Source organism: Lutjanus erythropterus, chromosome 18 (genome assembly GCF_056507025.1).
Source record: "Lutjanus erythropterus isolate fLutEry1 chromosome 18, fLutEry1.hap2, whole genome shotgun sequence".
NCBI lineage: Eukaryota > Metazoa > Chordata > Actinopteri > Lutjaniformes > Lutjanidae > Lutjanus > Lutjanus erythropterus.
The window spans coordinates 8,575,478-8,677,027 of NC_139334.1; the positions used below are offsets into that span (position 1 = coordinate 8,575,478).

Below are 101,550 nucleotides of genomic sequence, written 5' to 3' on the forward strand. Positions count from 1 at the left end.
TTTATGCTTGGTTGAGGTGAAAAAGTTGTGGTGTATGAACAAAATAAACTGTGGCATCTGACTGGAGAATCTGTTCCAGCCACTATCTTGCTGCATCGTCCTACTAATATCCACATACGAGCAGTGAATGCAAACACTTATAAATTTGCCATTTCATTTGCTGATTTTTGGGGAAATTTTGCTAAAATTTGCACTATTTTTTGTTGGAAATTTGACTAGTGGCTCCTGACCTTTTTCTGGTTGTGACCCTGTAATAGAAGAGTAAAGAGTACATGCCAAATTCAAGTAACAACATTATTCAAAGTATTTCCCTGAGATAACTTTCACTTTCTTTCATATTATTGTCAAGCAATAAGCAATTTATTTATTTATTTAAAAAGGGTCCAAATCATATTTTAGACAATGTGAATTCACAGTTGACACATGACGGTGGTTGCACTCTGCAAAGCTAGAAAGAGTTTGCTCACACAAAAACACTTCAAGGACCCAAACAAACTCAAAGTAATGTCAGTTCGTCCACTTATGGAAAGTATGCCTCTCTCTCTCCCTCATCCTCCATCCTTTGTTTAACTTTTTGGCAATCAGCTGCCATGATGTGCTCTGAACTGCTGCATGTTCAAGTCATATGATAGCCTACCTAAGTCAAAATGTAACTCAGTAACTCACAGTTTCTTGAAATAGTAACTGTAATATAAATAAATGTAAATTGTAATGTAATCCCTTACACTACTTAATACTGGAAAAAAGCAATAAAATTGTAGTGATACATTACTAAGTAATATATGTAATCTATAGTATTACTGTCCAACACTGGTCGTGACCCATAAAAATACAGTTGTAAATTTAGAAAGTACATGTTAATGACAAACAGCAAGAGAAGAGTCCAGTGGTTCACTCAGCAGAGGGAACGTGAGTGATGAGTTGAAGAGTCAGCCTGTGTAATTTGGCACATTATGGTATGACTGATTCATAATACCACATAATTGCAGTGTCTTTTCTCCCCAACTATTACGAGATGTGCGATGGATCAAGTGCTCTTTTCAAAACAGAGGCACAATGAAGGCACGTGGACTGGAGAGAATGCAGGTAATTTGTATTTAAAAAAAAAAAACATGTTCCAACTTAATTTCAGTGCCATATATAGTACATTAAATGAGAGGTACTTGTTTCTTCAAGTGTTTACACACACGTGCGTGCATTTATTAATGAAGGCAGCTTTTCCCTGACTCACCATTCAGAGCAATCTGCCCGTTTCTCCTGCTTCCTTTTTGGTGCGACACCCTTTTTCTCAATCAAGTGACATGATTGACATTTAAAAGTGGAAGATGTGAACGAACCACGTCTGGAGACACAGCTTGTGCCCGAGAGTCCTGCCACCTCATGCACAACACAGATGAACTGTGAGCTTTAGAATGTGAAATCAGTCAGCCCTGAATCACAGGGGCTGATAATCTTACATAAGACAGAGAAAACTCCAGCAGATCTGTCTCATACCAGCTGGACAGGGGATGGCCTGGGCAGGATCTTTAACCACCAGGCGAGACTGACACTGGACGGAAGATAGAAGAGACAGAAGGAAGGATTTTCTGGTCTCTCTGTCTTTCTCTCACCCACAGACACACACACACAGACACACACACACACACAGTACTGAACAGGCACTGGAGCAGATGTTCAGATGGAAAATGTAATGTGATTGCTAGAAGAATTCCCAGTGCATGCATTTTCAAAAAGAGACATGTATAATGAGATCAGATTAAAAGGTGACAGACGGTGAAAGTGATGACAAAAGAAACTCAATCCTTAAATAATAATGCAGTAGAAATATGTTACTCATTATCTCCGCCAGGCGTAAACTTGGGCGAGATCATGCAATAGGTGTGTGGAGCTATACTGTCTGCAACAAATCTCTCATACTACTGGACCTATCACCCTACTTTTTTGTGCGCATTTATGACTGTAGTTCCAGGTTCTCCGAAGGTTGCAGAAAGTCAAAATTTTTGAAAAACCTTGAAAAACTTTTTAAATTGACTGCTCTTAATCAGCTGGTAGGTAGCTCAAAAACTGACATCCATAGACAAGTTTGGTCTCACCTTAAAGTATCTGCAGATTAATTCCATCCACTAAAGTCAGGCACAATACGAGATGAACAAATCCCTGTTTTGTTTGCTTCACTGTCATCTGTGTCTGCACAGTTGCCATATTGGAACGTTCAAGGCCCACTAGTAAACAAATGACACATGTCATATACTATACTATGATATAATATAATATAATATACTACACTATACAAAAACCTATATTCAAAACTTTGCATATCTCTGCTGGCTGCATCTGGCAGTTGTGGTCACATTGCAGTAGGTGCTTCACCATCTGTTGCCAGGCAGAGATCTGCACTCTTCTGCACTAATCTGGTTAGAATATGTAAATAAATGAAGGATGTGATGCATGTTTTCGGTGTTCTGTATATACAGTACATTATTTTAAGAGGTTTTGAAATCAGTTTCATCTTAACAAGAAAACATTGATTTAGAGAAAAGATCACAAATGAAAAGCACACAAAACTGTTACTGTAATACCAAGTAATCAAGTGCCGGTCTCCTGAATGTTGGCAGAGGCTGAAAAGACAGTTCTAGCTTTTCTCGCTGTTTTATTCAGTCAGCCTATTTTAATCCTGAAAGACAGAAAGAAAGAGAAATGAAACCCTGCAATTTAAAGACTCATTTCTGAATAATGTTCCAGCATAACGTGCAAAATTCAAGATTAAAATGACATTAGCAGAGAATAGAAGTTGTGTATTTTTGGTCATATAAGTGCAGAGAATGAGGACACGGTGAAATTCATGTGAAGATGAGTGAACTACTTTTCTCTTCCTCTTGTTGTTTCCTGTGCGAGGAAGAAGGCCTGACCTGCAGGAGGTGGGGAGTCATGATCTATAGTCCATCTTGGCTTGAAGTGGATGCCATCCTGGATGAATATTAAGCACCCACACCACCCACATACACACCACCTGCTGAGGCTGGTGCTCTGTCACAGGCTGCAAGTGTGTATTTGTTGGATCCTTCTGCGGACTGCATACTGTACTTAGACTGCTTTTAAAAAGGAAAAATCTATCGCATCTACATCATGCAAGTATTTGTAGTAAAATGCTGATGATTTGCATGCATGCTTTCACCAAGCTGCATGAAGTTAATTTTTGTTCCAGTATACCTTACACAATCCTATTAAAATCATGATTATGGCATGGGATTAGCAGCCTAATGAGTATTCCAGGAGGCTCATCTCCCTGCAGACCCTCTCCTGTGTCTCACACAAGCACTGAGGGCCTATAAGAGGCACTTCCATCTTCTCAAAGATGCAAATTTTAACTTCCTACATATGTTGAGGATGCAATGCTTGCATTAAGACGAACACACAGACGCATACAAGTATACACACACAGACACCCACAAACTGTAAGCCAGCGCCCGACAGCACTCTCATGGCTACTTGAATTCTGATATTCTCATGTTCCCCAAGCAGTTTCAGAGCTAAAATTCATGCCATCAGGTCGAAGTCGAGTAATTTATTCTGCTTTTGCTCTGGCTCTTTGCACCATTTGGATGCCCCGTTGCCTGGCGATATCTCCATTACGGCCCCAGAAATCTCTTGGGTGAGAGCATCTGTCTCGTCGTGAGTTAAGAGGACTGAGACACAAGAGTCATCTTAAAACCCTGGCAGCTGACTCCACTGTTATGTAATTGTAAAGATGCCGGATTTGAACTCCACATGGGGGAACAGAATGATCTGCACAGTCCACTTGTTTCTGCAGTGTTGATAAGTTCATGGCATGAGGTGAGGTGAAACATCGAATATTCCTCTATGGGAACAAAGTCAAATCAGTGCTTTGATTTCATTTGAGAAAAAATTAAAGCTTTTTAAAATCATACACTAAGTAGTTTTGAATCAAAATCAAACATTTTTTATTGGCTATTACTTTGTTAGTTTTATGTGGCATTTGGCTGGTTATCTAAAGAAGAGAGAGAGAAAAAAACGTTTCAAACACTCAGATCAAGCTAAAACTATACAGAGTGCTGCAGAGATTACATATTTTTGTAGGCCGACCTGGAAGTTAGCTCCGTGGCAAAAAAAAAAAAGTTTCATACTGTTATGATTTTTGCATGATAAATGCAATCACCAGATGTAAAAATCTGGTGTTGAGTTATAAATGAATTACACTTTGCATGACCTCAAGGCAAGGGAACTAGAGGTGCTAATATGCTAACTCATTTCCAGGTTTTAAGACTCATTCCTGTAGCACTCTAGAACCAAAATCAAACATTTTTGTTATTTGGTAGTGCTAAATAATGTTTGATGTTTGGTGAGGTCAAAGAGAAAAAAGTAAAAACGTTTCAAGGACTCAGTCTATTTGCAACCTGGTGAGAAGATTCAAAAGACAGCTATTCAGCTAGTGCAGTAGTTTATCTTCAAAGAGCAACAACAGGTCAAACAAAGGACTCTCACCCAGGAGGAAGGGGTTTTACTGGGGTTTTCAGCTGTCATTCACAGTTTAGTTGGGCTTAGTCAGCAAATTATTTAACAGGTTTAGAAACAGATCACGGATTGTCTTTGCCATTCAGGTGTAAATAGTTATATTGTCTATTCCACCCTGGGTGCAAATAGCATTGTTGTCTACTGACATGTGGGCACTAATAGCATCTACCTAAAATCAAAATTATTTTCCTCAAAGCAATTCCTTGACCCTCACTTAGGAGCACAAAGATTCAGAAATGCATGTTTTAGGACATATAAAAATACTATAATATATGTTATTTCACAAAACCATGTTGGTACACGTAGGTTTTAAACTTAGATTGAAAGTGAGCACAGGGAATATTTCTCTCTTCAGAAGCTGTGAAAACAGCCTTCTAGTTTCAGACTCAGACTGCACATACATCATTTCGCACAGTGAAGGTCAAACATCCAAGTGAAATAACGATAAACAAAACATATTTCTCAGTGGAGGGGCTTGAATGAAAATACTGGCAAAGCTTAGAGAAATGCTGGCGCTGTTAAGCAGTCTTACCATTCTTGTGACCATGCACTCACTGGCTTTTTCAATCAGTTGAAGTTGTCCTCGAATCTTTACTGAACGCCCTTATTCTATTACAGGTAGCTGTAGTGTCCATCCAAACATGCAAAAAACAAAACAAAACGAAACAAAACATCAGTCCATTTCCCCATTTCTTATTTTTTGCATCTTTTCTCCATAGGGTAGCAGCTGACAGGAATGGTGTTGGTGGAAAAAGGTCATGAGCAGCAATAACACCCATGCATTTTATGTGACAACATGCATTTTATGTTATGCACTTAAAGCAGGTGAGTCACAGTCGCAAAGTGCCGCTTTTCAAAGTAATAACAGTCTTATCGGGGGCTAATTTGATGTGAAACTTGCTTTTACTTAAAGCTACATTCACTGTATATTGCATATAGATACAGAAAGGGCCTCAGAGGATGAAGTATGAAGGTGAACGCTGAGCAACGTGAGTGGCAGAACATGTGGGGGAGAGAATGATAGCTGTGGGCTTCGGGGCCATTAGTCCATTTAAAAACAGGTGAAGTTACAGAGGGTTTCCATTTACATGGCCCATTATTGAAGTATACCCCACTAAAATTACATTTGGTTAGTGATTTATTGGATCGAAGATACTTTTAGATGATCAGTCTTATTTTAAATCATACCTGTTTATACTGATGTGTTATTGTTCTGTATTATTACAACTGAATTGTTTCAGTTGTACAAAAAAAGTCTGCTTTTTGTGCTATTAAATCTTTAATCGTCCATTTTCTTATTTTACATCTTATTTTACATCAGCGAAATAACAGTATTTCATTGTAATAAATACAGTAGTACATAGCCTACTGTAGATTATACAGTGGCACTTCAAAATAAATTACAGTAATGTTTCCATGACAATATAATACTGTACTTCATTATACAGTATATGCTAAAACCTACTATAGTTAGATTTACAGTAATTTTGTCTGAAATACAGCAAATCTTTGAAAATTGTTGCCAGAAAGTTACTTTTAATAAACATTTTGGAGTGTTGGTTTCCTTTTAACTCAAAGTTCATGAAGTGTTGGACTGAGGGAACTAAATAAAAGTTGTGACAGTGTCAGCAGCAGAGACATCATGTGAAATGAAACCTGGCATTTGTTATTGTCTTAAAGCCCCTGGGTGCTTTTTTCTGTTTTCTCCTCTGACCCAGTCAAACCTGCCATTTGCTGCTGCTTCCTTCGTGGATGTGACTGTGTGGCAGGCATTTACTCCAGGTGCGGATGAGTGGTACCCATCTCCGTACAATGTGGCCATCAAACAAATACATTTGTTATCCATTTGTACAATTTATTGAGCTGTCAGAGGTGAGCGGGCCTGCAAGGCCACAAATAGGGCCTGTCAGGTGGGAGATGGAGAGGGAGCTCTCTGGCCCTCAATCTCTTCCGCATCATTGCGGGAGAGGAATTTCCATCAGACCTGATAGATTAAGGAGGGGGTACAGGTGGCTCATGGGAAACAGCACCGTGGCAGAAGGTTTTGTTGACACAGAATCAAGTCCTCTTGTTCAACAGGAAGCCAGTGACAAGTTTGGTTACTGGAACATCTATGCCTGTTTTTACAGATAAACATCAAGAAGTGAAGTGTTGCTAACAAACCTGGTTTATCTTAGATTTTTTAACTGCATATATTAAATTTGTCCTCTAAGCCAAAATGATAGAAATATTGATTGTAAAGGAAGATAGTTTGGTGCAAACAATGAGATATAACGTAATAATTAATGAACTTCAGTGATGCTGGTGGGCAGATGTTTAAAATCTGGACTGACCCTGCTTACAGTCTTTATGCTAACTGAAGCTAATCAAGTCCCAGTCCTAAATAACACACAGACATGAAAGTAACTCTCTTGACAAATAAAAAGTACAGCTGATGCTGATGGGAATGTGATATGTTTTGATCTTGATATTTTTGCTGATCCTAAAATATTTACGAAATAGAAGAAAAAAACATTTTATCAGTTGTTTGGTAGACCTGCCTGTCAGACTGCCTGCTGTGTTGGTAAAGAATGAAATTCCACTCACCATAAAGTCGTTGATTTATTATTGGATGCAAAAAAGCAAATGACAAAAGGTTAAACTATTTGCATATAATGTCCAAACGAGGTCATTTTAAAAACTTAAATTTTAAATCTCCACATTTTTTGTGTAAGAACTTTAACCTTCCACTCCTTCCCTCTCTACCATCAACCCATTTTTTTTTGTAATTGTAGTGGAGGACAGGAGATATTTAGGGGGATGGCAGGTCAACAGTATATGCCAGACAGAAGTGGTACACATTAGCTGAAGGTTGGGATCCTATATTAATTAATTAGATTTTCCTCTGTCTACTCAGCACAATGCAGTCCTTCAGACACTCAAAAATTTCACTTATATATTTCATGTTTTTGGTTCTACAGTTGATGCATCTATATAATTAAAACATTTTGCATTTTTACCTGGAATATACAATCTAAGATTCTTTGCATTTGGTTTGAACAGGAGAAATTCTGGATTTATTATTCAGCTATTAGTGACAAAGATATCATAAATCTACAGGTGATCTGGTGTAACTGGAGAGCCCAGTGGTTGTCCCGCAGGTTATAGCTGGTTATTCCATCAGTCAAATTAAAAGAAAATTCCAGGGGAGAGACTTAGGTGCAAAGTGGTAAAATATGGGCAATCCAGCGTTTAGATTAAAATCAAGAAAAAAATATTTTTTCAAAGGTTTGATGAGTTACCGCCAATTTAGGGAGCCAGCATATGGCTGATGGTTGCGGAACAGAACAGAACAGAAAATCCATGAATTTAGGATTTGTGATTGTCTCCCAAGATCCAGCAAAAAACTGGATGTGTTTTTTTCTCTGTGGTAGATTTTCCATCTCACTTCTACCTTAAAGCTGGTAGGCAGTTTAATTGTTGGTGTCCTTAGGCAAAAGATCCATAAATAAACATAAGCATTCAAGTGGTCTGAGAGAAAACTACACTTCTGATTCTCCTCTTGAGTCTGTATTCAGGATTCAGGAAAGTGTAGCCCAGGACAGGAGACTCTGGCCAATCACAGGTCAGTAAGATAGCTGATTGTTGAGTCTCATTTCTATAACATCAGTGTTTGACAACCTGTTAATGAGAGTCAACAATTGATTATCTTTCTCCAGAATTGTTTACTGCACCTTTAAGCAGCTGAGTTGTCCGTAAGGTAATCCTTGCAACAAACAAGGAACCATTAGTTGCCATGCAACCAAGTCTTCATTCCTAACGTGACAGACACTTGTTACGGGGCCACAGTTTGACACGTTAGCTGAGTAGTGTGTTAAATGAAAGTGAAAGTATTGAAATGGAATGCTTATAACATAATGCTTGCATTTCATGTAATGTTCAGAGGCAACATCGGCGTGTGAGCCGTACTTTGAGAACCCTCAGTGGTCTGGTGTAGAAACAGTGCTGGACCAACCCACCCACCATCTCTGCCATCTCCAGAAATATGCTGCAAGTGCAGCTAAAATCGTAGCATATTAGTCAAATAAAACTGTGACATCTGTTATACAGTGTGCATATACCCTTTGCATTTCTTTCAATAAATCATTCATTGGTTCATCTATGCAGAAACACCAAAAATTCTTGTATTTTGCTCTTCTCCTCTGCAGTGCTGCGTTCCCTCTTGAACTATTATCATCCCCTCATTGCCATGGCAGAAGAACACAGTCCAGTCACGCTGTAGCTGCTAATTCTCTGTTGTCCAAAATGTCTCAGTCTGAGAACTGATATTAGAGTCCCCTAAATCCGAAGGCTGAAGGAGCAGCCTACTGTTTACCATCTGGTTGTGGCAGCCTGACAAGCCTGAGTCAGGGTGATAATTGATGAGAGCAGAGAGAGCAAAGGCGCTGAGGGGCCCGCCTCATGGTCAATAACATATCAGTGGCCCCCGTGAATGGCAGCTCCTGGTGTGCTGTCAGGGTCCTCAGCTGCAACCCTGTAACTTCATGTAATTGTCCTCTCTGCAGCTCTGCCATGTGATCTGTCCTCACAGTCTTTCGACAGATGAAAAATATATCCGACTAATGCATTCAATAAAATAAAAATTAAGTTATTATTATTCCCATAATATTCCTGGAACTGTTCTTGCAGGTTTCTGTAACCTCGCCACAACGTTCTAAGAATATTGTTCAAAGGTTTTTTGTTCAACATAACATTCCCAAAATGTTCTAATAAGTTTTGTTACATTTCCTTGTGCTTCCCTGATGGTAGCCTTTTAGGTAACCCTCCCGCAACTTTCTAATAATGTTGCACAAATGTCTTAGAACTAACCTTTAATTATACTGTAGAGAAACTTGGTGTTCTAATATGTCACACATGTTCAGTGGAACATTCATAATGTTAGTTTAATGTAAGGCAAACTTTCGCTTATAACTTAAAGGGAATATCAAGGAGAAGTATCCAAGTAACCTTCCTGGAACATTCAAGTAACCTTTCCATGACGTTCTGAGAGTGTTGTACAAATGTATTTGTTTAACATAACATCCCCAAACATTCTAATTTACAGATTGTTCCATTGTTGGACTGTAAACCTTACATTACCCTTACAGTAGAAAAAACATATAAGGAACATTAAAGTAACCATCCTGTAACATTCAGCTAATCTTCCATTTTTTTTTTACATGAAACAAAATTGGTTTTACCTCAGAAAATCTTTCCATGGAGGGAAAGCTAAGGGAAAATGTTAAAGTAGCCTTCCTAGAACCCTCAACTAACCTTCCCAGAATGCTCTGGACATATATCAATAATGTTGTTTTCAAGTAGGAAAAACTTGACATTTTAACATCGAGGGACTGTTAAAGGGAAACATTCAAGTAACCCTCCTGGAACATTCAGGTAACCGTCCAAGAACATTATAATTGTCATGGTTTTGCTTTTTGTTGGTGATTTCCTGTTTTATTTTGGTAGTCTTGGTTCGCCCTCACGTGTCTAGTCTTTACTTCCTGTCTTTGTTCTTTTTCCCACTCTTTTTGATTGCCATGTGTTTCACCTGTTTGCCCACCTGTGTCTCATTAGTTCTGTCTATTTAGTCCCTGTGTTTCTCTGTGTCTTTGTGAGTTAGTTGTCTCTTGTGTTGCAGTCCTGAGCCCTGTCAGCGTTTCTGTTTCTGTGTTTCTTCGTGTTGTTTTTGGACTTTTTCAACCCTGCCTTGTAATTCTGCAACTTTTATTTTGTGTTTTGGGATACCCATGTTGTTCAAGTAAGCCTGTGCTTTTCTTACCTTTTTGTTCGCTATTAAATCCCTTTTGAACTCTGCCTCCTCCATTCCTACCTGCATTTTTGGGTCCTTCCTCTTGCTGAACTGTAACAGTAAAATAAAGCAGGAAATTGCCAACAACAACCAAAACCATGACAATAATGTAACAATAACATTGGTTTTATGGCAGAAACACTTGCCAATTTAACATCTAGGAAATATTAAGGGGAAATGTTGACGTAATCTCCCTGGAACATTTAACTAACATTCCTAGAACCTTCCCAAAATGTTCTAGGAACATAACAGTGACGCTGGTTTTACATGAGAAAAACAACCACTTTAACTTCCATAACATTCCCAGAGCCAAAACCAAAGGTTGTCAGAATGTTTAGCTGGGTAGAATTATCTGCCTCTGTGAAGTTTTTGTCCTCAGGAAACAAACATTGAGAACAAAGCAAAGTGACTTGGATTAAGGTTGGAGCTTCATTTAAAGATATTTAACATGACATGTGCTTTCTGCTCTGGGACAACCACGGTGACCTCGCCACAACCTTAACGGTGATACAAACACACCATGGCTTTGCAGTGACAGCAGGCCAGCTGCCGCCTCTTTCCTGGAACGGAAGGCGTGTGAAATCTCCATGCAGCACAAGACTGCTGTGTCCTTGTAACAGATCAAAGGGCATTATAGCAACTGAATGGACACACAAACACATGATTGTTCTTGCTGAATACGGATGCATCAATTTAGTGCTTTTGTCCCCGCAGGAGTTGTTATCCCCCACCGCTCAAATGACAGAGCTACACGTGTTCAGATGTTACATAACTGTGAGGAAAAAAGTCAGACTGTGTTGTGTTGTGATTTGATGTGTGCACATGGGAGAGAAATAAAACATCTGTAATAATAGTAACATGTTCTCTGCTAGTGACAGGTTTGTGCTTTATCTTGATTAGGTTAATTGTGCCTTAGCTGCCAATATTTTTCTCTTAACAAATGTGTGCAGGGAATCGAAAATAAAGGTCACCACATCCTGTTTTCCACAGTACATGGCAGGTGATAGCCTAAACCGCGTCATTCTCAGGTGTGCTCAATTAGCAGGCAGAAGATGAAGTAGTCCATGGAGGATGAGGGCATGTTGAGTCACTGTTAAGAAAAACATTTTTAGTTACAAGGAATGGGCCTTGTTGAATGTGGTCTCGGATGAACTCCATTTCCTACGCTCTCCTCAGACGCTAATTTAGTCCCAGGTGTTAGTTGCTAAGTGGAGTTACCAAGGGGGTTCAGCGCAGTGTCTTGTTTCCATTTACAAGTTTTTCCCCAAGAACCTTGAGAGATTTGTTGATTTTGTGGCGCTGAAAGTGCATTCTCCCCAGTGACTAATTAAGACATTTAGGGCTGCGGATAACACCTTAACTTGACATGAGCTTTAATTTCTAATCAGGCATTCAAAGAGGCTCCTGCCTGGGCCAGGCCCGCAATGAATGGGAGATCAGGTATTTACCATGACATGTCTGCTTTATTGCATACATCTGTCCAATTAGCAAGTCTCATGGTACCAACTTATTCACATTCTGAATATTTCATCCACATTTCATTCATTTCTGCTTGGTCCATTTTTAACATTCACTGAATGGATGGTGGAGTGATTTTATGTCATGCATAAAGGCATAAAGGCATATATGGCTGACCCAGGGCCCACATTCACTAAGTTGCCCCATTAAGCCCCATTAAGGAGTCCATAAGATCACATCCTACTTTCTTTTTTTAAACCATAAATTAAAGTTTACTTTGTAATTTTAATTTAAGTGCTATACTGTTTTTATGAACAATGTTACTGATTATATTGTGTGTGACGTGTATCCTACAGTGGATGTCACTGCTGATTGGGTAACAGCTTTGACACACCCACCAAACAAGAGAAAACATACCTCAAAGTTTGCTGCACATCGTATCCCACTGTTTCAAGGAAACATGTTGTTCAACTCAGAAACTGTAGCAGGAGTGTGCACACTATTTTCAGATTGAATGTGACCCAGGAATCAAGTTATGTGCTTGTGGCCAAAACCACAGTGGTTTGGACCAATCAGCACGTTATGAGGAAATGACTGTTCATTCAAAAACAACAATGGCAGCTTCTAGTTAGAGTTGATACCACTATAGCATCAGTACATCAGAACTGGTGAATATTTTGTCATTGAAAGAAGAGCAAAGAAAGGATGAAGGCTTTTCTTGATTGAAAATATATTTTTGTTCTTCCCCTGACTGCCTCTGGCAGGAGTTCGATTTTATGAACTGATCGGACTGGTAGGCAGATGGTTCATCCAGTAGCCTGCCAAGTATGTTCTGAAAGTGCTTGTCCTTTTCCAAACAGTTTCCAAGGACAACTTCTCAGATGGGTCTGTGTAACAAACCATCTGGCTCATCGTTTTAGGGAAGACCCACAAACAAAGCTCTGCCCTCTTTCTGCTAGAAGGGCCCTGCACATATTGATCATTATTCCTGTTGGTCTTTGACAATATACTGTGATTACTATAATTGATTACTGTTGTTACTAAAATCATATTTCAATAATCACTCTTGTGTTTTAAGTAATATTTATACTGTTTGCCAAAAGTATAGATAAAAACATATATAGTAATTACTGTAGATAGGGGACTATTTTAGAAATGAACAGTCTATTAATCCTGAACTATTTCATATAAAAACTTAGAGCCCTAGCAGAAAATGTCACCCCACATACAGATAATCAGCAGCAGCCAAAAGTCTGTGGGCAAACACAATAACTCAAGTAGTGCTTGCGGCCTGCCTGCGAGGATGCATTCAATCCAGTGCCTCAAATCTATTTCGGGATGAACTGTCCTCTGAAAAAGCAGCCAGATTCTGTTCAAACTGGAACACCTGATAAGAAGTCTAGTGGTGAGGACAAATGTTATCAAGCTCTGTGCAAAACTCAATGTCTGTTTTATCAGTTTTTTCCTAGAGGTGTCCTCCTATTTATTATATACAGCATATATCCTCCAAGTGGTACTACAGTATCAAGCTGATGCTAGAGTTTTTACAGTGAAATTGTGATGACACAGTTTGATATGTTTTCTTTATGATTTTATTAAATGATCTGCTAAAATCTCGCCTGTAACAGACAGACAAAAAGTTGTACCATCAGTATAGCCTCAGTGGTAAAGTGTTCTACATGTAAGTTTTGTCTGATCTGACAGAGACATTTTTAGTCAGTCAAAAACCTGTTCTGTGGCACTTTATTAACAGTAATGCAGTTTATTGCAGTAATAATTTGATGATGACTAATGATTTAGTCTTGAGACTGAAGAATTACACATACTATCTGCTACAGGATGAAGTTCTGTATAAATAAAACATGCAAAAGAGGTCATAGGGTTCAATTATTGTTAGATTTAACATTAAAATGGTGAGACAAATCATCTGCAGTAAGATGCTTTGAATGTGGTGTGAGTGTCTGTCAGAGAGAGCTCAGAGTGGAAAGACCAGGCTCGTTCAAGCTAACACAATGGACACAAAAAAAATGTCATGGACAGATCAGTACAGCAGCACTGTACTGAAAAGCATTTCTGAACACGTGATGGCAGAAGACCATACCAGTGTCTGTTCCTCACCTAAAATCTGTGAGTCAAGGCTGAGTCAGGAATATTATCACCAAAACTAGATGACTGAAATCTGGAAAAAAAAAAATTTCCCACCTACTGTAGTCTAAAAATTCCAAATTTTTGTCATGACATTCTGGTAATACAGGTTCTGAATCTACTGGTGGCAGTAGTGTGGCTTTCACATATACTGTAGAAATGTTTTTGCTGGACTGGTGCTTCCCTTCAAGGTCACAGTCTATTATTTATCACTCAAGTTTTCAAACCCTTGGGATAAGGAGGAGTGGGAGGCTTGCCACAGAAAAACTATACTATGTTGTTGTTGTAGCCCAGTAAAGTGGACATGTTATATACAATGCATAAAAGTAGATAGTTATCTCTATTTCTTTAGGTTTAGCTATGCTAGCAGCATGGCTCTATGGATGGCAAAAGGACAGACCATTATTCCGAAATTCCAACAGTAAAAAAAAAAATGTTCCCTTGGACAGAAAGCTCATCTGTCCAACAGCCTGATCCCCCCAAAACAAACAATCATTGCTCTGCAGGCCCACTGCTCTGAAATACACATTCTCCCTGCAGTTGTTAGTTCACTGACTGCAGGCCCTGTCCATGGCGCTGAATCAGTTCCGGGTAGGGTTATGGTTTGTTAGTTAGTTAATATTATTCGGGTTAGTACTTTCAGAGCAACGGGCATTTGTTTTTCACGGTTACGGGCTGTTGGACAAATAGACTCTTGGTCCAAGGGGTAAGTTTTCTGAGTATTGAGTTTTCAGAATACGTCGGAACAATGGCATGGTCTGTCAACTGATCAGTCGGGCCACCACTTTGGCCCAGACTGAACGATCTATTACTAGATGGCTCGGCAAGAAACTTTGTACAGGTATTCATGGGCGATGGTAGAAGGCAACACACATACCACTTGCTTGGTCTCTTTTGTTTGTTTGTAGTGCTTAAATGCAACCCACAACTGCATGCAACATAGTCCACAGCTTTATTGGAGGTGTGTCCTGATATTCATGGTCTCCAGAACATAAATCCTAAAGACTTGGTGATCCCTGCTTCTTCCAGCATCGCTCACCTTCACCTTCATCTCATAGGTCTGCTTCTATCAGTAACTGAGTTAGGCCTTCCTTTCTATTGGTGATGTATACGCTTTGAAAACAGAGCATCAATCTTGAGGACGTAACACCTGTGGATCCAGGTACTGTGAAGCTAAATCTAGATTGGCATCTCTGGTATTATAAGTACTTAAACCTATTGAGATGTTGCCATGATATAATCACATAATAAAAGAGATGTGGCAATGATATGACTTTATAATGAAAAAGAAGATATGTATGTATTATCAGAATAGCCTCCCTGCACCAGAAAGGAGCCCAGGAGGACGTGTCGTTCTGCTGATGAATTTCAGCCATGTTTAGATGAGTGAATGGCTCTCAGTGCTCTGTAAAGGACCCACTGAGGATTTGATGAAGCCGGATGGTGAACAGTGAGGAAGATGGAACCCCAGCAATGTTTCTCTCACCTCCACTGTGTTTGGCACAGTTTTGGACCTGCTGAGATTTATATTAGCAATTAAAATTAAATTCTGGTCTTGTGGAGGGGAAACAGCTGCGTAAAGGGTCACAAGCCTTGACACATGATGTAAGAGACAAGTGTTTAAATTTGGTGCTTTTGGTGTTAATAGATGTGAATTCAGTAAGTTTAAAAAAATGTTTAAAGGTTGTAAGTGAATTAGAGAAATTTTAAAATGAATAAATTTTAATTAGACAGTTCACTCCTCTAACCTTAGTGCTATTTATCAACTTAGATAGTTTTGGTGTGAGATGCAGTTTTGAAGCTATTAACCACAGAACACATCTACTCATGGACAAGAGGCTCATGCTCGTGACAAGATGTGCAGGATGTAAATATTAATTGCCTCTACCTCAGCTGAGTGTAATTTTGGTCCTGCTGAGCAAGACCGCTTGTCCGTGAACTGCTGAAATTTAGTACATTAGATACAAGTACTAGTACTAGTACTAGTACTAGTATATATATATATGTATATATATATATATGTATTTGTTGTCAGTAATATTTCGAGGAGCAGTAGTCCATAACCAGAAAGACATGATATTTTTAGGTGTTACTTGAGAAAGCAACAGATAATCATGCTGATATCCTCAAACAAACAGTGATCTTGTCTGTAAATCCAAGTGATTAAAAGGCTCCAAATCAGTGAGAGGACTGAATTGTTTAACAAAGAGCTTGAGAGTCTTATCACATCAGATAGGCACTTATTTTCAGTACAGTAATACAAGAAGGATTTCACTGTATTTTCTTGTGGAGGTCATTGATATTACCGTTTTCCATGAGAAAAAGTCTTTCAGGCTAAGTCATTATTCTGAAACCTTGAGAAAGCACAATACTTCAACGTGCTTGACTGTATCATTATTATTATTATTATTGTGTGGATAACAGACTGCAAGCAGAATCACAGGTTGGGTGGATGCATGGATGCAGCATTTAAAAGGCATATTTGGAAGGGAAAAAAAAGCTATTCATTTCTGTTCATTTGCCCTCCCTCCCTTTGAAGTGAGCTCTCAAAGCGTAATTTCAATCTTCCCTCAAACCTTTGGTAAGAGTCCTGATAACAGTATTGTCTTGAATATAAATGGGTCTCACCATAATGCACTATTCATAGATTTCACCAAATGCTGGATTGTCCTTTTTTATATGTGACTATTCTGTCAACAACAGGAATTTGTTAATTAAATTAATTTGCATCAAAGGAAAGTTAAAAAAAAAAAAAGGGGGGGGGGGTATTTAAGTTAACCCCACAGACCCCACATGAAAAACACTGCCCATGTTTTTCTCCTTGAGTAATTATTCTGTTCAAATAGCATATATTTCTCTCCAGGCAGAGAGTGCTTGGGCTGAATGGATGCTGCTACTGCATAATGGTCCTCAGACGTTTGTTTCCTAGGCAACGTGGGGAGGGCATGTGGAGAGGGAGGTATAAAAACACCAGCAGCTCCTCTCTGAGTCTTACTCCGAGGTAAATGCACTCGCTGTCAACACAGAGAGAGAGTCTCAGAGAACTTGCTACACACTTTCTCTGCCTATTTATCAGATTCTCTCTTGGCTGACTTGAGGGCTCAGCTCCACAAGTGGCTGCTCAAGAATGATGCGACCAAAAGATTTACGCCAGGGCTCTGGCACCAAGACCTTCTTAGACGCCATGCATGGTGGTAAAGTTCACTTGGCTCGTTTCATCCTGGATGCCTTGGACGGACGCATCATCAACTCCAAGACAGAAAACAGCCGCACCCCGCTCATGTACGCTGTCTGCCTGCAAGACCCCGGGACCAGGACCAAGTTCACCCGTCTGCTGCTTGAGAAAGGCGCCGATGTCAACTGCCAGGACGAGGACGGTCGCACTGCCCTGAGCAATGCCTGCGAGATGGGTCACCTGGATGTGGTCAAGCTTCTAGTGCAGTTCAATGCTGACCCGGATGTCTCTGACGCCTGGGGTAACAGCGCTCTGATGTACGCTGCCTTTTCTGGGCACAGCCAGGTTCTGGAGTTCCTGGTGCGGGCATTTAAAAGACTTGGATTGAGACTGGACAGAACTAATAATGCCGGACACTCAGCCATTGATGTGGCCAACTTCTTTGGACACAACCAGTGCGTGCAGATTCTGAACTTTCCTTGCAGGAGGGGCGTTAGCACTGATGATCCACTCGCTGATACCATCGGTGAAGGAGAGTGTCGGCTGCCCAACAGACTCCCCAGGCACGTTCTTGAGAGGTTCTCCAAGCAGACAAATAGCAACGAAGACCAACTGCCTGGGGTGTTTCACAGACAGCTGAAGATCGGAGACAGCGGCGGGCTGTGGAACCGCTTCAGATGTTCAAGGAGCCAGTCTCAAGAGGACAACCTTCGCCACAGTTGGGCTTTGCCTCCTCAGATTGAGAAAAGCCAAACTGAAGGGGATCACAGTCTCACAGGGATCACCACACTCTTCACTGCCAAACAGCTGCAAAACTGCCAGCTTAGAGAGCTCAGAGGGTCTAAAACACTGAACTCTCTGCCTGAACCAAGCCAGAAAGATGTCAGCCGAGACACTGGACTCCAGGAGCAAACACCAGTAAGTTTTCCTCTCTGGGGCAAAGCAAAGTCATTTAACCTGGACCTCCTGAGCAGCCGAAAGCAGTCCTATCAGGGTGACGTGCGTGACATGAGCCTGTCAGCCAGCAAATTAAAGAGAGCCTCGCTACAGGACGAGAGATGTCTGATAGACAAGATGGAATGTCAGGGGAACACCCGGGGCCTGACAAACGAGGCTGACAAAACTGTCTCGGTGCCAAAACCTCTTTTAAACTGCAAGAGTCAGCCCGCAAGAGCGCTCGAGGAGAATGTCAAATCACAGAAAGAAGAGGCTAATGACACGGCTCCATCAGGCAGAAGAGAGCAGCAGAAGAGGGGGAGCTTTGGCCCAAGCAGCAGACACAACAAACTGCTGTTTGCCAGAGGGGAGATTGAGTCGGGGAAGATCCCAAGCCGTGCGCCAGGGTTCATGGGTCTGGGGACCAGGCTGCTGCGTCGATTCACCGCCCCAGAGTTCATGAGGATGGTGATAGACTGTTCGTCGGGCTCCTCTAACGGCCGAGGGCGGATGTCCCGCTCCGAGACCTTCCCCCTGTCGCACACACATCAGCAGGTCAACAGCCAGCCGAGTGTTGACAGCATCAGTGGAGTGAAGTGTGAGTTTGAAAGCTGCTCGTCTCAGTCCACCCTCGATTAGGATAAGGAGAATGTCTAGCTGGTGGGGAAATTTTTACAGCACTTAAAATTCTAACAGTACAGTTTGATTGATATATTATATTTACTGAGAGAAACAATATTTAGCTCATGTTGCAGTTTATCAGTTTTTTCAATGTTTATCAAAAAAGAGAGTTTTAAAGCTAACTGTTCAGTTGCATACAATTTTGCTATCCTATATTTGAAATAATTTATAAATTAAGATAATATCCACCTGTGAGCTACTGAAAATAATTATTTTTGTTTTTACATATATAAGATTTATATTGTATGGAATTCAATGTATTTGATATTATTGCTTCTGTGTTTATAAGAAATATTGTATGTATTTTGCTTCAAGATATTCAGTGATTGTGTTCTGTATGATTCATGCTGAATACCTAATAAACACTTTAAAACAGAAGTTCTCCATTTTTTTTTCTCAGCAAAGGACGCCTTTTAAGCAAGAAAACATACCAATAACCCCCTCATGTATATCCCTCAGAATAATGTGACATTTGTTTTTTTACACTTCTTCTTTTACATTTTATGTAAAGAACACACAAGAAATGTATGAAAAAGATATTAGACATCTTTAAAACAAATTTTCATTATTTCATCCAGGAATATCCTTATATACCCAAACATCAGGATAGTGTGTTTTATACATTGTATAAATAGGTGACAGGTTATAGACTGTTAGAATGTAATCAGTGAATTAGTTTAGATTTTAAGATTAAAATATTAGCCTTCTGTAAATAAATGAATTAGGAAACTTTCCACGGACCTCCTGGCAGAGCGCCACAGACCACTGGGGGTCCCCTATTTGAGAACCACTGCTTTAAAACACAAATTCTTCAACCTGTACTCATGCAGGCATATGCGCGCATGATGAAAATGCAGGATCAAATGAACTCTGATTCGATATGCATCATTTATTGATTTATACAAAATTAAAATGTGTAATTCTCTTTTTCATGAATGATCCACACAGATTGATAGAAATTACATGAAACATGTCAACATGTATCCGTGTCAGAATACAAAGACTATGTGCAAAGTGTTTCTCAGCAGGTTGACGTCCTGCAGCATCACATGCCAGGCCTGTGTGCTTTATCTAGGCAAACAAATGCAAATACAGTCATACACATCTTGTTGAGGAGCAACACACACATCTTGTGTTTTTTTTTTAAAAAGTCAGTCACAATACAAAGAGGGGTCATATCAGAAGCAAACACTGAGATGTCACCTCACACACACATCCATGTGCCCATGTGCTCGCACACACACATGCACACACACATACAACTATACACTCACATTTTCAGTAAAGAAAAGTAAAATTTTGAATTCATCTCATATAATTTACTGCAGTAGGACCTAATATTCAGTATTTTTATTTACACTATTAATTTATCTGCTTAGAAGTCCATACTTAATAATGAAACCTTATTTGCAACTTCACATCATACAAACAACCCACAACACCTTTTGGAAATAAAGAATAATAAATATGAAAAAGAGGAATATGGTACTGGTGATTTTCCAATAGCCCAATAGTAGCAGCTGGGCTTTCATCTACCCATTTATTATGCTAATAAAGGAGAATTGTCTTTCACATCCCAGTTTGGTACATATTCAAGCATTCACATCAGGCCAGGTGTGCCTCCATTTGGCCATGCAAAGAGTCTACTGTCAGTGTTTGTGGAGTGCAGTACTGACCGGGTTTGTTGTCCAGTTTCCACAACAGGGAGTGTGAGTGTGCAGAGGTAACCGTATCCTTCCGTAATAACGTCACAATGAGCTACTGTGGTTTGAGCCTAACACCAGCAATAAGCTTTACACTGCTAGCAATAATGCCCACTATGAACACTATAAAGGATCTTTAGACTGGGTTGCACCAACAAAGATTAATTTAACCTTTAGGTTTTGGCTGCTCTGTATTCCCTAACAACACTAACAGGTAGCTACCTAAAAGATACACCTTATATTGTTTACTACCTAATTTAAAAAAAACAAACATTACATTGTTTATTAGCTAGCTAAAAAGTTTACAAAATGTAACATTTTTACTAGCTAACTCAAGAACACAAAAAATGTTATATTGTTTGCTAGCTAGCTAAAAAGTTAGCTAGCTTAGTTAGCCTACTCATGATGGCTTGGCAGAGATGCTCTAATTTCTCAACCTTTGAGAAAAACCTGTGACCGAATTATCGACTGACACGAAAGAAAGAAGACACGCATCATAAGACTAATTTGGGCTGACTGTCTCTGAACTTTGTTCAAGAAATTTGATTATTTTTCCTCATCTGTCTCAAATAGGAAGCTACGTTAAAAGTTTAAATTGGAGTTTTGGTGTATCAGAATCAAATTTAATCTCAGATTAGAGTAAAACTAAACTGAGGTTTAAAGACAGGCTTAAATTCAACCTTTCTTAGTTTTAGCTGAAGAAACATGATTTAATCAGGTTTAAAAAGTAATCCTTGTTGGTGCAACCCAGTACCAAAGTAGTACGTGTTCATTACACATAGGTACAAGGAATATTGATTTTTGCTATCAGTTGATATGCACCATGTTGTGTTGTGTAAAATCCCACTGAATGTTACAGGAAGCCAATCAGTATTCGGACTGAACTGAGTTGAGAGGTGAAGAACTGCATGCTGCCTTTAACTCACTCCTAAAGTGCTTCTCTCATGCCCGAGACCATGCGGTGTTTGTCAACCAAACCAAACTAGCTGTCCTGCCGCCGTCACTCTGGCAGCTACATGCTGTCTGGGTCTGCTTCTCTGGAGCTGATCGCCCGTTGGCTTGGGTGCTAGAGGAGTTGGACCCCCGGTGGTGGTCCTCGTCCGAGGCCTGGACAGGTCAGACTGAAGGTGGGTGCTGGGGAGCGGGAGCCCCACGGGGTCAGCAGCGGGACATGCGCTTGCGGTACTGCTCCACCAGTGGGACCAGGCACTGAGGTGAGCCGCTCTGCAGCAGGAAGGGGTGCTCCAGCAGGTCAGTAGCACTGGCCCGCTCTAGAGGGTCCCGGGTCAGCATACGGTCCAGGAAGTCTTTAAGAACTGGGGAGATCTGGACCAGAGACAGCAATGGGCAATATATTTTAACTTAAATACATTGTTGGAGTACTTATTTTGACACAATTATAATTACTGTGAACATCAGTTAACAAGTTAACAACCAGAAGTGGAGGAATTTATAAGAAACAGTTCAATTTAAACAGTTCAATCAATCTAAATGGTTTTGGTGTGAATTGTAAAGTGAGGAGATATTGGACAGAGATGTCTGCCCTCACTTGAATATAATGGAACTTGACTTGGTTTGTGGTGCTTAAAGTGAAAAAAAAAACCATCAATACAACTGAAACTCACCAGCAATGTCTCTTCCTGAAATCATGATGGGGTTACTCAAAATAATCCTCAGAACTTGTTGAGAGAAGTTTCATGTACGAATTATTTTCTTTCTACAACCGCCAACCGTATCACAGCACAGAAGGAAGAGTGCATCCACTACTGGACGAGAGGTTACAGCTCGGGGGTGTAGTTTGGTAGGAAGAAAATAGTTTCAAACTGCTCACAACATGGTCTTTGGATTATCTTGAGTAACTGGGTCATGACTTCTGGAAACAGACACTGCTGTTGAGCTTATAAAATGTACTTTTTTTTTTTCCTTTGCCGCTTTGAGCAAAACAAGCTGAGAGCCATCTAGTTTAACAATGCTGGAGAGAATGCTGACATCTCTATGTCCAAAATCTTTAAAACTCGACAACTCAAACCAAAAAATCTAGATGGATAAATAGCACTAAAAGCCAGAGGAAAAATTTGTATTTTTAATTCGGGAGAGGACTACCCCTTTAATAAGAGTCTACAGCCATGCTAGTGCAGTGCACACTCAAATTTTGATTTAGTTTACTTTTTGATTAAAATTCAATTTAGTTTTACTCATATTGTGGTCATGTGAATTGTTTTAGTTTAGTCTAGTTTTAGTTGACAAAATAGCATAAATATCATAAGACTTCAGGGGGTTTAGTTAAAGTGTAATGCATTATTTAAATGTTTATTTAATTTCCAAATTCCCAAACCCATTATACAGCATACTCTTGGGGAAAACATATTAGGTTGCTGCAGAGTCTAATGTTAAGTTTCTTGCAACCACATGACGAACTTGCACCATCCACTGAAACGCTAGGGGGCAGATCAAACAAGACTTTGTGCTAAAATACTGTAGTGATGGCCCACATTTTCCATCATGCCTGGACTGAGTAGTTTGTTGCGTAATTTATGTTCCAAAATGCAAATAATGTTACTTTTTGTGAGTGTTTAGGTTACAAATATAAAACACCATGTTCTGTTCAGAACATGGTGTTTTATATTTGTAACCTAAATATCATTTTGTGCGGATTTATAGTTTTAACCATTTGTGAGGTTGCTGTTACATTCCTTGACCCCAGATGTATTTTATTTCTGTGTTTTATAATGTTGTCCCTTGAGTTGAGTGCTAATAAAAGGTTACATCACTGAGAGCTGATTTCTTTCTGCTGACTATCACTGTTTATGAAAATGCAGAATGCATTTGATTCTGCCAAGTGGCGACCCAACAAATACATGTCCGTGACCCATTTTGGGTACTAACCCTTTGAGAAACACTGTGAGTTATTACAATTCATCCAGAGGGGCATGAATGCCTGTGCCAAAATTCAACATAATCCATTCAGTAGTTGTTTTGACCAGAGGCTCTCAATTATTTCTTGGCCAAGGAACAGAGATATGTTGTGAGGAGCAACACAAGAGAAATGCATCAGAAAAACACTAGACATGTATTAAAATATTTGCACACTCAGGAGAGTGTGCTTCAATCTTAGTGCATACATAAAATATGGATTCTGATCATTTTAAATGATACGCAATAAAAATATAAAACACAAGTATATCTAAAATATAAATGATATAAAATATAAAAAAGGCCCAATAAAAGCATAAAAAGAATTATAATAGGCCTATCTTGGTGTTTGAATATGAAGAGGCCTAAAAAAAAGGTTTGCGGAAAAGTGTTGGACCAACAGACTGACACTGTCATCTCTAGAGCCATGCTGCTAGTGTACATACAAATTCTACATATCGCATCTTTAGAGAGAGAATATGTTGTGAAGGTACAGTATGTGAGTGTGTCGGTGTGTTCTCATACCTGGCTGACATTTCGTACAGTAGGAGCCAGTTCATCCCTCAGTCTCTTCATTGCTGCTACAGGAGTTTCACTGAAGTACGGAGGCTCTCCATCCACCATCTCCACCACCATGATCCCCATCGACCAAACATCCACCTGGTGCACCATCACACAGTTACATTAGCCTATGTAACAGATCCTATGCAACAGACTGCTAATGTTGGCATTTACATTACATGTGAGGGATCACCACTGCGCCTCCTCACCTCAGTGCCATATGGTGATTTGGAGATGACCTCAGGAGCCATCCAATAGGGTGTCCCCACCAGAGACTTCCTCTTAGGGATGTCCTTACTTATCTGAGCACAGAAGCCAAAGTCTGAAAGCTTGACCTTGAACAAGAGAAAGACCATACCGTTAAGACAGAGAATTAAAGAAAGAACAAAAGAAAGAGAGAAAGTAAGACAGAGACTCAATCATACCCTTCCATCTAATGTGAGTAGTATGGAGTCACTCTTGATGTCTCTGTGGATGACTCCCTGTGAATGGAGATAGGCCAGGGCTTGCAGAACAGCTTCACACACTGTGGCAATCTGCTCTTCACTCAGCCTGAAGGATAACACACACACACACACACACAAACAGATTTCACATTAACATTTCACACTTTTCCATTACGAGTTGCGACAAATCGACAGCTGAGAAAGTTGAAATTCATGATTCACCGCACATTAAAGGCAATGATAAAGAGTGCGGGGTTCAAAACAACAACTCCCACACAGCGGAATGACCCACTAAACATGTTCACTCCTCTACAATGTTAATGTGACATCGATGTTTTACAACATAAAGACATAGGAGACAGGAGAAAACAAGGCATTTTCAAACAGCAAGCAAGGTCAGGTGCCCACTGAAAACAACACAAGTAACACAAGGTAACAATTACCTAACACAGAGCTGTATTCTCCCACACAAGATTCCCATCATATTTAAAGGGACAATTCACTTCAAAATCAAAAATACATATTTTTTCCTCCTACATGTAGTGCTATTTATGCTTCTAGGTGGTTTGGTGTGAGTTGCAGAGTTTTGGAGATATCAAGATATCAAGATTTAAGAGATATTTGCCCTCACTGAAATATAATGACACTAAATGGCAACCATATCATCATACAGAAGGAAGCGTGCACCTACTCATGGAGGAAAGGATTGTGCTTGTGCACACATTGTATACATTAATTGTGTCCTCCTCGCTGAGCTGTAACATTAACACCACTGAGCTAGCAAAAGTAGTGAAAGGTAGAAAGAAAGTTGTCGCACGTAGCCAGACCTAGAAGGTAGCAGCTCCTAGCTTGTTTAAATTTGTAAACCGTTAGCGACCTAGGTGCTAATTTGCCATTTTCAGCATGTACCGTACATCTCTAGCTGGGAGGACTTTGAAAACGAAGATAGTGGAACAAGTGGGACACCTGAAAAAAGTAACCAGTGGCAGCCTAGTACATGAGTCAGACTAGTTCCTACGTGAAACTGCTCACAACAAAGTCTGAAGGTTATCGTGAGTAACTGGGTCATGATCTCTGGAAAGAGACATTGCTGTTAAGTCTTTCAAATGTATTTTTGGCTTGAAGCTGAGTGCCGTCTAGTTCCATCCATTTAGAAGACAGACGTCTCGGTCGATATCTCCAAAACTCGGCACCTTTAGATAGATAAATAACATGACCAATGAGAGAAAAACAATAAAATTAATATTTTTGATTTTTTGGGTTGAACTGTCCCTTCAATAGACACATCTAACACTATCTAAGAAAAAACTTCCTGTATTAATTTTAGGCAGTTACTCTGCTTCTTAATTTGTGGAGACTTTAATGAATCTAAAAAAGCCAAGAAAAACAGAGTAAGCAGCGAACTCTTATTTTTGACTGTTCTGTCAATATACTGATCATCTCAGTGTTTGACAAACAGTGGTGGTGACAGCTGGCTCATTTTATATGTCATCTGGCTCAAGAGAAATTGTTTCATCCTTTTGAGTCAAGAGATTTAACCTCGAGGTTGCCCCATGGAGATCGAGCCAGCCATTATTTGTTAATAATATAAAGTACATTGACAGTTGGAAACAAATACACCCAGACAGGATTCAGCTCCCTCCTGCTGCTGGTCGATATGTTTTCCTTATTATTGATGTATGCGCTACTGAGAACTGTGACAGCTTCAGGAAATCAAATTTTCAGCCAAAATTGACTTTCCACATGGCATCTAAACTTGTACATATTTGATTACGTTATTGAATTATTACTTTTCCCCACAGAGAAGCAGCTGGCTCGGAGTAGAAGCGGGGGCTGAATGACAGTCTTTGTGAGTCCTCATGCTGTTGATCACTCACCGGTCGATACCACACTACCCCCTTGTGGTTGATTTAGTTATTAAAGATGATATCATAACCAAACAGCATGCACCAATGCAGCTCTCTTAAGAGGGACTGAGATGATCTCTTTTGTGGTGCTTGTACCTGGTTTCAGACACAATGTTGGTCAGCGCTCCACCCTGCAGGTACTCCATGATAACCCACAGCTCCTCTTCCACCAGGGCTGATTTAAACATCTCCACCACATTCCTGTGCTGATAGTCCCTCATGATGACCACCTACAGCACAAAACAGGCACTTCAGATTCAAAATGTTTAGACACATAAAAATGTATATGGTCAAGCAATGTAGTGAGCACTTTTATAAAGTTGGAAAACTTGTGAGAAAAAAATAAAGGAAAAAATGAATCAGGTTTGAGGCGACCAGATGGGAATGGATGAAATTTTTAAAAGATTTTTTTTTATCACAAATTCCTTCTACAATGGCAGCTGCACTCTTATCTGATTTAACAGATAATTGAATATCAACAATCTGCTATTTATGATCAGTGCAAAAGACAAATAAAAACAAAACAATACTCAGTAATACTCTTAATTATTTTACTAAAAGCAGGATTTATAGTTTATATAAGTGATTTGCACAGAATATTTTCACAGATTCATATGTTGGTCATATCTATTACTTAACGTTATAGAATTTATAAGATTTGTGGGACAAAGAGGACAGGATTTGAGATTCAAGACTTTATTTTAGGACATCTGGTCACCCTAATCAGGCTCCAACTACCCAAATCAATAGTGCCTTTCATCAGAGATCCTGCCTGGTAAACACCCACGTCCTTCAGTGTCTCCAAGCTGAAGCCAAGATAACCCTCCAGAGCCACAGAAGACATTATACAACAAGTTTTTACAGGCTGTGTGTATTGAAGGAAAGTTCCGGTTCATTTAAACCTGACGTGATTCCAATAAATGTGGCTGTTATGAGTCTATGGGTCATGCTAACTTTGCACTCACCACCTCCGTTGTAGTGAGTCTAGGAAACAAGGACTCACATGAAACTTCTTATTAACTAAACCAGTTATACAGTGTAATTATCTAACACCAAAACATCCATTACAGATTATATGTTTACATAATCATATTTATACACTGTAAATGCATCCTGCTTTTCACATGTTTATCATGCACTGTCAATATAAATGCTGCACACTATAGGTACTATATATTGACATGTGTACATGTATTTCATGTACATAATCATCTACTCTATGTATATCCATTCATTATCTATATACGCTGCACTATTTGTAACTTACAAACACTTGACTTGTATGTGGAGGTGAGTTTTTGGCTATGAATGCTACTTATATACACATATTTAAATCTATGTATATATTTATACACCTATTTTTCACATTCTAGCGTACAAAACAGTCCTGTCTGCTGTATACCTTTATCTGTATAGGTTTGTTGTCCTTGTTCTTAGCTGTCATATCTATTCTATTCCTGTTTCAGTACATTGAAAACAGTGAGAAACGGAGTAAAATCCCTTGCATGTGTACACATACACAATCACATCAAGTCGATTTTGGTTCTAAACTACTACTACAACTTTCCATCTGAGTCTGACCGACAGTAAACACAATGAGCAGCCATTTTGACCATAATGGACTTTGGAGCATCTATTATGGCTAGCTGCAGAGGGACCATTCATCTGTGCATGCTGCTTTGTTTACATGTGTGAAATACTGTCCTCTAAAGCAGGGTTTCTCAAAGTGGGGTGCGTGTACCCCTTGAGATGCTCCTGCTGCCTCAAGGTGGTGTGCGAGAGGAAAAATGTAATGGTGGTGTAATTGTGTAATTCTGGTATGCTCATTACTATTTGGTTACTGGGCCTACTCATGCATTTCTCTCTCTCTGTCTTTTCAATCAGTGGCAGAGCCTACTGTTTCTGAGCACATGCATGTGTCATTGTCTTCTCTCTTTACGTGGCAAGTCGTGTGTAACTTCATTGGAGTTTAATTAATATTGTTGCAGTATCTTCAATAGTATCTGTATGCACTGACTTCACCATGGCAATGCCTATAAATTAGCTATAAAAGTTAGAGATCCACTGCTCTAAGAAGACTCAAGCTTTCTGTATTTGCTGTCAGTCAGACTCTGAGACAAGAGTTTGAAATAAGTCATGTAGAAGTCACATTTATTTGGAAAGCTGTAGGAGGCTGGTGCAGCTTGTTCAAATATATTTTGTTTAGTGTTTCCCTGAATATCTACGACGGAGGTGGCAAGTGCAAAGTTAGAATGACCCATGGAGCCACAACAGCCACATTTATGGAAAATGCACCAGTTTGGAATAAACCAGAAATATCATTTAAATGATACACAGCAAAGAATAGCAGGCCTAATGTTATGGTTTTGTTTTTTTTTGTTTTTTCAGTAATTTGCTGTTCATTTTGTAAGAGTCTTCCCTCAAGTGTCTTTGTTTAGTCTACTTCCTGTCCGTCTAGTTTTCCTCCATCTTTTTGTGATTACTAATCTGTTTTTGTATTTTCCCCCTTTTATTGCCAGTTAGGGCCCTGTCTTACACTGATCTAAAGCACAAGTGGAAAGCAAGAGGCGCAATGGATTTAATTTATTCAAGGTGCATCCAGATCCACCTTTGCCGTCTTGTGCCAGGGGCAGGAGTCATATTTTGCCCTGCCCCGCCCTTTGCGCCACCAGCCCAAAGCGGGATACACCTGTCAGGTGTGCCCAAGTGCCCTCATTAATTCACAGGCGAGTTTAAGCCAAACATGCAATAAACCAATCAGAAAGTCAGCTCTCATCACCTTTAAGAGGCAGGTGCGCCAGCAGCGCAACCGGTGGCAGCATTAGTAGCAGATTTACTAGGAGGAAACAGAGAAAAGATTTTCAAAGCGAGGAGACAGATCTCCTGGTTCGCGGAGTGAAAGTGCAAGAGCACGCAATATATGGAAACAGCAGGACGTCTCCAAAGCAGCTTCATGTGGAAATAGTTTTACATTAACGCCTGCAAAAACCAATACAATAAGTTGCGGTGCAACGGCTTTGCGCCAGGTGTAAGATAGGGCCCTAAGTCTTTGTCTCTAGTTAAGTGGTCCAGCCCCTTTTTGGACTTTTACTTTACTTTCTTACAAAGTTTCTGGGACTTTGTCTGTTGTTTTGGGTTTTTAATTTCCTGCCTGCCTGTTATTGCTGTGACTTTGAATGCATTGTGTGTTGGTGATTTGCGTTGCACTTGTCTGTAGGAATCACTTTGTACCTTGTTAGATACCATACCTCGTTAAAGAGCAGCTCTCTCCTCTGCTGGCGCCGCAAGTCCATCATCTTCACCGCCACCTGCCTGCCGCTGTGCTTCTCCGTAGCAATACACACCACCCCTGTTGAGCCCTCCCCGATCTTCACAAAGTTCTCCAGGTAAGACCGTGGATCACCCTTGTCCACCACCATCTGCAAGGCCGCCTTGAACTGTTCATGGGTCACCTTGGGTGGGTCTGGTGGTGGTCTGGGTGAAGGGTGTTGTGGGGGTCTGAAGGCGGGAGAGCAGGTGCCTGGAGGACTGGTGGCTAGCGAGCCTGTAGGTGAGGGCCGAGGTTGGGAAGGGCTGTCTTGCAGGGGGTAGGGAGGATTGGGGCAACCAGAGTGTCTGAGGAAGGGGTCGGGTCCGTTGGGCCTCAGTCCAATGTTTGGAGACAGGCCCAGCGTGTAGCTAGCTGAGGAGCGCACAGTTCGCTGGGGTCTGATGCCGCCTACAAGAGGACTGCTGTTGCCAGTGGGCAGGAAGCCGGAGTGGTACCTCACCGCCGACTCTGCCTGCACGATAAGTGAAAAAGGGTGAGGAACATTAACAGAGGGAGCTGAAAGAGAATTGGCCGCCTGCCTGGGGTCCAGGACCTGCTTTAAAACTGAATGTAAATCAAGTCCTTTGCTCTCACTTTGCATCCACTTCACCTGATATGACCCATGTAAAGATGTTGCTATAAGAACCCAAGTGTGATGCTGAGATCCTGCCAAACACACCATTTCTCAGCTTTAACAACCCCACTGCCACTTTAAACCCACATTTCATATTTTAATCCTAGAATTAAATAAAATAGTCAAACCTCAACTTTAATCACCTTTAGTGTAAAGCCCAATCAATATGCTGCCTCTCTAAAGTTTCCTCATGAAAATGATCCCCCTCTCTTGAAATTTTTTTTTTTTATGGATTCATAGCTCATGCACAAACATGCTGAGTACTAATAATCTGATGTACATAACATTATCAGAAATATGCATATATTGTATACCCTGTGAATAATGTATAGTGTGCTGCAGGAATGAGTCCTTAAACCTGACAGATGAGTTAGCATGTTAGCACTTCCGGTTCCCTCGTCTCAAAGTCAATGGGTTTTTGTTATGATGCCTGAATACGGTCTGTGGTTCACACAAGCTTAAGAGATTTTCACATTTTGTTCCTTGATCATAAAATATGTCAGTAAATATCTCACTTGTGAATTTTGAAGCTTAAACATGTCTTCAAAAAAGCAGTTGCTAAATGAGACAGCCAGCCATATGTATGAAATGATGTATGATGTATGATGATATATATATATATATATATATATATATATATATATATATATACATATATATATATATGAAGATACATGAAGATTATCTTGCTGAACAAAACATGTAGTTACCATAAAATTTTGTTTGCCACAGAACTTATTTTCTGCACACATCTAAAATCCAATGGATAAATCCCATTGTCTTTTTGTTGAGGGAACAAGAGGGATGCTAACTTCCTGGTTGGCTTACAAAAATACTCTGCAGCACTCTACTATCAGTAAAAGGAACGGCCACAGAGATGTGCAGAGCAAATGCAGTAATGTCAGGCTTACTTTTAGGTCATAGGAGGAGAACGGCCTCCCGGGGCTGTTCTGGGGGTGCATGTACATGGGTAGGTTGGGCCTGAGCTCCGTGGTGACGGTTGCTTGATCTCCATGGGGCTGCTGAACAGTCATTGCCGGGCTGTAAAAACAAGCTATAGGTCTCTGGCTTGGTGGCATTCCCCTGGGCAGCTGGAAATCTCTCTTCCATATCACTCTCTCCTGAGGGCTGCCCACCTCACCACTCATATAAGTCCCGTGACTTAGCACTGGGATGTTCTGGGACTGACCCGGCTGCGAGGGTCCCTCCAGGGAGCTGACGCTGACTTCATAGGTGGACTTGGCCTTTGGCAGGATCCCGTTGGGCTGCAGAGTGATGCTCTTCTTCATGCCCAGATACGGCGTGTTGGTCTCACTGTGGATGTTCCTGGCCTTTTCCCTCCACTGGTCTTGATCCTCATCGTCGTCTTCATCATCCTGGGTCAGGCCCTCGTACTGGTAAGGGTCTCCCTCGTTCACCTCCCCCAGCCGTCCCAGAGACTGGGCCCTCTTCCTGGCTGAGGGGCTGCTCTTCCTCAGAGAGTTAGAGCTGGTCACAGAAAGACGGCTCATGTCATTGATCATGGCTGCGATGTAGTCTCCGTGACCGATCATACTCCCACGCACAATGGTCTGAAAGAGGAAAGGCGTACATCTTTATCACATTGCACATGCCATGATCACATTATAGAAAGATTTCAGAGTGAAAGAAATAATGAGGGTGACATAATCATTGCTCAGAGGCGAGTTAAATTTAGACTTGAGAATCCGTAAAGGACATCTTTGTCATTCTTCAAAGACAGAGACTTAAATCATTTCCCCAGAGGCTTATTCTGACAATACACTGACAAATATACCAAGCAAATGTTTTAAGAGACACACCACAAAGACAGAGCCTCTTCAATTTTATTGCAAAAATCAGATATTACACTCTTGCTATGACCTTTCAGAAGCTATGCATAGTTAGCAGGCACGCAAATGGAAATGGACTAAACTTGCCCGGACAGAAAATAATCAAACTTCAGATGACAGATTTATGCTACTGTTGCAAATGTAAGAGAGAGTGCATGGTGGCTCATTAGTCACTCTCAGGGTAGAGTCATGTTCAGTTCACAGCCAGTCAACAGCCTCTCCTGTTTCTCTGGTTCGGTGCCATTATATCTGCACAGGGGGTAGAGGTCAGATGACATTTCACCCACTGTAGCACCTCTCAGAGAAGACAGAAAGACAGGTGGTAATGGTCTCATTGAGATATCCTATTTCAGAAGATGTTATAATAATTGTTTGAAATTGACATATTTTGCAGATAATGCATTGCATTTTCTTCTTTTACTGCTGCAGTCACAGCAATAATCTGAAATGTGCTGTACTTTCATCTAAAGTCGTAGTGCTAGATATTGGTCTGGATCTCAGACCGGCTTCAAGACCACTTTTTGAAGGTCTCATCTCATCATTGACTACGTTTCATCTCAGACAAAGAGGACTATGGACTTTATTTCAAGGCCGGTCAAGACCACAACTGCACAGATATCACTGTTTTACAATCATTACTGTGCCTGGATGTAAAACTGCCTGCTTCAAATGAAACCAGTACTGTGGCTAATTTATAATACATTTTTTGGCAGCCACTTTGACATAAAATAGCGTAAACCCAGGTGTTACCAGTGATAATAATTCCTCCATTCCATTCCTATTGTGCATGTTGGTTGACTGAAAAAGGCTGTGCTACGCTAAATGGGACATAATTAGTATCATTGGTATCACCTGTGTTTGCCCTACTATTACATATCAATATGACTACCATGGAAAAGGTCTATTTGAAATTTTTGCTACCATTTTGGCTATCACCCTACCCACCCCCCATCACTTGCACTCCAGGAAAACGAGTACAGGAGACAGGAGAAGACGTGGCTATCTGGGAGGAGATGCCGGCCACATTTTCTGTAAATAAATTTAGCCACCAAAACCACAAAGCATTCATCTGCAAATCAGCACACAACAAATTCTATAATAGAAAGGTGAAGTCCCTCCTCTTTTTTGATTCCATTTGAAATGTGTCATAAATTGCACATAATATGTTTGCCAATTTAAAAATGATTTTAGAAATCAACAAAGTTGCAGTTTCCCATAAAACAATTTAAGTATAAGATGGCAGAGATACATAATTAGAAAGACTACACACAGAGACGTCACGACTTTCTCCCCCAAAAGGCTGGTCAACCTTAGCCACCGAGCTACGATGCCTGTGTGTTTTTGTACAGGGGCACAGTCACACCCCAGCTGATAAAAGGACCAGGAGTCGCTTGACAAAACACTAACATAACACGGGACAGTGATGTGACACACCTATGACAAACTTGTGACTTTCTTGTCTTGTAAAATTGTCTTTTAAAATGACAATCATATGTATGATTTGTGACACAACTGAATCAGGAACAAAAAAATTATTTGTCTCTTGCTGTTAAATACTGTTCATATTTATCCCAAAGTAAAGTTTCATGGGACACTCTGGAAGAGGAGGGACATCAGCCCTCTATCCAATGCTTACTGAGACATCTGGGACTATGTCAAACTTTTAGCATCACTTAGAAAGGAAACACAAAGAAAGGTGCTTACCAGCTATTTGCCACCTAGCTAAGGTCCAAGGCTACCTGATTTAGCTAACATACCTTGAGGGATCTAGTAAATGTAGTGTTAGCTTTGTTTCTATGTTGTGCTTGTGATACACAATGACAAGACCAGATAAAACTATATAACTAATATAAAATCGCATTGCATCAGCATTAGCTAATGTCAGCTCCAATTGAAACACCACATGACATGGTAGTCTACTGCTCCCTCACTTGGATGAGAGAGTTAGAGATGCGACAACACTTGGTTCGACTCATTTTCACACTGGTTTCACACTTTCATCCATAGATTTTGTTTCTTTGCATTGAGAGGCTCTTGTGGGCAACACCACACTCATCTTGATGATGCTATTAAAACCATAAACCTGACCTAGATGCTGACATGATTGTTCTCATATTGATCAGCACTAATCATATCAGGGCTTTAATGAAATGTGTGTTTTCTCTTTTTTTTCTGTAGGGTCATAAACAGCATCGACAGTATGCTCTGTGAAGCACAGAAATCCTTAGATTTGCAGTCTTTATCACTCACTGGCATTTCCTCTGCTGTACCTGCACTTTTTATCCCTTCAGCTTGACATCTGTGGGAAGGCACCATGGACTGTTATTAATTGCCTGCATGGAGTAATAAATCTTGTGGCCCCTCTGAGTATTCAACATTGTACAGTCAGTGTACACAGCAGGGTCATTAGCCAAGCCCCACGATAGATAAGAAAGCAAAAAGATGGGGAGGGGAGCATGTTGTCATCAGAGGATTATGGCATTTTCTAAGACAGCAGGATCCCTCTGCACCACCGAAGGACGCTTCTGCATCAATAAAACTAGCAGCAGCATATGTTTATGCACCAGTCTCCCAGAGATTAAAAAGCTAAACTTTTGGAATGACAACTCATCAAGATAGCTTACAGGGCTAGCTTGGATTTTCTGAAGTGGGGCTGTATCAGGTACTTACATCAATAGTCAGTGTATTAGCTACAGCAGATGGAAGTCGACATGCCATTAGTTTGGAGAAACAGCATCAGTATAGGAAGCTAGACTATATACTACTGTGGACAGGGTTAGCAGCAAAACGTATTTTGGTCACCTCAAAAGGCCTGCTTTTTCAAGTGTATGCTACATGTAGTATTTTCAGTGCTTTGCCTTGCTGTCAGAAGGTGTTTTAAAATAAGAAAATGATATTAAATAAGCCAAATATTGCTTTCTGCAAAGCAACCAAACATTTTGGCAAAAACAGACATTTTAACTCACAGAATAGAAGAGTTGTTCGTCTACCCCTGCCTTGATCAGTTTGGTAGTTTGTGTTTTTGTGTGACTCTGATGTTTTAACAGGTTAGTTTGGAATCACAAAAGTCACTCAATAACTCAAACAAACTAAATGGTCGAGGCAGTGGTAGACCAGCAATTCCCATGTTCTGCAAGGTAAAATTCCTGATTTTTCCAATGGAGTTTCGTTGGTTTGGAGAGAGCAATATTTGGCTTATTTAACAGCAGTTTTCTATCAGACAAGGCTGACTGATGCAAGGTAAAGTGGTGAAGGTATTTTAAATGTAGTGTACACTTAAACTGATAGTGTTTTTGTTAGGTGGGCCTTTTTCAGGTGGCTAAAGTTCCTTTTTCTATTGACCCTGTCCACAGCAGTACATTCCCTAGCCTCCTATAGCAAGACTGCTGTCTCTTTCCCAAATTGGGGGCATGCAAATCACCTTCTACTGTATTTAATACACTGACAACCACTTAAAAAAACTGAACTATCCTTTTAATGAAGACCTGGTTGAATGGTGTGCTGGCTATTAGCAATCAGTTCAAAATAAGGTCAGAAGATCGATACAGAGTTGAATGAAAGGAGTGGCGGTGTACCTTCTTTGGCCTCAGCTCCACCTCTGTTATCCTGGAGGGGTCCACCATGGGTTTGGGCCTGCGCAGGTTCTCTATCAGGCTTTGCCATTGTGTCGGCAGGCCTACAAAGCAGCCGTGTTTGGCATCAAATGAGGTGTGGACACGGTGCTCGAAGTTCTTTGGCGCTGATATCTCAGGCCTCTTCTTTTTCTTCTTGCGAAACATCCTCAGGTCCACGAGGGCGGCAGCTTGCCCACTTTAAAATGTCCCTGTTGAGAAAAATATCCAGCTTTATATGCAGCTTAAACTACACTCAACATTTCATACAGTACATTCAAGTAACTGTAATCTTGACATTTGAATATAAGCAAATCTCTTCTGCCCCAGTGATCAAAAAGATGCTGCCACTCAGGGACCACTCTCTTCTACTATCTATTCTCTGACCAGGTGTATTCAAATAAAATCCGACCACAGATGATCCTTCCACATGGCAAAAAATATTCAAACAGCTCATCTAAAAGCTGCTCCATGTCTGGGACATGTATGTCCCATGCTGCCTCGCTGGCTGTCACGAGCTTGTGCGTCTGAGAATGGCTCCAAGGAGAGTGGATGGATTTGTAAGCACATGTGTAATGAAGGATATCTGGTCAATTAAGGCTTATTCATTCTCTGTGCCATTTTACTGATGAGCACGCGGCCGGGCTGGCCAGCGCCCACAGGCTTTCAGTGCATTAGCAGGAGAAAGAGTACAACACACAGACACACGTACATGCACATTCACACAAACACAAATATACTATAGCAGGCTATCTTTCATAAACCCTCTATAACCCTTACGTATCCTGTCCTAATTAGTAGCTTGTGTGCCCTTGATTGCAGGGAGGGTAACCACTTAATCCTTGGATGGATGGTCCTGCGTTTGGCGAGCCAGTAACTCGGGTCAACTGTATGTTAAGCTTTATTTTCCATTCAAGTGTGGGAGAATAATTAAATACATTTCATACATCTCATTTCCTCAGCGGCACAGCTGCACTGGGAGATAATCACTCAAATTTAAGTCTCATGATTAGTATTAATACTGTTTCATGTAGCTCACAGTATGGAGGACGTTCCAGCTCGAGGGTATTCATGCTGGTCTGTTGGTTGGTCTGTTGGTAGTTTGACGACAGGACATGAGAGGAGACGACAAGTGATGTAATAAGCTGCGTTCAATGACATGGAATAACACGTTGCTGCCATGCATATTTCATGCCAGTGGTTTGATACATCATGCACAACAAAGTGCTTGGACTGCCTCTGTTAAGTCACCTATTGTGTAAATGTGAAAACAGCTGAGAGCAAAGTTTTGCCTTTTTAGCCATGTTACAGTGGCTAGTGATGGCAATGTTAGTCAGTTCACCATAGTTATTCAGTGGTGCTAGAGGATACACTCTAATGACTTTGGTGATCCCCTGCTTTTTCTTTTATTGCCAGCATTTTCACTTTTTACGTGATTATTGAAGGTCTCTGTCTAGGCATAGATAGCATTTTTCTTGTCCTTGTCATAGCCTGAAACAAAGACAACTTGGAATTTTATGTCAAGACTTGTCAAGAGCACCACTGCAGGAATATCACTAAATTGTCTGCATTGTCTGATTTGTTTTTTCAGAATTACTGTGGTTGATGTAAAACTTCCTGCTTCAAAAGCAACCAATAAAATTTTGTTGCTGTTGATGGCTGTCACCCCTCGTCACACAAACTCCAACAACGTGAATGCAGGTGTCAGGAGAAGAAACTGTAGCTATCTGTTAGGAGATGTCAGCCAAATCTTTTATACTAAAATTTGTAAAACACAAAGAGTTCATCTGCAAAAAAGCGTGTGAAAGAAAACACAGCAGTATGTAAACTCTGCAATGCAACAACGTTAGCAATCTGCCTCTGGACCAAAACTCTTTAGAAATCTCTTAACACCTCATTCAAAAAGATTTAGCAAATATTAGCTATACATACTGTATTAATTACTTATGTATATATTGTATGATTCAGGGTGCTAGTTTCAGTTGCTTGCCAGATATTTCCCACTTAGCTCAGTGTGCAATCTACTTAATTTAGTTAACATATTGATAATGCAATGTTAATGTGGTGTGTAGCCAAAATAGGGTTTTCTTATAGTCAAAGTCAAAGTTAGCACAGGGGAAAAAATTGTCAGACATTTCAGCTTTTCCCTCTTAAGTTTGCAAAAGTCCTTCAGTTTCATGGTATAGTATTTTTTAACTTTTTACCAACAAGTGCGTCAAGTGGCTACCTGTAGTCAGAGGTGTCCTGCTAATGATTAATTGATAGCATGTTAACAGTTATGTTCAAAACACCACTGTGCCTAAGTACAGCCTCACATTGTCTCTTGCATGACTGTAGACTCTCCATCTTGATTACTTTCACAGAATGCAGCACTTAAAGGCCCTGATGTATGTGACCAATGCAGAGGCCTACGAGATGCCCCTGGAATATCAGATACAATCTCCCATCATGCACTGTGAAATGGTGGGAGTTGAGTAAATGAGTTTTGCAGCCGTCCGCAGCACAGCAGGCGATCTCGCTAGCAGCCTCTCCTCTCTCCACCTCCGTCCTCGGACCAGCATGGCTCTAATCGGCATCAGCGATGCCTGTTATGAGCTGTATCAGTGACTACCACACGCCACTCGCCCTGCCGCCACATCACCAGAGGGTAGAAGGAGGTCAGGCCCACTGGTCACATCAGCTAAACCTGCCTCATTACAGGAAGGCGGGGTAAGGACGAGAGAGTGGGGTCGCCCTCCAAGGATAATTCAATCACAAGGCTAATATGCTAAGTGTTGCATAAGCACATCACTCTGTGCTCTCCCTATGTACATAATGTGGTGCTGGGAAGGACTTTAATTCTATCTGACAGGGACATTATGGTGTGAGGGCTCTCAGGAGGTGGGGAGAGAGGACCTGGGGCCAAGATTACAGTCAGACCTGGATATATTAGAAAGACAGGGACCCAGTTTTCTCTCTTCAGACACAGAAAGGCTTTTAACCAACAATCATGGTGGCTGCTTTTTAAATAACATATGCCCGAGAAAACAAGTGGCAACACACAAGATAGTGATCTCTGCACCCTTAAACACAAAGCCGCTAACTAGTACCATAAAGAGTTCTGCAGCTTCTCATCATAGCAGAACCCCTGTTGGTACCTGGTTCCACTTGGAACCCTTTCATGGCCTTTTTCCACCAAATTAGCTCTGGTTCTCAAACCTGTTCTGTTCAAAATCCTTGGAACCTTGGTGCTATCTGCAAACCAGACTCCATTTCCAAAAGTTTTGAGTGGTACCTTTGTAATCAAGGATGTCATCAACATAGAGTGTTGCTCAGAACAATTCAGCTGTGCTTGAACTGGAGTGGGGGCTGGTTCCATGTGAATGGAAAAGACCAGGCAAAGGCTTCTACCTAGAACCCAACATGAAGGGTTATATCTAGAACCATCTGTGAAAGGTTTCACGCAGTGCACCTATGAGAAGTTCTAAAGGAGAACTGCTGAGGTTTCTTTCCCAAATCTTTCCAGCCTCTACGGGTGCTATCAAGAACCCATCTGGGGCCTCTACAGAGAACCCTTTTATATTACAAGGGTTTCATCTAGAACTCCACCAGGGGGATCTACCAAGAACACTTTTCAATTCCAAAGGTTTCATCTAGAACCTCCCCTGAAGAACTCTTGCTTCCAAAAAGGGATCTTTGATCATAAATGGTTCTTAGGTTGCACAAGTCTTACAAGGACAAACCCTTTCTCCAAAAAAAGGGGTTTTCAGAAGCAGATGGTTCTGGGTAGAATGCCCAGCCCTTTGGAAAGAACCTGTTTGGAACCCTTATTTCTGAGAGCGTGCTTTTTTCTTCCGTTTTCCACTGCCTGAGAGACTCTCTGCTTAGATAGCTGTTCAACGTGCAGATGTTGGCATCGCCTGAACAAATATTTACACATAGTGCTCATGTATCCTTTTACAAGCAGATCAATCAATATTTACTCATGAGTCAAATGCAAACTGCTACAGTCCTCCACTGCCAGCAATAATGGGGTGATACAAGCAGAAATAGGACGGCTGCTTTGTATGGTACTTCATCAAGATTCATCAGTTCAAAGCAACAGAGAGCAGAGCATATCACAGTATTCATTATTCATTCTCCAACACTGTTCCCCTTTGAAGACTCTGGAAATACACACTAACCCCTGTGCGATTAGAGGCAAGTAGAAACACACACACACACACACATACACTGTGTTGATTCATGCCTGGGTAATATGAATAGAAAAGTTGATGCAATTATTGATTTACAAGCTTTAATCACATGCAACTGGCCTTATATTGACCTCCCTGACTCCGCCAAGCTTATGACTGTCTTGATAACAATATGCTATTGATTCCTAGGCCCGCTGTATAATACGTATGCACGGAGCTGAACATGCACGCTGCATAATCATGCTTTCTGGTCACATCCCCCTAAACTGCAGAGACTTGACCCGATGCCTCAGTGGCTTGTCTTGAATCTATCAAAGTGCTGAGGCAAAACTAAGCCAGCTGCTGTCAGGGATATGAAGAGCCAAAGAGGATGAGGTCACTCCAAAATTGTGCTACATTAGTAATTTCCATTTCTACAACTGTGTGCAGGAGCAAAGATTTGGAAGAAAAAAAGCATTTGGACTCATTTCAAGGAATAGTTTAGATTTTATGGAGTGGGCCTGTATGAGGTTCTTGGTCATCCATAGTCAGTGTATTAACCACAGTAAATGGCTGTCAGCCTGCTCCAAGTTTGGAAAAGCAGCAGGAAGTTCAGCAATGAACTGCATGCGGAGAAAGTCAGCAGCACAACATATGTTAGCCACCTAAAAAAAAGACCCATTTAGAAATATATATCTCCTTAAGTGTATGCCATAGTTGGAATATTTTCTCTGCTTTACCTTGCAGTGTGACAGCTTTTTCCAACAAGAAAACCGCTGTTTTACGTGTAAGCCAAATATTGCTCTTACCAAATCAATCGAACTCCACTGGTATAAACATACATTTTACCTTGCAGAGTACAAGAGTTGCCAATCTACCACTCCTTTGATTGGTTTGTTTGCTCATGTTATTGTGTGACTTTGGTGAATCCAAACCGATCAAGGCAGCAGTACAAGCAACTGACCTTCCTAAGTCCTGTCCCTTTTGGACCATCCAATTTTTTCATTTCCTGTTCGCTGCATCAAGATATGTGATGGGCTTATTTATGCTGACATATAACAAATTTTGCAAATACTTCAAAGGTGTTGCTGGGGGACCTGTAAAATCAACATATAGTCACATCCAAAGCTAGCTCATGTTAGTCAAACACTAGCTAATTAGCAAGCAAATCTAAATCAAATGTTAGCTAGCTAGTTATACTTGACAGCTAATGTAACGAAAATGCTAGCTAACTAGCTAGCAAATCTTCACCAATCATCAGCAAGCTAGTTAGCTACCTAGCATTTTGCAAACATGAGGTAACATAAGATGTGACTAGGCCTATATGTTACTGTCCCCAGTAACACAAAATTACTGATTTTGGCAAAAGGAGTTGGGTTGGTTTGGAGAGAGCAATATTTGGCTTATATAACGGCAGCTTCCCATCTGAAAACACTGTCTGGCAGCAAGGAAAAAGGGTCAAAACTATTCTAAATATGGTGTTCTGATGTTTTTAATAAGCTAGAATATGACACATCTTAAGATGTAATGTACTGCGCTGCCATGTTCTTCAAGTAGCTGTCAAGTCTTGAAGCTCGTTTTTCGTCACATCACAATTAATCGGAAAAGTAGACGATACAAATGTCACAATAAAGAAAGGCTGTGTTAAGTTGTTAAAAATTGTCTTTTCAGGCGCCCCTATAGCTCAGTTGGTAGAGTGTGTGCACCAGGTATTGAGGCTGTCAGTCCTCTGCAGTAGCTGCTGGTTTGACTCCCGCCTGCAGCCCATTTGCTGCATGTCATCCCCTCTCTCTCTACCCCTTTTCCTGTCATATCTTCAGCTGTCCTATCACAATAAAGTGATTTTTCTATTTTCTGTGTTGTTTGTAAATAAGTTTTTATTTGGGCCACCAGAAATGTACTCTGGCCACCAAAGGTTAGGGGCTTGGTGGCCCGTGGGGTCACTGCTTAAAAATATTAGCTTCTATCCCTGTAATACACTGACTATGGATAAGTGTTTCATGCAAACACACTTCAAATAATGCAAACTATCCCTTTAAATGGATCCAAATGTATGACCTGCAAATCCACAAACCACGTCATTGAGAAATAAAATCTCACTCACCAAAAATCACATGAGCGTAAAGCTGTTTGTGGCAACTCTGCTTGTGAAGTCTGACTCAACACAAACCTTTAAAAAAAGCAAACTGTGTAAAACATGCAAATAAATCCAATTCTCTCTGCAGAATCATCACTTAATCACAGCGATGCATCCCTGTTCCAGGCTCAACTGAAGATCCAATCACAGCCTTACCACTCGACTGAACAGGGCCTCTTTACCTGGACCTCTCGTGCCACGCAGAAACGCAACCAGGCCATCCATATGTTCACCACATACAACATGACAGAAGAGGAGAGGGCATGCTCACGTTCCTCTCATGTTCAAATCACCCCAAGCAGGAGTTGTGGATGAGTGGGAGGGGATGGAGAGATGAGAGATATTGGATTTGCTTGATGTTAGTGCTCCGAGCGCTGTTGAATGATTTTTTTCCCTATTTGCCCTGATTTCTGCTTCTATCTTTTTTGTTGGCATGCATGCAGAAATGTAGAGTGAGTGTGCAGGTGACTGTGCTCGCAGGATTAGTGTGGTGTTCAGTCCTTCACTGATCTAATTTTAGGACACATCATGCCCCCCTTCACCCCCCCCCCCCCCCTCCAGCACCAGACGTGTGTTTATTTTCTACAGGATTCATGTCAAATAGTGAGGTGAGGGTGGAAGACGGTGGAGATGAGGTAATCCTCTTTTTGTGTTGTCAATGCATGCAGACTGATAATCCAGCTATACTGAATTACAGGCAGCTACATGTATTTCATAGTGGCACAGATAGCATCAAGGTCTTAACTGCTGTTTTTGGACTCTGCAGTGCAGCGTGGGGGGCTTAGAGATTGCTCTTCTATCAGCTTCATTATGATGACCGTTCTGCCCTTTGAGTGTAATGAGACTGCCTCACCGGGGAGGAGGTGGTGGTGTTGGGGGGGGTGTCTTGGTTGGTCATCTTTTCCTTGTGCTTTGTAAAACACACACACACACACACACACACACACACACACACACACACACACACACACACACACGGCATCTGAGGACATGAGAAAGGTACACGAGTAGCACTGAACGTGACCGGACAGTACAATAGCAGTGTTTATGATTTAAGTTGATGTCTGCTTTCTCTTTGAAGTCACCTCTGCAGACACGGACAGACTGTCAATAGGAGACGACAAGAGATGTAATAAGCTGTGTTCAATGACATGGAATAACACATTGCTGCCATGCATATTTCATGCTAGTGGACTGATACATCATGCACGACAAAGCACTTGGAATACAAGGAAGGCTGGAGAACAGAACAAAGTATCTCTGTGAAGTCATCCCATTGTGCAAATGTGGGCAATGTCAGTTGGTGGGTCATTCGGTTCACCACTTTGGTCCTGACCGAAGTAACTCAGCAACGACAGGATGGACGGCCATGATATTCTGTACAATATTCATGATGAATAAATCCAATTGGTTGTAGTGATCCCTGACATTTGTTTTAACACCACCAGGAGGGTCACATTTGTGCTTTTTAGTGAAATGTCTTATTTTTTAAAATTTGTCAAAACTTTAGTTTATGACTAGCCTGGGAACCAGATAAATCTGTTTATGTTTTAATTTTTCTTGCAGATACGCTTGGCTCTCCTTTTATTCCATCAGTCCTGGATCCAGTGAAGCCAATCACAATATTTATTTCTATATGATTAAAAAGTCACGTCATGCATTTCGCTGTTCTGGTTGTGTACCACGTAAGTGTAATATGACAAAGATTGTGACCAGGCAGTCACCATTTTGTGTCTTGCTTGAAAACAGACCAAGCATCACTATGTCACACATTTTGTTCGTGTTTTCTCATAATTAGCAGATGTTAGCATATTAAGATGCTAAACTAAGATGGTGATCATATTAAACATTATACCTGTTTAATATCAGCATGCTAACATGCTGATGTTAAACTTAGTTCAAAGCAGTGTTGTGCTGAAGTGAAATCTCATAGAGCTGCCAGCAATAGGTTCTTAGTCCTGTTGATAACAGCTTCACAAAGCATTTAGCATGGTTTTAGACACTGATGCTGCATTCCCAACAACTTGGACCTCAACTCAACTATCGTATAGTAAAATCTGTTCTTCACATTGGTATGTTGCCAATGTTATTAGTCATGCTCAGCTATGTTTTTGTTTAGATTTAGCGTTGTGCACCTGAAATGCTAGGAGGTCGGATGTTGGAAATTTCAACTGGGAAATTCCAACCCCCAACTTTAACTTGAACGTAGCATTAGTCTTGTGGAAAAAATTGATAATGTAAAAGTGATTCATTGAAAACAGACCATGAAATTGAAGGAGCTATTCAGAATCACAGGAGGTCTGGGGGCTGAAATAAGTACAGGTGAAGATGTGAGCCAATGTTTTCTAAAGCGGGCAAACAACTTTCTCAGTCCTCCACGTTTTCATATCTCTAATAAAAGCTCCACTCAGGTTGAGGACACAATGTAGAACAGACCCAAGGGCACGTGAAGTAAATGTTATGGACTAGTTTCAGAAAAGCAAAGTACCAAAGGAAGTAAAGAGAGAGAATGAAATCTATGACAGAAACCGTCAGAGGCAAATAATATTCAATGAAACAGCCAATTACAGCATATCCATATTCTGCATTTATATTTCAGTTTGTATAATAGGCCATTACGCATGGATGACCCATATTCACACAGAGAGTTCATTGATAGTGACATGTCTTGGGGTATTTAAAATGTCACATAACTCGCAACTATGCGTCATGTGTAGACTTTAACTCAAACCTCCCTATGAAAGAGTGCAAGCTGGAAATCACAGGGCTCTGCGGATTCTGAGAAAGACAAAAATCAAAGACATTGTCATTTTCATGTGTGCTGAATGAGTAAGAGAAAGGCCTCAGGATCGGAAGTGTATAGTAAAAAGTCCGTGCCCGACAATGTGTGCTGTCAGTTCTTCAAGGGCAGACATCTGCGCAGAAGTTTACATCAGTCCTGTGTTAATATTGACAGGAGGATGGAAGGAGAAAGAATGGGGAGGAACAGGAGAGTCTGGACACTCAGATGTAGTGACAGAAAAAGAGACGGAGAGGATGAAAGGGAGGAAAGCAAGGGAAGAATAAGGATGCTGAATAGCAGGACATAGATTCAAACTGCCAGTGCCCTAAAAAAATTCATGTTCACATGTTTTTTTTGTCTAATTTAGTGGCACAGTGCCATAGATACAGCATCCCTCTCCATTCTGAAGATGTAACCTCTTTTCTCCATCGTCTTGGGCATGCTTTCTTTGCAGTAAACAAGCCCCAGTAAAGGGGATTTGAGGACATCGACAGAGCGCATACATCATTCTGTCACCTGACATATTGGCACTGATTCTCCCGGATGAGAAAACGGACAAGAAAACTGGTTTGTTCTGCCCTGCAGCAAGGAGCGTGGACATAAACGCACAGTAAAAGCTATAGTCTCTATCTACTCCAAACACCTTAACATAATGACATTGTAAAAGCAGCACTTCTGGTGTCCTGGGGCTTTTATGGGATGTTCTATTGATGCTGACACATCGCTAGAAAAACACACTCTTAACAGAGGAAGTATGCTCCCCCATGCAGTGTAACAATATGTATACTGAGGGCTGGAGTCAGGAGAGAAGGGAAATGCAGCACTGACCAACACTCTGTTTAATTAAAGATCCTCTTGGCTCTCACAAGTGCTTTGAACAATTTGACGCTGAGCTGATAGAGACATATGATCAGCCTGAACCAATGGTACGAGCCCAACTCTTCTCTCTTGGGTCTAATTTATTGATGCGCCGGGCCTCGGTGCAAGCTTTACTGTACGCGCATGTGCTTATGAGAGCTTTGATTTATATTTTTTTAGCCCAGGCCTCAGCGTGCCTCTCCCAGGGACAAAGCACCGAACATTTTTAACCTCAGCTTCCTTCATGGTATCAATCTGCGCCAGCTCTACTGCCCTCCTCTGTCACCCAGCAAGGGTGCTGTTTGAGCCCAGAGAAGGGAATCATGGCATGCTGTCCTAATTTGGACTCACTGTTTTTAATCCTTAGTGCTTGACATCTCGCGGCCATTGGTAAGCTGGTAATGCATGCTGTCACTCCCTCGTCTAATGACATGAACATGACACGAGTATTCCTGAAAACAATCATGAAACACAGCAGGGCACCTACACCTGTGTGCTGTGTTCATGTGTGTGTCTCGTCAGTGTCCCAGTACACTTGCACGACTCTCTGCTGCCAGTTTGTGTTGCACTGCGAAGGCAAGATGGGCAACATCATGAGACGGCCTCCCAAAATCCAAACGACTTCCGAACACACCTGAGTGTACACATCACCCCGAATGAAGCAGATGTCCAGCTGTGCGTGTGTGTGTGTGTGTGTTCATGCACCAAAGAGACCTTCTCTGTCACCTCCTCTACCCTTTCCTTCCTCCTTGAATATCAATGAGTAACTTGAGGCACAAACACATGGTAGTTTAAGAATTGCAGAGCTTCAGTAACGTCATCGTCAGACTTATGAAACTGATCAAAGTCCTCTGTGTTAAACACTTGTGGTATTTGTCTGGAGATGCAGTCACAATTCTTAGACAAGTGGATGAATGTTGTGAGGATGAGTGCAATGGCGATGCTACAGCACTGGACTAAAACTAAAATCTATACACTTCTTTAAAACACCTTAGCCTTGAATTGATTTTCACTGGGGATTTAGCATCTAACAGAGAGGCTAATAGAGAGACTTTAGAAACCTGAGGCTGTATTACAGAAACTTCCGAAGTCACAGATCCTATCTTAACTGTTTGGTAACCATGGTAATTAGGGTAAATAGGACCTGATTTAGGAAAAGAGTCATTACAGATGAAAACTTCTTAAAGGCCTTTTCACACAGTAACTCGCTGCCTCCAGTCATTTCAATGAGGGGAGGGCAGCAGATGCAAAGCAGTTTCAACTGCAGCAGTAGGGATAAGAAGCGGCTGCCATCCACATGTAAGCGCATAGATTTTGCTCTGATGCTTAGAGTTCACCGTGCCGAACTTCTGGTGGCTGCCACCTAGCTTTGGCCAATCAGATGGAAGGGGGTGGATATTACAAGGAATTGTAGGTCAGAAAGAAGCATGAAGGAGCTGATCATGTTGGTGTCTGAGTACCTGGAGCTGTACAACACAGCTCTAGCCATTTATAAGGAAAACAAAAAACACATTCTACTTGTGGAACCAATGACTTAAGCTTACTTTTGATGGTGCCATGTTTATACAACTTTATTGTCTACACATTCATATACAGAAATTTGCAAGCTAGCATATGTGTTGTGGACCTTTGGGTATGATGTTCAGCAAAGCCCCTGCCTGTCATAGCAGCTTTGGACTGCAATGGTAGCAGCCACTTTAAAGAACACTTTACTTTTCAGGTGATCTCTTGCAGGTAGGTGTTTGTCAGGATGGTTATAAAAGCTCCTTGAGTCAGTGTTCCTATCCTAACTGAAGCTAGAAAAAATGTAATACACAAACATCCTCAGGTCCCATATTCTTAAATAAACTCTCCTAACTTTGGAACAACTTTCACTTTCACTTTTCCACTTGTAGTAGTAGCTAACTTACTAACTACTCAACATTAGGGTCCACTAACAGTTGTGAACAGCAGTGTTCGCTAATTGTAGCTAGTGGCCATGTCCACTAACAGTAGTGTTTACTAACTGTAGCTAAAGGTGACATTTGCTAACAGCTGCTAGTGGAGGTGCTCACTAACACCAGCTAATATCACTGTTTGCTAACAATAGGTAATGTTAGTGTCAGCTAACTTCTTTAATTCATGTGTCTACACTTTTCTTGCTTTTGCACAATGGATGCTGAATAAAGTGTCTGCTATCTTTCTTTTATCTCAAAGGTTAGCATTGTTGGAAATTCCCCAAAAATAACATCTTTGGATTTCTCTGCAGATGTTACCAACACAACTAAATCATCTGTCTTGAAGTTAAGTGCCAATCAGTTATGAAATTGTTTAGCTTGGCGACATGAGAAAAGTAGTATTGGTTGCTAGGTAACAGACATTAAAATTGAAAAGCGATGTCGGCTTGAGTATTTAGCATTTCCTAACCTGACATAAGATGTGATGAAGTAAGATAAAATAAGATTCTTGAAGTTACTTTGCTTCTGTAATACCAAATTGGGAAAAAATCTTACTCTCGTCCTACTTTAATTTAAGATTTAAGATAGGGAGTTCCTGTAATACACCCCCGTTCCCAACAATACAGTTCAGATTACTCATATCTTAATGTTTAAAATTCAAACAGAGCACAGTTCAAACATCGCCTCCCACGCTTATGCGAGCTCTCGTACAACAGGTTTCTAATGATTACATTTACTGATTGAAAGTAAATGTTAAATTTTGTCACATGCTGGTCGTCTCCTCTCCTGCGCCTGTTTTTTCCCATGACATCCATCCATCTACTGGAGTGTGTACATATGGTAGTAGCTTGAATCCTCGTGCACTGGCTGGACCAGAAAGATCACTTGAGAACTTAGCAGCCTACACACACACACCAGAATACACAATGGTAAAAAAAAAAAGAGAGCCTCTGTCCACACAGTGCCCACAGCGATGGCACAGTCTGTATTTGTCAAGTGTGATCCATGTCGGGAGAGATTTTAGGGATTGTTGCGTCCTTTTCCTTGAGATAGAGGTTGAGGACGGAAACGATGGAGACGCAGACACAGAGAGGGAGAGGAAGGGGGATGTGGGGATTTTGGGGAGGAGGGGTGAGCAGAAGGTGAAGGCTCCTCTTTTTGAGATGCGGTCCATCACTGAATACATCCAGCCACCCTCTCTCGTCTGTCTCCCCTTTTTCTTCCCTCACATCAGCACCTGCATTCTGCTCACAGCCTCTCCACCACCTTCTTCTCTCCCTCCACCACGACGGCACACACAAGCCTGCTCTTTATCAATGATGTTAAGCCTCTTTTCCTCCCCCCCCCCTCCTCCTCTTTGCCCCACTATCCTCGCCATGGAGAGAGGAAACGGGGCTGTGGAAGGATAAATCATTGTTAGAAGAGGGGAAAGAAAAAATCAGTCATCCCCCTTACCTTTGCCGTCTTGTGAAGAGGAGAGCCTCTCTCCTCCAGGAAGGATTGGAAGCCAGAGTGCGCACACACGCTCACATACACTATTATACGCTCACATTCACACACGCATGCACTCACACACGGACATACACGCTCTCTCTCTCTCTCTCTCTCTCTCTCTCTCTCTCTCTTGACGAGGCTCTCAATCGAGCGCACACTGCAGGCTGCCGCTTGCCTGGGAAAGCCTGATGCGTTCCTCCCTCCAGGCAGAAGCACACACTGCCATCTCAAAGGCTCTTTGTTGGGGCTGATTCATCCCTGGCTCCGTGGCTGAGTGCTGGTCCGCGTAACGGTGCCTGCTCCTGGGGACACGAGGTGACCGCACAAAGGAGGGACAAAGCCATGAAGAGGAAAGGCAGCATCCAGGAGGAGAGAATGATCATGGCCCCATACAGCTCCTTCCATCCCCCCCCTTCTCTCCCTCTCTCCTTCTCTGGCTCGCTGTCGCTCCCTCTCTCACACACACACTCCCTCCCACCTCCCTTTCTCTCTCCCTCTTTATCACTTCCCTCCTTCTCCGCCTCCTCCCTCTCCCTCATTGGGCTGCATAAGAATTGATAGCAGTGTGTGCATGTGTCTGTGTCAGTGTGTGTTTTAAGCTGGTTTCCAGTGACTGTAAGGAGAGGAGATCACCTGGGATACCTTTCATCCGCCCACCCCGCCCTCCCTCCCTCCATGTCTCCCTCTGTCTTCTTTACACGCAATGTGGGTGACACGAGAAGACAAGGGTGCTGCTTTCGTTCGCCCAGTCTGCTGCTGTTCAGTCAAATGCATTATCCATGGAATGACAGGGTCAGGGATGGCAGATGGCAGGAGGGGTTGTTGTGTAAAGACAGGGTGGAGTGGGGGGGCACATTGTGGAGCTATTTCTGTACAGGGTGCAATCCTCATCCTCAAAATCTCTTCTTGAGTCCACTGTGACCAAAAAATTGTCACAAGAAGCTAGGGCTGGGCGATATGGCTTATAAATAATATGATAATATGATATTTTTAACTTATGATGCAATATATGTTATATATTTCAATATACACTTTTTCTCTACAAATAATATAATGTAAATTCAGAGATGTTTCAAAGACAGAGTCAGCCTGAGGCATAAGCAAACTCAGTACCTGCTTAGGGCCCCCATGGCCACCAGAGGGCTGCTAATAGAGCAGGAAATGTTTGGTTTATTGAGATAAATTCTTGTCAATACAAAAACAAAACATTATGTAGGGCTGTGAAAATGACTGCATTATTGCAATACCGCTGTCATGTGAGGCCTACGGCAGGGCTGAGCTCATAACAGCGACTTTTGTTGTGAAGGCTCAATCTCATGTTGAGATCAGCACATTATTACCTATGAATCAGTGCTACCACATGACACATCAGGAACACAGCCTCTGATTGGCCAAAAGACTCAACCCAAGGCATCATGGGATTGCTAGTGGACAGCTAACAAAATGCTAACAACAACAAGACAGAAAGAATAGCATAAATACCCACAGAAGATATCCAGCGTTGGGTTTATCATTAGGGATTTTTTTTTACCACGTCTCCAGAAAGAAACTACACTTTAAAGCTGAATTACAAAGGTTCTGAAGGGTATACGATTGGAATGAAGCTAACGTAGGCTGAAAGGTATTAGCCTTTTCAACTCAGTTTACATTGGGGCTAACCCCCTTCACTTTTCCAACAGTTGGTAAATAGCAGACAGGACTTTTCCTGGTCTAGAGAAACTGCACTGTTTATTAACTGCCACACTGAAACCTGTACTGTACATTTACTGCCACACTGACATGTTATTGCTAAGTTTAAGTTTCTGTAACACTATGAGCACTATCTGTGATTCAACCAGTGCTACTCACGCTATGTGCTCCACTCTATTTTTTAAGGGAGACGCGCTTTTTTTTTTACAAAAGCATCCTTCAATCATGTCCAATAAAAGGTGATTCATTTTACATGGTAAGTAAAAATCCATACTATACTGTCCCAGTCCTAATATTATGTCACCATTGTTATTTGGCACCAGCTATAGATTAAGACTGTATAATCACCTAATCATGATGCTCTGTCCTAGTTTACCTTTTTGGTGTTATTTCGTGATTAGTGGTAATTAATTTACCGTTGGCCTCTTTGCTTTTGCACACCTAAGTGTTCAAAGACACAAGAGACAACACCGTAAATAAACACAGCATTAAGACCAGTGCTATTCAGATTGGAAAGTGAAAGCATCATCATCTGTAAAAGTATAGTCTGGGGTTTTACGGCAGAGGAACTAAGATAAACCTTACATCTCTGTGGTGCAACCACACAACTTTAGTGTCAAACTAACTAGTTTCAATGGTTTGTTTAGTGCGGACTTTACACTCTAACTTAAGAGAGAACTTGTGTATAGCTGGTGGAATGGGCTGCAGAACTTTTACTTAGTGTAATTTTTACAGTGGGGTTGGTGTTATTGGTGGGTGATATGGACACAATGAAATATCATAGTCTTGACCAAATACTTCAATTTAAAGGTGAAGGTAAAGGCAAATAATAGAACAGCAAAAAAAAGTCACAAAACTACATCATATTACTGCAATGGAGCCTTTAAAGCTAGGAAAAAAAGAACATGCCACATCATGATATAACGATATCTGAAATCTAACACAATATCTAGTCTCATATTACAGTAGTGATATAATATCAATGTATTGCCTAGCCCAACAAGAAACAGTTACAGTGCTGCCCCGGTCTAGCATCCCCTCATTATTTGACTGAAACGTTCCCCTCTCTTTTCACCACAATCATTTCCTGAATAATTCATACAGCAGCTAAGACCAGACACAAAGCAGGAAAATGTATTAGGGTCAAGTCGTGCAGAAACTGCTCGCGCAGCGAGCCAGATTTGGGGCATACATGTACTATATGATGGTTTTTGATATGAGAGACGCATGCAACTGTGCTGTAACAGGCTTAAATAATGATGTTCCTCCTTACACATCAAATAAACTCAAGTGAAAAGGGCTCCACTGAAGCAATCTGCATTACAATGACACATTTGCCTGTTGGGGGGTATAGCAGACATGACCCCTCCTTCTCTTTCACTCTTACTTGTCAGCATTACTGTTATAGATATTTATTGGCTTGACTATATTTTACTGCCTCGCATGACTTATTTTCCCGATTTCCTTTTGAATTCAGAGCTGCAAACAGCAATAAAACGGTGTCTCTGTGTGGAAAAAATGGTGATCATCACAAAAACAGTCCTGTTTTTTCAGGCTATCTGCTACCCACATGCATATCTCTGCTTGGTCAGTATGCAGGGGAACTGGGAGGGTCAAAAGGTCAAGTAATTATACTCTTCTGTCTACATGGTGGAGTTTACAGAACCTATTTTTTTTTTTTTTATAATACAGCACAAATGCATATTTTATACCATAGGTTAATTTTGCAAAGAGAAGATCATGTTTCTTGTCCCTCTTATTTTGGGTTGAAGAAAAAACTGTTGTGCTTTTATATTTGTTAGTCAGGTAGCATTTTATTTTAGGTTGTATGGTAATAAGATTACGGATTACGTCGTGTAAATTAAAGGTACTATGTGGAATTATCAGAAAATCCTTGTTATTAATGACCAGTGGCCATTAAGTGAAGTGCACACGACATGACATGCAGGATATGTGCGTTGTATATTGTCTCTATAATCACTATTTATTTATTTTTATTTAGTTTTTAGCTTGTCACCATGGAGAGACATTATAATGGTAACTACAATTTCTGTTAGACTAAAAGAGTTTATTTAAATACCTTTGTTAGACCTTGCAAAAGCATCTCATGAAAACACTGACCCCCCAGTTGGATAGCCTAAATAGTGGAATAATAGTTTGTAATGTAAAAAAAAAAGGGCTTACAGTGACAAGAGAAGTCTTAAACCCTTGTGTCATTATAATGAAAGCTCAGGGGCCACATAAGTGATGCTGCCTTAATTGTTTGCATTTCAATCCATTCTATTGTTTAGGATGAATCTGTGAGGATTACACCAGGGGTTATCAGGGTTCAGTCTATACAGCTAAAGCAAATGTAATTTCTTGTCAAAAGCCATTGATATTTCCAGATGACCTATAAATCCATTTTAATTCTGCAAGAGTGAGGCAACTATGCTGGAAATTAAGACAAAGCCTGTGTCTTTCTCCTGCTTTGCTAACCTGTTATATGTGGAAGCCCATTTCAGCCAAGAAAAAACAAAAAACACAGATGACACATTAGTCGAAATGAAAACAAAAATGCTTAATGCACGGTGAGCCACAAATGTATGATAAAAAGCCAGAACAATGACTTAATAAGTTTTTTTAATGGCTTACTATGCCCAAACTATTATTTTTTTTTACTTTTTCATATAGTAACCAGTTTTTTTCATGTTATAACAAGATACTTTCAAATTACTACAACATACAATCTTATAACATAACAAAAAACTTTTCTAGTAATAACATTTATTTATCTTGTTATGACATGAAAACACATTGTTATAACATAAAATGATTTACATTATAATGTGATAAACAGTTCTTGTTAGGTTAACTTACTTTACACATTACAACGTTATATTGATATAACAAGAAACTTTTCTTTTCATAACAATATACTGTTTATCTTGCTATAATGTGAAAACTTAGTGTTATACCATAAAGCGGTTCCAGTTATAATTTGATAACATATTGTTATAACACATAACATGTTTCTTGTTAAAACACTTTACTATTTATCTTGTTATAATGAAACACGTTTGTTATTTTCATCATGACTAATTTTTCATCTTTTTTTTTTTTTTTTCCATACCTCGAGAAACCGGTCTAATGATTTGCTGCTGCATGTTGGCAGCTCTTCCCTCTCCATAGCCGGCCAGCCAAGTGCAGTTCACCTCGATGCAAAATATCTAAGTGGGACTCGGGCAGAGAACTTTCAGTGAACTAGTGCATGTAAACACAAACCGTAGCCTATAAATAGGTTAAGAGCTCTGACTCTAAAACATGGCCCGTCCAGAGAGCCTGAGTGTTCTTGTCTATCGAAGCTGGACAAAAGCTCTTCTCTGAGGGCCTGTCCAAAGCGCATTAAGGAAAAGGTAGCCTGTTTCTACCATCTGTCCACTGCAGAAAGAGAAAGCTATGGATTTTCTGTCTGAGGCGCTGTCGGAGTCACTGGCTGCTGCTTGCTTCCACGGGATGAGCTTTTAATAAGTCGTGCCAAATAGCGCGCCATAGAGGATGCATTATGATGTGGTTATGCTGTGTTATTATGATGGGAGTGCACCATGTCGCCTATCATTTATCACTGACTTTCAGCTGCTCTCGGTGCTAAGCCAACATTTAAAGTAGACAGTTTGGGAACTCACCAGTTGAGAGGATCTTGGCTGTCAGTGTCATATTTCCAATATGAGATTAAAGTCTGTTCCTCCAGAGCTCCGTGCGCGCGCAACGGCAGCAACACTCTGGATCATATAGTGACCTCTTGGGGATAACCGACGCGTGTGCTGCCCACCACCGCAAAGGCTGGATTTCACTTGCTAATGAGCCAACCACCTATCTTCCAGGCATTCATCAAAGTCCTGCGTGCTGCCTGTGTGTGAAGTACATCCCATCATCACACTAGATTAGGTTTACTCCCACCACTTTAGTCAGCGGGCTTCTGGGTAACCTCCTCTGGACAATGATTAACACTTGGCCCAGTTCAATGCACGATTTGCTCATAAAAAATTTACGCCTGTTAAATGATGGGATTTTTTTTTTTCTTATAAAGCTCAAAGATACACTTGAGCGAGAGGGTTTGAATATTTGTCAGAAAATTATTCTCATTTTTTTGTTTATTGGACCATTTGACAAAATTCTAGATGATTTACATGTACATTGTGTTTGCATCATAATTGATATGCTTGGAATTTATAAAAAAAAATCATTGATCACAATAAATAATAATTTAACATATTTCATATTTTTTTATAATCATAGCAAAAACAAATATAGCTTTTTGAAAAATTTGGCCCATGTTCAGTTAGTTCTTTTTTGTGTGGAAGGCAAAAACAGCCTGGTCAATACCTTAATCTTCAGTGAAAATCACTTAAAAACACAATTATTAGCAGGTGGTCACTTGTGAATAGACTCAAAGTCCTGCCCCTTTTCCCTCTGTGCTCCGATGACAATCAATCTATATTTCGTGTTTATTAAAGTGGAAACACTACTGCTCTTGTCCACAGAGGCCTCCAAAATCAACAAAATATAAAAGCTCCTTTCAGTAGTTTAAATAAATTAATTAAAGATTAAAATGTCATCTTAAAATAAATTTAGAATGAAAATTAAGATATTTACCTACATTTTTTGTAAATGCAACCTGCTATCGTTACAATCACTTGTATGTTGCAAACAATCAACCCTTCCTAAGTCCCACCCCTTTACACTCTGTGCTCCAATGACTGTTGAGCAAGCATGGTACCTCACTCAACCTTCTTTTTTGATTGTTTTACTTAAACATGCTCAGCTTGTCTGTGTTGGAATAGAAAACCAAGTTTTGAGGATGGTTAAAAGAAATAAAGTGACATATATTCACGTCTTATATTAGATAATCTTAGCAAACCACTAGCTAGCTAATCTACATCAATCACTAGCTAGCTAGTTAGCTAACATTTTGCTAACATAAGCTAACTTAAGAGGTGACCCTATATGTCACTTTTACAGGAAAAGGAAAAAGTTGACAGAGGTTTGGAGGTGTCTGTGCACAAAGGTGGTCATGTTTCCACCAAAATTATCCAAATAAACGTATCTTCTTTTTATAACTGGCTAACATACTACTCACACAGTCTTGCTCATAAGACTTTATAACTGTTCATAACCAGTTATAAACTCCATATAGTAGTTTTCAAACAATTATTTAAATATTACTCGAAATATCACTTTTATATTACTTAAAAATACTCAAAATATTTGTGCCAGCCAAATTGGAACTTACCACATAATTGTTAGCAATAATAAACATAAACCCGAACATGTTAGCTGTAAAGTAAAACTTGTTCAATCTTTTACAAAGTTACAGCAAGTAAAGAAACCCACCCAGGTTATTTTACTCCACTCATGCATCTAAGGGCTGAAAATATCTTTTTGCAGAAGCACTGTATTGATTCCATCTCCATGTCTCATATAAAACACGTTTTCTGGGGGTGGACAGCACTTGAACCCTTTGTGAAAACATCAGATAAGAAGATGTGTATAAATCCTTTTTTTTTTTTTTCAGGCAGCAATGGGAAATTGTGTTTCAGTATTTATAATACTATATAAATACTTTGCCCCACTGGTGCAGTTGAAAGAGTTTCTATTACAGTGTGTGGAGTCATATCATATAATGCCTGTACTCTTATGCCTGGGAAGTGTTTGGATTCTTTAAAAACTACAAGGATACTAGCCTGGCTCCAGAGCTTCAAATCCGCCCACTCCACTGAGTTTGCTCTTTCTCTGAATATGGAAATGAGGTGTAATAAGTTGACAGTTCAGTCTGATATCAGGCTACGAGGATGCCCTTCAGAAAGGAGGTTAAATTAAGTCATCTCATTAGAATAAGGAACAATAATGAATGTATTTGTGACTATTTAAATGCAGGTTGTTTGTTATTTTTACTCATGCCCCCTCTCTTTAAACTGCAGCAACAGATTACAGCCAACACTAAATTGGTCTTGCACCCCATTAGTAATCCAAATACCATTACCGGGAACACGATCCATGCTTACCCTCACATGCCCCCTGCTGACAGTGCATTACTACAATCTCCCTCAGTCTAAAAAAAAAAAAATACTCATTTCCACTAGTCATCAGCCAAACATTTTAGCAAGTTTATTGAACATCAGCGACACATGGCCTAGAATGGGACTCAGACTGAGACATAAAACCAAGCTGAATCACCTCACTGAAGCCTTTTTTTTTCCACACTGTGTTGGAACTGTACTGAAACATCTGCTAAAGAAATACTGAAAAGATCAAATCAACTTAAAAAGCCAGAAAACAGAGTTCTTAAGAGGAGTGCAATTAAGAAATGAGCAGATGAACCAAGAGTGAAATTAGGAATAAGTGTGATTAGCTGGGAGATATGAGGTGTTTAGTATTTACAAGTAGTGGACACATTACATACATACAATCCAGCAGCCCTTTAAATATTACTGGGAAACCTTTGTTGTTTACATTGTTACCTGTGTAGATGTTTATTCCATGCTATCAGTATTTTGTACTAGATTAAACTTCATTTATCTGGTCCAGCTGCCATATGTTAATGAAGTAAACATAACTACAATATTGTGTCTTCAACTGAAGGGGTTTCTAAAAAACTTGACCCCTTTTGTCTTTTTAACTTTCTGCGTAACAGGATTTCTATAAACAAAATATTTACAGCAGAAACAATACATAGCAGTAAGGACATGACACTTGCACTCTAAATGTAGGTAAAATCAAATCAATCAAAATATCAGTTTGAAGCACTGGTACCAGCTTGATCCATCTGACCTCCAACCTCCTGTGGTTCCTGTGTCATCTTTTTGAAATAGCGTTCAGCACGCAGTTCCTCAAAGCAGAACTCAGTGGCGCCACTGAGCAACAGCTCTTTACAGTACATGCTCTGCTCCTGTAGTTTTCCTGACTCTGCTTCCTTCTGTTGCTGATGGTGCTCTTGTATTCTCTTCAGAGGCGTTTCCTCTCTACATGGCTTGCGTGATGATAACACTGTGTTCACTGCCGGGTTGATCTTACATGGAGTCCTGAGGGCGTAGAAGGAATTTTATTAACATAGCCCAAAAGTATTAAATAAGGTTGCAAAGCTAACTTGGAAATAAGCTATTTATTAGGCTTCAAGTTATGTCTGTTTTTATTATTAAATAATCTGTCTGACCACAACACAAAATGTGATATAGATTGTCTTAACATCTTCCTACAAAAATTTGATTTTCATTTCATCATTATTATGATTCAAACCATCAGTCGGAGAACCCTCAGTTAACTGGAATTCTTTCAAACAAAGCAGTCAGTTTTTTCATCTTTTTTGTGTTAGTGTGCAGTGTACTTCAGGGAACATTTTGGTCCCCAGAAGCAGTAGCTAAGTGCACGCTCTGTGCTTTTTCTCTGGGGTAAAATCATTCCATGTTTGTCTAATGTTTGACTAATTGTCCTGTCTGCTTGTTGGAGATGTGACGGGTGCAGGTAGCTGCGGAACTGAATCCAGGATAGTCTGAATGCCTGAAATATTTTCCCAAATGGATGTATACATGGACAGCTGTGGACACCACTGATACGTAGTAATGAGTGAGACAGATGCAGCTGCGCGGAGGAAGAGAGACCTTGATGGATCAGGCTCAAGGTAAAATTATCTTCTCCCTTCTGCTTCAAAGTGGTGAATTTACAGCTCACAGCAACTTAATATGGTATATAATATGATTATTGCTTTTGTTTGATATCTAATGTGTGTCTTAGCACATATTAGGGGACTCTGGATTACTCTTCAAAAACAAATGTCCTCAGAATGTGTTCTAACTACTCTGCAACAGCTTTTTATATAATTATATATAAATCACTTGGCTTTTTTTTACTGTATTAGTTGTATATTACTCCGTCACCCTGAACCTCCTGCTGAATTCACTCCAAAAATCTGGCAATTGAATAAAGTCTTGCTTGACAGTCTACATGACAAAAAAAGACAGAATAGTCAAGTATTTGTAATAAACAGCCAAATTCAATTCAACTGCTAAAATTCTGAGTACATTACTGCCTTAATTTTTATTTAGCTTACGATGATTTGAAACAGAGAAAAGAACAAAATCATAACAAACAGGAAGTGCTTGACTTGATTATTAAAATAGCTGACTAATTAATTTCAGTGTATGTCATCAGTTTCAAGAATATGATGCTTCTTATTATCACAAACCTGAAGATGTGAATTAAATATTCAGCAAAAAAAAACAATGAATCAAAACTGCATATAAGTTTCTTGTAGTCACTCACATTGTTGGAGGTTGGTCAGACTCCTCAACAAATGGTTGGAAGGTGGGTTTGGGAGGGGGTGGGGCCATAACAGTACGTCCAAATTTGTTCTTCTGGGGCATCTGTGGTAAATACACATTAAATTATGACACTGGGTTAAATTTCACACATTTAAATCGACTAACATGCTAGCCTTATACTGTACCTTAACGTCACACCATCTTTCAGGCCTCTGCTCATTCTCCTTTGCTCTGGAAGTGGGAGGGGCCACCCATGACTCCAACTTAGGCTCTGAGGGGCCAGCAATCTGAGGATTGTTCTCATCAAAGATCATCAACCGACTGTTTGTAGCATTTCCGAGGACAGGAGCACTGCGTGCCTGCAGGCCTCCAGCAGCACCTGTTCACAAAGACATTCAAACGTCAAAATTAAACACCATTTTTAAATGATAATACTGATATGTAAAGCTTAGAATTTGACAATGGATTTTTATGTTACTTCTTACTTCTGATCGCAGGCCCGACTCTGTTGATGGGGGCAATGGCCTTTTTCTTCCCCCGATGTTTGAGTTCGGCTAGAGAGACTCTCTCAGGCTGTTTGGATTCATCATCACTGTCGTCCTTCTCCACATTCATCATCACCTGTCGGGACACACGTGCCTGCAAAGCCCTACAAATAACAATACAGAAAACAGTGATTATGCCAATATTTTACATTTTCAAACTAAAACTCAAACTTTGCTGGATGAATCCATACTTGTGAAACTGCAGGAGCTTATCATGCGGCTCAGCAAACTTCTTGAATCCCTCCTGGTAGACCAGGTCCGCTTTGCGACAGTTGCCCTGGTTCTCATATTCCTCAGACCAAGCAATGTAAAGGGATGCCTGTGTCACTCCTATTCCCTGCGCTTGCATGTACCTGTAAATGTCCAAAGGCTCCGGGCAGTTCTCTGCCTGATTACACACATGTATGGCAAAAGTTATTACTGCTGCATTAGTTGTGAAAGTAGTAAAAACAGTAAGAGTTTAAAATATTACACATACAAATTTGATCCAGAGTTCCACATAACGAGGGTCGTTGTGATATTTCTTCTCGTCTGTGAATCTGGTCACAACTTGTTCCAACAGTGTGGCAAGGTTGCTTTCCTTCCCTCCCTGAGGGAAGGTTTGCTCTGTCCACTTAATATACCTGTACAACAGAACCAGGATGTGAGGGTTAAAAATGACAACTGTCAGATTTAAGAGCTGCACATATGAATATATGTTACTATTGATATATTTGACTTACCGATCCCAAACATCAAGTGGATCATCTCCATCATACATTCTCACTTCAGACTCAAAGGCCCTGAAGAAACAAAACACAAAAACTCAGTAATCATGCGGAAAACTGAAGTGCTCAACAGTAACTGCCGTCACACAGTCAAGGTGCAGTGTTCTAAAGATCATCCATACTGTCTCTGCTGGTTGATGGCAGAGCTGACTCCGTCCTGTTGTTGACTGAGCGCCTGATGTAAGGCTGATATGGCCCTCCCCCGCCGCAATGGCTGGATGTTTTCTTTGCTTAGCTCCCATTCCACATCTCCTCCTTCTGCCATTGTGGAAATTGAAACAACCAGATGCCTACAGACTGACACACACGCACAGACACAAACACATGAGTTACACTTGGATCGGACATTAAAAAAAGGAAATCCGAAGTAATCTGATACTATCCATTAGCCTCAATTATCACGTAAAAGCTTCTCTAAACTCTGAGCTTCATACAGTAGAGAGAGAAGTGTCACTAGTGACAGTGATGAAAATTATTTTATTTTTTAATGCTTGAATGGTGCTGACCAATCAAAAAATGCTGCTACAAGTTATCTGTGTAAAATAAAGTTAAAATAAAAAGAAGGAGCAGTGCTGCATAACTGAGTGATGTATTTCTTCCTTCACGGGAGTAGAATATTTGTTTCACAGATTGAGCATGATGATTCTTAGATAGCTGGGTTAAGCAGAAGGCATCCATACAAATGCATTAGGCCTAACAGCTGAGTTGTGTTGAAGGAAAAAGATTGTATGGGACCAGTATCAGCAGATACTCAAGGTTGCAGTATCAAAATGGGACATTAAAAAGTTGTATCAAGCTAACCCTAGTATAAACAAATAATTGACAAAATAAAACATACTACTAGTACCAAGACTGTTAATTACTGCACCAAGTTGTTTTGGATACACAATACATTCATAAGCTTTTGAAGTAAAGTTTGGGTAGGCCTTATGGTTTTCTCAAAACAACTTTTTACAGCATTGTTTATATATAGATTTAAACCAGCACGTAGCTATTTGGCCTTTCTGATTGAAACGACCAAAATAAATATAGTATTTTATTTAGATAGTATTTATATATTGTACACTTACTATAATAACTATCATAATCGTTTACAGTTTTAATTAATGCATGACTACTCTAACTTCAAGCAAAAATCAAGCAATCGGTATCATGTCTTACTTGGTTACTCCAAGTGATAGAATAATAGAGTGATGAGATGTCATAGAATAGGCCTGACAGAATAACGACACAAAGTATGATTATGACTCGACATCTAACTTGATGAATGGCTGAATTACAATTTATTGTAGCTATTATCTTATATGTATGACTGCAGGAAAACACTTTTCAGTGTCATAACTTAGCCGTTGATTTTTTTTTTCTCTAACGTTAACGAGTGCTTGACGTGGGGGAGCTAACATGCTAACTAGTTAACATTAGCTTTAGCTCGATAGTATTGTCGTTTTTCCACAATATTAGCGAAAATTACCAGTCACAAACAAAGGTACAACAGACGAACTACAAATTGATGTTTTTTCATTCGTTTTACCTCTTCTTCCAAGCCGTCTCTGGCTCTTTTCCAGGTTAGTGAAGCTTAAACGTTGTAGGAAGAACTGCGATCTCCTCTGTGTTTTGAACGAGGACCGCGAGAGGATTTGAACGAGCCAGGAACAGGAAAACGTAATTTTACGTCACGCGGCTTCTTCCGGAATGGTTCCTGTTTTGATTTTAGCAACGTTGTAAGGTTGAAATAGGTCGCTAGCCTCTAAGTTATTGTTTTTAGACTCGGTTTTGTTTATTTTAGTTTCCCGCTAAAGCAATATCAGCCAATTATAATTTACTGTTTCATGCCTCTCTACACGTGTCGGCATGGACAACCGCTGTTATTGTTGTGCATCAAAGTTCAGTCTCTTCAAGAAGGAGGTAAGATCTTGCTGGCTAATATAAACCACACAGCTATACATATTAACTGCTTCAGGGAAACTAAACGGTGTAACCTACGGTGTAACATCTTCACAGCTGGGCTGTAAGAGCTGCGGCCGCTCCTTCTGCTCCAGCTGTTTGACTTTCAGTGCTGTGGTGCCTCGCTGTGGCAACACCCAGCAGAAGGTCTGCAAACAGTGCCACGGTAATCTGACAAGGTAAAGGTCAAACCATGCTAAAGCTCATTAATGTGATTAGTAATTAGTAAGGGAAGGGATACCTGTTAATCTTCATTTCTGCATTTTTAGTGGGGGATCTTCAAACGATGCTGGAAGATGGTCTCCCCCTGAAAATTACAAAAAGTAAGTATTGGATCAAAATTGAAAAAGACATTTTGTCAGCACATCAGTTTGACAATATCTAAAGTTGATGTTTCTTCCACAGACGGGTTGCTGCATTTGAGGCCAAACAGCAGGGACAGTCGACACAGCCTCCAATACACGGAGGCAACAGAAACAGCAAAGCTGGCCATAATATACCAACCAAAGGCCTGAGTAAAGAAGATCGGGCTATTGCTGAAAGACTTCAAAAGCTAAAGGAGGACACTGCGCCAAGTAATGAAATTAGATTTGTAGGAGCTGCAATTTTGACTTAAAGGGATAGTTTGAATTATTTGAAGTGGGGTTGTATGAAGTTTTCATAGATAGTCAGTTTATTAACTACAATAGATGCTGGAACTGTCATTTATTTATTTATTTATTCTTTAGATGGGCCTTTTAAAGTGGCTAAAATACCTTTTGTTTCAGACCCTGTCCACAGCAGTACATTGCTTAGCTTCCTACTTTGGTGCTCTGACTATCATTAAGTACCTGATATATATAACCCCATTTAAAATGATCCAAACTACATCTTTAATCTGATAAATGCAGTGATGATATCTTTTCTCCTAAAAGAAAAAAAAAACAAAAAAAAAAACACTGTAACATTTTTACCTCTTCTGCAGAGTCTGTCCCCTCTCAGAAAGAGCTTGAGTCTCGCTTTGCTGCTCTGCAAGCTCCCAGTCAGCCAGTGCCTTCATTAGGGGAGATGGAGGACCGTCTGGCAGTTCTGCGGGGTCAGCCTGCACCCTCTCAAGCTCCTCCGCCTGTGAGTGAACCTCTCCTACTTGTTTATAATGTCTTGGGCCTTAAAGTATAGTTCTTCGGCAGGAGCAGCTGTTTAGCTCAGTTGGTAGAGCGTTCACCCCATGTATGGAGGCTGTCAGTCCCGCCTGTGGCCCTTTGCTTCGTGTCATCCCCTCTCCCTTCACCCCTCTTTCCTGTCTACTCATCAGCTGTCCTATCAAATAAAGGCAAGAAAAGCCCCAAAACATACCTTTAAAAAAAGTATAGTTCATGGGCAGCCTAAATTATTTAAGGCTATTAAGAAGGAACTGCATGCTCAATAGTTTGCTATAATTGCTTATCAGTATATGCTCTTCTGTGCAGGTGCACCAGCCTCCTGATAACAGGTCTCAGACTGAACAAGCCAATGATCTCATTACTCAGATGACAGAGGAAGTTGCCATAGATGACCAGCAATCAAATGAATGCAGTAAGATGTTACTCATCTCATTGATTCTTACCACATTCAATTAATAATTAAAGATGAAGTCACATTATTCTTACACAGTTGTAAAAATATAGCATGACTGCAGTCAGGCACCAAAATCTGACCTTGTTCAGCTACTGTGGGGATTAGCTGAACATGCCCAAACCTATCAATTCCTCTACAGGTGTAGATGGACGTATGAATGATCTCAATAAGGGGGAGGGGGATACACTGGATGCAAATTTGGAGGAGAACCAGGATGCGGTCAAGAAGCTGGAGGCTGAGAAGGACCGTCTGCTGGAGGAGGCCATGGAGGAGCTGAGGAAGGAGCATCATTCCCAGGATCAGGTCCTCCACATGGCCAAGAGATTGGCACAACTGAAAGGGCAGGACCCAGACAAAGGTACATCACACACAAAGATCACACTTTCTTAACCTTAAAGTGATAGTTTGCATTACTTGAAGTGGGGTTTTATGAGGTACTTTGCGACAGTCGGTGTATTACCTACAGTAGATGGAGGTCGGCACATTCTCAGTCTTTTAAAAGGATAGTTTGAATTCACAGAAGTCACACAACAACACAAACAAACTAACAGACTAAGGCAACGGTAGACCAGTGTTCTTGAGGGTAAATGACTGATTTAATCTATTTTGTTTGTTTGGTTTGGAGAGAACAATTTTTGACTTGTATAAAGGCAGCTCCCCATCTGAAAAGGCTGTCTGATGGTAAAGCAGTGAAAATATTCTTTACAAGACATGCACTTCCAGTGATATTTAATTTTTTTAGCTGGACCCTTTTTAAGTGATTAAGACACCTTTTTGTGTCTGACCCTGTCCATAGTTAATTGCTTATCTTCTATGATGGTACTCTTCTCTGCTTTTCCTAACGGGGGGTGTGTCGACCGACATCTTCTGTAGCAAATACCCTGACTATGGTTAGGTATCTCATAAATCCCCACATCAAATAATCCAAACTAACCAAAAAATGATAAAATCTCAAAGTGTAAACATTGAGACCATGGCAGAAGTTTGAACATCTTAGTCATGACAAACCCTTCAAATTCAAATTCAAAGAGGCTTTATTGGCATGACCATAGCAAAGTACAGTATTGCCAAAGCACATTCAAGATATATAAAATACTTAAATTAAACACAGGCAATAAGCGATAAAACATAACGTTACAGCAACATTAAAGTGCAAGCTAAAAAGTTAACAAAATGTTACGCTTCATTGTTACATTTGTCATGTCACTTCTAGTTACTATGGAGGACATTCAGCATCCTGACAGTGACGAGGAGACTGAGGAGGAAGCTGTAATGAGAGTGTTAAAACAGGTCTGGGGTTTAATCCAAAATAAAGTTTATCCTTAAATGTGGATTATAATACATCTTGCATGATAAACTCTTTACCACTGAGTGCATAACACACCCTTAAAATGATTGTGAACTAATATGGATAAGTTTGACAGGCCACAAGGGGCTGCTATTTTGCTGTGTTAATAATTTGTAATATGAACTGAAGGACATGTTCTGAAATTCCTGTATGTCTTTTTGTTCCAGCTCTCTGAAGAGGCTGCACTGGATGAAGCCAGTGGCTACAACATACCATTAGAAGAGACTAGTGGACCAAAGAACACAGAAAGGAAAAAAACTTCTAAGAAGCCGGTACTAAACAATAGCTGAAATATACATTAATGCACTTTTCAAGCAGTTAGAGAAAATAACATTTAATCCCTTGTTGATCTGATGTGTTTTTAAAGAGTCAGCCTACAGGACCTAAGAGTAGGATTCCAGCGGCCGCTGTTGCAAATCAGCGATCAGACAGTGAAGAGGACGAGCTTCCATGGTGCTGCATCTGCAACCAAGACGCCACCCTTCGCTGTCATACGTGTGATGGAGACTTATACTGCAACCGCTGCTTCAGGTAGTGTAAAATACACTAATTGGTAAAGCTTTATAGTAACCATCATTACTAAGTGGTAAGTTGATGGTTAATTAAACTTATTTTGCTGTTAAACAATGGAATAATGCTAAATAATTGTTTCTAAGTATTAGTAATGCTATAATTTATGTTATCATTAGTTTGTGTACTATAAAATAAAAATTATATTTTGTATCATAGCTGATAGTAAAGTATTTTAATGTTGCACACATAACAATAACCTCTCATTACAATGTAAATTATAGCATTACTAATAATTAGTAAACATAATTATCATTTCATTCGTTTGTTAAAAGTGAAATAACATTAAGTAAACTTAAATTAACTACTAATTTTACATTTATTAAACATGTTATTCATCTTACTCAAGTCTTACCCATTCATTATAATAGAAAAAAATTAAAAAAGTTTTTTGTCTCATAGTTTCAGTACAGCTTTGTATGAAAATCTTTGCTCTGACACCAGAGAAAGATGTCTGTGATTTGGAATGTATACCATGACCCAGATAAACTGTAGGCAGGCTTCTGCCATACTGCTGAGCAGCATGAATATAAAGTATTTAGTGTGATGAATTATCAATCCTTTCTCCATTATCCCCCCAGGGAAGGCCATGATAAATATGACAGGATGGAGCATCGCACCATGAACTACACTGCACCAAAGAAGAAGAGGAAGACATGATAGTGAGACTGTGCTGTTGGAGTTTGCCATACAGGCTCTGGTCAGTCATCACTGTTAGACTTGTGCTTTAGACTTAAGTGACATATTATTGTTAATCAAACAGTGTCTCAGACGATTTCAACACTAGCTATCATCTAAGGCAAGCCAGAGCTGCTAACTTTAACCCCAACTTATTTTATCCAGTCTGTCCAAAGTGACTTTAAACATGCGTCTGTGTAAACCACAAGGAAACTGAATAATAGAGGAGCGTCATTACACCAAGAACCAACATCTGATGTTCTGCTTGGTGCCAGAATTTGGTTCTATGAAGCTTATGGGAGATGCATGGAGAAGCACAGTAAAACCCAACATATCTACGTCGTATGACTTTTGATGAAGAAATACCTCTAAAAATTGGAAGGACACACAGAGAATAACTTGCTGAGTGATTTTTCAAAATGTGTACTTTCATTTATTTGCTGTTGGTCTCCACATGACTTCCAAAGATGATTATGGAGAGTGAAATTAAAATGTTGGCCGTGCCAAACTTAAAAACTGTCCTTTTTGTTCCTAAAATTAACCATTATAGTAATAGATAATGTAACATATGAATTTGTGAAAATATTCAATTGAAAAATCAGTCAAGTTAGGCTATAATTCTTTATTTTTGGTTATTAACAAATGTCATGATGTGTTTTTACTCGTCTTTTGCACTGATGAGGCTATCCTAAACAACACATTGTTGTTGTCATTCAACCAGGGAGAAATTAGTGAAAATATCTAAACAAATTTGTAAACTCCTACAGCTTAATTACAATCTTAGCTGCTGAAAAGACATTTAAAATTACTTTAACACACCTATAACATACCTCACCTGTGCTTCATATCATCTGTAGACTCTTCATAACATTAATTACAACTGATTTTACTCTTGATTATTCTTTCTTAATCCTACTGACATGACACCCATCTTTAACTCCCTGTCCTGAATTTCACCCATTCTCATCTGGTCACTGTCACACTAAGCAGTGCATAGCATGTTGGTTCATGACGTAGTGGCCCTCCGACCACAGGAAGAGCTGCATCCTCTTTTCATAACTGCTAGCAGGGCTCTAGATGAACTGAATAAATTAAGAACAGTGGCATAGACTAGGAATAGACTTAAACGTTAATGTAAATGTAATAAAATATGTATAACATGAAGAAAATAGCAGCTATTTTCTCTGTAATGTTTAAAAATAGAGGTAAGTAAATCTTTTGGCGGCCGCCTGACAGTGTTGGTATTTTAGCTTCTGCACACAGAAAAGTTTTAAACTGTCCAACTGGATAAGGAGCTTGAAGATTGTTTTTAATGTCACTTGTCCTACTTCCCAAAGGCAACAAAGGCTCATCTCAGATGCACTTTGCACTTGTCACCATTTGATTCTTTTTTTAATTTTCTTTTTACTTTGACATCACATAGAGAAAGCAGACACATCATGAGCTCATCTGGGATGATGTACAGTCCCAGACTACTGTCAGCTCCGGACTATAGAAGAAGTACAGAGGAGTCAGTATAAAAGGATTACTGAGGGCTTTGTTTGCTTTTGGCAGGCACTGGAGTCACTCTTGTAATCTATGTTTGGCTGTGAGTCTGACATGAGTATTGCCTTTCTTGTCCCTGTGTGTAATTTCATTATAAAGGATGCAAAAGTGTTAGGCGCTGTGTCACATCTTTTGGGAACGCTGTGTTTCTTTTTTAGTTATATTTTTAACACTGATCACTTTATAAAAATGTCCCGGGCTGGCAGACCCTGTCAGGAGTGTAGTCTCATGGTATGGATGGCCTGGATGAGTGGAAGTGGGGGGCGAATGAAGCAAATTACTATAATGGAGCCCTCAGGAGAACGACCCTCTGTGTATGACAGAGAGAGGGCCGGAGTGCAGTTTCATCAGTGTGCATTACTGTCAGGCCAACTGAGGAGAAACCATAATTACACTCTCCTCTGGGGGCTTGCTCCATTAAGGTTTGTGTGGATGGAGGCCGTTACTGTGTTTGCCTTTTCTGGCCATGTCAGACGCGAGCGCCACAGACAGGAAATGGATGAGGATAATGGATGCATACTTAATGGACCTTCCTGCCACTGTGTTTACTCCTAGACCTGACATGTCAACGTCTCCTTTGTTTCCATCACTGTGTTGAAAAATTTACACCAGCAGAAGCTGGTGCTCTGAGAATGATGTGCTGACAGCTGGCCGTGCTACAGTAAAGTCTCATGGTTGTTTCTGGACAGTGGGACATAATCATTTTGTATATTTGTTTTAGAGCAGTAATAAAGGTCAAGTGTGGTAACAGGAGAGTTTAATTGGTACTTTACATTGATGGGTGTAATGGACATGTCAATATTTGTTTTTTGTATGTGTGGATGAATAATACCTCATGATACCATGCTGATGGTTAGTCACTTTGTTGAGAATAAGATGTAACCTTTTTTTTACAGGGCTGCAAATAACAGTTCTTTTAATTATTGACTAATCTGTTGAACCTTTTGTTGATTGGTTAGATGTTTTGGCTCTAAAATGTCAGAAAATAGTGAAAAATGTTAATCACTGTTTCTCAGTGATGTCATATGTCATATCACGCAGGACTACAGAAACCAGAAAATATTGAGAATTGAAAAATATTGATATTTAAGAAAGTCAAATAAGAGAACTTTGACTTTTTTTGTTTAAAAAATGACTCAAAATGATTAATCATTTATTGGAATAATTGGTGACTAATTTTAGGAGAAATATCTAATATGTTTACTGTACTAAATCATATAATGTCCATGAAATGTTATGAGAAATTAAGCAAACATGTTAAGTTGAAAGATTGGCTTCTCAGCAACACTGCAGCCAGTATGTTCTCTTTTAGAATTTAATTTCCAGGCCAGAACAACTGGCTGAACTTTACATTGACAGACAACTGACAGTTAGAAACACCTGATCAATTTACAGTGCAGGACTTCGCTTGTTATTGTCTTGTGCTCCTGTTCAGTGTCCCTGCAGCCTTCAAACAACCTGCCTGAGCTTTGGGGGCTAGGAGGTGGGGGAAGCAACTCACCTCAACCAGAGATCATATGTTATTAAAAAGGGATGCAACTTATTTTATATAGCGTTTATGGCTCCAAATCACTATTTGAACTACAATACCCATTTTTAAATGTAAAGGACATACATGTTTTCCTTTAATAGTTGCCAACTACTAGATAAATCAACTTATCATTGCCATTCTACTTTGTTATAATTCATCAACAGCCTTGTCTTGAAAATGCTTAGTTTTATTTCAACATACAACACTGTTATCAGAACAAAAATAATTATGTACATAAATAGGCAACCGAAAATGTACAGTCTTGCACAAAAAAACAGTCCTTCTGAGTAATAGTCAACACAGCTTTTATCTCATGTGCATTATTGGTATGTTTACGGGAGACAAAATGTTAAAGCAGTCCATAAATAAACCTGAAGTAATAATAATAAAAAAATCCATTCAAAACCCGACTGCTCTGTTGTTAGACTGATGCTGACCCCAGGAGGGGGCAGGGGGCAGAAAGAGAGTCCCACAGACAGGTGAACCGCACATACAGGCATCCAAACAGTTAAGTTTAAGAGGCTCCACATTGTCTCAATTCTTTATTTGACCTATAATTATTTCTTCAAGGGACCTGACATTTTGCGTAGACCCTTTATCCTGTAGAGCAGCCCGTTGATAAAATCCTGTGGGGAAGAAGGAGAACATTGATTTTTTTTTTTTTTTCATTGCTTTTACAGACTAGACAAGACGGCAGTAACAGTAAACAATTACTTTTGTCTCTGTTAAATATTGACAAGTATGTATGTGTGTGTGTGTGTAGTTTCGTACGAGTGCATATTTTTATGTCTCACCTCTTTTGGCTTTCCACATTCCTGCAACAATTCCTAACAAAGGAAACAAACACAGGAAGGCTCACTAACATTGGACATTGCCTTTTCCACTGCAAATATTGCAACACTGGATTCCAGCACAGGTCAAAGTGCTTGTATCACCCCACATTGTAAATAGCTAGTTATACACTCGGGTGTCAATTAGGAACAAGGTGTTAATGGTTCAAATCTTTTGGCCTGAACATTAACACAGGGCCGGTTGCACAAAACACCTTAAGTTAAGATTTTCCTTAAAGTCCAGGTTACCAGTTACCATTTTCGTTGGATTTCTACCAGTAATTAGTCAATTTTTGGACCTGGAGGCTATAACAAGTCTAACAAATCTCTTTAAATGCAGTAAATGCATCAAGCTTAAGGAAGGACATCTTTAAATCGATTCTGTGCAGTACCCTTAAGTAAATCATCATAAGTGTCATACCTAAGGAGAAAACTAAAGTTGTTTTGTGCATCAGGCCCCTCAGGTGTTTGAAGAGCTTGGGTACCAGTTCCATGAAGCAATAAATAACATGTGATGCAATATGAACAATGGCTAAAAAAGTACAAATAAAAGTCTGCAAAATTGCTTTTAAGTTTTAACTTGCATAATCTTACATGCAGCCGGGTTCTCTGCCCCTCGTCTGTCAGCTCCAGGAGCTCATCTATGTCAATCTCTAACTCTGGAATTTCTTCCTCCTGTAAAAGCAGACAGAGACAAAAGTCAGGGTCTAAGGTCAATATTCCTCTGTTACTATATTGCCCAGTTTTCTGCATGCTACAAATGCTCTTGTACAGTATAATGTGGGCTTCTTGCCATCCTAAAACTGTCCACACCAGTGAGCAGAGTCATTCAGAAGGAAAAAAAAGAACGTAAAATGTGATCCTGGATGTAATGCAACATGGCAGGGGTTTCATTTCAGCGCAGTAATGAAACCCTTGCACCATGGTGTATATAAGCTGTTGAATTGTCAAGATTTAAAAAGTTGACACTGTATTTTTATCGGTTGTCAGTCACCCACGTTATTAGTGTTGGCTGTATTGTTAAAGTGAGAATAGCCACTGTTTTACTTCCTTAATAATTTCTCATAACAATGATGTGATTGATGATGCACTGTACACAGAAGCAAAGCTGAAGAGCACTGAGGCATGAAGGCAGAGAGGCTCCAGGAGGCCACACTTGCCACATGCCATCATCAGATTTCATGGATGGTTTACTCAGCTAGCATTTAGCTCAGTTATTACTGAGAGATTATTTCCAGTTGAAATATTTCCTAAAGAATATATTCATCTCAGCTGGGCTGTCCCACATCGTGGCTATACCTGAATTAAAATACAGACCCTGCAGCAGCATTAACTAATAACTGGAGGTGTTCCTAAATCCATACAAACCCCTTTTTCTAAAATCTTAGCCTTAACTAAACATTGCCTGGCAGCACACTGAAAGATTAATGCCAACCTTGTGTAAAGATTGTAAAAAAAAAAAGGGCAGAGAGTCTCCAGTTATAAAAAGCAAATATAGCAAAGTAGTCAATTCATATCACGAGGTCTTATCCACACCTTTTAACTACATGTCCAGAGGGGATGAAGAGTGCTCGCTGGAGGGATCCTGAACACGGAGATATCTGGAGTCAGCAGGTGTAGACTCATATCTGACAAGTGGGGCCTCTTTTTAAGAGGAATATTTTCCGGTCGGGGAGTTTTCATGGCTGCTGAGGACGGGGCTCACGCAGCTTTCTGGATGAGGAGAGAGCTAATCAATGTGGAAGTGCTGAGTGGCGGAATAGATGGGCCCACCTTCAGATTCCCCTGTGCCCCCTCTAATTGATACATGCTGCCAGTTTGGACCCTGTGTGATTCTGCTGATGTCTGCAGGACACATGCAGGCCTGTGTGTCTGTGATGCACGGTTCTGTGCTGTTTTGCTTTAGCAGCTCGGCTGTGGGTGGTTGTGTTTTGTTTTTTGTTTTATGCATCAATTGCTTTGTCAAAATACTTCAGTTAAAGGTGCAGTAAGTGATTCTGGAGAATAACAAGTCAGTCTCCACATAAGGAAGCCAGCTTTCATTGCTAAAACTGGGTGGAAACACTTAGAGCGAGATTAAAAAACCTGTCGAGCCAAAAAAAATTGTAGGGCGTATTTTTTCCAACACTAGTACTTTTACTTGTAATTGAGTAATATTTTAGCAATGTAATAGTACTTGTACTTGAGTACAGATTTTCAGTACGCTTTCCACCACTGCTTAGCACCCATGCTGACACACCACCAGTACACTGACTATCAGTAAGTACCTTATACCCCCCACCACACACACACACCCACACACACCCCAATCTGGCCTGTCTCTTAAATGTTTGGTTGACCTTAGAGGTATTTGCACTTAGCAAGGATTAATAATGTATTCCCATTAATTTCACAGAATTTTAATGCCTATCTAGAGTAGCATATTCAGTAATTAAAGAGTGAATGTGAAAATGAAACCTACCTAAGTGCTACATTACTGATAAGTATGAACACAGATATAGTTATTGAGTTTAATCCCCCCTCCATCCTCTGTCTGCCCATCACTGCAGGACCAGGCAGAGCACCACTGCATATCAATGAGAGGAACATTTACTATGAAGAAACACGATGACCCTTCCACTAACTTTTCAGTATTTCATAGTTGTACGCTGTTGCAATTTTCAGCTTGTTGAGAGTTACCTTCATTGTCAGAGGAAAATTGCATTTTAATGAGGCCTCCGGGCAGAAATGTCTCAGCAGCACTTTTTGAAGTTAAAAGCAATAGACTGAAGCTAAAATGAATGTTGGCACTAATACTGGAATTCATGAATATCAAAGTGGCTCTCAGAGGACTGCAGTTCGAGACGGGCAGTACAGATGCAGACTAAACAGCAGCTGGATTTTGTCGAGATAAGATGACCTCCATTAGAATTTCTAATTCAGAACCAGGAAAGTTCCACCAGTATCATGAGGTGACCTGGTTTCCCTGTCAGGACTTCTTCAGTTTGTAATCATGTTTTTTTTAATCCTTTTTTTTAAACCGTGTTTTATCTGTGTGCTGTTATTCTTTGTGCTTTGTGATTCTTAAGGGGTACTGTTTGATTTTTTCACTGTTCAGAGGAAGTACTTTCTTCAGGGTTGTGCTATCAAGTTTACTAAAATGGCCCCAAGGATGACGGATCAATCAGCTTGCCTGAGCAATACTCTCCACCAGGGGGAGATTTTTGAATTGCTAGCAAGAATGTCACGAAATGGAGTATTGATATTCATGACCCCCAGTCAATAGTGCATAGTGATTTTTTGACCCTCCTGACCTGTAAGGCAACCCTCAGGTCAAAATTCAAAATATACCTTTCAAAGGTATATTGAAAAAATGATGTTCATGGGCCATGAGGACAATAAGTATCCACCACCAGGACAAAAGTCCAGAATAAAATCAAATGAGCAGGTCACCATAATATTTACTCAGCACATTTAAGTCCCTCGGAAGATGAACCTTAGTCATTGTGGTGATCAACTGATCTTTACTCTATCATTTTGCAAATGGGAGAATTTTAGCTTGCATAGTGATTTTTTTTTCTCTCTCTCCTTCTAAACCTACCTTTTCTGGCTGAAAGCCACAAAGACTATCACCTGCATCAAGCCAAAATGTCCACTTAGTACACAGCATATTTTAAATTAAAACTGACAGATGATCATGAAGCTTACCGAACACACTCGGTTATTTGGTGATTTTGGTAGCTAGCAGCTTGTTAGTCTTACAGCCTGTTACAATTTAAAGCATTATTTTAGTATTTTGGGAAATACACTATGGTATCTGTCCATTAAATATGAAGGAACGCAGCAGCTTAACTTAACCTGGGAACAGGAAAACTTTTAATAAATGAGATATAACATGTTAATTAGTGCACTTTAAAGGTGCTAGTAGACTGGTTTTGTGACCTTTTGTCAGAGTCTGTTTCCTGTCCTTAAGCTAAAATAGCCTAACCAGCTGCTGGATCTAACTTTGCATGCAGTGGACAAAAATTAGAGTGTTTTTTTTTTTTTTTACACTGTTTACAGCTAGATCCCTTTAGTTTTCTACATGTTTCTTACATGTGAATGTTATATTCACTGACCTATGATGCTAGAATCAGGCTTTATTGACCATGTACAGGATGTGTACATGTACATGGAATTTGTGTGTTTTTTTCCCATTGCTGTCAGTGTACTTATTACAAACAAAACATTAAACACAGCGTGGTTCCATTACTCACACTTTGTTTGCTATTATAATCTAAAGGAAACCATGCCCACGCAGGAAGTCCAGCTGTTTTAAGAAGATGCAAGCGCGCTTTTAACTTATCGGACCCTCGCCATTTTCCTGTCAGTGGCACGAGCTGCCCACAGGTCAAACTATTCATTAACTTCACTGGGTGAGTCATGACACAGTTAAAAAGTTAAAGGTTGAAGAGGGCAAACAGAGTGTAAAGATTCAAATCCTATTGTCCAGTTATACAAGAGTGGGACAATTCCTAAACAGGAAATAAAACTTAACAAAATGTAGAGATGAGTCGTCAGGTGTTAAACAAACTGAACTCTGGGATACTACACAAACCTAAACATAGCTCAACATTTTCAAGTCTACGTGAAAGCTGTTTTTCACACCTTCTTTTTTGTTTGCCATTTCTCAAAAGGTGTGAAGTTTGAAATGAAGGTGGCCACTCCAGACCGAGGCAGCACTTGTATGAATTAGAGATGTGGCTAAATAATTCAGGCGGTGACACAGGGGACTGATGGTAAATGCTTCCACGCGGAAGACTCGGAGAACCAACAGAGTAACCTTCCCCCGAGCCCATGCAAAATTCATTACACTGCCCAGTACACATGGACGAGCCACGGCTAATTCCACACAATGGCTAATGCAAATATCTAGACCATCCCAACTAGAGAGTAGACTTAATTTTCATATGGCAAGGACGTAGACAATGCTTAGGAAAGCTGAGGAAGAGGAACTTACATTTATGTCAATAGAGATGCCAAGTCGCTCAATTCTTGGTGTCTATTTTTGAAAAAATATATACAGTAGGGTAGTCAACAGTGAGAGACAAAAAATTCTTTGATGTCTTTTGCAGTGACTTACACATATGATGTCATGTCAATTTATATCACCACAAAAAGTTCCCAGTCTTGTGGGCAGATCCCAGAAGGGACAGATGGGGCATGTTCATCCAAACTTCCAAAAAACATTAAGCTGTCCCCTCCGATAAATTATTTCTAAGTGTGTAAGTAAGTATATAGTCTTTCTAATTAAATATTATCACAGTTGTATACTTAAAGCTATTATATGGTACATTTTTACATTCAAATGTCCATAATTTGTTCATAATCCATAATTTATTCAATGCAACAGCACTAATTGCTAGTTGCTATAACTTCTGGGAATGTGACTAAACATAATGTAAATAAAATTATTACCTCGTTCATGAACAGGAAAACGACTCCCATGATTCCATGCCCCTTCATCTTATCAAACTGTCTATTGTTATCGTTTTAAATGTGATAGAGACCCCTAATGGTAGAATTTTTAAACAGTTTTACGACAAAGTGCAACTTTCTTGACTTGCAAAATTATCTTTTCGCCTGTCTATTCATGATGTAAGGCCTTACTGTTCTCTCTCGTTATGTCTTCAGTCATAGTGAGATCTCATCATTCAGCTTGTTGGGGAAACACGCACATCCACTATTTGTGCCGCACATTTATCGTCATGTTGGATTATGATAGAAGCAGAAAATGAAAGGCCAAGTGCTGAAATAATTGTATGTTTCTGGGACAAGATCAAAGAGTACACAGCGAAAGACTTGAGATCTGTTTTTGTTATCAACATGTCCCGGTTTCCACTAATGTGATTTATTCCACCCTCGGCTTTACAAGCATATTATCATATATTACCACAGGGAACAAGGCTCAGGATGTGAATGGAATAAATCTCATAAAATAAGTATTGCAATGAGGAAAATAGTCACACAATATTCAGCTCCAACTAAAGTGTGTTAAATTTAAACCAACCAGGCTTAACCTGTCCTATGTGCTGGTGTAGGAAACATTAGCAGAGATAACTGGACGTGCTTGTCTATCACTAGAACTTCCCTGTTTGCATGCTGAAGTTCTGCAGCATCAGTACATATGCAAAGGGCTCGCTGGTAGTGGGAGGTTATGCCAGACAGGGAAGTGACATCAGGCCATCTGCAGCCAAAGGGTCTGCGTGTGGTTCGAGAATTCAGCAGGAAACAGTTTGTCTCTGCCTTGTCCACCATGAAACGGAGGCGGCGTTGTCATCTGATCTGCATCGTCATTACAGGAAGCTCATGCTCCCAAACAGACACCCCTAATTCCACCATGCCTTGCTGCCTCATGTGGGCGAGGAGACATCTGTTGCCATGGTTTCCCCTCAGAGATTGCCAAGCAAATCAATATGGAGCCTCTGACATAATTGGATTGTATCCCACAGTACAGGAGTGGAGTTATGAAGGCTGTGTTGCTGTGTGTGTGTGTTTGTGTGAGCTGGCTGATGTCTCACTCAAATCCCCCTGTACATATTAAAAATTAAATCTATGCAACGAGGCCATTAATTAGGCACAATATGTAAATAATGAGCACAGCTTTCCACATTGTAACTCATCTTGTTTTTACATAACCTGCACTCTGTTAATATTATGGCTGTACGAAACTAAAAACTGAAGAATGATGATACCAAGATAACAAACCAACAAAACGATATTTATCACAATATTAAAAAATATCTCAATGTGACATCCCCAGATAATATATTCCATATCCTGGATGGAGGGCAAGCATAAAGTTTACATCATGCATATTCTGAATGACTGTGTGCACATATGTGCCTGCAAACAGAGACAAGGACACACAGAGAGACACTAAAATTATGACACAATGTCCTGGGTTCCACTATAACAGCAATACTGTCAATCTCAATCCTTATTTTTTATTTTTTATTACTTTCACTGGTACTTCTTTATTACTTTATTGCAGAGTTACAGGAATATGGTTTTGGTGCTTTGTGTCTGTTGTTCCTCAATATTGTTTAGTTCTAATGTTGAATCTAAGCAAGTGGTTTTCAACCTGGAGGTCGGGACCCCCAAGAGGGTCGCATACTCATTTCTGGGGGTCGGCAGATGGTTGTAGAGAAAAAAATAAATAAAATGTTCTGGAAAGCAGCATGAAATGAGAGCCAGCGAGCAGCTCTCAGTAATGTCAGTCCTCTGAAGACATTCAGCATAAGGTTCAGCTAACCAAAACTACGCGAAATGCAGCTGGCCTCAAAAAAAAATATAGCAGCCACCTCACTAATAGGTGAAACTATAAAGCAGCACAAAATGACAGTTATCAACATAAACACCTATGTTCTGAACAGACAGACACTAACAAAAAGTAACATTTGCATTTTGTAACATAAAAAAGCAAACTTAACAAATCAGCACTAGGCATGATGGGAAATGATGGCCCAATTTTAGACTGGGGAATCTTCTTGCATTACATCGTCCAGTGATATAATTTCCCTTAGAGTAGATTTTATAGTGTGTTTGTGAGAGTCAAAGCAATGAGAGAGTGTGGGAGAGATATGCAATCACCAGCCTGATTATTCTGAAGGGTCGCGACTCAGAGAGGTAGAGAACCACTGATCTAAGCAAGTGTGCAACCAACTTCTGAACGCCTTAATGCTAAATTATCTAAAGTGATTGTCAGGGTTGCAACATACTTGCAAATGCTTCCTAATGAGTTAAATCGGACATTGTATCTTGGAAAAATAATCTTATCGCTGTGGTAGAACACCACGGTGCTCACTGCACAGCTGATACTGCAGTCAGGTTGATGACACACGAGGGCTTTTGTGCCTAAAATTGCAGCCGTGGAGCAAAGATACTTCCCTCCAACTCACCCCTCTTTCAGGATGCTGACTATGATGGATAATCCACCACAGGCACCTATGATCAATTCAGTGCTTCTCTTGCTCCTTCCCCTCATCTCCTCCTCAGTGTGTGTGTATGTGTGAGTGTGTGTGTGTGAGGCAGCCCTACCCTACCTCACAGTCAAACAGCAGGTGCAGCTGTCCGTCGATCCACTCCTCGATATCCAGTCTCCTCTGCAGGTCCTTGCGGTTGTATTTGACCGTCAGCTTGCCCAGCTTGCGGTGCGCCGGCTCCTCCGTCTTGTCCACTGCCTGGAACATCACCCTGGACTGGGTGCTGGGCTCTGACGCCATGGCTGCCACGGCCTCAGGAGAACCGTGGAAACACACTGAGCTCTCTTACACACACACACACACACACACACACACACACAGACAGACCCACAGGCTCAGACACGTTTTAAAACCGGCTCCTGCTCTGTCTCTATCTCTGCTGTTCCTGTGGGCTGTTGTTCCCACGCCTGTTATCTTGTTGAGTGTTCGAGCTCTCCCTCTCTCTCTCTCTCTCTCTCTCTCTCTGTAATACTGCCTCTGGTTCTCCGCCTGTCCTCGTCTCTTCTCTCCCTCTCTCTAAAGCTCACTGTACTGCTCTCCTTCCCTCCTCCTCTTGCAACACCCACTGGCTGCACTATCAGGAGGATGGTAATGAGATATGCCTCTGTGTGCGTGCACGTGAGTTGTGTGTGTGAGTGTGTGCATGTGTGCATTTGCTCCTTATAGGGTGTGTATTTGCTTTTTGCTCTCTTCCTCTGTGTTATAGCAGGTGGGAGAACATAGGTCAATTACAGTGATAAAAACTGGAGAAAGGGTGAGATGGCAACCACAGCAATCAAGTTAGGAATGTTACTCTGGCTGAAGATATGCCAGCACTTCTTATCATCATTACAGAAAATAAAAGTGTTCTTTTATTCTTTTACCACCAATCATATGATATATCATGGGAAACATCTGCACACCATTCCCTATTTTTCTAATATTCACACAGTAAGAGTATCTAAAGCACTGGGGCCATATGACAGAAACTTCCTAAATTGCAAATCCTGTTTTTAAATGTTTGGTAACTATGCTGATTCGGGTTAAGGCTTGATTTAGGAAAAAAGCCATTACAGATAAACAGTTCTTATGCTAACTTAAGACAGGAGAAGTATCACACAAGCATCCTAACTTTCCAAGATCTTAAATAAACTCTCCTAATTTTAGGATACCATGTTAAGCTTTCTTAACCTTGATTTTCCACCTGTAGTGGTAACTAACTTACTAACTAGCTAACATTAGTGTTTGCTAACTATAGTTAATGGTTGTGTTTTCTAACAGTATCTAACAGTAGTGTTCACTAACAGTAATGGTAGTCTTTGCTACCAGTAGTGTAAGCTAACCTGTTTAATCTATAGGGCTGCTCTTTTATTGTTTTAACACAGTGAACACCAGATACAACGGACACTATCACTAACTTAGCTCTCTTTCTTTTATTTCCCAGTTTGGCAGTGTTGTAAGTTTCCCACAAAAAAACATCTTTGAACGTCAGTGTTGTTTTTGCTCCATTTTTTGTTTATGTATGTTTTGTTTTGTAAGTTTCAGCGAATGTTTCAGTATGTTCAAAATAAAACAAAAACAAAGCTGTTCAGCTCAGCAAGATGAAAAGATAAGTGCTGCTAGGTGACAGAAATGTTGGATTGATGCAGGGGATTGATTTTCTAACATGAGTTAAAGTAGGATGAACTAAATATGACAGGATTCCTAAAGTTAGTTAGTTGCTTCTTTGATACCAAATAGGGGAAAACCCAATCTTAGACTCTTAACATAATACTTAAGATATGAAGTTGCTGTAATAATACTTCCATTTCTCAACATGGGGGTCCCAGTGTCCCTAGGGGGTCACCATACCTTTGTTGGAGGTCACAAGGCCCTGATTTTAAAGGCTGTAAGAAAACCATTTCACCATTCATTTCTGTGAAGAAAACAAAATTAATTTGTTATCTTTGCAGTGTAGATTATTATTTAAGATATAAACCTAAAGGATATCCTTAAAGGATAAGGGTGCAGTGCAGACCAGAGCACAATCTATATTCACAGAACCTTTACTCTCTGTTAATCATCCTCATCCGGCATTAGGAAAACACGCAGTTTAACCCACCAAAGAGAAAAAGAAAAAAGAAGCCTTTTTAGTATGTATGAAAGTTAAAAATACAAATTTGTATAAAAAAGTTCCCAAAAAATATCAGAAAAAATCATCTTTGATGTCATATTGACAGGAAATAATCAGCACCAAATTATCCAAATTACTTTTGTTATGCATTGAATATGATATGAAATATCCATAAAATATTACACAGTTGTCAGTTTTCTCAATGATAGAAAAGGAAAAAAGTTGTGAACCACTGATCTAAAGTATTGATCTGCCCACAAAGTCAGAGGGATTTGACATGCTAAGGGCTCTTGTGTTCACAAACACGTCCAACAATAGCCGGGTCCCCCTGACAGGTGAGCCAGGGTTCCTCTAGTGTGATAGCTGCTCTGTCCTTTATAACAGGCATTATCAGGTGTACGTTTAATAAGCCTTGAAGTCAAATTGGCATCCTCAGTTACGCATCCGTAAATAATGCATGAAGAGGAGAGCACTGTTTGTGGCTGTTTAGAAGTCAAATGTCAAATAAAAGTCTCCAAACCACCCATGTTTGTGAAGGCAAATATCAACAGTGGCACAAAACCCAAGGTCAAAAATTCATAGTTGTACCTCCTGCTGCCAAATTATTACAGTTGAGACAACAGAGACAACAGAGCTGCAGAGTTTCCACAGATCCTATTACGATATGAATAATGGGGTTCAGTTTTTTGTTTTGGCAGCGACTATCAATCAGCCAGAGCTGCGCGTGTTCACCCACTGATGCACCGTCTGTTACAAACACTGAATTATTGAGCGTCTCCAGCAGCTCACCTTTCCAGGCAAACAAATTCATTCATCTCCTCTCTTATGCTGCTCGGTTCTGCACTGCCGGGTTGTCCAAAAAAAGAAAAGAAGGGAGGTGGACCGAAGACCTGCGTGAGGCCTTCTCACCTCGGACCAGATGACGTCCAGGTGGGAGAGAAAGAAAGCAGAGGCAGTAAGTGAGCTTGACCTCTACTGTTTTATCTGCACTGGTGGATGAAGATGTAACACCTTGTTGTCAGGAGGCTGCAGAATTTCAGGGTTCATACAGGTGCTGGAAATTCTTAAAAAAAAAAAACAATTGAATGTTAATGCAGTGTTTTCAGTATTTGAAAGGTGCTTGTATTTTGTATGAAGTGCTTAACACTGCTTGAAATAGTAATTGATGCTTCTGAAGTCCCGACCATTTTTCTTCTGGTCTTTTGCATTTATATGATAGGGACTGCCGAAGAGCAGAAGAGGAGGCTAGAGACAAGGGACAACAAACAGCAAAGGAATGGTCCTCAGGCCCCACTTCTCTGCATGTTTTAAGGTTTTTCCAGCTTCAGCACACCTGATCGGGTTGTTATCAGGCCTCTGCAGAGGCTTGACACAGACTTCACCTCTCTTTAACATCTGATTTAATGTAATGAAGTGAAATAATCATTTTGATGTATTTAAGTATGCAATTGGGTGTAAATGCTGAGCCAGCATTTATTAGGTGTGAATACTTAGTCAGCATTCACAACAATATGCTCTGCTACAAAAAAATTTGGTAATTTTTTTGTCTTTTTTTTGGAACAGTTCTCATTTTTCAATGCAGAAACATCATTCAAACATAATCTTCATTTAAACATTAAAATGTTCTGAATCTTTTTTACACTTTGGTTTTCATTCAACTTTAAAATCCAATAAAACTTTTCAAAATATTCACCTTTCTTTTAAGTTTATTTATAATTGGTGTAAATTGCAAAACTGTTCACACCCACCCATCTTTAACTTCTTCAGTTCAGTGTCAACCTTTTAACAAACAAATATTCCACGTTTCATAGATTCTTGGTATGATTTCACTTTCCAAGCCAGTAGTGCAGTTTAGTGTCAGGTTTTAACAGCCAGCATTCCCACATGCAATTTTTTCAGAAATTGCTTTTTTTGCTAGTTTACCACACCTGTAAGGTTCTACAGAACTTTGAAAATGGACCTTTAAAATTCTTGAAAAGTCCTTGAATTTGACCTTGGAAAGGACGTAGGAGTTTGTGGAAACTACCTTCTCAGTTTTCCCAACTTAAACTATCTTCCTCTTAATTTAATTTGAATAATGACTCAATCTAATCTAGAAACCAGTTCTCCTCCATTGCATAATTTGAGCGACCACTTCCTGCTTCACCTAGTTGTTGATAAATTGAAGGGACGCTTCATGACTCATCACATACTGTAATTGGATGACTCAGCACATGAATCATCTCAGTATCGCTACAGTTGTGAAATGAGGACTGGGGGGTCCTATGAGTATAAATAATAGGCTAAGTCATGTTAATGATAATACTGGTGTGAGAAATATGAGCCAAAATACATTTTTACAGTGCTTTGAGAAAAAGAATAATAAACTGGTCAACCTCAGCTGCCTCCTTGGCTGTAGATGGGATCACACTGCCACCTTCTGGATTAAAGCTTGTAAAACCTACTTTTTGTCTGAATACTACACATATTTATTTGTGTAATACAGCTTTGTCTTATTACCGCCAGATTCCCTTTTACTCTTTTTGCTCTTGTTTTGTGTGATTTGTTGTGATATGATTGTTTACTTGTTTTTTGTCTTGTCACTTTTTAAGTTGTTCTTGTGTATGTGCGTTTGATTTTATGCTGTCACTCTGTGCTAAAAAACATTTTGCACTCCTTGATTTAAAAGTTCTGTCCTATTGAGTAAAAGATTTCCATTGTCCACCAGCAGCTTTCTGACTTTTTGTAATGTTATTTACTTTGTACTTGTTCATAGGATTACTTACTTACTTTCTACTCATTGTAGAAGTTGGTGAATTACTGCCAGTTCAGTCTCTAATAGGGTTAAAGTTGTCCCACTTTTGGGGCACATAAATGGAGAGTTCTTTCAAAGTTTGCTCAAGACAAAACACTCAAAACCCAAAACGAACAAGCAAAAAAAAATTCTTATGGGTAAGGAAGTAAGTCATTTTCAAATGAAAAGAAAATGTAAGTTTATACCTCAGAGAAATGACAACAAAAAGCATATATACTCCTACATACCCTACGTTTATGTCAGCAAAATGACTAGCGGTACATTTAGTACATTTTCCAAAGTATACTTTAGTACAATTTTAAGGTACTTGTACTTGGGTATTAACATTTTCTTCTACTTCATGCCTCTGCTTCACTACATTTCAGAGACAAATATTATACTTTTTATTCTACTGCATGTATTTGATAGCTTTAGTTACAAGTGACTTTGCATGTCTACAAAACACTGCTGGAGTCTCACAAGAAAAAAGTGTTGCACAATCTCCCACGCAATGGAAGTGAATGGTGACCATTTTTCAAATATAAGAAACAACTGGACAAAAAACATAAAATGCCTCCACACTGCTTGTCTGGCATAATCCAAGTCTCCTAAAGTCCTGACATGCCATTTGCACACTGTCACGCTGCGTACACCCAGTTCAGATAGTATGCATGTGCATATGAATGTGGCTCCAAGCTAAAGAATCTACAGTGAAGATTCAAGCTAAAAACATGGTGTAAATAACATTTCGTTTGTCAAATTGGCATGTTGGGGCTTTAGGAGACTTGGATTACACCAGACAAGCAGTATGGAGGCATTTTATGTTTTCATTCTGTCCACCACTGTCTCTTCCCTCTTTTGGAAAGAGACAATGGTTTTGAATTATTGAAATGTATTATTTTGGTGCTTCAGGCGCTACAAGCTGAGTGGCATTTAATTCCATTATAATCGCGAGAAAGCAGACATCTCTACAGCCGATATCTCCCAAACTCTCCAACTCACACCAAAAAAATATAGATAGATAAATAGTACTACAGGCCAGGGGAAAGAAATATATTTTTGATTTTGGGGCGAACCGTCCCTTCAAATGTCAAATTATTTTAAATTTTAAATTAGTTGCTCAGTCTTCTGCAAAATTTGAAATTAAGTTTTGCTTTCAATGCATGGGTTGTCTGACAACTAAGAATATGAAGAATGTGATTACTTTTAGGTGTGCTTTTATTTTAAATACAGTGTGTTAATTACTTTTCTGTCACAACTGCCCCAACCACTGTTAGAACTGCCCTGGTCTCCCCTAATAAATTACTGAGAGAGGACACGTTTTGAGGAGAGTAAAACCAGAAATAAAAGGTAGGATATCAACCGTGTTCCATGTCTTTTTTAACAATGACTTTACACCCCCCTTACACACACAGAGCTCCGTCCTTGTTTTGTTTGCAGCCTTCAGTCGTATAACAGGCAGGCAGCAGGGAGTGGCATCTCAGGAGTGGAATTTCACTTCCTGTATCTCTCTCTCAGGTGAGTCACCTGGCTCGTGTCGTCGACTGCTCGGGCCCGTGTCGACATCAGACGGGCAAATCTCTTGTGAAAGTTTCGGAGTTGTGAAGGATCGGAGCGATCAGGCTGATGCGCCTTTATTTGGAGGATTTAGACTATTTGTGAGGAAGTCAGGAGCTGCTTTCATCTCATTCAGCTGAAGGTTGATCTCAGTGTTGTTTTGCCTCTGCGCGGCCTAAACACTGCTGGAAGAAGACTTTTACATAAGTGTTTTAATTATTATTATTTTTCTTTTCTGACTTTACTGTGGTTACACGTGATATTTTGTGGAAACACTTCTAGGACTTTTTTTTTAAAAAAAAATGAATTCCCTCCTTAAAGGACAGTTGGCAGCGTGTTTGCTGCTGCTCCTGGTGTTTCTACTAGACTTTACTCATGGCCAGGCTGTCGGACAGGAGTGCCTGGCCCAGTTCAAAAATGATCAGGATTTTATTCTCGACGCCGACGAATCGGTGAAAGACGGAGCCACGTTCATTTCGTCCCCCAAACTGGACCGATACAGGGACTGTGTGAGCGCCTGCTGCAAAGAGCCCAAGTGCAATGTGGCCTTCATGGAGAGAGGAGACGAGGAGGGCTTGGTGAAGTCCTGCTTTCTGTTTGACTGTCTCTACAAGAAGAAATACGTGTGTCGCTTTGTCAGGAAGAAAGGATACATAAATTACGTCCTGGGCTCCGTCTATGAGAGTTCACTCTCAGTGAACATCCCCCCAAGTAAGAACAATCACTCTTCTAATAAATTCCTGGAGATATTTCACTCTCTTTTAATCTCTTAAAGAGCTCACGGTTTGTTTGATAAGATCTTCCTGAGAAACTCTTTATCTGTAAAGAATGACCGTCGTTAGTTACTCTTTTGTTGTGTTTCTGTAGAACTGAACGATAACGTGTTGCAGGTGGAGATTTTACATTGTGGAAATTAGGGCCTGACTGATACTGAATGTTTGGGACCAATGCCAAAACAAACATTAAGGAGTAAAACGAGTCCGATATCGAAATATTTCAGCCAATTTTCTTTATACAGAAAATAACATTTTCTGAACTTTTTTTTTTTTTTTTTTTTTTTTTTTTGTGGCAAAGATGTGTAATGGAGGTAGTTAAGCAATGAAATTTATTGTCCAAACTAATAACAGGGTTCTGAAATATTAAACTTTCACTGGCATTCTTGACAATTCTAAATAACCATAAACAAAACAAAACAAAAGTAAGCAAGAAGAGCAAAATATATCTATATATTAAACATGAATTAAGTGAAGGGATCGAATCTACATAAAATCCTGCCTTTAAAAACAAACTGCATTATATTTTGCTTAAAAAAGTTTTAATATAGGCCCATATTTGACAACATATATATGATACCAATCTATCAATCAACCAATACATCAGTCAGGTTCTAGTGGAGCTGCACCAAATGTGTTATAGTGAATAGTCACTATAACCTACATTCTTCCTTTGGGATGACATCCAGTGAGATAAACAACTAGTGCTGCAACAGTTAGTCCATTAGTTGAAAGGAAGAAAATTAGTTGCCAACTATATTGGTAATTGATTGATGATTAAAGCCATTTTTCAAGCAGAAATATCAAACATTTGATGGTTCCAGCTTCTTAAATGTAAGAATTTACTGCTTTTCGTTGTCAGTTATGATAATAAGTGAAGAGTGTTTGGGTTTGGGACGTCACTTTATAGACTAAACCATTTATTTATCATGAAAATAACCGGCAGATTAATCACTTTTAAATAATCATTAGTTGCAACTCTATAAATTGTTAAGTGTAAGTTAACCTCTGCAGGGCCCCACCTGCCAGCTTCTGTGTGGACATACTGGTTTAATACATCCCTTTCCCCCATTTACTCAGGAAAAATCTGATTTTGTGTGATTTAACAATTAATTTCAAAATCTTTCAGCAGTTTGCGTTAAAAACACAGCTTGTAGTCAGGACATGTGAAGCCACAAATGAAACCATCAGTTCAGCATGTTCACACACGTCAGGTCATTATGTCCCCTGGTTCAGGTTTCTGTTTGAACCTCAGACTCCTCAAGTTTCCCAAACGTGCTGGATCTGAAACGTTTGCTGAACTATGTGGAGCTGCAACAATTGGTCAGTTAACCGATTAGCTGTCAACTATTACATTAATCGCCAACCGTTTTGATAAAATGTCCAAATTTTCTGATATCAGCTTCTCAAATGTAAATATTTTCTGGTTTCTTTACTTCTGTATGACAGTAGACTGAATTTTATCGTTTGGTTGTGACAAGGCATTTTAGGGCGTTATCTTGGTCTTTGGGAAACAGTGATCAACATTTTTCACCATTTAATGGACCGAACAACTAATCAATTAATCGAGAAAATGATTGACGGATTAATCAGTAATGAAAATAATTGTTAGTCGCAGCCCTACACCTATGCATAAATTACTGTAGGGCTTGTCTATATATGATATGTTAATTCCACCGTCCCGTCTCTGTCCAGATGAATCCGACCATCCACCAACGGCCAACGGAGGACAGGACCGGGTGGTCCAGCCTCAGGACACTGTGACACTGAATGGCATGCAGAGCAAAGATGACAAAGGGATTACGTCCTTCCAGTGGCAGATGCTCACCCCGTATCCTTACGCTGTCATTGAGGTGAGTAAGAGACTGTGATGCAAACCGGACTCATTGCTAATCCTGCGTCTGGGTGTCTGATATTCCTCATAAATGCTCGCTGTAATGTTTATGGAATGTATATTATGTTATTTATTTGTGCCTGTCACTTAATTGAAATTCTCATTTGTGGATAAAAAGAAAACACTCTGTCCTTTCTTGCCTTGAAGAAAACCAAATATGATGACCAGATCATCGTGTCCAATCTGACGTCTGGGGTCTACAAGTTCCAGCTCACCGTCATAGACACCATCGGCCAGTCAGACTCCACCAAGGTCACCGTCCTGGTCCTCACTCCTGAGCAGTCTGAGCGTGAGTATCGAGACTGAGGAATCCTCAGCATGATCTAAACATATTCATCATTTTCATCCTGTTGGACAAAACTTGCATGACATTAATATCACGCTTCAAGTCTGAGCTTGTGAATTCGGTCTACTGTCAGAATTGTCTGCTGCAGTTTTGTCAGTTTTTCTGCAAACAGAGACTTGAGGGGGACATTCGACAGAGGATATGGTTGAGTTTCAGTGGTAAACATGAGTCATGTGTCGACTGTATTTGTTGACATTTCATTTGGCTTACTCAGTCACCCGCCTGGTGTTTGATGTTGGGACATGGCTAACAGAAGACCTTTCTGTCCATTTATCTGGACTATAAATATAATATAATATAAAAATATGTAAGCATAGAGAAATTCTAATAAAGAAATAGAAGTATGTATAAATATATACATTTCACTGCCATAAAATCAGCTACATAATGTAACAAACAGAAAAATGTACATATAAGAAATAAGTAAAAAAAAAAAAAAAAAAAGATAGCAAGAATATAAATACAAAATAACAAATAAATGTGTGCCAAAATTTGCATAATTCTATAAAGTACAAGGAAAGTGTAAATAAATTAATAATAATAAAAAAAATATTATAAATATTGTTTTTTGTTTTGTTTTTTTTAAGAAAAACTGTCCAAATTCTCTGATGTCAGCTTCTCAAATCTTCAGGTTTCTTTAGTTCTCTATAACAGCAAACTGAATATCTTTGGGGTGTGGACAAAACAAGACATTTGGGGACATCGTCTTGCCCTTTTAGAAACACTGACCAACAATTAAAACCATTTTTATGGACCAAACAACTAATTAATTAATAGAGAAAGTGATCGACAAATCAATCGATAGTGAAAATCATTCATTGAAGCTCTAATATATTTTTTGTACATTTAAAGTTCCTACAAGCAACTTTCATGTTGTTCACAGCAGACCGCCTTAAGAATAACTATGTGGAAATCTTCTTGTTGATGATCTTGTTTGCTTATGTAGGTCATAAAAGGTGTCAGCATTAAACTGAGACTGTTTCATAACTACTTAAAAACACCTTGTTTTAGCTTTAAAGTTCAAAATATCCATTCCTGAACAGGTTGTGACTGGTGTGTTTTGTCAACAAGAATTACACAGTTTCCCCGTCTTTCTGACGTTTTTTTTTCTGAGGAACTCGACCCATTGTTTGTCGTTTGTCATAAGCTGTTCCATGTTAGTGATAACCGAACCTGTCGAGGCACGCTCGCCTGATTCCCGTTGTCTGTATGATGAAACAGCATGAAGATATAAAGATAAAAGCTTACATCGTAACACAATTAAACCGCAGTCAGCTTTTGTAAAGGAGGGGAAACTGCTCTGAAATATGGAACTGATCATATCTTTATCATGAAACGGCCTTTTGTCAAATGTTATTCCTGGCGTCACATGACGTGTCTGCGTCTGCAGTGAACCTGTCTTGGCTGCACGGTAATGTTTGGGACTTCTTTCGAAAAACGGAAGTGCAGCTGCCTGGTGTGGTTTTTACTGCTCCCCTGCTCCCATCCCACTCCCTCCACCCCCGACTCAACGAAACCTGTCAGTCTGGTTTCAGCTTGTGTAACACAAACAACAGGAGTATGCGATCCTCTTGATTAGAAGTGATTAGCTTTGATCGTTTTCAAAAGTGCTTTCTTTTGCTTGTGTCTTGCTTGTGTTTGCAGGTTGTTGGTTGGCTGATTGTAGACTAAAGAACAAAAAAAAAAAGACTTTTAACCATTCAGCAGCTCAGTCACTTATTAACAGCTCGTCTCCTGAATAGTGCGACGAAGGAATGTGCCTCAGTGGAATGGGCATGGCAGTGACTCTACATGTCAATGCTGCCACATTTACACCACAATAATGAATGGATTGAAGCCATTGTGATATGCTAACATGAGAACTTGGTAATGAAAGTGTAGCTTACACTTTGTTGTGTAATTTAAATGTTGTGGTTGGGGGACTTCTTGTAATGTCTTGAAATAACTGTACTGTACATAAGCACTGTTTTAGAATATGTATCATCAACCGCATGCAGACAGTCGCCGTCTCTAACCTCACTGTCTTATCGAAACACACTAGATCTTTTTCTCCATTGTATTTCTCTAAACAGGATAACCTCATGTGTAATTAAGTGTCTGTTACTCACAAAACAGACACTGAAACTAGGAAGTTAGGACCAACAGAAAAAGAAAAACCCACCGCATCAGGTTTCAAATATGAGACAAAACTTTTAATGGTTAGACAGACTGGATTACAGATTTGAAACAAGTGTTATATTGTGCAGAGTCTGTGTCTGAGGAGGTCATCTGGTACACATTAAATCAGCGTTTTCCAGCCTTTAAAGTGATCAGTTCTGTGGAAGATTAGTCCCAGTGTGCATTTTTCCGTTGAACAGATGTGTAGAAAACGGTTAATGTCGCCAGTGAAAAGACATTCAGAATGGGTTCGTTTGAAGACACTGATTGAACTTTCAGTTTTGCAAAATAACATTTTTCAACCTCTACCATGTGAAAATAATAGTTTATCATCACTTGGACCTTTACTAAGAAAGTACATCCAAAGTTTTCAGTTGAAAGACAAAAAAAAAATGCCACACACAGGACTCAAAAACCAGTTTCCTGGATGACAGTCCTGTATTTGACCCACTTATCCACACATTCATGAAAGCTTCTATGTGGCACTTTATAACAGTGCCTATATCCCGGAGTAGTCAAAGTTATAACCAGTACACCTAATTACTTGCACATGGATGTTGCAGCAAAAAGTGCAACTTGCCCCATTATTTGTTTGCAGCACACAGCCTAAATAGTTTCTGGTTTCTTTAGTCCTTTATGACAGTGAACTGAATATTTTCAAGTTGATCAACATAACGACTGATTAACATTTTTGACCATTTTCTGATATTTTACAGACCAAACAACTTTGATCAATTATAGCTAGATTTTACCACTAGAAAGCCTGGTGAGAGTGTTAGTGCTACTTTTCACTCTACCACTCACTAAACCCTGTGCATGACCTCACAGTGTGGGGTAAAAATTAAATCATAAACTCTCAAACTTCGACTTCTCACAGGGTTATGAATAAATCAGTGAATTTCCCATATAAAGTCACAAAGACATTTTGATTTTTAGTGTTGTGATTTGTTTCAACCTGATGTTGGAACAAATTGCAGACAGGAATTGTTCAAATCTTTGTCTCTCACAGACTTCTTTACAGTGAAACTCAACTCTTATTTCCACCGTGATATTATCACTAGTGACATTTGATAGGCTATATCAAATATAATATACTATACTACTATAATACTATACTATATACACTATATAATACTGGTACAACATGAAGTAAGCACAGATTTTTCAGGGAGTAAAAGCAAAACAACTATTATCATTTGTGAATCAAACCTAATCCTTTTATTTTGTGTCCCTTCAGACCACTGTATGGCTCCAAAGAAGGTTGGGCCGTGTCGCGGCTCCTTTCCTCGTTGGCATTACAATGCTGCCTCGGAGAAGTGCGAGGAGTTCATGTTTGGGGGCTGCAGGGAGAATCTCAACAACTACCTCTCCAAGGATGAGTGCACCAAAGCCTGCTCTGGCTCAGGTATCTGTGCTTTGTGCTTTTATACATGAGTTTTCACAGGGGTGTCAAACTCACTTTCACCCTGGGCCACATCAGCATTATGGTTGCCCTCAAAGACTTTAAAGACTGTAAAAATGTATTTGTATGTTATCACATTACATAATTACCCTCTGCATTTGATTGTTAATGGTTTTAGTAATAACCTGATAATAAACAACTGGCTCTGAAAGTAAAAGTCAACAATAAAAAGTTTCAGTTAAAGGAATAGTTAGATATTTTGGAATAGTTTTTCTTCCTTGCTGAGAGTTAGATGAACAGATCTCCATCACTCTAATGTCTGTACATGAGCTACAGCTAGGAGATGGTTAGTTTAGATTAGCTTAGCCTACCTTTGCCTGAAAGTAGCTAAATGCCCTCACCAGCACTTCTAAAACTCACTAATGAACACGATATATTGTTTTATTTCTACAAAACCTCAAGGGTGAAAATGACATGTTTTGGCTTATTTCTTCGCTGCACCACTGACTTGTTGGAATCTCCAGTAGGTTTGCCTAGTAAATGTGTGTTTTGTTTTTTAAATAAATGGTTGAATTTGAATCTCATTCTGTTATTTTTCCTTCAGAAAAAACTGGAAAATCTGGTAGAGGTTTGCCACTTCCCACAGATCAAGGTAGATGAATCCTTCTATTATATTTTACCTTCAGACACAATTTGCTCTAAACTATTTAACATTAATTTGTTTCATATCTTTTCTGAACAAGCAAAAAGCAAATGATAAAAGTGTACACATGCAAATGACATATATTACCTGGTTTATGTGGGGTAAATCAACATTCCTATCCTTTTTGTTGCCTCAACCTCTGGGCCGTGGCCCACTGGTTGGCCTCAGAGCGCCATCTAGTGGACCCCAGAAGCAGTGTTGGTGCCAAATAGATTAAAATTTAAAAAAAAAAGATAATTTACAAAACTATTTGATGTTCCAGATGTTTTCAAAGTATGCTCAAGAATTCACAGAAAAAAAGCCTATTTGAAATACATAATTTCAGTGACCAGGTTTTAATAACAAGACACATAATCAGGTAAAGAAAAGCACGCTAGCTTGCTAACCTTCACTTCTCAACCAAACCTCTCAGTACTTATTAAAACCTGCAACTGTAAGAAGTTGATATGGAGTTAGCAAACTAGCAAACACTTGCTTATATTCACATCAAACAGTTAATGAGCATCATTGGCATTAATTTGAAGTCGTGTTTCCGCTCACCTGGTTAGTGTAAGTCCAACATTCACTCTGGCTTAATTAACTGGTCTCCACCAGACTCCTCAGGGTCATATCTGTCTCTTTAGCTGCTAAATGCTGAGACACTGTCTTAAGATACCAATATAGCCGATTTAAAGCTATGATATGTAACATTTCTGCATTATAATGTCTAAAAATGCCAAACATTTTATATATTTCATTGAGTTTTGTACTTACATTATCCCAAATATTTCAAGCAATGTTCAAACCCAGAATAATCTGTAATTTATTCAAGGTAGCGGCGGTAGGTAGTCACTAGTTGCTATAACTTGCTGGAAAACACAGGCTATATCAGAGAGAGGTGGAAAGAAGTTGGTGTTTGTAACTAAACATCATGTGAATAAAACGTTTATAATCGCTCCTCCATGAAACGATTTCTGCCTGAGCTGAGTTGGATAGATTTTCATCAGCCATGGTGGTTGTTAAAAATGAATATTACAACTCCCATGATTCCATGCCCTTTCTCAACGTCATCATGCTACGTCTTTTGTTATTATTTTAATGTGATAGAGACCTCTAGAGGCATAATTTAAATATTGTGCATTTGAATAACAGTTCCAGTGCAGTGTGAGTGACGATTTCTTCGGGGTTTGTGCACACAGGAGAGAAATGTGGTAACAAGTGTACCACAGAGCAGTTCACCTGTGACAACGGCTGCTGTTTGGATCCAGGCCTGGAGTGTGACTCAACCCCACAATGTAGCGACGGCTCAGACGAGAAGAAATGCGCTGACTGTGAGTAATAACTGTGCAAACTAGGCTTCATTTTCATACTGGCTCATGATATGACACCGATAAAATGCTTCCTTGAAAGCTGTGCTAACTTGAGTTTTGTTCTGTGTGTCTATCAGTGGACAGCAAGTTTCGTATTCTGCTACAGATTCCAGTGAATGAACAAAAAGGTGAGTTGTCTTTATTTGGTTGTTGATTTCTGCTTTTTAAAACTTTGGGCATGATGACTTTTGTCTTATATGATGACATGTCATCTGTTAAAACTCACTCAACCTGATCTTTTATTGTCGTTCACAGTGCGCTGCACAGAGGTTCCCGACACTGGAAGCTGCAGGGACAGTTTTACCAAGTGGTACTACAACCCCTACCATCAGGATTGTTTCCGCTTCAACTATGGTGGTTGCCATGGAAATGATAACAGATTTGACACTAAGGAGGCCTGTACAAGAGTTTGTCGTGGTGTAACAGGTGGGTTATTATTAATGTTAAGAGGGCATTTTAAGGATAGCTGTGTCCTGGTAAATTAACACTATTTGTACACTTAAAATACACATATACGTTGCATTGTGGGTAATGTATGCATCAGGTTTTCATAAGGAATAAAACTTCATCCATTGTGATTCCAGCAGTGTGACAGGAGTATTACTTTATGTTAAATTGTTGGATTACTCTTTGAAAAAGCGATGTCAGTGTTGTGTTCACAGCACACAGTTTCTGCTGCCCACAGGCTTTCATGTTTTGTGTATGTCATGAACCACCTAAAAACAACTATATCATGTGCTTTTCTTTGTTTCAGAAAATGACGTATTTGCAAGAGACGGCAATGCTGCACCCATAGTGTCTGACAACCATTTGGGTATGTTTGTCATCACTTTTCCAGTCTAGACTGAAAAATGGGTCAGAAGCAGAGTATCATCACTGAAGCTAAGCAAAGAACTGCTGTGGACAGGTTCAGCAACAATAGAGAATTTTAGCCACTTAAAAAGGGTCAACTAAAAAAATTAATATCATTTTGAGTGTGCACTACATTTAGAATATTTTCACCACTTTACTTTGCCATCAGACAGCCTTTCCTGACAAAGAAACAGCCGTTTCTGACAAGAAACCTTTGTTATATAAGCCACATATTTCTCTCTCTAAACCGAACAAACTCCACAGGAGAAATCAGTCATTTTACCTTGCAGAACAAAGGAGCTGCTGGTCTACTGCTGCCTAAATCGGTTAGTTTGTTTGCGCTATTTTGTGACTTTGGTATTTTAGAGGGTAAGTTCAGATTCACCAAGGTCGCACAGTCACACAAACAAACTAAAAAATTGAGGCAGCAGTAGACAAGCAACTTTCGTGTTCTGCAATGTAAAATGGCTGATTTCGCCTATTGAGTTTGGTTGGTTTGGAGAGAGAGATATCGGACTTACATAATGGCAGTTTCCTGTCAGTAAATGCTGTCTGATGACAAGGTAAAGCGGTGAAAACATTCTAAATATAGTGTACACTTAAAATGATTTAAATGTTTTTAGGTGCCTAAAATATTTTTTTTCTGCTGACCCTGTCCACAGCAGTTTGGTACTCCTGCTGCTTCTCCACACTGGGGACGTGCCGATCACCATCACCACCTGTAGCTAAAACACTGAAAATTGATAAGAACCTCATACAGCACTACTTCACAAAATCCAAACGACCCCTTTAAAACACTTTATACCTCAAATTAGGTTTGACTTTTAGTTCCTTGCTGTTCAGTAGTGCTCTTGAAGCTTCATTCTCTTCCAGCAGACTTTTCCAGTTCATTGAGTTACTAAGAGCAGCATTTGTGATCAGCTTTCTCAGCTTTGCAGCCTTTCATGTGGTGTTTTTAAATGTCCAACCTTTAAGTAAATGAGCAAAATGTATTTTAATTACTTTAACAGGTATCGTGGTGGCAGCTATCATCCTGGGTCTAGCTATCCTCATCCTGCTGGGCGTCCTGGTGTTCTGCCTCATGAAGGGAAGGAAGAAGTCCTCGCAGCACCAACGTGTGCCCGTTAACACCGTCCCAGTCAGCTTTGAGGACAGGGAGCGTCTGGTCTACAACACCACCACCAAACCCATCTGACCCCTCGGTCCTCACCTTTGACCCCCGTCCTGGTGGTGAATGACGCTGGTTGTCGGAGCAGCGTCGTACCTCTGAACAAACTCAGATTGATGAGAGAGGAAACAATGTCCGTTGACTAAAGTTTGAATGCTTGAGGGGATCTGTTTTTAGTTTGTCCACATATGGATGCGTTTTGTAAGGGTGATGTACGCAGAATGTCTTCAGTGATGAAATGTGATGTCTAACAATTAGATTTTTAGCTTGTTTTTAATGCAGTGACCTGTTAAAATGAGTTGTTGGATATCAGTTTGTACTCAGGTTAAATGGGACGGACTTTGATGAGTGTGGAGTTAGATTACCACTAGTTTACCATCCCATGACACTAGCTAAACTTCATAAATATTTTATATTTTCCACTTTATTATACTTGCTTCCATTAAATGATCTGATATTTTTCAATGGACTGCTCTTTTTCAAATGAAGCTACTCTTAATGTCATTCTGTTACTTCAAAGTAAAAGCCTGGATTTCCTGAAGTCTTCTTAAAACTGATCTCCGTGGATAAGTAATGTTTTATGCTGATCCCTTCAACTTCCTGCCGCCAGCTTCTCCCTCACTCTGTCAGATTTATTTTTGTGCTGTTCATATATCATTGTTACACTGGATTACAGATACATGCTATATGTTGTACATAATTTTAGAATTTTGCTAAATATTTTACATGCGAAGGTTATTTTGTTGTTGATTTTTCCAAAGTGTTTTCAGAACAAGCGTAATGCGTAGATTAAATGATGCTTGTTGATACATTATAAAGCAGCTGTGTTGTTGAATATTCAACATTTAAAGCTTTGTAAATATGAACTGATGTAACATTGGCTGTTTGATGTGTATACTAAATAAAAATATCAACTCAAAGAGCTATTTAGGAGTGTTGTTTGTCTTGCAGGAGAGTCAAACTGGTTTGAACATGTTTGAAAGTTTTTCAGTAGATTTTTTAAATGATTTTTAAATGAGTGTGATTGATTTTTGTGAACTGTATGCTCTATTGTCATGAATTATGAGACACATACATTGTTGTTTTGCTGCAAAGTCAAATGACTGGCTTGGTTACTCAAGAACTTTTTATTTTTATTTTATTTTTTTATTTTTAAGTGCTTTATTAATGGTTTAGCTTTTAAATAATGCTGCACTAAACCCTTAACTAGCTTTAAATTAAGAAAGACTAAATTTAAACCTCAGTTTAGTTTTAACTCTAATCCTAGATTAAATATAATTATGCTCCACCAAAACTATAAATTCCAGTTTAAACAGTGATCCAGTATTAACTTTGAACTTACACTTGAGGAGGTTTGACTTTTAAAATACATTTTAATAACTTTTATAGATGGATTAAGCAAAAAGGATGAACTCAACTCAGCTGCGTTTCATTATGTCTCTCCTCTTTCTTCCACTCCAGCTGATAATTTGACCAAAAAGCTTTTTCTGATTAATCTGAACAACTCTGATTAGAACTAATCTTAGATTAAACGAATCTTTACTGATGAAACCCAGTCTATATTTCATGCTGCTGGCATTTTGCTGATCTCTAAAGGAGACTGCGACAGGGTTTAGACTAAACCACAGGTGCAGTATCAGCTGGATACCACAATGGAACTGAAGAGACCATGTGAGATATTTCCAGACAACACAGGTTTAACTTGTCTTAATCGCAGCCCCATGAATCTGTCCTCAAAGGTCTTCTACTATGTTGTTTTACAACTATACAACATACAATATTAGACCTATACCTGATAGTGAGTTTTATTATCTCCAGAAAAGCAATAATCTGGAATTATTTTCTCAAAGGTTTTACAATACAGACACTCATATTTATATATTTTTAAATATAAATCTGATAAATGAAATTACATTGTCATCCCTGGTCTGAATTTATGGTATTGAACAGAGGCATTCCCCTTTGTAACCAGCAGATGGAGACATTGTGAGTCAAATCTGTAGCACAGAGCATCTAATTCAGAGTAATAAAGGTTACACAAACTCTATTTCTTTTGCTCTAAAATCTTTGTCTCATTCACAATCAAAAGAAAAGTGCATCCCTTGATTTCTAATGTAGGATGAACTCCTGTCTTTACTGTAAAGAAAAGAGTTCCCACATGAAACTGCTTACAACAAGGGTTGAGGATGATCTTGAGTAGCTAAGCAAAGCAGGCCGAGTGCCATTTAGTTCCATTATATTCAAAAGAGGGCAGACATCTCAACAATCTTTAAGGTTAAATAGCACTACACGTTATAGGAAAAATATGTTGTTGTTTTTAAGTTATTTCAGTGGTGAACTGAGCAAGTTCATGCCATAAGACCTCTGTATGTATGACAATAAGAGGTGCATTTTCACCTCATTGAGCTGACTCTCTGAGTAAAGTCTTGCAGCATATTGTTTTCCTCACAGTCTGTATGAAGCAGAGAGGGGGTTGTGCTCAGCAGGAGCGCCCCTCTCTATTTAATCAGCTAGACATAAATTAGCACCCACCCAATTGATTCACTGAAGCCATCCTTTGTGAGACCCCAGTCTACTGACCTGACCGTCATAAATGTAACTGGCAGGGTTACAATTTGTTATGTCCTTTCGCAAGCCTCTCATTGGTTTGCATACATGTACCAAGAGTCAAAGTAAAATACTTATCTGGGAAAAATATTCTGTTTATTTACGCCCTTTATGAACTATCTCACACACTGACAGAAATGTCCAAACTTCTGCAGGCCAGATGTTAAGATGTGGGAACACCTCATCTGACACTCACCAAACAGACACTGGCCTGTCAAAAACAGGCGGTCCTTTGTTACATTCACTTGCTCCTCGTAAATTAGAAAGTCATAAGACCAGAGGCCTTTCATAGTAAACAAACAATAACAGGGGCTAATAAGATACCAGTGGTAGAATGTAACAAAGTACATTTACTCAAGTAGTGTACTTAGGTAATATTTTGAGTACTTGACTTGAGTACCACTATTTCACTACATTTCAGATGGACCTACTAAACTTTGTACTTCACTATATTTATGTAAATTTAATTAGAAGTTACTAATTCAGACGAACATTTTACACACAAAAAACATGTGATCAGTATGTAAAATATGATGTGTTATAAATTTACCCAACCAGCATTTGCAGTTATGACATTAACATACTGTTTACATGCTGATGTATCACTAATAATACTCCAATAATATAATAATATAATCTGACAAGGCCCATTCTGACTAAAAGAATACTTTTGATATCTGTTTGATATACATTTTGCTGATAATACGTTTGCACTTTTATTTAAATGAAAATTTGATGGACAATTTTTACTTGTAATTTAGTATTTATGGTATGGTGTTACTAATTTTATTTAAGTACACTGAGTATTTCTTTCACTATTGTTTTTTTTTTTGTTTGTTTTTTTTTTTACTATCTTCAGTCCAGATGAGGGAGAATCAGAAGAAATTAATTCCGGTTGTCGTCACCTTGGTTCACTGATAACACGTAGTTGGTATATTTCCGTCAGTCCGTGAATGCAGCAGCAGCTCTTGTCAGTTCTTCAGAGATGCAGCAGGATCAGGATCAGACTGTTTGGTCGCTGGACGCGGTGCGGGCTGATGACCTGTGCTGGGATGTGTGCGTGCGTTCCTGTGCGGTTTTTAACATGTGAAAAGAAGAAGCTAACGGAGTAACGTTGTGATTTACGTCAAGGAACTGCAGAGAAAAGTTTCACGGGGGACAACAGTCATCGGACGGGAAGAAGTTGGCGAAGTCGGTACGTGAACGGCTTTTTACAACTTTACCAAATCTTAACCATCGTTAACTCAACTTTGACTGTCAAGATAACGTTACCGATCAAGCTAACCTACGTGACAGACGACTCTCTCTCCTTCTATGGTTATTTTGTTGAGATAGATGATGTGTTTTGAGGGCTGTTAAAAAAAAAAAACACTGGACATTTTATCAGCTTTTCCAATGTTGTCTTGAGCTGTTGTCTAAAAAAAATTAAAAAAGGTTTGAACCTACCAGTTTACCATTGCTCCACAGCAGCAGAACAGACTGTAGTTAATTAAACGCCACACGGTGTGAAAGTTGAAAAAACATCTGTCTGCGTGTTTTTTGCTCATGAAGAGTCTGCTCTGCAGTTATGTAGGGGAGACTCGGGACAGTTGCGACGCATTTTGCATTTCTTTAAGTTTTTCTATTTGGACTAGACCATTAAAATCGTTATATATTAAGCATACGTCTGTCTCCTAATTACCCATATTACATTTAAAGATGATATCGTTCACAGCATTTCTTAGAATGGAAGAAGTCAAATTTTGCAACTTACCTTAGCCCCGGGGACAGTTGCAACACAACCAGGGGATGGTTGCAACACAATAAAAATACATCAAATTTCATGAATCAAGTTTTGCTTTTTGTCTCAATAACCATTGTTTTCTGAAATAATCCCTTGTTTTACATTATTATCATTAATAGTAGTATTATTTATTATTTATTGATTTATTTATGAAATAACAGTTGAGTTTTGTTTGGGTATGCATGGAACGTAGGCAAACTGAGTCAGTGTCCAGATGCCACAGGTGCTGTTCAATCTCTCTGTATATCTGTGTGAGATAAGAAAAAATTTGCATCGCAACAAACTTCTGTTCAATATGTAGTCATTGTACAAAACTGCATATATTATAAAAACACTACACTGTGCGAACTGTCTTCATATAGATTTATTTACCTTACCATGACTTGTGTATGTTGACAAAAGCAATACAAATATGTATTTTTGGGTGAGCTAAACCTTTATATACCCAACTCTGACCTGTGCAGGCTGAAATATTGCAGTTGTGTGTGCCTGTTTTAAGCCAGGGTACAGTAGCAACAGTGTCTTGAATGTGCTGTATGAGTATCATCATCACTCTAGTAAGTGTCAGATCGGAGGAATAAGACTTGTTGCAGCCATCCCCTGTTGCAACCATCCCCAGTCTACCCTACACATATAAAACACTTGAGCACATTCCTTATGTGCATATATTGCATGCAGCTTTTGGTGCATTTCTGCTTCATATAATTTCCCAACCTCCCAGCTATAAGCCCTGGAGAGTGCAGGAGTTTCAGTCAGATAAGAAATGTTTGTCTTTGAAACACAACACTCTCAGTTGAGTGAACTTTGATCAGCTGCTACAGTGTGTGTGTGTTTTTTTTTTAACGTGGATTAGATTTTTCCACATGAGTATTGATGTCAGACTTGACTTGTGAGACAAACTAACCTCCATGCTGCAGTTGAATCATTTGCCATTTCCTCTTTCCCTGCATCCCATTCCCACCCCCTGCGGTGCCCATACTTGGCCCCAGCAAACCTAATTGTTTTCGTCTAATGAGCACCCTAGTGAGACACAGTGAGGTTTTAAATGCAGGCTGTTCATAGGTCAATGACTTTCCCCACCAGCTGTTGGAGAAGAATGGGACAAAATCAATCAGTTACCAGTGAAAAGTTCCATTTTCTACTCCTTTGACCTCACTTGACCTTTCGGACAATAATGTCTCAACTTCATCTCAGATAAATGTGTTCCTCAACGTGATAAACAGCGCGCTCTTCCAGGTGGTCCAGACAGGAAACTGCCCAAGTGTATCTTGGATCTCAGAGTTGGCACCTCATTTCTTCTTCCCGAGTCTTGGTATGCTGCAGCTGTGATACTATTACCAGAGCTGCAGGATGCAGGCTGGTTTCATCTATGGAGACCTTATAACTGTAAAAACCAGCGTCTGGGCTTTTCATCAGCCACCTCCTTTATTTTTCAGTGGTTCAGTGCTTATTTGGTGTTGCTTTGTTTGGAGAGACGAGGATCTGAGGAGACCATAAAGTTTTAGCTTTGGCTAGTCACAGCTAGGATTACACTGTGAGAGTTAAAGGTCGACTCTAACTAACTTGAGCTGACAACTTTGTGTTTGTTTGAATGTGAAGTGTGTGCGCCGTAAGTGATTTAGCATTTCAGACACCCAAGGGAGGTTCACTCTGTTTTTGTTGTTAAGATGTTGACAAGCCCCCACAAAGGCATGAGGGA

The 101,550-nt window shown here is 39.7% G+C and overlaps 6 protein-coding genes across 7 annotated transcripts; 3 read left to right on the plus strand and 3 right to left on the minus strand.

Annotated features, from left to right (window-relative positions):
- Window positions 1-16,864: 16,864 nt before the first annotated feature.
- ankrd63 (ankyrin repeat domain 63) lies at window positions 16,865-19,133 on the plus strand. The gene has a single exon (XM_084742710.1). It carries the CDS (start codon window positions 17,091-17,093, stop codon window positions 18,711-18,713), a length of 1,623 nt encoding a protein of 540 aa, XP_084598836.1. The 5' UTR covers window positions 16,865-17,090; the 3' UTR covers window positions 18,714-19,133.
- A 491-nt stretch (window positions 19,134-19,624) lies between these two features.
- On the minus strand, window positions 19,625-54,562 carry pak6 (p21 (RAC1) activated kinase 6). Of its 2 annotated transcripts, XM_084742784.1 has the most exons (10): window positions 54,407-54,562; window positions 49,014-49,354; window positions 35,655-35,902; window positions 31,141-31,800; window positions 29,534-30,067; window positions 26,382-26,515; window positions 24,358-24,484; window positions 24,142-24,267; window positions 23,897-24,031; window positions 19,625-21,784 (listed from the first exon to the last, which is right to left on the minus strand). In XM_084742784.1, exons 3-10 carry the CDS (start codon window positions 35,856-35,858, stop codon window positions 21,617-21,619), a joined length of 2,088 nt encoding a protein of 695 aa, XP_084598910.1. In that variant the 5' UTR covers window positions 35,859-35,902; window positions 49,014-49,354; window positions 54,407-54,562; the 3' UTR covers window positions 19,625-21,616. The 2 variants fall into 2 exon arrangements, with proteins under 2 accessions (XP_084598910.1, XP_084598911.1); XM_084742785.1 differs by lacking the exon at window positions 49,014-49,354.
- A 2,304-nt stretch (window positions 54,563-56,866) lies between these two features.
- bub1bb (BUB1 mitotic checkpoint serine/threonine kinase Bb) lies at window positions 56,867-62,012 on the minus strand. Its single transcript, XM_084741841.1, has 9 exons — window positions 61,882-62,012; window positions 60,473-60,647; window positions 60,306-60,365; window positions 60,062-60,206; window positions 59,775-59,971; window positions 59,524-59,687; window positions 59,224-59,417; window positions 59,040-59,140; window positions 56,867-57,802 (listed from the first exon to the last, which is right to left on the minus strand). The coding sequence occupies exons 2-9, from the start codon at window positions 60,613-60,615 to the stop codon at window positions 57,514-57,516; spliced, it is 1,293 nt and encodes a 430-aa protein (XP_084597967.1). The 5' UTR covers window positions 60,616-60,647; window positions 61,882-62,012; the 3' UTR covers window positions 56,867-57,513.
- Window positions 62,013-62,053: 41 nt separating this feature from the next.
- On the plus strand, window positions 62,054-68,643 carry zfyve19 (zinc finger, FYVE domain containing 19). Its single transcript, XM_084741842.1, has 11 exons — window positions 62,054-62,255; window positions 62,352-62,473; window positions 62,564-62,617; window positions 62,700-62,869; window positions 63,259-63,401; window positions 63,743-63,848; window positions 64,030-64,248; window positions 65,104-65,180; window positions 65,406-65,510; window positions 65,606-65,769; window positions 66,390-68,643. Exons 1-11 carry the CDS (start codon window positions 62,202-62,204, stop codon window positions 66,466-66,468), a joined length of 1,293 nt encoding a protein of 430 aa, XP_084597968.1. The 5' UTR covers window positions 62,054-62,201; the 3' UTR covers window positions 66,469-68,643.
- A 716-nt stretch (window positions 68,644-69,359) lies between these two features.
- On the minus strand, window positions 69,360-79,021 carry ppp1r14d (protein phosphatase 1 regulatory inhibitor subunit 14D). Its single transcript, XM_084741843.1, has 4 exons — window positions 78,456-79,021; window positions 70,987-71,067; window positions 70,357-70,389; window positions 69,360-70,188 (listed from the first exon to the last, which is right to left on the minus strand). Exons 1-4 carry the CDS (start codon window positions 78,633-78,635, stop codon window positions 70,120-70,122), a joined length of 363 nt encoding a protein of 120 aa, XP_084597969.1. The 5' UTR covers window positions 78,636-79,021; the 3' UTR covers window positions 69,360-70,119.
- Window positions 79,022-85,083: 6,062 nt separating this feature from the next.
- Window positions 85,084-96,381, plus strand: spint1a (serine peptidase inhibitor, Kunitz type 1 a). Its single transcript, XM_084742650.1, has 10 exons — window positions 85,084-85,528; window positions 87,286-87,443; window positions 87,632-87,773; window positions 91,225-91,392; window positions 91,994-92,041; window positions 93,271-93,402; window positions 93,519-93,569; window positions 93,697-93,867; window positions 94,196-94,255; window positions 95,304-96,381. Exons 1-10 carry the CDS (start codon window positions 85,120-85,122, stop codon window positions 95,486-95,488), a joined length of 1,524 nt encoding a protein of 507 aa, XP_084598776.1. The 5' UTR covers window positions 85,084-85,119; the 3' UTR covers window positions 95,489-96,381.
- Window positions 96,382-101,550: the final 5,169 nt, after the last annotated feature.

Coding starts and splice junctions, on each gene's coding strand:
- ankrd63 (XM_084742710.1), top strand. CDS start 17,091: ATGATGCGACCAAAAGATTTACGCCAGGGCTCTGGCACCAAGACCTTC.
- pak6 (XM_084742785.1), bottom strand. CDS start 35,858: ATGTTTCGCAAGAAGAAAAAGAAGAGGCCTGAGATATCAGCGCCAAAG. Junction 31,801..35,654: donor TGGAGCTGAGGCCAAAGAAG/GTACACCGCCAC, acceptor TTCCTCTTTCAG/ACCATTGTGCGTGGGAGTAT. Junction 24,485..26,381: donor AACATTGTGTCTGAAACCAG/GTACAAGCACCA, acceptor GTTATCCTTCAG/GCTGAGTGAAGAGCAGATTG.
- bub1bb (XM_084741841.1), bottom strand. CDS start 60,615: ATGGCAGAAGGAGGAGATGTGGAATGGGAGCTAAGCAAAGAAAACATC. Junction 60,366..60,472: donor GCCATCAACCAGCAGAGACA/GTATGGATGATC, acceptor TTGTTTCTTCAG/GGCCTTTGAGTCTGAAGTGA. Junction 57,803..59,039: donor TCTGACCAACCTCCAACAAT/GTGAGTGACTAC, acceptor CTACGCCCTCAG/GACTCCATGTAAGATCAACC.
- zfyve19 (XM_084741842.1), top strand. CDS start 62,202: ATGGACAACCGCTGTTATTGTTGTGCATCAAAGTTCAGTCTCTTCAAG. Junction 62,474..62,563: donor TGCCACGGTAATCTGACAAG/GTAAAGGTCAAA, acceptor CTGCATTTTTAG/TGGGGGATCTTCAAACGATG. Junction 63,402..63,742: donor CCTCTCAAGCTCCTCCGCCT/GTGAGTGAACCT, acceptor TCTTCTGTGCAG/GTGCACCAGCCTCCTGATAA.
- ppp1r14d (XM_084741843.1), bottom strand. CDS start 78,635: ATGGCGTCAGAGCCCAGCACCCAGTCCAGGGTGATGTTCCAGGCAGTG. Junction 71,068..78,455: donor ACCTGCTGTTTGACTGTGAG/GTAGGGTAGGGC, acceptor CTGCTTTTACAG/GAGGAAGAAATTCCAGAGTT. Junction 70,189..70,356: donor AATGTGGAAAGCCAAAAGAG/GTGAGACATAAA, acceptor TCTTCCCCACAG/GATTTTATCAACGGGCTGCT.
- spint1a (XM_084742650.1), top strand. CDS start 85,120: ATGAATTCCCTCCTTAAAGGACAGTTGGCAGCGTGTTTGCTGCTGCTC. Junction 87,444..87,631: donor ATCCTTACGCTGTCATTGAG/GTGAGTAAGAGA, acceptor CTTGCCTTGAAG/AAAACCAAATATGATGACCA. Junction 91,393..91,993: donor CAAAGCCTGCTCTGGCTCAG/GTATCTGTGCTT, acceptor TTTTTCCTTCAG/AAAAAACTGGAAAATCTGGT.